General features: G+C 33.5%; 1 protein-coding gene across 2 annotated transcripts; it reads right to left on the bottom strand.

Moving 5' to 3' along the window:
- Positions 1-27,524: 27,524 nt before the first annotated feature.
- Positions 27,525-119,511, bottom strand: LOC134681168 (uncharacterized). 2 transcript variants are annotated; one of them, XM_063540648.1, is made up of 10 exons: positions 119,403-119,511; positions 112,417-112,533; positions 111,246-111,383; positions 110,370-110,554; positions 109,703-109,772; positions 106,099-106,431; positions 37,293-37,604; positions 34,593-34,628; positions 32,804-32,848; positions 27,525-29,933 (listed from the first exon to the last, which is right to left on the bottom strand). In XM_063540648.1, exons 2-10 carry the CDS (start codon positions 112,514-112,516, stop codon positions 27,892-27,894), a joined length of 3,261 nt encoding a protein of 1,086 aa, XP_063396718.1. In that variant the 5' UTR covers positions 112,517-112,533; positions 119,403-119,511; the 3' UTR covers positions 27,525-27,891. The 2 variants fall into 2 exon arrangements, with proteins under 2 accessions (XP_063396718.1, XP_063396717.1); XM_063540647.1 differs by lacking the exon at positions 119,403-119,511 and adding an exon at positions 115,039-115,222.
- Between the last annotated feature and the right edge of the window lie 24,668 nt (positions 119,512-144,179).

The raw sequence follows: 144,179 nt of genomic DNA, 5'->3' as shown, positions 1-144,179 counted from the left end.
CTTGTTTTAACTTTAATTACCGTTCCCTCTTGTTTTAATTGTAATTGTCGTTCCCTCTTGTTTTAATTGTAATTGCCGTTCCCTCTTGTTTTAATTGTAATTGCCGTTCCCTCTTGTTTTAACTTTAATTGCCGTTCCCTCTTGTTTTAATTGCAATGGCCGTTTCCCTCTGGTTTCAACTGTGATTGTCGTTTCCTCTTGCTTAACTGTAATTACCGTTTCCTTTTGATTTATAAGGTAGCACTCTACAGTTAGAAAATAAAATTAAAAATGAGCCTCAAAATGTTTTATCATCTTGTTTTCCTGGATTTCGAATACATTAACCTGACTGTTTGTGTTGTACATGTGCATATGTATGTAATCAGTATCTTCCATAGATTCGATTTGCAAAAGTTAAAAGGGTGAAAATTAATTCATTTTATGTGTATCCATGGCAACATTCTGCATTTATTTCCCGTAAAATATTGCAAAAAGGGGGGTGAACATGTCACATTTCCCCAAAAAATTTGGATTAAACTAGAATTTCAATGCCTTTGAGTGATACCTTTTTAGAAACTGTTTTCCTAAATCTTCCTAATGATCAAAAAAAAAAATGGGTGTCTTTCGCCTCATTTTTTCGTAAAATCCAATCACAAAGTTCGTGCGATAAAAAGTTGGAAAAAAAACATTACCATAAATGCCGGACCAATGTATGTTAGGGACATGCAAATACGGACTGTCGTACAGAAAACAGCCTATATTACATACATTACATAACCTTGATGTTCATATAAACCCAATACAAAGGCTATCTTAATACTCAGCTATCCAAAAATGAATTATATTGCAAACTAGCTCTCATATTTGAAAAATCCACAGGGGCCAAAATGCAAAACTACACACCTAGCTATGGAGTGCTACCTTAACTGTAATTTCTGTTTCCTCATGTTTTAACTGTAATTGCCGTTCCCACTTGGTTTAACTGTAATTGCCGTTCCCTCTGGTTTTAATTGTAATTGCCATTGATTGTTTTAATTGTAATTGCCGTTTCCTTTTGGTTTAACTGTTATTGTCGTTCCCTCCTGTTTTAACTGTTCTTGCTGTTCCCTCTTGTTTTTATTGTAAATGCCATTTCCTCTTGGTTTAACTGAAATTGACGTTCCCTCTTGTTTTAACTGTAACTGCCGTTCCCTCTTGTTTTTATTGTAAATGCCGTTCCCTCTTGTTTTAACTTTAATTGACGTCCCCTATTGTTTTAATTTTAATTGCTGTTCCCTCTTGTTTTTATTGTAATTGCCGTTCCGTCTTGTTATAATTGTAATTGCCGTTCCCTCTTGTTTTAATTGTTATTACCGTTCCTTCTTGTTTTAATTGTAATTGACATTTCCTCTTGTTTTAATTGTAATTACCATTGATTGTTTTAATTGCAATTTCCGTTTCCTTTTGGTTTAACTGTTAATGCCGTTCCCTTCTGGTTTAACTGTAATTGATGTGCCCTCTTGTTTTAATTGTTATTGCCATTCCCTCTTGTTTTAATTGTAATTGACATTTCTTCTTGTTTTAATTGTAATTGCCATTGATTGTTTTAATTGCAATTTCCGTTTCCTTTTGGTTTAACTGTTAATGCCGTACCCTTCTGGTTTAACTGTAATTGCCGTGCCCTCTTGTTTTAATTGTTATTGCCATTCCCTCTTGTTTTAATTGTAATTATCGTTTCCTCTTGTTTCAACTGTAATTGCCGTTTCCTCTTGGTTTAACTTTAATTGTCGTTCCCTCTTGTTTTTACTTTAATTGCCGTTCCCCCTTTTTTTAATTGTAATTGGCGTTCCCTCTTGCTTTAATTGTAATTGCCGTTTCCTCTTGGTTTAACTTTAATTGGCGTCCCCTATTGTTTTAATTGTAATTGCTGTTCCCCCTGTTTTAATTGTAATTGCCGTTCCCTCTTGTTTTAATTGTAATTGCCGTGTCCTCTTCTTTTAATTGTAATTGGCCTTCCCTCTTGTTTTAATTGTAATTGCCGTTTCCTCTTGGTTTAACTTTAATTGGCGTCCCCTATTGTTTTAATTGTAATTGCTGTTCCCTCTTGTTTTAATTGTTATAGCCATTCCCTCTTGTTTTAATTGAAATTGCCGTTCCCGCTTGTTTTAACAGTAATTCCCATTCCCTCTTGTTTTTATTGTAATTGCCGTTCCCTCTTGTTTTAATTGTAACTGCCGTTCCCTCTTGCTTTAATTGTTATTGCTGTTCCCTCTTGTTTTAATTGTTATATCCATTCCCTCATGTTTTAATTGTAATTGCCGTGTCCTCTTCTTTTAATTGTTATTACCATTCCCTCTTGTTTTAACTGTTATTGCCGTTCCCTCTTGCTTTAATTGTTATTGCCGTTCCCTCTTGTTTTAACTTTAATTACCGTTCCCTCTTGTTTTAATTGTAATTGTCGTTCCCTCTTGTTTTAATTGTAATTGCCGTTCCCTCTTGTTTTAATTGTAATTGCCGTTCCCTCTTGTTTTAACTTTAATTGCCGTTCCCTCTTGTTTTAATTGCAATGGCCGTTTCCCTCTGGTTTCAACTGTGATTGTCGTTTCCTCTTGCTTAACTGTAATTACCGTTTCCTTTTGATTTATAAGGTAGCACTCTACAGTTAGAAAATAAAATTAAAAATGAGCCTCAAAATGTTTTATCATCTTGTTTTCCTGGATTTCGAATACATTAACCTGACTGTTTGTGTTGTACATGTGCATATGTATGTAATCAGTATCTTCCATAGATTCGATTTGCAAAAGTTAAAAGGGTGAAAATTAATTCATTTTATGTGTATCCATGGCAACATTCTGCATTTATTTCCCATAAAATATTGCAAAAAGGGGGGTGAACATGTCACATTTCCCCAAAAAATTTGGATTAAACTAGAATTTCAATGCCTTTGAGTGATACCTTTTTAGAAACTGTTTTCCTAAATCTTCCTAATGATCAAATAAAAAATGGGTGTCTTTCGCCTCATTTTTTCGTAAAATCCAATCACAAAGTTCGTGCGATAAAAAGTTGGAAAAAAAACATTACCATAAATGCCGGACCAATGTATGTTAGGGACATGCAAATACGGACTGTCGTACAGAAAACAGCCTATATTACATACATTACATAACCTTGATGTTCATATAAACCCAATACAAAGGCTATCTTAATACTCAGCTATCCAAAAATGAATTATATTGCAAACTAGCTCTCATATTTGAAAAATCCACAGGGGCCAAAATGCAAAACTACACACCTAGCTATGGAGTGCTACCTTAACTGTAATTTCTGTTTCCTCATGTTTTAACTGTAATTGCCGTTCCCACTTGGTTTAACTGTAATTGCCGTTCCCTCTGGTTTTAATTGTAATTGCCATTGATTGTTTTAATTGTAATTGCCGTTTCCTTTTGGTTTAACTGTTATTGTCGTTCCCTCCTGTTTTAACTGTTCTTGCTGTTCCCTCTTGTTTTTATTGTAAATGCCATTTCCTCTTGGTTTAACTGAAATTGACGTTCCCTCTTGTTTTAACTGTAACTGCCGTTCCCTCTTGTTTTTATTGTAAATGCCGTTCCCTCTTGTTTTAACTTTAATTGACGTCCCCTATTGTTTTAATTTTAATTGCTGTTCCCTCTTGTTTTTATTGTAATTGCCGTTCCGTCTTGTTATAATTGTAATTGCCGTTCCCTCTTGTTTTAATTGTTATTACCGTTCCTTCTTGTTTTAATTGTAATTGACATTTCCTCTTGTTTTAATTGTAATTACCATTGATTGTTTTAATTGCAATTTCCGTTTCCTTTTGGTTTAACTGTTAATGCCGTTCCCTTCTGGTTTAACTGTAATTGATGTGCCCTCTTGTTTTAATTGTTATTGCCATTCCCTCTTGTTTTAATTGTAATTGACATTTCTTCTTGTTTTAATTGTAATTGCCATTGATTGTTTTAATTGCAATTTCCGTTTCCTTTTGGTTTAACTGTTAATGCCGTACCCTTCTGGTTTAACTGTAATTGCCGTGCCCTCTTGTTTTAATTGTTATTGCCATTCCCTCTTGTTTTAATTGTAATTATCGTTTCCTCTTGTTTCAACTGTAATTGCCGTTTCCTCTTGGTTTAACTTTAATTGTCGTTCCCTCTTGTTTTTACTTTAATTGCCGTTCCCCCTTTTTTTAATTGTAATTGGCGTTCCCTCTTGCTTTAATTGTAATTGCCGTTTCCTCTTGGTTTAACTTTAATTGGCGTCCCCTATTGTTTTAATTGTAATTGCTGTTCCCCCTGTTTTAATTGTAATTGCCGTTCCCTCTTGTTTTAATTGTAATTGCCGTGTCCTCTTCTTTTAATTGTAATTGGCCTTCCCTCTTGTTTTAATTGTAATTGCCGTTTCCTCTTGGTTTAACTTTAATTGGCGTCCCCTATTGTTTTAATTGTAATTGCTGTTCCCTCTTGTTTTAATTGTTATAGCCATTCCCTCTTGTTTTAATTGAAATTGCCGTTCCCGCTTGTTTTAACAGTAATTCCCATTCCCTCTTGTTTTTATTGTAATTGCCGTTCCCTCTTGTTTTAATTGTAACTGCCGTTCCCTCTTGCTTTAATTGTTATTGCTGTTCCCTCTTGTTTTAATTGTTATATCCATTCCCTCATGTTTTAATTGTAATTGCCGTGTCCTCTTCTTTTAATTGTTATTACCATTCCCTCTTGTTTTAACTGTTATTGCCGTTCCCTCTTGCTTTAATTGTTATTGCCGTTCCCTCTTGTTTTAACTTTAATTACCGTTCCCTCTTGTTTTAATTGTAATTGTCGTTCCCTCTTGTTTTAATTGTAATTGCCGTTCCCTCTTGTTTTAATTGTAATTGCCGTTCCCTCTTGTTTTAACTTTAATTGCCGTTCCCTCTTGTTTTAATTGCAATGGCCGTTTCCCTCTGGTTTCAACTGTGATTGTCGTTTCCTCTTGCTTAACTGTAATTACCGTTTCCTTTTGATTTATAAGGTAGCACTCTACAGTTAGAAAATAAAATTAAAAATGAGCCTCAAAATGTTTTATCATCTTGTTTTCCTGGATTTCGAATACATTAACCTGACTGTTTGTGTTGTACATGTGCATATGTATGTAATCAGTATCTTCCATAGATTCGATTTGCAAAAGTTAAAAGGGTGAAAATTAATTCATTTTATGTGTATCCATGGCAACATTCTGCATTTATTTCCCATAAAATATTGCAAAAAGGGGGGTGAACATGTCACATTTCCCCAAAAAATTTGGATTAAACTAGAATTTCAATGCCTTTGAGTGATACCTTTTTAGAAACTGTTTTCCTAAATCTTCCTAATGATCAAATAAAAAATGGGTGTCTTTCGCCTCATTTTTTCGTAAAATCCAATCACAAAGTTCGTGCGATAAAAAGTTGGAAAAAAAACATTACCATAAATGCCGGACCAATGTATGTTAGGGACATGCAAATACGGACTGTCGTACAGAAAACAGCCTATATTACATACATTACATAACCTTGATGTTCATATAAACCCAATACAAAGGCTATCTTAATACTCAGCTATCCAAAAATGAATTATATTGCAAACTAGCTCTCATATTTGAAAAATCCACAGGGGCAAAAATGCAAAACTACACACCTAGCTATGGAGTGCTACCTTAACTGTAATTTCTGTTTCCTCATGTTTTAACTGTAATTGCCGTTCCCACTTGGTTTAACTGTAATTGCCGTTCCCTCTGGTTTTAATTGTAACTGCCGTTCCCTCTTGTTTTTATTGTAAATGCCGTTCCCTCTTGTTTTAACTTTAATTGACGTCCCCTATTGTTTTAATTTTAATTGCTGTTCCCTCTTGTTTTTATTGTAATTGCCGTTCCGTCTTGTTATAATTGTAATTGCCGTTCCCTCTTGTTTTAATTGTTATTACCGTTCCTTCTTGTTTTAATTGTAATTGACATTTCCTCTTGTTTTAATTGTAATTACCATTGATTGTTTTAATTGCAATTTCCGTTTCCTTTTGGTTTAACTGTTAATGCCGTTCCCTTCTGGTTTAACTGTAATTGATGTGCCCTCTTGTTTTAATTGTTATTGCCATTCCCTCTTGTTTTAATTGTAATTGACATTTCTTCTTGTTTTAATTGTAATTGCCATTGATTGTTTTAATTGCAATTTCCGTTTCCTTTTGGTTTAACTGTTAATGCCGTACCCTTCTGGTTTAACTGTAATTGCCGTGCCCTCTTGTTTTAATTGTTATTGCCATTCCCTCTTGTTTTAATTGTAATTATCGTTTCCTCTTGTTTCAACTGTAATTGCCGTTTCCTCTTGGTTTAACTTTAATTGTCGTTCCCTCTTGTTTTTACTTTAATTGCCGTTCCCCCTTTTTTTAATTGTAATTGGCGTTCCCTCTTGCTTTAATTGTAATTGCCGTTTCCTCTTGGTTTAACTTTAATTGGCGTCCCCTATTGTTTTAATTGTAATTGCTGTTCCCCCTGTTTTAATTGTAATTGCCGTTCCCTCTTGTTTTAATTGTAATTGCCGTGTCCTCTTCTTTTAATTGTAATTGGCCTTCCCTCTTGTTTTAATTGTAATTGCCGTTTCCTCTTGGTTTAACTTTAATTGGCGTCCCCTATTGTTTTAATTGTAATTGCTGTTCCCTCTTGTTTTAATTGTTATAGCCATTCCCTCTTGTTTTAATTGAAATTGCCGTTCCCGCTTGTTTTAACAGTAATTCCCATTCCCTCTTGTTTTTATTGTAATTGCCGTTCCCTCTTGTTTTAATTGTAACTGCCGTTCCCTCTTGCTTTAATTGTTATTGCTGTTCCCTCTTGTTTTAATTGTTATATCCATTCCCTCATGTTTTAATTGTAATTGCCGTGTCCTCTTCTTTTAATTGTTATTACCATTCCCTCTTGTTTTAACTGTTATTGCCGTTCCCTCTTGCTTTAATTGTTATTGCCGTTCCCTCTTGTTTTAACTTTAATTACCGTTCCCTCTTGTTTTAATTGTAATTGTCGTTCCCTCTTGTTTTAATTGTAATTGCCGTTCCCTCTTGTTTTAATTGTAATTGCCGTTCCCTCTTGTTTTAACTTTAATTGCCGTTCCCTCTTGTTTTAATTGCAATGGCCGTTTCCCTCTGGTTTCAACTGTGATTGTCGTTTCCTCTTGCTTAACTGTAATTACCGTTTCCTTTTGATTTATAAGGTAGCACTCTACAGTTAGAAAATAAAATTAAAAATGAGCCTCAAAATGTTTTATCATCTTGTTTTCCTGGATTTCGAATACATTAACCTGACTGTTTGTGTTGTACATGTGCATATGTATGTAATCAGTATCTTCCATAGATTCGATTTGCAAAAGTTAAAAGGGTGAAAATTAATTCATTTTATGTGTATCCATGGCAACATTCTGCATTTATTTCCCATAAAATATTGCAAAAAGGGGGGTGAACATGTCACATTTCCCCAAAAAATTTGGATTAAACTAGAATTTCAATGCCTTTGAGTGATACCTTTTTAGAAACTGTTTTCCTAAATCTTCCTAATGATCAAATAAAAAATGGGTGTCTTTCGCCTCATTTTTTCGTAAAATCCAATCACAAAGTTCGTGCGATAAAAAGTTGGAAAAAAAACATTACCATAAATGCCGGACCAATGTATGTTAGGGACATGCAAATACGGACTGTCGTACAGAAAACAGCCTATATTACATACATTACATAACCTTGATGTTCATATAAACCCAATACAAAGGCTATCTTAATACTCAGCTATCCAAAAATGAATTATATTGCAAACTAGCTCTCATATTTGAAAAATCCACAGGGGCCAAAATGCGAAACTACACACCTAGCTATGGAGTGCTACCTTAACTGTAATTTCTGTTTCCTCATGTTTTAACTGTAATTGCCGTTCCCACTTGGTTTAACTGTAATTGCCGTTCCCTCTGGTTTTAATTGTAATTGCCATTGATTGTTTTAATTGTAATTGCCGTTTCCTTTTGGTTTAACTGTAATTGCCGTTCCCTCTGGTTTTAATTGTAATTGCCATTGATTGTTTTAATTGTAATTGCCGTTTCCTTTTGGTTTAACTGTTATTGTCGTTCCCTCCTGTTTTAACTGTTCTTGCTGTTCCCTCTTGTTTTTATTGTAAATGCCATTTCCTCTTGGTTTAACTGAAATTGACGTTCCCTCTTGTTTTAACTGTAACTGCCGTTCCCTCTTGTTTTTATTGTAAATGCCGTTCCCTCTTGTTTTAACTTTAATTGACGTCCCCTATTGTTTTAATTTTAATTGCTGTTCCCTCTTGTTTTTATTGTAATTGCCGTTCCGTCTTGTTATAATTGTAATTGCCGTTCCCTCTTGTTTTAATTGTTATTACCGTTCCTTCTTGTTTTAATTGTAATTGACATTTCCTCTTGTTTTAATTGTAATTACCATTGATTGTTTTAATTGCAATTTCCGTTTCCTTTTGGTTTAACTGTTAATGCCGTTCCCTTCTGGTTTAACTGTAATTGATGTGCCCTCTTGTTTTAATTGTTATTGCCATTCCCTCTTGTTTTAATTGTAATTGACATTTCTTCTTGTTTTAATTGTAATTGCCATTGATTGTTTTAATTGCAATTTCCGTTTCCTTTTGGTTTAACTGTTAATGCCGTTCCCTTCTGGTTTAACTGTAATTGCCGTGCCCTCTTGTTTTAATTGTTATTGCCATTCCCTCTTGTTTTAATTGTAATTATCGTTTCCTCTTGTTTCAACTGTAATTGCCGTTTCCTCTTGGTTTAACTTTAATTGTCGTTCCCTCTTGTTTTTACTTTAATTGCCGTTCCCCCTTTTTTTAATTGTAATTGGCGTTCCCTCTTGCTTTAATTGTAATTGCCGTTTCCTCTTGGTTTAACTTTAATTGGCGTCCCCTATTGTTTTAATTGTAATTGCTGTTCCCCCTGTTTTAATTGTAATTGCCGTTCCCTCTTGTTTTAATTGTAATTGCCGTGTCCTCTTCTTTTAATTGTAATTGGCCTTCCCTCTTGTTTTAATTGTAATTGCCGTTTCCTCTTGGTTTAACTTTAATTGGCGTCCCCTATTGTTTTAATTGTAATTGCTGTTCCCTCTTGTTTTAATTGTTATAGCCATTCCCTCTTGTTTTAATTGAAATTGCCGTTCCCGCTTGTTTTAACAGTAATTCCCATTCCCTCTTGTTTTTATTGTAATTGCCGTTCCCTCTTGTTTTAATTGTAACTGCCGTTCCCTCTTGCTTTAATTGTTATTGCTGTTCCCTCTTGTTTTAATTGTTATATCCATTCCCTCATGTTTTAATTGTAATTGCCGTGTCCTCTTCTTTTAATTGTTATTACCATTCCCTCTTGTTTTAACTGTTATTGCCGTTCCCTCTTGCTTTAATTGTTATTGCCGTTCCCTCTTGTTTTAACTTTAATTACCGTTCCCTCTTGTTTTAATTGTAATTGTCGTTCCCTCTTGTTTTAATTGTAATTGCCGTTCCCTCTTGTTTTAATTGTAATTGCCGTTCCCTCTTGTTTTAACTTTAATTGCCGTTCCCTCTTGTTTTAATTGCAATGGCCGTTTCCCTCTGGTTTCAACTGTGATTGTCGTTTCCTCTTGCTTAACTGTAATTACCGTTTCCTTTTGATTTATAAGGTAGCACTCTACAGTTAGAAAATAAAATTAAAAATGAGCCTCAAAATGTTTTATCATCTTGTTTTCCTGGATTTCGAATACATTAACCTGACTGTTTGTGTTGTACATGTGCATATGTATGTAATCAGTATCTTCCATAGATTCGATTTGCAAAAGTTAAAAGGGTGAAAATTAATTCATTTTATGTGTATCCATGGCAACATTCTGCATTTATTTCCCATAAAATATTGCAAAAAGGGGGGTGAACATGTCACATTTCCCCAAAAAATTTGGATTAAACTAGAATTTCAATGCCTTTGAGTGATACCTTTTTAGAAACTGTTTTCCTAAATCTTCCTAATGATCAAATAAAAAATGGGTGTCTTTCGCCTCATTTTTTCGTAAAATCCAATCACAAAGTTCGTGCGATAAAAAGTTGGAAAAAAAACATTACCATAAATGCCGGACCAATGTATGTTAGGGACATGCAAATACGGACTGTCGTACAGAAAACAGCCTATATTACATACATTACATAACCTTGATGTTCATATAAACCCAATACAAAGGCTATCTTAATACTCAGCTATCCAAAAATGAATTATATTGCAAACTAGCTCTCATATTTGAAAAATCCACAGGGGCAAAAATGCAAAACTACACACCTAGCTATGGAGTGCTACCTTAACTGTAATTTCTGTTTCCTCATGTTTTAACTGTAATTGCCGTTCCCACTTGGTTTAACTGTAATTGCCGTTCCCTCTGGTTTTAATTGTAACTGCCGTTCCCTCTTGTTTTTATTGTAAATGCCGTTCCCTCTTGTTTTAACTTTAATTGACGTCCCCTATTGTTTTAATTTTAATTGCTGTTCCCTCTTGTTTTTATTGTAATTGCCGTTCCGTCTTGTTATAATTGTAATTGCCGTTCCCTCTTGTTTTAATTGTTATTACCGTTCCTTCTTGTTTTAATTGTAATTGACATTTCCTCTTGTTTTAATTGTAATTACCATTGATTGTTTTAATTGCAATTTCCGTTTCCTTTTGGTTTAACTGTTAATGCCGTTCCCTTCTGGTTTAACTGTAATTGATGTGCCCTCTTGTTTTAATTGTTATTGCCATTCCCTCTTGTTTTAATTGTAATTGACATTTCTTCTTGTTTTAATTGTAATTGCCATTGATTGTTTTAATTGCAATTTCCGTTTCCTTTTGGTTTAACTGTTAATGCCGTACCCTTCTGGTTTAACTGTAATTGCCGTGCCCTCTTGTTTTAATTGTTATTGCCATTCCCTCTTGTTTTAATTGTAATTATCGTTTCCTCTTGTTTCAACTGTAATTGCCGTTTCCTCTTGGTTTAACTTTAATTGTCGTTCCCTCTTGTTTTTACTTTAATTGCCGTTCCCCCTTTTTTTAATTGTAATTGGCGTTCCCTCTTGCTTTAATTGTAATTGCCGTTTCCTCTTGGTTTAACTTTAATTGGCGTCCCCTATTGTTTTAATTGTAATTGCTGTTCCCCCTGTTTTAATTGTAATTGCCGTTCCCTCTTGTTTTAATTGTAATTGCCGTGTCCTCTTCTTTTAATTGTAATTGGCCTTCCCTCTTGTTTTAATTGTAATTGCCGTTTCCTCTTGGTTTAACTTTAATTGGCGTCCCCTATTGTTTTAATTGTAATTGCTGTTCCCTCTTGTTTTAATTGTTATAGCCATTCCCTCTTGTTTTAATTGAAATTGCCGTTCCCGCTTGTTTTAACAGTAATTCCCATTCCCTCTTGTTTTTATTGTAATTGCCTTCCCTCTTGTTTTAATTGTAACTGCCGTTCCCTCTTGCTTTAATTGTTATTGCTGTTCCCTCTTGTTTTAATTGTTATATCCATTCCCTCATGTTTTAATTGTAATTGCCGTGTCCTCTTCTTTTAATTGTTATTACCATTCCCTCTTGTTTTAACTGTTATTGCCGTTCCCTCTTGCTTTAATTGTTATTGCCGTTCCCTCTTGTTTTAACTTTAATTACCGTTCCCTCTTGTTTTAATTGTAATTGTCGTTCCCTCTTGTTTTAATTGTAATTGCCGTTCCCTCTTGTTTTAATTGTAATTGCCGTTCCCTCTTGTTTTAACTTTAATTGCCGTTCCCTCTTGTTTTAATTGCAATGGCCGTTTCCCTCTGGTTTCAACTGTGATTGTCGTTTCCTCTTGCTTAACTGTAATTACCGTTTCCTTTTGATTTATAAGGTAGCACTCTACAGTTAGAAAATAAAATTAAAAATGAGCCTCAAAATGTTTTATCATCTTGTTTTCCTGGATTTCGAATACATTAACCTGACTGTTTGTGTTGTACATGTGCATATGTATGTAATCAGTATCTTCCATAGATTCGATTTGCAAAAGTTAAAAGGGTGAAAATTAATTCATTTTATGTGTATCCATGGCAACATTCTGCATTTATTTCCCATAAAATATTGCAAAAAGGGGGGTGAACATGTCACATTTCCCCAAAAAATTTGGATTAAACTAGAATTTCAATGCCTTTGAGTGATACCTTTTTAGAAACTGTTTTCCTAAATCTTCCTAATGATCAAATAAAAAATGGGTGTCTTTCGCCTCATTTTTTCGTAAAATCCAATCACAAAGTTCGTGCGATAAAAAGTTGGAAAAAAAACATTACCATAAATGCCGGACCAATGTATGTTAGGGACATGCAAATACGGACTGTCGTACAGAAAACAGCCTATATTACATACATTACATAACCTTGATGTTCATATAAACCCAATACAAAGGCTATCTTAATACTCAGCTATCCAAAAATGAATTATATTGCAAACTAGCTCTCATATTTGAAAAATCCACAGGGGCCAAAATGCGAAACTACACACCTAGCTATGGAGTGCTACCTTAACTGTAATTTCTGTTTCCTCATGTTTTAACTGTAATTGCCGTTCCCACTTGGTTTAACTGTAATTGCCGTTCCCTCTGGTTTTAATTGTAATTGCCATTGATTGTTTTAATTGTAATTGCCGTTTCCTTTTGGTTTAACTGTAATTGCCGTTCCCTCTGGTTTTAATTGTAATTGCCATTGATTGTTTTAATTGTAATTGCCGTTTCCTTTTGGTTTAACTGTTATTGTCGTTCCCTCCTGTTTTAACTGTTCTTGCTGTTCCCTCTTGTTTTTATTGTAAATGCCATTTCCTCTTGGTTTAACTGAAATTGACGTTCCCTCTTGTTTTAACTGTAACTGCCGTTCCCTCTTGTTTTTATTGTAAATGCCGTTCCCTCTTGTTTTAACTTTAATTGACGTCCCCTATTGTTTTAATTTTAATTGCTGTTCCCTCTTGTTTTTATTGTAATTGCCGTTCCGTCTTGTTATAATTGTAATTGCCGTTCCCTCTTGTTTTAATTGTTATTACCGTTCCTTCTTGTTTTAATTGTAATTGACATTTCCTCTTGTTTTAATTGTAATTACCATTGATTGTTTTAATTGCAATTTCCGTTTCCTTTTGGTTTAACTGTTAATGCCGTTCCCTTCTGGTTTAACTGTAATTGATGTGCCCTCTTGTTTTAATTGTTATTGCCATTCCCTCTTGTTTTAATTGTAATTGACATTTCTTCTTGTTTTAATTGTAATTGCCATTGATTGTTTTAATTGCAATTTCCGTTTCCTTTTGGTTTAACTGTTAATGCCGTTCCCTTCTGGTTTAACTGTAATTGCCGTGCCCTCTTGTTTTAATTGTTATTGCCATTCCCTCTTGTTTTAATTGTAATTATCGTTTCCTCTTGTTTCAACTGTAATTGCCGTTTCCTCTTGGTTTAACTTTAATTGTCGTTCCCTCTTGTTTTTACTTTAATTGCCGTTCCCCCTTTTTTTAATTGTAATTGGCGTTCCCTCTTGCTTTAATTGTAATTGCCGTTTCCTCTTGGTTTAACTTTAATTGGCGTCCCCTATTGTTTTAATTGTAATTGCTGTTCCCCCTGTTTTAATTGTAATTGCCGTTCCCTCTTGTTTTAATTGTAATTGCCGTGTCCTCTTCTTTTAATTGTAATTGGCCTTCCCTCTTGTTTTAATTGTAATTGCCGTTTCCTCTTGGTTTAACTTTAATTGGCGTCCCCTATTGTTTTAATTGTAATTGCTGTTCCCTCTTGTTTTAATTGTTATAGCCATTCCCTCTTGTTTTAATTGAAATTGCCGTTCCCGCTTGTTTTAACAGTAATTCCCATTCCCTCTTGTTTTTATTGTAATTGCCGTTCCCTCTTGTTTTAATTGTAACTGCCGTTCCCTCTTGCTTTAATTGTTATTGCTGTTCCCTCTTGTTTTAATTGTTATATCCATTCCCTCATGTTTTAATTGTAATTGCCGTGTCCTCTTCTTTTAATTGTTATTACCATTCCCTCTTGTTTTAACTGTTATTGCCGTTCCCTCTTGCTTTAATTGTTATTGCCGTTCCCTCTTGTTTTAACTTTAATTACCGTTCCCTCTTGTTTTAATTGTAATTGTCGTTCCCTCTTGTTTTAATTGTAATTGCCGTTCCCTCTTGTTTTAATTGTAATTGCCGTTCCCTCTTGTTTTAACTTTAATTGCCGTTCCCTCTTGTTTTAATTGCAATGGCCGTTTCCCTCTGGTTTCAACTGTGATTGTCGTTTCCTCTTGCTTAACTGTAATTACCGTTTCCTTTTGATTTATAAGGTAGCACTCTACAGTTAGAAAATAAAATTAAAAATGAGCCTCAAAATGTTTTATCATCTTGTTTTCCTGGATTTCGAATACATTAACCTGACTGTTTGTGTTGTACATGTGCATATGTATGTAATCAGTATCTTCCATAGATTCGATTTGCAAAAGTTAAAAGGGTGAAAATTAATTCATTTTATGTGTATCCATGGCAACATTCTGCATTTATTTCCCATAAAATATTGCAAAAAGGGGGGTGAACATGTCACATTTCCCCAAAAAATTTGGATTAAACTAGAATTTCAATGCCTTTGAGTGATACCTTTTTAGAAACTGTTTTCCTAAATCTTCCTAATGATCAAATAAAAAATGGGTGTCTTTCGCCTCATTTTTTCGTAAAATCCAATCACAAAGTTCGTGCGATAAAAAGTTGGAAAAAAAACATTACCATAAATGCCGGACCAATGTATGTTAGGGACATGCAAATACGGACTGTCGTACAGAAAACAGCCTATATTACATACATTACATAACCTTGATGTTCATATAAACCCAATACAAAGGCTATCTTAATACTCAGCTATCCAAAAATGAATTATATTGCAAACTAGCTCTCATATTTGAAAAATCCACAGGGGCCAAAATGCAAAACTACACACCTAGCTATGGAGTGCTACCTTAACTGTAATTTCTGTTTCCTCATGTTTTAACTGTAATTGCCGTTCCCACTTGGTTTAACTGTAATTGCCGTTCCCTCTGGTTTTAATTGTAATTGCCATTGATTGTTTTAATTGTAATTGCCGTTTCCTTTTGGTTTAACTGTTATTGTCGTTCCCTCCTGTTTTAACTGTTCTTGCTGTTCCCTCTTGTTTTTATTGTAAATGCCATTTCCTCTTGGTTTAACTGAAATTGACGTTCCCTCTTGTTTTAACTGTAACTGCCGTTCCCTCTTGTTTTTATTGTAAATGCCGTTCCCTCTTGTTTTAACTTTAATTGACGTCCCCTATTGTTTTAATTTTAATTGCTGTTCCCTCTTGTTTTTATTGTAATTGCCGTTCCGTCTTGTTATAATTGTAATTGCCGTTCCCTCTTGTTTTAATTGTTATTACCGTTCCTTCTTGTTTTAATTGTAATTGACATTTCCTCTTGTTTTAATTGTAATTACCATTGATTGTTTTAATTGCAATTTCCGTTTCCTTTTGGTTTAACTGTTAATGCCGTTCCCTTCTGGTTTAACTGTAATTGATGTGCCCTCTTGTTTTAATTGTTATTGCCATTCCCTCTTGTTTTAATTGTAATTGACATTTCTTCTTGTTTTAATTGTAATTGCCATTGATTGTTTTAATTGCAATTTCCGTTTCCTTTTGGTTTAACTGTTAATGCCGTACCCTTCTGGTTTAACTGTAATTGCCGTGCCCTCTTGTTTTAATTGTTATTGCCATTCCCTCTTGTTTTAATTGTAATTATCGTTTCCTCTTGTTTCAACTGTAATTGCCGTTTCCTCTTGGTTTAACTTTAATTGTCGTTCCCTCTTGTTTTTACTTTAATTGCCGTTCCCCCTTTTTTTAATTGTAATTGGCGTTCCCTCTTGCTTTAATTGTAATTGCCGTTTCCTCTTGGTTTAACTTTAATTGGCGTCCCCTATTGTTTTAATTGTAATTGCTGTTCCCCCTGTTTTAATTGTAATTGCCGTTCCCTCTTGTTTTAATTGTAATTGCCGTGTCCTCTTCTTTTAATTGTAATTGGCCTTCCCTCTTGTTTTAATTGTAATTGCCGTTTCCTCTTGGTTTAACTTTAATTGGCGTCCCCTATTGTTTTAATTGTAATTGCTGTTCCCTCTTGTTTTAATTGTTATAGCCATTCCCTCTTGTTTTAATTGAAATTGCCGTTCCCGCTTGTTTTAACAGTAATTCCCATTCCCTCTTGTTTTTATTGTAATTGCCGTTCCCTCTTGTTTTAATTGTAACTGCCGTTCCCTCTTGCTTTAATTGTTATTGCTGTTCCCTCTTGTTTTAATTGTTATATCCATTCCCTCATGTTTTAATTGTAATTGCCGTGTCCTCTTCTTTTAATTGTTATTACCATTCCCTCTTGTTTTAACTGTTATTGCCGTTCCCTCTTGCTTTAATTGTTATTGCCGTTCCCTCTTGTTTTAACTTTAATTACCGTTCCCTCTTGTTTTAATTGTAATTGTCGTTCCCTCTTGTTTTAATTGTAATTGCCGTTCCCTCTTGTTTTAATTGTAATTGCCGTTCCCTCTTGTTTTAACTTTAATTGCCGTTCCCTCTTGTTTTAATTGCAATGGCCGTTTCCCTCTGGTTTCAACTGTGATTGTCGTTTCCTCTTGCTTAACTGTAATTACCGTTTCCTTTTGATTTATAAGGTAGCACTCTACAGTTAGAAAATAAAATTAAAAATGAGCCTCAAAATGTTTTATCATCTTGTTTTCCTGGATTTCGAATACATTAACCTGACTGTTTGTGTTGTACATGTGCATATGTATGTAATCAGTATCTTCCATAGATTCGATTTGCAAAAGTTAAAAGGGTGAAAATTAATTCATTTTATGTGTATCCATGGCAACATTCTGCATTTATTTCCCATAAAATATTGCAAAAAGGGGGGTGAACATGTCACATTTCCCCAAAAAATTTGGATTAAACTAGAATTTCAATGCCTTTGAGTGATACCTTTTTAGAAACTGTTTTCCTAAATCTTCCTAATGATCAAATAAAAAATGGGTGTCTTTCGCCTCATTTTTTCGTAAAATCCAATCACAAAGTTCGTGCGATAAAAAGTTGGAAAAAAAACATTACCATAAATGCCGGACCAATGTATGTTAGGGACATGCAAATACGGACTGTCGTACAGAAAACAGCCTATATTACATACATTACATAACCTTGATGTTCATATAAACCCAATACAAAGGCTATCTTAATACTCAGCTATCCAAAAATGAATTATATTGCAAACTAGCTCTCATATTTGAAAAATCCACAGGGGCCAAAATGCAAAACTACACACCTAGCTATGGAGTGCTACCTTAACTGTAATTTCTGTTTCCTCATGTTTTAACTGTAATTGCCGTTCCCACTTGGTTTAACTGTAATTGCCGTTCCCTCTGGTTTTAATTGTAATTGCCATTGATTGTTTTAATTGTAATTGCCGTTTCCTTTTGGTTTAACTGTTATTGTCGTTCCCTCCTGTTTTAACTGTTCTTGCTGTTCCCTCTTGTTTTTATTGTAAATGCCATTTCCTCTTGGTTTAACTGAAATTGACGTTCCCTCTTGTTTTAACTGTAACTGCCGTTCCCTCTTGTTTTTATTGTAAATGCCGTTCCCTCTTGTTTTAACTTTAATTGACGTCCCCTATTGTTTTAATTTTAATTGCTGTTCCCTCTTGTTTTTATTGTAATTGCCGTTCCGTCTTGTTATAATTGTAATTGCCGTTCCCTCTTGTTTTAATTGTTATTACCGTTCCTTCTTGTTTTAATTGTAATTGACATTTCCTCTTGTTTTAATTGTAATTACCATTGATTGTTTTAATTGCAATTTCCGTTTCCTTTTGGTTTAACTGTTAATGCCGTTCCCTTCTGGTTTAACTGTAATTGATGTGCCCTCTTGTTTTAATTGTTATTGCCATTCCCTCTTGTTTTAATTGTAATTGACATTTCTTCTTGTTTTAATTGTAATTGCCATTGATTGTTTTAATTGCAATTTCCGTTTCCTTTTGGTTTAACTGTTAATGCCGTACCCTTCTGGTTTAACTGTAATTGCCGTGCCCTCTTGTTTTAATTGTTATTGCCATTCCCTCTTGTTTTAATTGTAATTATCGTTTCCTCTTGTTTCAACTGTAATTGCCGTTTCCTCTTGGTTTAACTTTAATTGTCGTTCCCTCTTGTTTTTACTTTAATTGCCGTTCCCCCTTTTTTTAATTGTAATTGGCGTTCCCTCTTGCTTTAATTGTAATTGCCGTTTCCTCTTGGTTTAACTTTAATTGGCGTCCCCTATTGTTTTAATTGTAATTGCTGTTCCCCCTGTTTTAATTGTAATTGCCGTTCCCTCTTGTTTTAATTGTAATTGCCGTGTCCTCTTCTTTTAATTGTAATTGGCCTTCCCTCTTGTTTTAATTGTAATTGCCGTTTCCTCTTGGTTTAACTTTAATTGGCGTCCCCTATTGTTTTAATTGTAATTGCTGTTCCCTCTTGTTTTAATTGTTATAGCCATTCCCTCTTGTTTTAATTGAAATTGCCGTTCCCGCTTGTTTTAACAGTAATTCCCATTCCCTCTTGTTTTTATTGTAATTGCCGTTCCCTCTTGTTTTAATTGTAACTGCCGTTCCCTCTTGCTTTAATTGTTATTGCTGTTCCCTCTTGTTTTAAGTGTTATATCCATTCCCTCTTGTTTTAATTGAAATTGCCGTTCCCGCTTGTTTTAACAGTAATTCCCATTCCCTCTTGTTTTTATTGTAATTGCCGTTCCCTCTTGTTTTAATTGTAACTGCCGTTCCCTCTTGCTTTAATTGTTATTGCTGTTCCCTCTTGTTTTAATTGTTATATCCATTCCCTCATGTTTTAATTGTAATTGCTGTTCCCTCTTGTTTTAATTGTTATTACCATTCCCTCTTGTTTTAACTGTTATTGCCGTTCCCTCTTGCTTTAATTGTTATTGCCGTTCCCTCTTGTTTTAACTTTAATTACCGTTCCCTCTTGTTTTAATTGTAATTGTCGTTCCCTCTTGTTTTAATTGTAATTGCCGTTCCCTCTTGTTTTAATTGTAATTGCCGTTCCCTCTTGTTTTAACTTTAATTGCCGTTCCCTCTTGTTTTAATTGCAATGGCCGTTTCCCTCTGGTTTCAACTGTGATTGTCGTTTCCTCTTGCTTAACTGTAATTACCGTTTCCTTTTGATTTATAAGGTAGCACTCTACAGTTAGAAAATAAAATTAAAAATGAGCCTCAAAATGTTTTATCATCTTGTTTTCCTGGATTTCGAATACATTAACCTGACTGTTTGTGTTGTACATGTGCATATGTATGTAATCAGTATCTTCCATAGATTCGATTTGCAAAAGTTAAAAGGGTGAAAATTAATTCATTTTATGTGTATCCATGGCAACATTCTGCATTTATTTCCCATAAAATATTGCAAAAAGGGGGGTGAACATGTCACATTTCCCCAAAAAATTTGGATTAAACTAGAATTTCAATGCCTTTGAGTGATACCTTTTTAGAAACTGTTTTCCTAAATCTTCCTAATGATCAAATAAAAAATGGGTGTCTTTCGCCTCATTTTTTCGTAAAATCCAATCACAAAGTTCGTGCGATAAAAAGTTGGAAAAAAAACATTACCATAAATGCCGGACCAATGTATGTTAGGGACATGCAAATACGGACTGTCGTACAGAAAACAGCCTATATTGCATACATTACATAACCTTGATGTTCATATAAACCCAATACAAAGGCTATCTTAATACTCAGCTATCCAAAAATGAATTATATTGCAAACTAGCTCTCATATTTGAAAAATCCACAGGGGCCAAAATGCGAAACTACACACCTAGCTATGGAGTGCTACCTTAACTGTAATTTCTGTTTCCTCATGTTTTAACTGTAATTGCCGTTCCCACTTGGTTTAACTGTAATTGCCGTTCCCTCTGGTTTTAATTGTAATTGCCATTGATTGTTTTAATTGTAATTGCCGTTTCCTTTTGGTTTAACTGTTATTGTCGTTCCCTCCTGTTTTAACTGTTCTTGCTGTTTCCTCTTGTTTTTATTGTAAATGCCATTTCCTCTTGGTTTAACTGAAATTGACGTTCCCTCTTGTTTTAACTGTAACTGACGTTCCCTCCTGTTTTTATTGTAAATGCCGTTCCCTCTTGTTTTAACTTTAATTGACGTCCCCTATTGTTTTAATTTTAATTGCTGTTCCCTCTTGTTTTAATTGTAATTGCCGTTCCCTCTTGTTTTTATTGTAATTGCCGTTCCGTCTTGTTTTAATTGTAATTGCCGTTCCCTCTTGTTTTAATTGTTATTACCGTTCCCTCTTGTTTTAATTGTAATTGACATTTCCTCTTGTTTTAATTGTAATTACCATTGATTGTTTTAATTGCAATTTCCGTTTCCTTTTGGTTTAACTGTTAATGCCGTTCCCTTCTGGTTTAACTGTAATTGATGTGCCCTCTTGTTTTAATTGTTATTGCCATTCCCTCTTGTTTTAATTGTAATTGACATTTCTTCTTGTTTTAATTGTAATTGCCATTGATTGTTTTAAATGCAATTTCCGTTTCCTTTTGGTTTAACTGTTAATGCCGTTCCCTTCTTGTTTAACTGTAATTGCCGTGCCCTTTTGTTTTAATTGTTATTGCCATTCCCTCTTGTTTTAATTGTAATTATCGTTTCCTCTTGTTTCAACTGTAATTGCCGTTTCCTCTTGGTTTAACTTTAATTGTCGTTCCCTCTTGTTTTTACTTTAATTGCCGTTCCCTCTTTTTTTAATTGTAATTGGCGTTCCCTCTTGCTTTAATTGTAATTGCCGTTTCCTCTTGGTTTAACTTTAATTGGCGTCCCCTATTGTTTTAATTGTAATTGCTGTTCCCTCTTGTTTTAATTGTAATTGCCGTGTCCTCTTCTTTTAATTGTAATTGGCCTTCCCTCTTGTTTTAATTGTAATTGCCGTTTCCTCTTGGTTTAACTTTAATTGGCGTCCCCTATTGTTTTAATTGTAATTGCTGTTCCCTCTTGTTTTAATTGTTATAGCCATTCCCTCTTGTTTTAATTGAAATTGCCGTTCCCGCTTGTTTTAACAGTAATTCCCATTCCCTCTTGTTTTTATTGTAATTGCCGTTCCCTCTTGTTTTTATTGTAATTGCCGTTCCCTCTTGTTTTAATTGTAACTGCTGTTCCCTCTTGTTTTAATTGTAATTGTCGTTTCCTCTTGTTTAACTGTTATTGCTGTTCCCTCTTGTTTTAATTGTTATATCCATTCCCTCATGTTTTAATTGTAATTGCCGTGTCCTCTTCTTTTAATTGTTATTACCATTCCCTCTTGTTTTAATTGTAATTGACGTTCCGTCTTGTTTTAATTGTAATTATCGCTTTCTCTGTTTCAACTGTGATTGTCGTTTCCTCCTGTTTAACTGTCATTGCCGTTTCCTCTTGGTTTAACTGTAATTGTCGTTCCCTCTTGTTTTTCCTTTAATTGGCGTTCCCTCTTGTTTTAATTGTAATTGGCGTTCCCTCTTGTTTTAATTGAAATTGCCGTTTCCTCTTGTTTTAATTGTAATTGCCATTTCCTCTTGTTTTAACTTTAATTGGCGTTCCCTCTTGTTTTAAATGTAATTGGCGTTCCCTCTTGTTTTAACTGAAATTGCCGTTCCCTCTTGTTTTAACTTTAATTGGCGTCCCCTATTGTTTTTATTGTAATTGCTGTTCCCTCTTCTTTTAATTGTAATTGCTGTCCCCTGTTGTTTTTATTGTAATTGCCGTTCTGTCTTGTTTTAATTGTAATTGTTGTTCCCTCTTGTTTTATTTGTTATTACCGTTCCCTCTTGTTTTAATTGTAATTGCCATTTCCTCTTGTTTTTCTTGTAATGGCCATTGCTTTTTTTAATTGTAATTGCCGTTTCCTATTGGTTTAACTGTTATTGCTGTTCCCTCTTGTTTTAATTGTTATATCCATTCCCGCTTGTTTTAACAGTAATTGCCATTCCCTCTTGTTTTTATTGTAATTGCCGTTCCCTCTTGCTTTTATTATAATTGCCGTTCCCTCTTGTTTTAATTGTAACTGCCGTTCCCTCTTGCTTTAATTGTTATTGCCGTTCTCTCTTGTTTTAATTGTAATTGCCATTTCCTCTTGTTTTTATTGTAATTGCCGTTTCCTCTTGTTTTAATTGTAACTGCCGTTCCCTCTTGCTTTAATTGTTATTGCCGTTCTCTCTTGTTTTTATTGTTATTACCGTTCCCTCTTGTTTTAATTGTAATTGTCATTTCCTCTTGTTTTTCTTGTAATGGCCATTGATTTTTTTAATTGTAATTGCCGTTTCCTATTGGTTTAACTGTTATTGCTGTTCCCTCTTGTTTTAATTGTTATATCCATTCCCGCTTGTTTTAACAGTAATTGCCATTCCCTCTTGTTTTTATTGTAATTGCCGTTCCTTCTTGTTTTTATTGTAATTGCCGTTCCCTCTTGTTTTAATTGTAAATGCCGTTCCCTCTTGCTTTAATTGTTATTGCCGTTCTCTCTTGTTTTAATTGTAATTGCCATTTTCTCTTGTTTTAATTGTGATTGTCGTTTCCTCTTGTTTAACTGTTATTGCTGTTCCCTCTTGTTTTAATTGTTATATCCATTCCCTCATGTTTTAATTGTAATTGCCGTGTCCTCTTCTTTTAATTGTTATTACCATTCCCTCTTGTGTTTATTGTAATTGCCGTTCCCTCTTGTTTTTATTGTAATTGCCGTTCCCTCTTGTTTTAATTGTAACTGCCGTTCCCTCTTGCTTTAATTGTTATTGCCGTTCTTTCTTGTTTTGATTGTAATTGCCATTTCCTCTTGTTTTAATTACAATTGCCGTTTCCTCTTGATTTAACTGTTATTGTCGTTCCCTCTTGTTTTAACTTTAAATGGCGTTCCCTCTTGTTTTAATTGTAATTGCTGTTCCCTTTTGTTTTAATTGTAATTTCCGTTTCATCTTGGTTTAACTGTAATTGCCGTTCCCTCTTGTTTTAACTGTAATTGCCGTTCCCTCTTGTTTTTATTGTAATTGCCGTTCCCTCTTGTTTTAATTGTAATTGCTGTTCCCTCTTGTTTTAATTATAATTGCCGTTTCCTCTTTTTTTCCATTGATAAAGGATCTTAACTCGATAATGATTGACGTGACGTCACAAACATGCACCTTGATAGTTGTTTTGTTGTATAACGCATTGTGTATAAGTTTCTTAACATTTAGTTGAGGCAACTAAGGTTAGAGAAGGGAATGATTTTTTATAGCATTTTTTTCCATTTATAAAGGTGCATACCTCGAGAATGATTAAAGTGACGACATCAAAATTCAAACTTGATCTGTATTTTGTGGTAATAAGCATTTTGTGTAAATTTCATACATCATTTGAGGCAAACTAACATTTTTTAAGTAAGAGACCGGAGTCTAACTATGTTTTTTTCATTTATCATTGTTTATTAAAGGGCAGCACTCTAGAACATTTATAATAAGAATTGCATACAAGTTTCATAAAATTAAGAAGAGGCAAACTCAAGTTATAGAACGGAAACCAATTTTGGACGTATGGATGGACGGAAGGACGGACAAGGATAACACTCCAAAAAATAAAATTTAGTCATACGTTTATAAGTTTATTAGAAAGTATAAGTTAGTATGATAAACTATAATAGTATATAATATCTATATAGTACGTGTTCCACTTCAAAAAGTAAGAAATCATTTGGTTTATTAAGGCTGTAGTTCATTTACAGTGTATGAAAGATCCATCTTCTATTGAGAATATAATCACATAATCATGCTCCACTGTTCTTTAAAGACTCCAAATACAGTAATACAATAATACAATACTTTATAGATGATCACACTTCAAAGACAATATACTACATGTATAAATGTCTATTTATTTTTGTTTTGCTTGATAATTTCTTAGAATGTGTCAAAATAAATAAACATTTCAGTTATTTCAGTTACTTGTCTACTAGTATTGAATTCTCATTCAAATCATTTTGTAAATCATTATTCCAAAATATGACCAAATGGAATAAATCATTTTGGTAAATATATAGATTTAAAAAAACATGTACTATACATAAAAAAAGAAGATGTGGTATGTTTGCCAATGAGACAACTCTCCACAAGAGACCAAAATGACACAGACATTTACAACTATAGACTACCGTACGGCCTTCAACAATTAGCAAAGCCGATACACATATACTATATTTATGAGACTTATGTGTCTTTTGTTTCTTTAGAAGTAAAAATATACAAAACTTCAAAGTCTTTACTTTTTCACCTTTAGATACAGTAAGTCATTAAAACGCTCATAAAAATATTCTAAAGAAGAAAAAAAATAAACACTATGCAATAAATATATACATGTTTATACATCTATTGGTCTAAAATACATTAAAATTGTCAAAGCCTGTCATCTACATGTATATTTAATACAGATAACATTTAGCATAAAATATATAACTAGCTAATATAATACATAAACATAATTTATTAGTCTAAATTTACTGATTAAATTCAAGGATTCTGATTAATTCATTTGGAATTTTTAAATTTATGAAAAAAATTTAAAGTAGATTAACAAAATTATACGAACTTCAGTGAAAACTCAAAACCAAAAATTGTAAAACAAAATTTATCAGAATATTATCTTTATTTCCTTTTTCCCTTCTTTTTGTTGTTTATTTATATAAATTTCTACAAAATTTTCATTCTCAAACAATAAAATTTAGAATATCTGTCATGTCTGTATGCATGTTAAAATATTTTTTTCTATATTTGCATCATACATATTTTTTTGGTCCTTCTTTTAAACATTCTACTTTAATATATTTCTTATATAAATGTATAGTATATACCTACAGAAATGTGTAAGTATATTAAGTAACTACAACTGATATAATATTGCTTTTAAATTAACTTACTGAAACTATCCTAACAGATATAAATATACATGTTCTATTACTAACAATAACAAGATATACCTCTACTAGAAATCATTATGAAAATTCAAATTCAGTGATACATGTATCTTAGACTTAGGCCATGTTCACATTGACCTAAACTCGGTGTTGTGTTAGTGTAACTCACACATAAACTAAACATAATTACGTTCCCATTGATAACACTCAATGATTACATGTAGTTTAAATCATGTTTTGTCTACATGCAGTCGATAGTCGACAGAGGCCTTGTGTAGAATCAGTGTACACAAAACTAGACATTCCGAACTGTAATTTTTAGTTATATGTAAAAAAGAAACAATGTATAATAAAATTGATACTTGTAACACTTATTAATTAAGTTCTTTACAGAAATATTTGTCTAAACTTGATATATTTATTTGTTATAAAATCACTTTACGAAGCCTTATTAACCCCTAATCAAAACTCATTCATCTTCATTGCCGAACACATAATTCCCTAGAAAAGATCTTCCGGATTCGACTAGACGTACACACTGACATAAATATCTGCCACTGGTCTTTACTCAAACAACGATTCACTCATAAATGCATTACTGAAAAAGGGTGAGGTTAATTGTTTGTATGTGTAGAATCTCAGATCCGTTAAAATACAATTAGAAATAAAAAAAGGATCACCCTCTCCTTTTGCCAAAAAAAAAAAACCAACTTGTAGAAACAATACCATTTGAAACAAACAGGAAAGATAGAAATGTAGTGATCCTTAACATCACAATTCTTTTTCTTTGTCTATAAGCACGCTGATGCAGCCAACATTTTTAATGCGTAGTCGAGACATCTTTAAACTACTGCAAATCATCCAAAATGACTTTCTTAAATGAGCAACCAATTTACTTTAAAAAAAAAAGGGGGGGAGTCTGAGTCGGAATTTTTTCTCGCGCGAAAGTTAATATTCAATTTTTTCGATGGTACCAATTAAATATTTCACACTATACTGTATGGGGAAACTTTGGAATCATACTATTTTTTCATTCTAATCATCTGTATGACCCGATTTGTTTTCAATCAAATTGTGGAAAAATCCATCCCCCTTTTTTTTTAAAGTCAAATGGTCGTTCCCTTACTGTTAGAAAAGTTGTTCAAAAATTTGAGTTCGGTTCTACGTAATAAACATTTCAATGACATATAGATTACAAGTGTGAACACATCTTGTGTACCGGTAACTAAACAAGGTGTATATATGTGGACAAATCTAATGTGAAACTAGTGTAGATTACATTAAACCAAATGTAAACATGTTTACTGTACACGGCGTTTGGTGTGAACACGGCCTTATATGGGTAGTTTAACATGAAACATTTAAATACTTGACCATTGATATAACATGAATAAAAAAAAAATCAATTTACCAGTATAACATAACAAAGGACTACATAATGACAGTTGGATCTGAGCTCTAAAATTAAAGTACATTAATTAATTGTACATTGATAATAAAATATATGTCAGATAGAACTACTTTTTCTCTAATTTTGACCTTTACAGTTATAGTAACCTACTTCTCATTATGTATCATCTTCAGGTAAAAATGATATCAGTACTTATAGTCATGGAGGTATGATTTGGTAGATTGGTGTTTAACACCACTGTCCGCACCATTGATCACATTACTTATAGTCATGGAGTAATGAATTGATGTGATTGGTTGGTTTTTAACGCCACTTTCAGTAATATTGATACTAGTACCTATAGTCATTGAGATATGCTCTGATTTGATTGGTTAGTGTATGAAGCCACTTTGAGCGCTTTTGGTAATAATACTTATAGTCATGGAGGTATGATATGATTTGATTGATTGGTGTTTAACGCCACTTTCAGCACTATTGATACTGGTACTTATAATCATGGAGATATAATCTGATTTGATTGGTTTGTGTATGAAGCCACTTTCAGCGCTTTTGGTACTAATACTAATAGTCATGGAGATATGATTTGATTGATTGATGTTTAACACCACTGTCAGCACTTTTGATACTACTAATTATAATAATGGAGATAAGTCATATGATTTGATTTATTCGAGTTCAACGCCACTTTCAGCACTATTGATACTAGTACCTACATTCATTGGAACATGATTTGATTGATTGGAGTTTAACGCCACTTTCAGCACTATTGATACTAGTGTTTAAAGTCATGGAGATATGAACTCAGATGCTAAACTTAAAAAAAGGCAGTGTGAACCTTCTACTTTTTATGTTCAAGATATTTTAAAAGTATTTATATATATTTGTGTGTATTTAAAAAAAAAATCAATAATTTTAAATACCACTAGGTTTTATTGAATAACAAGTCCATTTGAAATTTGCATTTGTTTTTTTTTACAATTTTACAATATTAAAGAACTATTTTTTCCAAGAGATTATAATGAGGACATTCACGAATACATTGTTTTTTTCATTTTCAAATTTATCTAAAATAACCTTTGTTATTATCTATATAATTGTTTTTCTTTTTCATATCCATCCATATCTGTATTTAGAGGGTGTGTACCTACTTTGCATACTGCTGGTCAATCTTTAAATGCATTCAATTCCAAATAATTTGCTTATTTTGTTTTATTGAGAAAAAAAAAGTGATGAGCTAGTTACCTTATCTTATGTAACAGTATTTTCACAAAAATCATTCCAATTATTCGGAAAGACACGATTTGTATATATGCATAAAAAGAAATGTATTGATATAGACACGAACCTAACAATACTATTAAGAAAAAAAAAACAAAAAAAAACCAGCTACTGGTTAATAGAAGTACAATGTATTGACTAGTGCCAATACTTCAAACTATAAAGTATTTTCAGCTTAACATGCTATATGAGGGATTTGAGTAAATGAAATCTTATGTATGAACATGTCCAAATTCTAACAATAAAAAAAAACTTCCTTTGCCACTCTCACTTGGATTGCTCATTTTGACATGTATACAAGTTGATTTAATCCTTTTCCCTTTAACAATGATTCTATTTCTATATGTCCTTTCTCCTGTGCTACATTGAGAGAATTTTTACCTTTAAAGTTACACTTATTGACATCAGCTGAATGTTTTAACAGTTCTTTAACAACATTAACATGTCCTTTCTGACTTGCCCAATAAAGTGAGGAACATCCACCATCATCACAGAGATCAACATCAACATTATGACACTGAAGAAGTACACGTACAACCTCTATCATGTTGTTATAACAAGCAATCTGTAATGGTGGGGTGCCATCATTTCTACACTTATTGACATCAGCTGAATGTTGTAACAGTTCTTTAACAACATCAACATGTCCTTTCTCACTTGCTACATACAGAGGTGATGTATCATCATTGGCACACTTATTGACATCAGCTGAATGCTGTAACAGTTCTTTAACAACATCAACATGTCCATTTTGACTTGCTATACACAGAGGTGATGCATCATTCTTGTTACACTTATTGACATCAGCTGAATGTTGTAACAGTTCTTTAACAACATTAACATGTCCTACCTGACTTGCTATATACAGAGGTGATACACCATTATTCTCACACTTATTGACATCAGCTGTATGTTGTAACAGTTCTTTAACAACATCAACATGTCCTTCATGACTTGCCCATAATAAAGGAAACCAACCATCCTCTCTACAATAATTAATGTCACTGTTCCTACTTATCAACCATTTGACAAGGTCAATAGTACCCATATAACAACTTCCTCCTAGTGCTATATCTTTATTGTGAATATCTTTAGTACAAACAAGTTGTTCCTGTTTTGATAGATCAAGTTGGTTTAAATGAGTTACCAAGTTTTCAGTAAATGTTGTAGACTTCATGTTTCTGTTGAGACATACACTGATTACATAACCGTTCTCCCAGTCTGTCAGTAACCTTTCTATATATCTATCTATATATTTATCAGGTATTCCTATTACAAACTCTATTTCTGGGCCCATGTTATTTGTTATCTTCCAAAGAAATCGCTCTCTAATTAAACCAGTATTAGCATGATCAATAAAAATCTCGAACATCTTCTCCCCAAAGTATTTGGCAAGGAAATCAAACAACTTATCATGGATTATTTTGTAATTATTATCCTCCTTGACCACATAGGTACCTTCAAGAGTTTCAAGAGATGTCTTTAAGCGTTTGATGGATGTTCCTTTATTCAGTTCACATTCTTCTAGTAAATCTTCTATAATTGCTCCCATCTTCTTATTTTTTTGTGACAAGTTTTCTTCTGTTAATGTGTTATTGAACATCACACAAAGGACTAAGCTACAATACTGCATCTTTCCAGCATCACTTTCTCCATACATTTGTACAAGTTGATCTTTGAAAATTTCAAAAGGATTGCTAAAAAAAGAGGTAACGCTAACATTCTTCTGGAGGTTCTGTTTATGATATAAGCTACATAACAGTGGGAAAAAGTCATATTTTTCTGACAATTCATTTACTTCATCAGTATTTTCTTTAAAGTACACTTCAGCTAAAGCAACTTTTTCAGCAGCACTAAGTTTGAATTCGTCTGAACTTAAATCGATGTTACACATTTTGAAAATAGAGAGATTACTAAATAGTTCATCTTTGTAAACCTCCAATCTACATGTAGAGATGATTTTACAACATTTGTCTACAAGAAGAGATTTTATGTGATCAAGACTTTGTTTCCAGTCAGTGTAAATTTGTTGATTAAGAGTATATCTGCCACAGACATCATCAAAGACAAACAATGTTTTCCGCCCATGTTTAAACCATTTTCCAATATCTTCTGGTTTACTGCATGGAATAACAGTATAGCCATGTATCGTCATCATGAGGGCAATGTGTTTAGAAAGAAAACTTTTTCCAGTGCCAGAATTTCCAACCAGTGTTACTGAACTTTGTGCCAAAACTTTTTGCATTACATGTTTCTCTGCTTCAGTGCTAACAAACTGTTGATCATCCTTTTTCCACTGTTCCAAGCGTTTTTCAAACTGCTCTGTAAAATATGAAATTCAATAAATTAACTATATACATGATATATATTAAGTTCAAATTTTAAGGAGTAATAACACAAATATAAAGTATGTGACATCCAGTTTCATCATGTTCATGTTTATTTTTTGTTTTAAGGCACCATATTTCATGTATTTTGTTTAATTCAGTGTTCCAATAAAATATTTTTAAAACTTAAGATAATGTTTTTTTCGTCTATGCAAGGAAATGTGGTTTGAAATTAATTTCAAGTAAAATGTTACAATTTCTTTACTTAAAGTCACAAAAAAACTCAAATCAAAAAAAATAATGCATATGTTTTTTTTATAACTCAATGGATAGTTTTCATTATGAAACTGATGTATATATACTTTTTTCTGAAGAAAATTCGTTAGTTTATTCATATTTAGAAGAAGTTAATTTTATTTTTATTGCTTCCTTCCAGGAAGCAATTCCCCTGACATATTTTCCGTATGCAAAGTGACCTCAGTGTGATCGTTTTCAGTTTTCGTCATAAAATTAATAAGAGCCTAGTTTATTATCCCAAAGCACTTATTTTCTGTGCGTTTTCAATTAAGTCAGTGCCCCAGATCCCCTAAAACGAAGTTGATAAATACAAACTAGAAAACTTACACTGCATGCACATTTTTTTGTGTCATAGATATAAATGATAAATACTGATGCCAAAAAGCGAATCATTTTCCTTTTGTTTAATTTCATGTTACATGCAAAGCTTATGTTGTACTATTATACCACTGTCCCAGCTAGGTTGGGGGAGGGTTGGGATCCCGCTAACATGTTTAACCCCGCCACATTATTTATGTATGAGCCTGTGTCAAGTCAGGAGCCTGTAATTCAGTGATTGTCATTTGTTTATGTGTTACATATGTGTTTTTCGTTCATTTCTTATATAAATAAGGCCGTTAGTTTTCTCGTTTAAATTGTTTTACATTGTCATATCGGGGCCTTTTATAACTGACTATGGGGCATGGACTTTGGTCATTGTTGAAGGCCGTACCGTAACCTTTAGTTGTTAATGTCTGTGTCATTTTGGTCTCTTGTGGACAGTTGTCTTATTGGCAATCATACAACATCTTCTTTTCGTATTCTTAAAATAATATTGAGTGACTAACGACATTTTTGTTGTATCAGTCTAAAAATTATTCCATTGTGAAATGGCAGACAACAGATAGTGCGAAAATGGAAGGAAAACAAAACATTTTTTGACACCAAATATGAATTCATGACATCATATTCTACCTTTATCATGTTTATATATTACAATTGTCTGTTTTTATAAGTTGTTACTGGCTTTGAACTAGCTGTCAGTAACTGTGAGTACTCTCAGATCTGTACTTAGTATCTTTTTGTTGGTTGGATGTATAAGTACCCAGCCAAGTCCACTTGTATTTGAAGTATTTGTATTTTTATCCATCTAATCAGTTAAGTGCGCATCTGGTGCAAGAAAATTGGTACCGTTAATTTTATTACTACCACTGGGTCGATGCCTCTGCTGGTGGACTATTAGTCCCCGAGGGTATCACCAGCCCAGTAGCCAGTACTTTGGTACTGGCATGAAAATACGGATTTTTTTGTGTTAAAATTTGCTGTTACAAAATATTAGAAATTATTTTAAATTAAGGAATGTATCTCCCTCATGCAAAGCTCTGGTTCCTTTCACTGATTTGGCTATACTTTTTGGACCTTTTGGATTATAGCTCTTCATTTTTTATATAAGCTTTGGATTTCAAATATTTTGGCCACAAGCATCACTGAAGAGACATGTATTGTCGAAATGCGCATCTGGTGCAAGAAAATTGGTACCGTTAATTGTATTAAGTCTCTCAGGAGCATGTAATACAGTGGTTGTCGTTTGTTTATGTGTAACATGTTTGTTTTTTTCGTTCATTTTTTTGTAAAAAATTAAGACAATTAGTTTTCTCGTTTAAATTGTTTTACATTGTCATTTCAGGTCCTTGTTTACAGCTGACTGTGTGGTATGGGCTTTGCATTTGTGTGTCATTTGGTCTCTAATGCAGAGTTGTCTCATTGGCAATCATACCACATCTTCTTTTTTATATTTTTTAAAATAATTTGATAATTGATCAGTAGTTTAACTCCTCTATCAGCACTTTTGGATATTTTGTGGTGGTCAGGTTTTATTATTGGAGGAAACTGGAGTGCTAAAAAAATTTGACCTTCAACAGGAAAACTGACAATCCAAGTCAATTTAGACATGTTACATTATAGTGCAGCACATCTGCATGGTTTAAGGTTCAAACTTACAACCTGAGTGATGACAGGTTAATAAAACAATACTTGAACTATTTAGACCACTTATCCACCGAGGCCCTTTTTTTATTTCTAAGAAATTTGAATGTTTACATATTTTGGTATAATTCTTTAAAATTGAGGCCAACAAATGAATTGTTACACCAGAAAATAAGGCAGAATTTCAAGTCATACTTAAGAAGCAAATTTGAAAACTCAAAATGGCAGCCAACAGATAATTTTGACACTCAGAACCAATTGAGAATAGCACAATATACTTGTTTATCAATTGAATAGTAGCTTGAAAGATGTTTCTCAAAATTTTGCATTTAATATATCAACTGTCTGCATATAACAATCATGACAATGTATAATGTACAACAATTGATCAATTTGTTTGTATCTATCTTTGAGCAATACTTAAGGAATAATTGCATTTAAAAAAGTTAATAGTCAGACAGACAAAGTGAAAAGTATAAAGTGCATGTATCCTCGATACCAGCCCTTATCGGTCCAAAGGTATGTATTTTCTAGTTATATTTACTGAAGATGCCTTGCTAAAGGATTAAGTAAAGTTCCAATGTTCTACATCAATAAACTTACCAAGTATATGTTTAGGTATAACTTCATCGTGACTCATTAGAATATCTAAAAAAAAATCATGAACATGTCAGATTTGAACTTATTGTCTTTTGCGCTTTGTATCGATCTGGTGAGCTAATAGAAATAAGATGACAAGCCCTTTAAACTGATGTTTATAGTTTGTTCTTTTGTTGTACTGTTACATCACTGTCTAAGTAAGGGGAGGGTTTAAACACCGGTACACATTTTTTACCTCGCCACATTATGTATGTTCATCCCCCAAGTCAGGAGCCTTTATTTCACTGATTGTAATTATTTACAATGTATCATATGTCATTCATTAATCAGACTGGTAGCTGTCTTGTTAGAATTGTTTCACATTTGTCATTTCAGTGCCTTAAATAGCTAACTTTGAGGTATGGATTTTGCTCATTGTTAAAGGCTGTATGTTGATCTAAATTCGCTAAAGTTTACGTCAATTTGGTCTCTGGTTGATAGTTTTCTCATTGGTAATCTTACCAGATATTGAATAAGTTTTTTCTTACACCAAAAATACATGGCTTAATATTAAAAGAGCATACTGAAATGTCTAACCTGCTAAATCAATCATTACTATATAATACTGACAGTCCAAAGATATCGGTTATTAATTCATTGCACTGGAACAAAATGATAACTTTATCTGTTAGTTGTCATGGTGTAAACTATAGAACAATATCTTCAGGCATGACCAAGAAGAACATAAACTGTTAACACAGAGCTCCGTTACGTCTTATACAATTTGTAATTTTGATAATGAAATGTTGAAATAAACATGGTAAGCATAGCAATACTTTAACATTTAAGTTATGCAAACATTCAAAGTCAATGAACCATGACTGAAGGTACATGGCTGAACAATCTCAATGGAAATGAGATGTGCCAATACTAATACAACTGCATACCAAATACCACCGACTTACCATAAGTCCTTCCCTTTAAACAAACCTAAACACAAACATTAACTTGTAAACTATGTAAAAGTGTCCAAATCCAGGAATCACAATGAGATGGTGGGGCTTTTTAATCTCCATGGCAATAAGACTTGCAAGTGCCAATAAATTTGCAAATCAAATATCATTGACTTAACAGTAGTGGTTCATCTTAAACTGATCTAATCACAAACTAATACATGTAAACCAAGCAAAAGTTTCAAAGTTAATAGACTATGACTGAGGGGGTGGGGCAAATAATCTCCATTGCAATGAGAGAAATATATATATATGCCAATGATTAATGGCTTATACAACTGCATACCAAATAGCATTGACCTTCAACTAGTGGTTCCCCATACACAGTGACCTAATCACAAACTAAAACATTGTTGAAGCCGCTGTCGCCGTCTGCGAAAATGTATACCTATGTCTCTCTTTTTGACTCTGTCATGGCGAGACAAATACTGATTATTTAAGTGATTTTTTTCCAAGGACCATAATTACTCTACATAAAATCATCAGACCTGAATAAAATTCGAACTTGGATCTGTAACTAGTCGTGATAAAACTATATACCAATTATCAAATCAATATCTTGGAAAACTGATTTGACGGACAGACAGACAGACCAGACAGACAGAGAATACAGACAGACAGACGGATGGAGTGCAAACCTTTTTGCCCTTAGACTTCGTCCGTCCGTAGGGGACTAAAAATAGCTGTAGATTATCACACTAAGGGTAAAACTGCTATAAGACAATTAACATCAATGTCAGATTATATATATACATCTTTCAGTTTTGCCTGAAGTTCAGTGAACTATATTATATGGTTACCTTTTTTCTCATGTCTGTCTTTGAGTTTCTTCATTCCTAAAACAAGAAAAACTGCCCAGATGTTTCATAGTCTAAATATTTCTATAACTGAAACCCAACATTGTACAACATAATTTTATCATAAAGGTAAAGAAAAACAATATCTATATCTTAAGTCTTTTTTTATCCATAATTTTATCAAATTGAAGATTTAAAAAAGAATTTAACTAATTACTATTAGCAGTTAATGTGTCTAAATATTGGCCAGCAGATTTTTCTTAATCTTCTGTAAGACTTCTTAGTCAATGAACTTTCAAAGTTTAGTATGAAAACTGGAAGTTAGAGACCATACATTTACAAAATCACAGTTATTTTATAAGTGTAATATTGGGGCAACTTAATTTTTTTTTATTGAGGAAACATCAAATAATACATTTTTTTTAATTCAATGAGGTGATTGCTTTTCAAATTAGCTTCGAAATATCAAATAAAATAAGGGGGTTCCTGGCTTTTTTTTATTGAAAAAAAACGGATTTTTCAGAACAATTTAATTAAAAACCAGCTGTTTAATAGTTCCTCTCTCTTTTCTGAATTAGCAATCTGTTTGTTTTCAATATTAGATCATTCCCTTTACAATTGGAGGGAGGGTTTATTCTACATTCTACTCCAAAACAGAATTCCAGGCAAGCTTTTTAACGTCATCCAATCAATGTATAATGACAACAAATGTAGAATTAAATTTCAAAATGGTATGAGCCATGAATTTATATCAAATTGTGGAGTAAAACAAGGGGATGTACTTAGCCCCACTTTGTTTAATATTTATATAAATGGCCTTGTAAATGACCTTGATCATGCAAACACTCAACCAATTATTATAGGAGATGTTAAATTAACATCATTATTATATGCAGATGACATTATTTTATTATCTGAAACCCAAGAAGGGCTACAAAATGCACTAAATGAGTTAACTAAATTTTGTTCCCTATGGAAACTTGATGTTAACAAACAAAAATCAAAAATTATAATATTCAATTCTAATGGAAAATCTCACTGTAATTATTTTGAGGTAGAAAAAGAACATCTTGAGACTGTTAAATCTATTTGTTACCTTGGAATAACTATAAATTGTTCAGGAAGTTTAAGTCATTCAAAAAAAAATCTTATGGAAAAAGGAAGAAAGGCTTGGTTTAAAATTAAAAAAACAGTCTCTTTAGATAATTCCTGCAGTATGCTTGAAACATTATTTGATACTTTAGTTGTTCCAATAACTCTTTATGGAAGTGAAGTTTGGGGTGTAAGCCAAGTGTTCAAAGATTCAGATCCATTTGAACATTTACATATTAAATTTATTAAAGAAATTTTAGGTGTACAGTGCAAAACAACAAATGTAGCCTGTTTAACTGAGACAAACAGAATCCCTTTGTACTTTAAAATTCAGCTTTCAGCTATAAAATTTCTAAACCATATTGTAAACTCGCCTAACACTTTAGTCCATAAAATATATAATAATGTAGAGAAAACAAGTAAATGGGTTAACATTGTAAAAGACTGGTTAAATAAATTAGGTTATGGTCATCTCACTTTTGATACTTTTAATTTAAAATATCACATAAATAGTATCCAACACAGAATCTATGACCAGGCTTATCAAATTATAAATTGTTCTATCAATAAATGTGAAAAATTAAATTTCTTTTGTCATACTAAAAGAATTAGAAAAAGGCCCCCATATATTGATATATGTAAATTCAAAACTGACCGATCAGTTTTCAGTAAATTTAAACTAAGTGCACATTCCTTAGCAATTGAAAGAGGGCGTTATACCAACATTGAAAGAAGTAAACGCATTTGCTTATCCTGTAACAGACAAGAAATTGAGGATGAATACCATTTCTTCTCAATCTGTCCATGCTATACATCATTAAGGGATACCTATATACAAAATATTAATAAAAATCTTAATTTCAATTTTATTAAATTGCAGTCCACTATAACACTTAAGCATTTGACTGTACTTTTAAATAGCAGTTTACCAGTCATTATAAAAATCACCATAAAGTATATTAATGATTGTCTTTTATTAAGAACATCTGTATAACTTGTATTTCTTTTAATATGCATTGCCAACCTAATTTTTGTTTGTGTTCTTTTTTCAATTGTTCATGAACATTAATAATGTGTTAACTGTTGAAATTTATAGCCTTTTTTCTTCTTTGCTGTGAATACCACTGTCACTCTAATATAATTGTAATCAATTTAACTATTGTAAGTTTATTGTCTTAATTTTGTATGCCATAACCATTAAATGTAAATGTGTTTGTGCGAATAAAATATTGTCTATTGTCTATTGTCTATTGTCTATTAAACATATATTGATGACATGTGTCTTTTTGTCCTTGAATTGTGTACTTGTTTTGGCATATTATGTGATGACTATAATGAGAGGGGCACTGACTGCCTAAGAGGGAGGCCCACTACAGTCATGCTTCAGTGATTTCCGAAATAATCAACCAAATTTTTCCCACAAAAGAGGGGGCAGCTAGTCCCGTGCCCCTACATCTGCCTCTAAATATATACATGATATACACACAATATGCTCTGATGTATAAGAAAATGTCAGATTTTTATAATTATAATGTAAAAATCAGGATATATACATTGGAATCATCTAAGTAAATCAGGTACAATATTAATTTCAGAATCTGCTATAATTACCTATTTGACACAATTGTATATCTTGATCTGACAATTCTGTGTTCTCCATTTCTGAAGCAACATCCTCATATTCTCCGTGTCTTACAGCTTCAAGAAGGTGTGTGTATGCATCTCCACCTTTGCGAATCAATTTGTTGTATAAAAGTCTATTACTTTCCTGTTGAGTGAGTGAAGAATTACAAATTTCCTCTTTTTCTTCAGTATTCAAAACATCAGACTGATACAGGTGGTCAGCTATGTCTGTTTTGGAGTCAACACCATGGACAAACATCTTGTAATTCTTTTGTAGTTTAACTTTGTGTTTATTTAAAACTGAAATATAAGAAAGGTATGAATGAAATATTCTCTTCCTCTTTCACACACATAATTTTTTTTCCCACTGTGATTGGCTGTTTTGTTAGAGTTACTACATTAAATATCAATCATTTTTCAATTGAAGGAGTAATTTTTTGTGTTTGAAATATTGGTTTTATTCTAATTACACAGAACAAAAAAACTGTACCAAGAGTGCATTCTGTAATAAATAGAATTACATTATGTATATATACATGATATATCAAATTAGACATGTCATGCATGTTAGACAATGAATGAACAAAACAGTATTTTAAGATTAAAAGGTGGAAGATAGCAAGGGGATATTGATCAATACTCATAAGGCTGAGAGTCTGACAATGCCATGGCGAACTGGAGGCTCTTAAGAGTGTGTCACTCAACTGGAGCTATGCGAAACATGAACAAGAGGCTGTCACAACGACAGCAAACCGGATTTATTAACATTTATTTGTGTCCTGCCAATATCACAAGAACCATAACTGATGAACGGTGAAAGCGAAAATCGTCAATATCAAATTTGACCTCCATTTTGTCATCAGTATCAACATATTAAAATTTGAAAAGCTTAGGTTGAATGGTAAAATCATGAGTAAATGCAACAATATGAATGGAAAAGCCATTTTTTCGATCTTTCAAGAATCATAACTCCTGAACAGTCAAATTCAAAATCGACATTATTGAACTTGACCTCCATTTTGTCATCAGTAACAACATATTAAAATTTGAAAAGCTTTGGTTGAACAGTTCATGCGTAAATGCAGGAACACGACTGGAAAACCCATTTTTCAATCTTTCAAGAATCATAACTCCTGAACAGTAAAAGTCAAAATCGTCAATATTGAACTTGACCTCCATTTTGTCATCAGTATAACAACACAATAAAATTTGGGAAGCTTTGGTTGAACGGTTCATGTGTAAATGCACGGACATGACAGGAAATGCCATTTTTCAATCTTTCAAGAACCATAACTCCTGAACGGTAAAAGTCAAAATTGTCATTATTGAACTTGACCTTCATTTTGTTGTTAGTAACAGCCCGTCGTACATCCCCAAATCAATAACCGACATTTTTGTCACTCTTTTTGGCATTCTTATATTATCTACCAATCATTTTTGAGGATAACTGTGAGTTTCTATATATCTCTTATAGTTTTCAAGATAAGAGGCAAATACTCTGAAATTCTAAATAAAGGAGTAGGTCCAGTAGGGATCCATTTTGGCCTCAAATTTCAGGTTGATCTGAAAAAGATTTTGACCACTTTTTAAACACTTACTGTAAGTCAAAATTTAAGTGTCTATTTTATTTGAATCAATTAGTTTATATGAAAGATTTTAACTGATGTAGTCATTAAAAACGATCCGATTCAAGCTCAAATATGAAAAAATCTACTAAATATGCCAAAACATGTCACTTTTCAGATGGTTTTAGTCACAAATGAAGGTGGCCGCATCCGTGTTCATCCTCAACCTTTATATGTTATGTATTATCATAAAATAAACCAGATGCTCAGCAGGGCGTAGCTTTATACGACCGCAGAGGTTGAACCCTTAACGGTTGGGGCAAGTATGGACACAACATTCAAGCTGGATACAGCTCTAAATTTGGATTGTGATTAAATAGTTGACACAGCATAGGTTTCTGACACAGAATGAATGTGTTCTAATGAACTTAAAATTTTTGTTTTCTCTTAGAGCAATTCACTATGCTGTTGAATATTAATCCTCTAAAAAAAATGTTTGAAGAAATTTTCTTTTTATTTGATTCTGGACAAAGAAAGATATAACTCCAAATAAAAAAAATTCTTACAATTAGATATTTCTTGCTTACTATTCTGGACAAAGAAAGATAACTCTAATTAAAAACAAAATTGCTATTTCACAATATTTTGCAATAAGATATTTCTTGCCATTGCGCAATACTGTGCAATTGAAAAGACTTGCTATTGCACAAATCTTAATATAATAATTTTAGATCCTGATTTGGACCAACTTGAAAACTGGGCCCATAATCAAAAATCTAAGTACATGTTTGGATTCAGCATATCAAAAAACCCCAAGATTTCAATTTTTGTTAAAATCAAACTAAGTTGAATTTTGGACCCTTTGGACTTTAATGTAGACCAATTTGAAAACCAGACCAAAAATGAGGAATCTACATACACAGTTAGATTTGGCATATCAAAGAACCCCATTTATTCAATTTTTGATGAAATCAAACAAAGTTTAATTTTGGACCCCGATTTGGACCAACTTGAAAACTGGGCCGATAATCAAGAATCTAAGTACATTTTTAGATTCAGCATATCAAGGCACCCAACCGATTAATTTTTTGTCAAAATCAAATGAAGTTTAATTTTGGACCCTTTGGACCTTAATGTAGACCAATTTGAAAACTGGACCAAAAGTTAAAAATCTACATACACAGTTAGATTCGGCATATCAAAGAACCCCAATTATTCAATTTTGATGAAATCAAACAAAGTTTAATTTTGGACCTTTTGGGCCCCTTATTCCTAAACTGTTGGGACCAAAACTCCCAAAATCATTACCAACCTTCCTTTTATGGTCATAAACCTTGTGTTTAAATTTCATAGATTTCTATTTACTTATACTAAAGTTATGGTGCGAAAACCAAGAAAATGTTTATTTGGGTCCCTTTTTGGCCCCTAATTCCTAAACTGTTGGGACCTAAACTCCCAAAATCAATACCAACCTTCCTTTTGTGGTCATAAACATTGTGTTTAAATTTCATTTTTTTCTATTTACTTAAACTAAAGTTATTGTGCGAAAACCAAGAATAATGCTTATTTGGGCCCTTTTTTGGCCCCTAATTCCTACACTGTTGAAACCCAAACTCCCAAAATCAATCCCAACCTTTCTTTTGAGGTCATAAACCTTGTGTCAAAATTTCATAGATTTCTATCAACTTAAACTAAAGTTATAGTGCGAAAACCAAGAAAATGCTTATTTGGGTCCTTTTTGGCCCCTAATTCCTAAAATGTTGGGACCAAAACTCCCAAAATCAATACCAACCTTCCTTTTGTGGTCATAAACCTTGTGATAAAATTTTATAGATTTATATTCACTTTTACTAAAGTTAGAGTGCGAAAACTAAAAGTATTCGGACGACGACGACGCCAACGTGATAGCAATATACGACGAAAATTTTTTCAAAATTTGCGGTCGTATAAAAATAATAACTCCTTCTTTTGGCGGTACTACTTATTTAAGTAATTTTTATTTACTTGAAGAAGTAAAAAAAATATACACATATAAGTAAATTTGTAGGATACTTATACAAGTGAATTTTATTAACTTATATAGGTAAACAAAAAATGGCTGAGTTATGTCCCTTAGACATTCAGATTTTTTTACTTGCATAAGTAAAAAAGTCATCTTTTCTTCTTTTCTTGAATTCTAAGATTTCTTTGCTCTATTAGCATTTTAAATTGTGTATCCTTTGCAGATGTCTTAACTAATCATTTAAGTTTAATTTCATGGACAATGAAAATCCCACTTGTCTGTTATCTTCATAACACTGCTCATTTACAAGCCACAAAGGAGCAATTTTTGAAGGCCTTGCACAAATATACAAGATCTTTGCTCAATCAGTTTCTTTGTTGAAAAAATGAGATGAAACATTGAACTTTAATCAAAAAAATTTATCAAACCTGGGAAAAATCATTAAAGGCATGATTTTACATCTCAGAACTTGAGGATTTTTGTGGGATTGTAAGAAAAATTTACTTACAATTAATGTATACAAGTAAATTTTTGAGAAAATTAAGGGGAGATTATTCAAACATTATTCATTTACTTATATGTGTATATTGTTTTTACTTCAAGTAAATAAAATTAACTTGTACAAGTAGTACCCCTGACTGTCCTTAGGGGGTTAATTGACCATTTTGGTCATGTTGACTTATTTTTAGGTCTTACTTTGCTGTACATTATTGCTGTTTACAGTTTATCTCTATCTATAATAATATTCAAGAGAATAACAAAAAACGGAAAAATTTTCTTAAAATTACCAATTCAGGGGCAGCAACCTATCAACAGGCTGATTGATCAATCTGAAAATTTCAGGGCAAATAGATCTTGACCTGATAAACAATTTAACTCCAGTCAGATTTGCTCTAAATACTTTGGTTTTAGAGTTATAAGCCAAAACTGCATTTTACCCCATATGTTTCTATTTTTAGCTGTGGCGGCCATCTTGGTTGGATGGCGGGGTCATCGGACACATTTAATGAACTAGATACCTCAAAGATGATTGTGTCCAAGTTTGGATTAATTTGGCCAGCATACATGTACCTGTCAACTGACCCGTATTTTGCGGGTGTGACCCGAGATTTTCACAATTCTGAGGGATCACCCGGGACACCCGCCGGGTCACTGAATAACCGGGGAATTCAGAAAATGACCAGTTTTCACCTGGATTTCTAAGCCTAGAGAATGATTTCATAAGTGATTTTTCTTTGAAATACCAGCAAATTCGTAATTCTTCCAACAACAGAAGTTCAGCTACCTGTGTAAACTGTCAAATTAAGTGACCCATCAAGTGCATGGCTTTACTTGACAGCTTTGGTGTCAAACACACTGTTAATAAACACCAATTACCTTAACTTTAGGTCGAAAATAAATTTCACTGTTGTCACGTTTTACAAATATTTTTCAACTGAGTTACTTCCCCTTTTGTGTCACCATTCAAAATTGTTCCTTATATTTACGTTTTTTGGGGTAAAAAAGATCAAATTTACTGCAAATAGAATTTAAATACATATTGAAATATAACTTTTCATTTAATTCATAGCTTAATACAATTATAAAAATAAAGTTGAAAATTATTTTTTTCATCTATACTTCCTTTAACTGGTTAACTTTATTTTACTATACTCTAATTACGAAAGTGAATTGGATCAGCTGATGAGCAAAGACTGATTATCCAGTCACAACTTTCTAAAAATAATTAAAAAAAAGCCAGTCACAACTTGATGAGTGAAATACTTTACATATAGAACAATGTTAGAAATCTCAAAAATAACATTAACCAAAGAAGAGGAGAAAGTGTCACAAAGTTATCAAAAGCTTTTCAAAGTGTAATTAGATAATGATTAATAAAGTGAACATGTTTTGGAAACTTTTATTTAAATTATGAAAAAAAAAATGTCCCCTAATTACTGAAATTCTGCTCGAAAAAGTTTGTATGCGTTATGACCTAAGATTTCATTCTTCAATGCAGGTCATGACCTGCGATTTCATCGTCACAGGTTGACGGGTATGGCCCAGTAGTTTCAGAGGAGAAGATTTTTGTAAAAGAGTACTAAGATTTACGAAAAATGGTTAAAAATTGACTATAAAGGGCAATAACTCCTAAAGGGGTCAACCGACCATTTCGATCATGTTGACTTATTTGTAATTTTACTTTGCTGAACATTATTGCTGTTTACAGTTTATTTCTATCTATAATAATATTCAATATAATAACTAAAAACAGCAAAATTTCCTTAAAATTACCAATTCAGGGGCAGCAACCTATCAACAGGTTGTCCGATTCATCTGAAAATTTCAGGGCAGATAGATCTTGACCTGATAAACAATTAAACCATGTCAGATTTGCCCTAAATGCTTTGTTTATCAAGTTATAACCAAAAACTGCATTTTACCCCTATGTTCTATTTTTAGCCATGGTGGCCATTTTGGTTGGTTGGCTGGGTCATCGGACACATTTAATTAACTAGATACCTCAAAGATGATGATTGCCAAGTTTGGATTAATTTGGCCCAGTAGTTTCAGAGAAGATTTTTGTAAAAGAGTACTAAGATTTACGAAAAATGGTTAAAAATTGACTATAAAGGGCAATAACTCCTAAAGGGGTCAACTGACCATTTCGATCATGTTGACTTCTTTGTAAATCTTACTTTGTTGAACATTATTGCAGTTTACAGTTTATCTCTATCTATAATAATATTCAAGATAATAACCAAAAACAGCAAAATTTCCTTAAAATTACAAAAAAAATTCAGGGGCAGCAACCCAACAACTGGTTGTCCGATTCATCTAAAAATTTCAGGGTAGATAGATCTTGACCTGATTAACAATTTAACCCTGTCAGATTTGCTCTAGAGATTTTGAGTTATAACCAAAAATTGCATTTTACCCCTATGTTCTATTTTTAGCCATGGCGGCCATTTCGGTTGGTTGGCCGGGTCACCGGCCACATTTTTTAAACTAGATACCCCGATGATGAGTGTGTTTATTTTAATTTGGCCCAGTAGTTTCAGAGGAGAAGATTTTTGTAAAAGTTAATGACGACGGACGAGGACGCAAAGTGATGAGAAAAGCTCACTTGGCCCTTTGGGCCAGGTGAGCTAAAAAAGTAGATCAGCCACCATTATAGAACTTGTCCAAGATATTGCTGATTTTTACCTGTAGTATAAATTTTAAAACTAGAGGCTCTAAAGAGCCTGTGTTGCTCACCTTGGTCTATGTGCATATTCAACTAACAGTCTCTCCAACATTGTAGACAAGAATAGAATTTATGACAAAAATCTGTTTTGTTGATCTTGTAACAAGACAAATTTATCAGTTACTTAAAAAAACTAAACAAAACCGACCAGAGTTTAATCCATTTCAAGAAAAAATTCTCAAAAATTTTGAAACATTATTTGATGATTTTCAAAAAACAACAGGCATGACAGGACAAATGACTTCAGGATTTTTTGAGATTGTAAAGGCAATTAAGTCCCTTAAAAATGGGAAAAGCACAGCTACTGATCTTATTTCAAATGAAATGTTTAATAAAGGGCTGCGCTTTAGCGCATGATACACCCGTTGCTCTTTTAACTTGTCTTTTAATGAATTAATATGATCAACTAGAAATAGTGTGAGCCCTGTCAAATAATAAATAAAAATGCACAAAAAAATTGGCACTATTAAGGCTACCTCAAATTTAACTATTTACTAAGTTTGTTGTCTTAATTTTTCATCCATACATTCTATCTTGTTCACAACACACTTTCTGAGTACCAAGTACCTTTTATATTTGTAAAATGAAAAGGGAGCTTATGTGAGTTATTGTCTGAAGTGTGGACGACGAATGAACAGACGGACGGACAACGGTATACCATAATACGTCCCGTCTGAAAGACGACGGGCGTATAAAAATGACAAAAAAGACTACAATGACAATGAGGATCAGCAGCAAGAAGATAATAGGGAAAGTGAAGATGGTGAAAGTGACTCTACTGAAAGTTATGATCTAAATGAGGAAGTAGGTGATGAAAGTATGTTAGCATAAAATGATATATGCCTCAGGGAACAGTTAGTATCTCAGGGACTGCTAATGTGCTTTCATCCTTGCAACCATTCAATAATAGTACAAACGTATTCATGGAACCTATTTTTTACAAGAAATTTAATGTTTTAAATTGAACTAAAGATTTTACAAATTTTATGTTTTCATCAGATTTTATTAAGTATTATGAGTTACATCAATAGATATAAACAATTCACCAAAGTTTCATGGACATTCGTGAAAGCCTTTTTGAGTTATTGTCCGAAGTGTTAAAAATCCCCCTTTTTTTATGAATAAAGCCCCATAAATCCAAAACTTAAAATCTGAAATTTATAAAAATTGAAAGGGAGCTTACATCAATAGATATAAACAATTCACCAAAGTTTCATGGACATTCGTGAAAGCCTTTTTGAGTTATTGTCTGAAGTGTTAAAAATCCCCCTTTTTTATGAATAAAGCCCAATAAATCCAAAACTAAAAATCCGAAATTAAAAAACTAGAGGCTCTAAAGAGCCTGTGTCGCTCACCTTGGTCTATGTGAATATTAAACAAAGGAAGCAGCAAGAAGATAATAGGGAAAGTGAAGATGGTGAAAGTGACTCTACTGAAAGTTATGATCTAAATGAGGAAGTAGGTGATGAAAGTATGTTAGCATAAAATGATATATGCCTCAGGGAACAGTTAGTATCTCAGGGACTGCTAATGTGCTTTCATCCTTGCAACCATTCAATAATAGTACAAACGTATTCATGGAACCTATTTTTTACAAGAAATTTAATGTTTTAAATTGAACTAAAGATTTTACAAATTTTATGTTTTCATCAGATTTTATTAAGTATTATGAGTTACATCAATAGATATAAACAATTCACCAAAGTTTCATGGACATTCGTGAAAGCCTTTTTGAGTTATTGTCCGAAGTGTTAAAAATCCCCCTTTTTTTATGAATAAAGCCCCATAAATCCAAAACTTAAAATCTGAAATTTATAAAAATTGAAAGGGAGCTTACATCAATAGATATAAACAATTCACCAAAGTTTCATGGACATTCGTGAAAGCCTTTTTGAGTTATTGTCTGAAGTGTTAAAAATCCCCCTTTTTTATGAATAAAGCCCAATAAATCCAAAACTAAAAATCCGAAATTAAAAAACTAGAGGCTCTAAAGAGCCTGTGTCGCTCACCTTGGTCTATGTGAATATTAAACAAAGGAAGCAGATTGAAAATTGACTACAAAGGTCAATAACTCCTACAGGGGTCAATTGACCATTTCGTTCATGTTGACTTATTTGTAGATCTTACTTTGCTGAACACTATTGCTGTTTACAGTTTACCTATATCTATAATAATATTCAAGATAATAACCAAAAACTGCAAAATTTCCTTAAAATTACCAATTCAGGGGCCGCAACCAGGGCTTCCAAAATTTTTCTGAGCCAGCCGGACATTTTATATCTGATCCGAATTTTAATCCCCAAGACTAAGTCACAAAAGGCAATTATGGTAATCAGATGGCCATCCCAATGATTGACATTATATTAAAAACGATATTAAACTTTACTTTGATATGAATTTGATGTTCTGACATAAACTGTTAAAATTGGCATTGCATCATTCAAAGTGTGCACATCAGCGTGCTCATATCTGCATTAGACTCTTTAATTGTGCATAATGACGTTGTCAAGAACTTTATTTTCGTTTTTAAAGTCACATTTTTCAAAACCGGATGTTGACTTGACAATGGTAAAACATGGACCATAAACGGATACGTGTACGTTTACATAGCACGACTGAGCAAAGAAGCTCTTTCCACGTTATTTCTTCAACAAAATACTTGAAATGAACATTAGGTACAGGTATCAATGATAGTTTTAGAATTTTGAAGAAATGTAGGATGCATAATTGAATTTCCCACCTCTGCACATGCGCACACGTGTTCTTGTGCATACAACGTAGTTCTGACAATTTTTTCATGTAAAACCTTTTTAAATGTTTCAAGAAATCAAGTTTATAAATGAATTTATTATAAAGGAGTAGGTCCGGTAAGGACTCATTTTGGCCTCAAATTTCAGTTTCATCTGACGAAAGATTTTGACCACTTTTTAAACACTTAAGTGTCTATTTCACTTGAGTCAATTAATTTATTTAAAAGATTTTAACTAATTAAGTCATTAAAAACGATCCGATTCAAGCTCAAATATGAAAAATCTCTCAATTATGCCAAAAAACGACACTTTTCAGATGGTTTTTGTCAAAAACGAAAGTGGCCGCATCCGTGTTCATCCTCAACCTTTATATATGTTATGTATTATCATGAAATACAACTTACATTTCAATATTAAGGATGAACACGAATGCGGCCACTTACGTTTTACACGGAAACCATCTAAAATTTAACTAAAATGATAGAATTTTGAAGATTTTCGTAATTTAGCATGACTTAATTGTGCTACAACCCAATATATGTGCATTGTATTGTCAAAAACTGCCCATATTTATGTAGCAGAACCATTTGACTGTCCAATACAGAACTAAAAGTTTACATTTTACCAATTTTGTAAAACTGTTATTTTTTGGGGCCAAAAAGGGGTCTTACCGGACCTACTCCTTTGATCTTTTGGACTAAATCAATTAGATACAAACCGCTGAAATGTACGAAAGTAATTGTGAATGGACAGATTAATTTATACGATGTCCGGTACTAAAATTAGTTTACCTGTCACCTGAACAGGTAGTTTTCAGCTGTCCAACAAATAATTAGCCGTGATTAAAATTAGAAAGTATTGAAGTTAGGGTTGTTTTGATAGTAATTAATCAACATGTCACTTTTATGACCGGAAATGTATGGCTGTTAAAGGCAAAATGTTGGGTCAAAAAGATCGTGAATTATATTAAAATGACCGAAAAAGCCTTGAAAACTAAAAAGTATATGACTGTTTCATGCTTTTCCCAGCCGGTCTTTTACCGGACATTATACAAATGACCGGAATATATGACCGTTTTGGAAGCCCTGGTCGCAACCCAAAAACAGGTTGTCCAATTCATCTGAAAATTTCAGGGCAGATAGATCTTGACCTGATTAACAATTTTACTTCATGTCAGATTTTCTCTAAATTATTTGGTTTTTGAGTTATAAGCCAAAAACTGCATTTTACCCCTATGTTCTATTTTTAGACATGGCGACCATCTTGGTTTGATGGCCAGGTCACCGGACACATTTTTTAAACAAAAAACCCCAAAGATGATTGTGGCCAAGTTTGGATCAATTTGGCACAGCAGTTTCAGAGAAGATTTTAGTAAAAGATATATAAAATTTACGAAAAATGGTTAAAAATTGACTTTAAAGGGCAATAACTCCTAAAGAGGTCAACTGACCATTTTGGTCATGTTGACTTATTTGTAAATCGGACCTTGCTGAACATTATTGCTGTTTACAGTTTACCTATATCTATAATAATATTCAATATAATAACCAAAAACAGCAAAATTTCCTTAAAATTTCCAGTTCAGGGGCTGCAACCCAAAAACAGGTTGTCCAATTCATCTGAAAATTTCAGGGCAGATAGATCTTCACCTGATTAACAATTTTACCCATGTCAGATTTGCTCTAAATGCTTTGGTTTTTGAGTTATAAGCCAAAAACTGCATTTTACCCCTATGTTCTATTTTTAGCCATGGCGGTCATTTTGGTTAGTTGGCGGGGTCACCGGACACAATTTTTAAACTAGATACCCCAATGATGATTGTGGCCAAGTTTCAAATAATTTGGCCCAGCAGTTTCAGAGGAGAAGATTTTTCTAAAAGATTACTAAGATTTACGAAAAATGGTTAAAAATTGACTATAAAGGGCAATAACTCCTAAAGTGGTCAACTGATCAGTTTGGTCATGTTGACTTATTTGTAGATCTTACTTTGCTGAACATTATTGCTTTTTACAGTTTATCTCTATCTGAAATAATATTCAAGATAATAACCAAAAACAACAAAATTTCCTTAAAATTACCAATTCAGGGGCAGCAACCTAACAACGGAATGTCAGATTCATCTGAAAATTTCAGGGCAGATAGATCTTAACTTGATTAACAATAATACCCCATGTCAGATTTGCCCTAAATGCTTTGGTTTTTGAGTTATAAGCCAAAAACTGCATTTTACCCCTATGTTCTATTTATAGCCATGGCGGCCATCTTGGTTAGTTGGCGGGGTCACCGGACACAATTTTCAAACTAGATACCCCAATGATGATTGTGGCCACGTTTGGTTAAATTTGGCCAAGTAGTTTTAGAGGAGAAGATTTTTGTAAAAGTTAACGCAGGACAACGACGACGGACGACGACGACAGACGCCGGACGCCAAGTGATGAGAAAAGCTCACTTGGCCCTTTGGGCCAGGTGAGCTAAAAATGAAAGGGAGCTTACATCAATAGATATAAACAATTCACCAAAGTTTCATGGACATTGGTGAAAGCCTTTTTGAGTTATTGTCCGAAGTGTTAAAAATCCCCCTTTTTTTATGAATAAAGCCCAATAAATCCAAAACTTAAAATGCAAAATTAAAAAAAATTGAAAGGGAGCTTACATCAATAGATATAAACAATTCACCAAAGTTTCATGGACATTGGTGAAAGCCTTTTTGAGTTATTGTCCGAAGTGTTAAAAATCCCCCTTTTTTTATGAATAAAGCCCCATAAATCCAAAACTTAAAATCTGAAATTAAAAAAAAATGAAAGGGAGCTTACATCAATAGATATAAACAATTCACTCAAGTTTCAGGGAAATTGGTGAAAGTGTTTTTGAGTTATTGTCCAAAGTGTGGACGACGGACGGACGGATGGACAGACAGACGGACGGACAACGGTATACCATAATACGTCCCGTCCCGGGCCTATAAAAATGGAATATCAGTCTTAACAAAACCATTACAAAAGCTATTTAACTTTATTTTAAATAACGGAACTTTTCCAAAGCTTGGAATGAATCATTTTTAGTACTTCTATATAAAAAGGGGAAGTAAAAGTGACCCTGGTAATTACAGGTATATCCATTACTTTGAACCTGGGAAAATTGTTTAATAAAATAATCCTTTCTCGATTACTCGCTCATATAAATGTTAACAAATTAATAAATAAAAACCAGATTGACTAATTGATCAGGGTATTCAGGAACAACATGCAAATATTTCAGCATCCTTAAAATTAACATTTTTCCAGAGGGTTTACAAAATGAGTGAACCGGCAGGTTATGTCACGTTTGATGCTTTAAGACATAGATAAGAGTAAGTGCTCATTTAAACCTTGCCATTGAAAGAGGAAGATAATGAAACGTGCCCAGAGATCAAAGAATTTGTGAAATCTGTAAAAGTGGCGAAATTGAAAATGAACAGCACATGCTGCTACAATGCAGAGGTTACTCCAGTATTAGAGAGACTTTTGTATTCAAAATTTTCAAAATTACAGGAAAAAAATATAACCACATTGTGCGATAAAAATAAAATAAATCTATTTCAATAGATTTTCATTATACCTTTAATTTTTTATTCACAAATATACAATTAAAATCATTTGAAAATTGAGAATTGAAATGGGGGGATGTGTCAAAGAGACAACAACCCGACCATAGAACAGTTTAAGAACAAACAACAGCAGAAGGTCAACAATAGGTCGTCACTGCAGCGAGAAATTCCCGCATCCGGAGGCTTCCTTCAGCTGGCCTCTAAACAAATATATATACTAGTTCAGTGATAATGAACACCATACTAAACCCCAAATGACATGTATACAGGAGAAGCTAAAATTAAAAATAATACAAGACTAACAAAAAATTGAAAGGCCAGAGGCTCCTGACTTGGGACAGGCGCAAAAAAATTTTGTATTTTACTAACATGTAGTTGCTTATTCATTCAATCATTACCATTTATTGTAAATGTGTTTGTGCCAATAAAATGTTGTATTGTATTGTAAATGTATTGTATTGGATTGCTGATAATTTAGCCTATTTAGTTTCTCTCTATCTTCTTTAGTTTTTGCTCAAAAGACAAAAGAGGATAAAAAAAATCCTCATTTAAGGGCAATCACTCCTATAGATAAAGCAGGGGCGGATCCAACCGTTTTTAAAAGGGGGGTTCATAACCCAGGATAAAGGGGGGGGGGGGGGGGGGGGGGGGGTTTCAACTATATTTCCCCATTCAAATGCATTGATTGTCAAAATAAAAGGGGGGGTTCCAACCCCTGGAACCCCCCCCCCCCCTTCTCTGGATCTGCCACTGTAAAGAGTGACAGTCTACTAAACTATATCAGCAACATTTGACTTGTTAGTAGATCTTGACTTGCTGATCATTTTTGTGATTTAAGGAGGCTCGCGGGTATAAGATTTTCCAAAAAAAATGAAACATTTATTTTTCATTACAATTTTTTCTAACTGCCTTTAGTAGTTGTTACTTTATCATATGGTACAAAAATCATTCCAAAAAATCAATTGGTGATGGCCCCAGGTGACTTTTAAAATGTAGATATCATTGAAAAAGCTCCAAATTATCTCCCTTTGGTAAAAATCCCATTTTTTGGCATTAAAATTGAAATATCATTTTAAACTCATCGGTGACCTATATTTTTTATTGCTGTTTTCGAATAAGCTGTACATAAACTAAATAATTGTAAAATTTAAGCGATTTCTGTAATTTAGTTCATTTTTTATTTCGATATTACCGCTATTTCTCCTATTAGTTCAACAGAAAAAAAGGACATTAACAAAAATGTATGCGTCTTTCGAAGGCAGATTGTGAGCGTAAATGAACAGTGACCCCATTGTTTTATTTCATTTTTCTATTAAGTATAAGATAAAATATATTTATAGAAAAATATAGCGAATTCTTATATTAAATAAAAAAAATGATTTAGATCCGCGAGCCCCCTTAAAGTGTATCTTTATCTATTATAATTTTCCATCATATTGCAAAAGCAACCAAAAAAACGAGTGTGGATAGTAAACCCCCCATTGACAGAAACAAGTGCCTGTGTGTGATTTACTTGGTAACAGAGACATATAATACAATATGTCTCTGTTGGTAATCAAATAATCCATACCTAATATATATGCCATAATGCCCATACTGTGAAATTAAAATTTCTCACATGACACCCTTTCTTTGGGATTGTGCAACTGACGCATTACCATTTAAGCATTATGTTTTATATGTATAAACCCAGTACAAAGAACTTTCCACTCCATTATTGCTGTTTACAGTTTATCTCTATCTATAATAATATTCAAGGTAATAACCAAAAACGGCAAAATTTCCTTAAAATTACCAATTTAGGGGCAGCAACCCAACAACAGGTTCTCAGATTCATCTGAAAATTGCAGAGCAGATAGATCTTGACCTGATAAACAGTTTTATCCCATTTTAGATTTGCTCTATACAAATATGCTTTGGTTTCAGAGATATCAGCCAAAATCTACATTTTACCCCTATGTTCTATTTTTAACCATGTCGGCCATCTTGGTTGGTTGGCCGGGTCACTGGACACATTTTTGAAACTAGATCATGTAGATACCCAAATGATGATTGTAGCCAAGCTTGGTCATGTTGGTTTAATTTGGCCCAGTAGTTTCAGAGGAGAAGATTTTTGTAAAAGTTAACGACGACGGACAACGACGACGACAGACAACGGACGTAAAGTGATGAGAAAAGCTCAATTTGCTCTTCGGGCCAGGTGAGCTAAAAATGAATAACTTCATCAAATAGATTTCAAAACAAATTGTTTCCTTAGTAGAAAATTAGTATTATAAATAGTTTTGATCACAAATTATTTTCTTAGTAGAAATTTATTATTATATGCTTATGATTACCAATCAAAGTATTTTAATAAACGTAATCAAAGAAATAATTATCCAATTTTCAATTCTGCATACCAACTTGAAGCAGTATTCCAAACCAACTATAAACATGATAAAAAAAAGGCTTTGTTCATGTTTTGTTAAGTTTCTCAACTAAAAATACATAAGCCCATAACTGTTAAAATGAAATTTGTAAAAAATATCTAATTGATTCCAAAATAAGACAGACGCTTAACTTTTTTTTATTAGAGAAAACGACAAGTATGATTATAATTTTTTCCTTTTTTGTTTGTTTCTATTTTCATATGTATGATATTATCAAGTTATCAACTGAGACATACCCCATGCCTTATTTTTGTATAAAAAAAATCAAATTAAAAAATATAAAATAACACGTATTTACATGATTTATGTCCTGCGACTTTCTGTCCTACAATTTGCATACCTGCTTACTGTCATTATATGCGGGGGATTTTCCCAAATGAAAGTTCCTAAACGGAAATTTTGAAATTTTGAAAGAGCAACTTTTAAAATTATTTTGTTCACAACCATTGAACCAAAATGTACTAATAAATAGATTGCTGACATAGCATGGGCATTCTCTTGTTACATGTATGATGTGGCCAATTAAATATAGAATGGAACTGCTTTGTGTGCATCACCTCAAACCATTCTGAAACACTTTTAACAGCACCCCCCACCCCCCACCCCCGACCCCTTTTTAATAAACCCTTATCATTTATACGATACAAATTTAAAGTTATTTATATTTTATTTCACTTTGGGAATTCAATCATTTTCAAAAAATTTAAACTCCTGTGGTGTTAAGTAACCATTCAACCTCCTGTGTACTGGTGTACATGGTGTACAAGGTTCCAATATAAACTCATCAGAGCATGTTGTGATTTACTTGGTAATCAAATAATTCATACCTAATATACATCCCATACTATGAAATTAAAATTTTACCATTTTAGCAATATGTTTTATATGTATAAACCCAGTACAAAGGAAGTTCCACTCCATGTGTGATGTATCCCGCCTTTTCTACCAAGGGATCAATAGACGCAGGGGAGTGAAACGTAGCCTATGCTTAACAAATGTTTCTCCAGGTAAAAACCGTAATAAATGTTTTGCAGAAAAGCATTGTTAAGGATGTTCGCTACACTGTTTCAAAATAACAAACTTTTTTAAAGACTGTTATAAATTGATAATATGTAAATAAAATAGGCACTGGCTACGATTACATGGAAATGTAACAATAATAAAAATATTATTGTTACATAAGAGACTAATTGCCGGAATGCAAAGTTGGGTAAGGAACCGATTAATTACGAATGTAACAATAATTATTGAGGCTACGGTTACATTGCGTTATTGTTACATGAAAAACAGCAATATACGCTGGATTTCTTAAATTCAAATCTTCTATAGTTTTGTTGCTTAATTCTTTCATATGTACCAAATAATACTTGTAATAATGACAAATAATAAATATTATTATTCAACAAATTTTGTTTGAATAGTTTTACGTACTAATGGTTTTGATGTTCTAAATATACTGTTCAAAGTCAGGAGCCTCTGGCTTTTGTTAGTCTTGTACGATTTTTAATTTTAGTTTCTTGTGTATAATTCGGAGTTTGCCGTAGCGTCCATTATCACTATAACTAGTATACATATTTGTTAAGGGGAGACATCTCGCTACATTGAAGACCCATTGTGGCCTTCGGCTGTTGTCTGCTCTATAGTCGGGTTGTTGTCGCTTTTAAGATGACACATTCCCCATTTCCATTCTTAATTTTACTTCAGATAAGTAGTATCAAAGGCGAAAATTATAGTTCAATGGTTTGTTGTTGGGAACCGAGTCGGGCTGAGAAAAGTGTCCTTTTCTCAGTATTTAACTGGACACCTACTCCCATAACTGTCATTATACTTTGAACAAAGGATGAAGATATTCCTATTACTAATTTAGTTTTGGGTGAAAAATTTAAAACTTTGAATTTGTTTGAATTGAAACTGATTTAATAACAAGACACAAATTTCATACAACTATACAAACGCAGTTCTGAAAAAATGATATATCAAAAGCAAAGTTTGCTAACTGTGAAGGCCACTGTGAACTTCTGTATACATGTATCCATGGAGGACGCAATTTCGTTTCAAAATCAGATGGAGCATAAATCAAAGGTAACTTTTTTCCTTTTTTTAAATTTATATACCTAACATACAAATATTGTTTGGAGAGGTTTTATAAAAAAATGTGTCGGACTTTAAAATGCTCCAAAAAACACTTACTGGATATGTAGAAACTGTCATTGTAAATAAAAATAAATGGAGAAATAGTATGTTATAATTGTATGTACTGTAAATATAAAATAAATGTTTTCAACTTTTATTATTTAGTACATATCACTTGTCCCATCGTACATTGTCGGTTTTTTTTCCATGTAACAATAACGCAATGTTACCGTAGCCTCAATAATTATTGTTACATTCGTAATTAATCAGTTCCTCACCCAACTTTGCATTCCGGCAATTAGTCTCCAATGTAACAATAGTATTTTTATTATTGTTACATTTCCATGTAACCGTAGCCAGTGCCAATAAAATAACTAAACAAGCAGAAAAAAATGAAATGTCCGTTTGCTTGTTTTCGAGATAATAAGCCATTGAAAATTTGGCGGGAAATAATTCTCTTTAGATTTGCATATATTTTACATGAGCACCCTTTTTCTTTCAAAAACGATGAAAAAAATAACAAGGATTTTACAAGATTTTCAAAGATAACATTTAAAACTATATGTTATCAAATTCTGGAAAGAAAAGTAGGGGTTAAGGATGCTCGCGCCTTTTGTTTTAGAATTTTTGCCAGATATTCGTTAAGTAAACGATGCTCGCATCTCTTGTTTTAGAATTTTTGCCAGATATTTGTTAAGTTAAGGATGCTCGCTCCCCTTGTTTTAGAATTTTTGCCAGATATTAGTTAAGTTAATTAAGGATGCTCGCACCTCTTGTTTTAGAATATTTGCCAGATATTTGTTAAGTTAAGGATGCTCGCTCCCCTTGTTTTAGAATTTTTGCCAGACATTAGTTAAGTTAATTAAGGATGCTCGCACCTCTTGTTTTAGAATTTTTACCAGATATTCGTTAAGTTAAGGATGCTCGCACCTCTTGTTTTAGAATTTTTGCCAGATATTCGTCAAGTTAAGGATGCTTGCTCCTCTTGTTTTAGATTTTTTGTCAGATATTTGTTAAGTAAAGGGTGCTCGCACCTCTTGTTTTAGATTTTTTGTCAGATATTCGTTAAGTTAAGGATGCTCGCTCCTCTTGTTTTAGAATTTTTGCCAGATATTCGTAAAGATAAGAATGCTCGCTCCCCTTGTTTTAGAATTTTTGTCAGATATTCGTTAAGTTAAGGATGCTCGCTCTTCTTGTTTTAGATTTTTTTGTCAGATATTCGTTAAGTTAAGGATGCTCAAACCTCTTGTTTTAGAATTTTTGCCAGATATTCGTTAAGTTAAGGATGCTCGCACCTCTTGTTTTAGAATTTTTGCCAGATATTCGTTAAGTTAATGATGCTCGCTCCTCTTGTTTTAGAAGGTTTGCCAGATATTCGTTAAGTTAAGGATGCTCGCTCCCCTTGTTTTAGAATTTTTGTCAGATATTTGTTAAGTAAAGGGTGCTCGCACCTCTTGTTTTAGAATTTTTGTCCGGTATTCGTTAAGTTAAGGATGCTCGCTCTTCTTGTTTTTGAATTTTTTTCAGATATTTGTTAAGTAAAGGGTGCTCGCTCCTCTTGTTTTAGAATTTTTGTCCGGTATTCGTTAAGTAAAGGGTGCTCGCTCCTCTTGTTTAAGAATTTTTGCCAGATATCCGTTAAGTTAAGGATGCCCGCACCACTTGTTTGAGAATTTTTGTCAGATATTCGTTAAGTTAAGGATGCTCGCATCTCTTGTTTAAGAATTTTTGTCAGATATTCGATAAGTTAAGGATGCTCGCACCTCTTGTTTTAGAATTTTTGCCAGATATTCGTTAAGTTAAGGATGCTCGCACCTCTTGTTTTAGAATTTTTGTCAGATATTCGTTAAGTTAAGGATGCTCGCACCTCTTGTTTTAGAATTTTAGCCAGATATTCGTTAAGTTAAGGATGCTCGTACTCTTGTTTGAGAATTTTTGTCAGATATTCGTTAAGTTAAGGATGCTCGCATCTCTTGTTTGAGAATTTTTGCTAGATATTCCTTAAGTTAAGGATGCCTACACCTCTTGTTTAAGAATTCTTGTCAGATATTCGTTAAGTTAAGGATGCTTGCTCTTCTTGTTTTATAATTTTTGTCAGATATTCGTTAAGTTAAGGATGCTTGCTCTTCTTGTTTTAAAATTTTTGTCAGATATTCGTAAAGTAAAGGATGCTCGCTCCCCTTGTTTTAGATTTTTTGTCAGATATTCGTTAAGTTAAGGATGCCCACACCTCTTGTTTTAGAGTTTTTGTCAGATATTCGATAAGTAATGGATGCTCGCTCCCCTTGTTTTAGATTTTTTGTCAGATATTCGTTAAGTTAAGGATGCTCGCTCCTCTTGTTTTAGAATTTTTGCCAATTATTCGTTAAATTGAGGATGCTCGCATCTCTTGTTTTAGAATTTTTGCCAATTATTCGTTAAGTTAATGAAGCCCACATCGCTTGTTTAAGAATGTTTGCCAGATAATCGATAAGTAAAGGATGCTCGCATCTCTTGTTTTAGAATTTTTGCAAATTATTCGTTAAGTTAAGGATGCCCACACCTCTTGTTTAAGAATTTTGGCCCGATGTTCGTTAAGTTAAGGATGCTCGCTCTTCTTGTTTTAGAATTTTTGTCAGATATTCGTTAAGTAAAGGATGCTCGCTCCCCTTGTTTTAGATTTTTTGTCAGATATTCGTTAAGTTAAGGATGCCCGCACCACTTGTTTTAGAATTTTTGTCAGATAATCGTTAAGTTCAGGATGCCCACATCTCTTGTTTTAGATTTTTTGTCAGATATTCGTTAAGTTAAGGATGCTCGCTCCTCTTGTTTTAGAATTTTTGCCAATTATTCGTTAAGTTAAGGATGCCCACACCTCTTGTTTAAGAATTTTGCCAGATATTCGTTAAGTTAAGGATGCTTGCATCTCTTGTTTGAAAATTTTTGTCAGATATTCGTTAAGTTAAGGATGCTTGCATCTCTTGTTTAAGAATTTTTGTCAGATATTCGTTAAGTTAATTAAGGATGCCCACACCTTTTGTTTAAGAATTTTTGCCAGATATTCGTTAAGTTAAGGATGCCTACACCGCTTGTTTAAGAATTTTTGCCAGATATTCGATAAGTAAAGGATGCTCGCATCTCTTGTTTTAGAATTTTTGCAAATTATTCGTTAAGTTAAGGATGCCCACACCTCTTGTTTAAGAATTTTTGCCCGATGTTCGTTAAGTTAAGGATGCTCGCTCTTCTTGTTTTAGAATTTTTGTCAGATATTCGTTAAGTAAAGGATGCTCGCTCCCCTTGTTTTATATTTTTTGTCAGATATTCGTTAAGTTAAGGATGCCCGCACCACTTGTTTTAGAATTTTTGTCAGATAATCGTTAAGTTCAGGATGCCCACATCTCTTGTTTTAGAATTTTTGCCCGATGTTCGTTAAGTTAAGGATGCTCGCTCTCCTTGTTTTAGAATTTTTGCCCGATGTTCGTTAAGTTAAGGATGCTCGCACCTCTTGTTTTAGAATTTTTGTCAGATATTTGATAAGTAAAGGATACTCGCACCTCTTGTTTTAGAATTTTTGTCAGATATTCGTTAAGTTTAGGATGCTCGCTCCTCTTGTTTTAGAATTTTTTCAAGATATTCGTTAAGTTAAGGATGCTCGCTCCTCTTGTTTTAGAATTTTTGTCAGATATTCGTTAAGTTTAGGATGCTCGCTCCTCTTGTTTTAGAATTTTTGTCAGATATTCGTTAAGTTTAGGATGCTCGCTCCTCTTGTTTTAGAATTTTTGTCAGATATTCGTTAAGTTTAGGATGCTCGCTCCTCTTGTTTTAGAATTTTTGTCAGATATTCGTTAAGTTTAGGATGCTCGCTCCTCTTGTTTTAGAATTTTTGTCAGATATTCGTTAAGTTAAGGATGCTCGCACCTCTTGTTTTAGAATTTTTGTCAGATATTCGTTAAGTTTAGGATGCTCGCTCCTCTTGTTTTAGAATTTTTTTCAGATATTCGTTAAGTTAAGGATGCTCGCATCTCTTGTTTTAGAATTTTTGTCAGATATTCGTTAAGTTAAACTATTTTAAAGACTGTTATAAATTGATAATATGTAAATAAAAAAACTAAACAAGCAGAAAAAAAATGAAATGTCCGTGTGCTTGTTTTCGAGATAATAAGCCATTGAAAATTTGGCGGGAAATAATTCTCTTTAGATTTGCAAATATTTTACATTAGCACCTTGTTTCTTTCAAAAACAATGAAAAAAATAACAAGGATTTTACAAGATTTTCAAAGATAACATTTAAAACAATATGTAATCAAATTCTGGAAAGAAAAGTAGGGGTTAAGGATGCTCGCGCCTTTTGTTTTAGAATTTTTGCCAGATATTCGTTAAGTAAAGGATGCTTGCATCTCTTGTTTTAGAATTTTTGCCAGATATTTGTTAAGTTAAGGATGCTCGCTCCCCTTGTTTTAGAATTTTTGCCAGATATTAGTTAAGTTAATTAAGGATGCTCGCACCTCTTGTTTTAGAATTTTTGCCAGATATTTGTTAAGTTAAGGATGCTCGCACCCCTTGTTTTAGAATTTTTGCCAGATATTAGTTAAGTTAATTAAGGATGCTCGCACCTCTTGTTTTAGAATTTTTACCAGATATTCGTTAAGTTAAGGATGCTCGCACCTCTTGTTTTAGAATTTTTGCCAGATATTCGTCAAGTTAAGGATGCTTGCTCCTCTTGTTTTAGATTTTTTGTCAGTTATTTGTTAAGTAAAGGGTGCTTGCACCTCTTGTTTTAGATTTTTTGTCAGATATTCGTTAAGTTGAGGATGCTCGCTCCTCTTGTTTTAGAATTTTTGCCAGATATTCGTTAAGTAAAGGATGCTCGCTCCCCTTGTTTTAGAATTTATGTCAGATATTTGTTAAGTAAAGGGTGCTAGCTCCTCTTGTTTTAGAAATTTTGCCAGATATTCGTTAAGTTAAGAATGCTCGCTCCCCTTGTTTTAGAATTTATGTCAGATATTTGTTAAGTTAAGGGTGCTCGCACCTCTTGTTTTAGAATTTTTGTCAGATATTCGTTAGGTTAAGGATGCTCGCTCTTCTTGTTTTAGAATTTTTGTCAGATATTCGTTAAGTTAAGGAAGCTCAAACCTCTTGTTTTAGAATTTTTGCCAGATATTCGTTAAGATAAGGATGCTCGCACCTCTTGTTTTAGAATTTTTGCCAGATATTCGTTAAGTTAAGGATGCTCGCTCTTCTTGTTTTTGAATTTTTGCCAGATATTCGTTAAGTAAAGGATGCTCGCTCCCCTTGTTTTAGAATTTTTGTCAGATATTTGTTAAGTAAAGGGTGCTCGGGTTTCTTGTTCTAGAATTTTTGTACGGTATTCGTTAAGTTAAGGATGCTCGCACCTCTTGTTTTAGAATTTTTGCCAGATATTCGTTAAATAAGGATGCTCGCTCCTCTTGTTTAAGAATTTTTGCCAGATATCCGTTAAGTTAAGGATGCTCGCATCTCTTGTTTGAGAATTTTTGTCAGATATTCGTTAAGTTAAGGATGCTCGCATCTCTTGTTTAAAATTTTTTGTCAGATATTCGTTAAGTTGAGGATGCTCGCACCTCTTGTTTTAGAATTTTAGCCAGATATTCGTTAAGTTAAGGATGCTCGCACCTCTTGTTTTAGAATTTTAGCCAGATATTCGTTAAGTTAAAGATGCTGGCACCTCTTGTTTTAGAATTTTTGCCAGATATTCGTTAAGTTAAGGATGCTTGCACCTCTTGTTTTAGAATTTTTGTCAGATATTCGTTAAGTTAAAGATGCTCGCACCTCTTGTTTTAGAATTTTAGCCAGATATTCGTTAAGTTAAGTATGCTCGCATCTCTTGTTTGAGAATTTTTGTCAGATATTCGTTAATTTAAGGATGCTCGCATCTCTTGTTTGAGAATTTTTGCCAGATATTTGTTAAGTTAAGGATGCTCGCATCTCTTGTTTGAGAATTTTTGTCAGATATTCGTTAAGTTAAGGATGCTCGCATCTCTTGTTTAAGAATTTTAGCCAGATATTCGTTAAGTTAAGGATGCTCAAACCTCTTGTTTTAGAATTTTTGCCAGATATTCGTTAAGTTAAGGATGCTCGCACCTCTTGTTTTAGAATTTTTGCCAGATATTTGTTAAGTTAAGGATGCTTGCTCCTCTTGTTTTAGATTTTTTGCCAGATATTCGTTAAGTTAAGGATGCTCGCATCTCTTGTTTGAGAATTTTTGTCAGATATTCGTTAAGTAAAGGATGCTCGCACCTCTTGTTTTAGAATTTTTGTCAGATATTCGTTAAGTTAAGGATGCTCGCTCCTCTTGTTTTAGAATTTTTACCAATTATTCGTTAAGTTAAGGATGCTTGCATCTCTTCTTTTAAAATTTTTGCCAATTTTTCGTTAAGTTAATGAAGCTCGCATCTCTTGTTTAAGAATTTTTGCCAGATATCCGTTAAGTTAAGGATGCTCGCATCTCTTGTTTGAGAATTTTTGTCAGATATTCGTTAAGTTAAGGATGCTCGCTCCCCTTGTTTTAGAATTTTTGTCAGATATTTGTTAAGTAAAGGGTGCTCGCACCTCTTGTTCTAGAATTTTTGCCAATTATTCGTTAAGTTAAGGATGCTCGCATCTCTTGTTTTCGAATTTTTGCCAATTATTCGTTAAGTTAAGGATGCTCGCACCTCTTGTTTTAGAATTTTTGTCAGATATTCGTTAAGTTAAAGATGCTCGCTCCTCTTGATTTAGAATTTTTGCCAATTATTCGTTAAGTTAAGGATGCTCGCATCTCTTCTTTTAGAATTTTTGCCAATTTTTCGTTAAGTTAATGAAGCTCGCATCTCTTGTTTAAGAATTTTTGCCAGATATCCGTTAAGTTAAGGATGCTCGCATCTCTTGTTTGAGAATTTTTGTAAGATATTCGTTAAGTTAAGGATGCTCGCATCTCTTGTTTCATATTTTTTGTCAGATATTTGTTAAGTTAAGGATGCTCGCATCTCTTGTTTGAGAATTTTTGTCAGATATTCGTTAAGTTAAGGATGCTCGCATCTCTTGTTTAAGAATTTTAGCCAGATATTCGTTAAGTTAAGGATGCTCAGACTTCTTGTTTTAGAATTTTTGCCAGATATTCGTTAAGTTAAGGATGCTCGCACCTCTTGTTTTAGAATTTTTGCCAGATATTTGTTAAGTTAAGGATGCTCGCTCCTCTTGTTTTAGATTTTTTGCCAGATATTCGTTAAGTTAAGGATGCTCGCTCCCCTTGTTTTAGAATTTTTGTCAGATATTTGTTAAGTAAAGGGTGCTCGCACCTCTTGTTCTAGAATTTTTGTCCGGTATTCGTTAAGTAAAGGATGCTCGCTCTTCTTGTTTTTGAATTTTTGCCAGATATTCGTTAAATAAAGGATGCTCGCACCTCTTGTTTTAGAATTTTTGCCAGATATTCGTTAAATAAGGATGCTCGCTCCTCTTGTTTGAGAATTTTTGCCAGATATCCGTTAAGTTAAGGATGCTCGCATCTCTTGTTTGATAATTTTTGTCAGATATTAGTTAAGTTAAGGATGCTCGCATCTCTTGTTTAAAAAATTTGTCAGATATTCGTTAAGTTGAGGATGCTCGCTCCCCTTGTTTTAGAATTTTAGCCAGATATTCGTTAAGTTAAGGATGCTCGCACCTCTTGTTTTTGAATTTTTGCCAGATATTCGTTAAGTTAAGGATGCTTGCACCTCTTGTTGTAGAATTTTTGTCAGATATTCGTTAAGTTAAGGATGCTCGCATCTCTTGTTTAAGAATTTTAGCCAGATATTCGTTAAGTTAAGGATGCTCGCTCCTCTTGTTTTAGAATTTTTGCCAGATATTCGTTAAGTAAAGGATGCTCGCTCCCCTTGTTTTAGAATTTATGTCAGATATTTTTTAAGTAAAGGGTGCTCGCACCTCTTGTTTTAGATTTTTTGTCAGATATTCGTTAAGTTAAGGATGCTCGCATCTCTTGTTTTAGAATTTTTGTCAGATATTCGTTAAGTTAATTAAGGATGCCCACACCTCTTGTTTCTGAATTTTTGCCAGATATTCGTTAAGTGAAGGATGCCCACATCTCTTGTTTAAGAATTTTTGCCAGATATTCGATAAGTAAAGGATGCTTGCATCTCTTGTTTTAGAATTTTTGCCAATTATTCGTTAAGTTAAGGATGCCCACACCTCTTGTTTAAGAATTTTTGCTCGATGTTCGTTAAGTTTAGGATGCTCGCTCTTCTTGTTTTAGAATTTTTGTCAGATATTCGTTAAGTAAAGGATGCTCGCTCCCTTTGTTTTAGAATTTTTGTCAGATATTCGTTAAGTTAAGGATGCCCGCACCACTTGTTTTTAGAATTTTTGTCAGATATTCGTTAAGTTAAGGATGCCCACACCTCTTGTTTTAGAATTTTTGTCAGATATTCGATAAGTAAAGGATGCTTGCTCCCCTTGTTTTAGATTTTTTGTCAGATATTCGTTAAGTTAAGGATGCTCGCTCCTCTTGTTTTAGAATTTTTGCCAATTATTCGTTAAGTTAAGGATGCTTGCTCCTCTTGTTTTAGATTTTTTGTCAGTTATTTGTTAAGTTAAGGATGCTCGCACCCCTTGTTTTAGAATTTTTGCCAGATATTAGTTAAGTTAATTAAGGATGCTCGCACCTCTTGTTTTAGAATTTTTACCAGATATTCGTTAAGTTAAGGATGCTCGCACCTCTTGTTTTAGAATTTTTGCCAGATATTCGTCAAGTTAAGGATGCTTGCTCCTCTTGTTTTAGATTTTTTGTCAGTTATTTGTTAAGTAAAGGGTGTTCTCACCTCTTGTTTTAGATTTTTTGTCAGATATTCGTTAAGTTGAGGATGCTCGCTCCTCTTGTTTTAGAATTTTTGCCAGATATTCGTTAAGTAAAGGATGCTCGCTCCCCTTGTTTTAGAATTTATGTCAGATATTTGTTAAGTAAAGGGTGCTAGCACCTCTTGTTTTAGAATTTTTGTCAGATATTCGTTAAGTTAAGGATGCTCGCTCCTCTTGTTTTAGAATTTTTGCCAGATATTCGTTAAGTTAAGATTGCTCGCTCCCCTTGTTTTAGAATTTATGTCAGATATTCGTTAAGTTAAGGATGCTCGCTCTTCTTGTTTTAGAATTTTTGTCAGATATTCGTTAAGTTAAGGAAGCTCAAACCTCTTGTTTTATAATTTTTGCCAGATATTCGTTAAGATAAGGATGCTCGCACCTCTTGTTTTAGAATTTTTTCAAGATATTCGTTAAGTTAAGGATGCTCGCTCTTCTTGTTTTTGAATTTTTGCCAGATATTCGTTAAGTAAAGGATGCTCGCTCCCCTTGTTTTAGAATTTTTGTCAGATATTTGTTAAGTAAAGGGTGCTCGCACCTCTTGTTCTAGAATTTTTGTCCGGTATTCGTTAAGTTAAGGATGCTCGCACCTCTTGTTTTAGAATTTTTGCCAGATATTCGTTAAATAAGGATGCTCGCTCCTCTTGTTTAAGAATTTTTGCCAGATTTCCGTTAAGTTAAGGATGCTCGCATCTCTTGTTTAAGAATTTTAGCCTGATATTCGTTAAGTTAAAGATGCTCGCACCTCTTGTTTTAGAATTTTTGCCAGATATTCGTTAAGTTAAGGATGCTTGCACCTCTTGTTTTAGAATTTTTGTCAGATATTCGTTAAGTTAAAGATGCTCGCACCTCTTGTTTTAGAATTTTAGCCAGATATTCGTTAAGTTAAGAATGCTGGCATCACTTGTTTGAGAATTTTTGTCAGATATTCGTTAATTTAAGGATGCTCGCATCTCTTGTTTGAGAATTTTTGCCAGATATTTGTTAAGTTAAGGATGCTCGCATCTCTTGTTTGAGAATTTTTGTCAGATATTCGTTAAGTTAAGGATGCTCGCATCTCTTGTTTAAGAATTTTAACCTGATATTTGTTAAGTTAAGGATGCTCAAACCTCTGGTTTTAGAATTTTTGCCAGATATTCGTTAAGTTAAGGATGCTCGCACCTCTTGTTTTAGAATTTTTGCCAGATATTTGTTAAGTTAAGGATGCTCGCTCCTCTTGTTTTAGATTTTTTGCCTGATATTCGTTAAGTTAAGGATGCTCGCTCCCCTTGTTTTAGAATTTTTGTCAGATATTTGTTAAGTAAAGGGTGCTCGCACCACTTGTTTTTAGAATTTTTGTCAGATATTCGTTAAGTTAAGGATGCCCACACCTCTTGTTTTAGAATTTTTGTCAGATATTCGATAAGTAAAGGATGCTCGCTCCCCTTGTTTTAGATTTTTTAGCAGATATTCGTTAAGTTAAGGATGCTCGCTCCTCTTGTTTTAGAATTTTTGCCAATTATTCGTTAAGTTAAGGATGCTTGCTCCTCTTGTTTTAGATTTTTTGTCAGTTATTTGTTAAGTTAAGGATGCTCGCACCCCTGGTTTTAGAATTTTTGCCAGATATTAGTTAAGTTTATTAAGGATGTTCGCACCTCTTGTTTTAGAATTTTTACCAGATATTCGTTAAGTTAAGGATGCTCGCACCTCTTGTTTTAGAATTTTTGCCAGATATTCATCAAGTTAAGGATGCTTGCTCCTCTTGTTTTAGATTTTTTGTCAGTTATTTGTTAAGTAAAGGGTGCTCGCACCTCTTGTTTTAGATTTTTTGTCAGATATTCGTTAAGTTGAGGATGCTCGCTCCTGTTGTTTTAGAATTTTTGCCAGATATTCGTTAAGTAAAGGATACTCGCTCCCCTTGTTTTAGAATTTATGTCAGATATTTGTTAAGTAAAGGGTGCTAGCACCTCTTGTTTTAGAATTTTTGTCAGATATTCGTTAAGTTAAGGATGCTCGCTCCTCTTGTTTTAGAATTTTTGCCAGATATTCGTTAAGTTAAGAATGCTCGCTCCCCTTGTTTTAGAATTTATGTCAGATATTTTTTAAGTAAAGGGTGCTCGCACCTCTTGTTTTAGATTTTTTGTCAGATATTCGTTAAGTTAAGGATGCTCGCATCTCTTGTTTTAGAATTTTTGTCAGATATTCGTTAAGTTAATTAAGGATGCCCACACCTCTTGTTTCTGAATTTTTGCCAGATATTCGTTAAGTGAAGGATGCCCACATCTCTTGTTTAAGAATTTTTGCCAGATATTCGATAAGTAAAGGATGCTTGCATCTCTTGTTTTAGAATTTTTGCCAATTATTCGTTAAGTTAAGGATGCCCACACCTCTTGTTTAAGAAATTTTGCTCGATGTTCGTTAAGTTTAGGATGCTCGCTCTTCTTGTTTTAGAATTTTTGTCAGATATTCGTTAAGTAAAGGATGCTCGCTCCCTTTGTTTTAGAATTTTTGTCAGATATTCGTTAAGTTAAGGATGCCCGCACCACTTGTTTTTAGAATTTTTGTCAGATATTCGTTAAGTTAAGGATGCCCACACCTCTTGTTTTAGAATTTTTGTCAGATATTCGATAAGTAAAGGATGCTTGCTCCCCTTGTTTTAGATTTTTTGTCAGATATTCGTTAAGTTAAGGATGCTCGCTCCTCTTGTTTTAGAATTTTTGCCAATTATTCGTTAAGTTAAGGATGCTTGCTCCTCTTGTTTTAGATTTTTTGTCAGTTATTTGTTAAGTTAAGGATGCTCGCACCCCTTGTTTTAGAATTTTTGCCAGATATTAGTTAAGTTAATTAAGGATGCTCGCACCTCTTGTTTTAGATTTTTTACCAAATATTCGTTAAGTTAAGGATGCTCGCACCTCTTGTTTTAGAATTTTTGCCAGATATTCGTCAAGTTAAGGATGCTTGCTCCTCTTGTTTTAGATTTTTTGTCAGTTATTTGTTAAGTAAAGGGTGTTCTCACCTCTTGTTTTAGATTTTTTGTCAGATATTCGTTAAGTTGAGGATGCTCGCTCCTCTTGTTTTAGAATTTTTGCCAGATATTCGTTAAGTAAAGGATGCTCGCTCCCCTTGTTTTAGAATTTATGTCAGATATTTGTTAAGTAAAGGGTGCTAGCACCTCTTGTTTTAGAATTTTTGTCAGATATTCGTTAAGTTAAGGATGCTCGCTCCTCTTGTTTTAGAATTTTTGCCAGATATTCGTTAAGTTAAGATTGCTCGCTCCCCTTGTTTTAGAATTTATGTCAGATATTCGTTAAGTTAAGGATGCTCGCTCTTCTTGTTTTAGAATTTTTGTCAGATATTCGTTAAGTTAAGGAAGCTCAAACCTCTTGTTTTATAATTTTTGCCAGATATTCGTTAAGATAAGGATGCTCGCACCTCTTGTTTTAGAATTTTTTCAAGATATTCGTTAAGTTAAGGATGCTCGCTCTTCTTGTTTTTGAATTTTTGCCAGATATTCGTTAAGTAAAGGATGCTCGCTCCCCTTGTTTTAGAATTTTTGTCAGATATTTGTTAAGTAAAGGGTGCTCGCACCTCTTGTTCTAGAATTTTTGTCCGGTATTCGTTAAGTTAAGGATGCTCGCACCTCTTGTTTTAGAATTTTTGCCAGATATTCGTTAAATAAGGATGCTCGCTCCTCTTGTTTAAGAATTTTTGCCAGATATCCGTTAAGTTAAGGATGCTCGCATCTCTTGTTTAAGAATTTTAGCCAGATATTCGTTAAGTTAAAGATGCTCGCACCTCTTGTTTTAGAATTTTTACCAGATATTCGTTAAGTTAAGGATGCTTGCACCTCTTGTTTTAGAATTTTTGTCAGATATTCGTTAAGTTAAAGATGCTCGCACCTCTTGTTTTAGAATTTTAGCCAGATATTCGTTAAGTTAAGAATGCTGGCATCACTTGTTTGAGAATTTTTGTCAGATATTCGTTAATTTAAGGATGCTCGCATCTCTTGTTTGAGAATTTTTGCCAGATATTTGTTAAGTTAAGGATGCTCGCATCTCTTGTTTGAGAATTTTTGTCAGATATTCGTTAAGTTAAGGATGCTCGCATCTCTTGTTTAAGAATTTTAACCTGATATTTGTTAAGTTAAGGATGCTCAAACCTCTGGTTTTAGAATTTTTGCCAGATATTCGTTAAGTTAAGGATGCTCGCACCTCTTGTTTTAGAATTTTTGCCAGATATTTGTTAAGTTAAGGATGCTCGCTCCTCTTGTTTTAGATTTTTTGCCTGATATTCGTTAAGTTAAGGATGCTCGCTCCCCTTGTTTTAGAATTTTTGTCAGATATTTGTTAAGTAAAGGGTGCTCGCACCACTTGTTTTTAGAATTTTTGTCAGATATTCGTTAAGTTAAGGATGCCCACACCTCTTGTTTTAGAATTTTTGTCAGATATTCGATAAGTAAAGGATGCTCGCTCCCCTTGTTTTAGATTTTTTAGCAGATATTCGTTAAGTTAAGGATGCTCGCTCCTCTTGTTTTAGAATTTTTGCCAATTATTCGTTAAGTTAAGGATGCTTGCTCCTCTTGTTTTAGATTTTTTGTCAGTTATTTGTTAAGTTAAGGATGCTCGCACCCCTGGTTTTAGAATTTTTGCCAGATATTAGTTAAGTTTATTAAGGATGCTCGCACCTCTTGTTTTAGAATTTTTACCAGATATTCGTTAAGTTAAGGATGCTCGCACCTCTTGTTTTAGAATTTTTGCCAGATATTCATCAAGTTAAGGATGCTTGCTCCTCTTGTTTTAGATTTTTTGTCAGTTATTTGTTAAGTAAAGGGTGCTCGCACCTCTTGTTTTAGATTTTTTGTCAGATATTCGTTAAGTTGAGGATGCTCGCTCCTGTTGTTTTAGAATTTTTGCCAGATATTCGTTAAGTAAAGGATACTCGCTCCCCTTGTTTTAGAATTTATGTCAGATATTTGTTAAGTAAAGGGTGCTAGCACCTCTTGTTTTAGAATTTTTGTCAGATATTCGTTAAGTTAAGGATGCTCGCTCCTCTTGTTTTAGAATTTTTGCCAGATATTCGTTAAGTTAAGAATGCTCGCTCCCCTTGTTTTAGAATTTATGTCAGATATTTGTTAAGATAAGGATGCTCGCACCTCTTGTTTTAGAATTTTTGCCAGATATTCGTTAAGTTAAGGATGCTCGCTCTTCTTGTTTTTGAATTTTTGCCAGATATTCGTTAAGTAAAGGATGCTCGCTCCCCTTGTTTTAGAATTTTTGTCAGATATTTGTTAAGTAAAGGGTGCTCGGGTTTCTTGTTCTAGAATTTTTGTACGGTATTCGTTAAGTTAAGGATGCTCGCACCTCTTGTTTTAGAATTTTTGCCAGATATCCGTTAAGTTAAGGATGCTCGCATCTCTTGTTTGAGAATTTTTGTCAGATATTCGTTAAGTTAAGGATGCTCGCATCTCTTGTTTAAAATTTTTTGTCAGATATTCGTTAAGTTGAGGATGCTCGCACCTCTTGTTTTAGAATTTTAGCCAGATATTCGTTAAGTTAAGGATGCTCGCACCTCTTGTTTTAGAATTTTAGCCAGATATTCGTTAAGTTAAAGATGCTGGCACCTCTTGTTTTAGAATTTTTGCCAGATATTCGTTAAGTTAAGGATGCTTGCACCTCTTGTTTTAGAATTTTTGTCAGATATTCGTTAAGTTAAAGATGCTCGCACCTCTTGTTTTAGAATTTTAGCCAGATATTCGTTAAGTTAAGTATGCTCGCATCTCTTGTTTGAGAATTTTTGTCAGATATTCGTTAATTTAAGGATGCTCGCATCTCTTGTTTGAGAATTTTTGCCAGATATTTGTTAAGTTAAGGATGCTTGCATCTCTTGTTTGAGAATTTTTGTCAGATATTCGTTAAGTTAAGGATGCTCGCATCTCTTGTTTAAGAATTTTAGCCAGATATTCGTTAAGTTAAGGATGCTCAAACCTCTTGTTTTAGAATTTTTGCCAGATATTCGTTAAGTTAAGGATGCTCGCACCTCTTGTTTTAGAATTTTTGCCAGATATTTGTTAAGTTAAGGATGCTTGCTCCTCTTGTTTTAGATTTTTTGCCAGATATTCGTTAAGTTAAGGATGCTCGCATCTCTTGTTTGAGAATTTTTGTCAGATATTCGTTAAGTAAAGGATGCTCGCACCTCTTGTTTTAGAATTTTTGTCAGATATTCGTTAAGTTAAGGATGCTCGCTCCTCTTGTTTTAGAATTTTTACCAATTATTCGTTAAGTTAAGGATGCTTGCATCTCTTCTTTTAAAATTTTTGCCAATTTTTCGTTAAGTTAATGAAGCTCGCATCTCTTGTTTAAGAATTTTTGCCAGATATCCGTTAAGTTAAGGATGCTCGCATCTCTTGTTTGAGAATTTTTGTCAGATATTCGTTAAGTTAAGGATGCTCGCTCCCCTTGTTTTAGAATTTTTGTCAGATATTTGTTAAGTAAAGGGTGCTCGCACCTCTTGTTCTAGAATTTTTGCCAATTATTCGTTAAGTTAAGGATGCTCGCATCTCTTGTTTTCGAATTTTTGCCAATTATTCGTTAAGTTAAGGATGCTCGCACCTCTTGTTTTAGAATTTTTGTCAGATATTCGTTAAGTTAAGGATGCTCGCTCCTCTTGATTTAGAATTTTTGCCAATTATTCGTTAAGTTAAGGATGCTCGCATCTCTTCTTTTAGAATTTTTGCCAATTTTTCGTTAAGTTAATGAAGCTCGCATCTCTTGTTTAAGAATTTTTGCCAGATATCCGTTAAGTTAAGGATGCTCGCATCTCTTGTTTGAGAATTTTTGTAAGATATTCGTTAAGTTAAGGATGCTCGCATCTCTTGTTTCATATTTTTTGTCAGATATTTGTTAAGTTAAGGATGCTCGCATCTCTTGTTTGAGAATTTTTGTCAGATATTCGTTAAGTTAAGGATGCTCGCATCTCTTGTTTAAGAATTTTAGCCAGATATTCGTTAAGTTAAGGATGCTCAGACTTCTTGTTTTAGAATTTTTGCCAGATATTCGTTAAGTTAAGGATGCTCGCACCTCTTGTTTTAGAATTTTTGCCAGATATTTGTTAAGTTAAGGATGCTCGCTCCTCTTGTTTTAGATTTTTTGCCAGATATTCGTTAAGTTAAGGATGCTCGCTCCCCTTGTTTTAGAATTTTTGTCAGATATTTGTTAAGTAAAGGGTGCTCGCACCTCTTGTTCTAGAATTTTTGTCCGGTATTCGTTAAGTAAAGGATGCTCGCTCTTCTTGTTTTTGAATTTTTGCCAGATATTCGTTAAATAAAGGATGCTCGCACCTCTTGTTTTAGAATTTTTGCCAGATATTCGTTAAATAAGGATGCTCGCTCCTCTTGTTTGAGAATTTTTGCCAGATATCCGTTAAGTTAAGGATGCTCGCATCTCTTGTTTGATAATTTTTGTCAGATATTAGTTAAGTTAAGGATGCTCGCATCTCTTGTTTAAAAAATTTGTCAGATATTCGTTAAGTTGAGGATGCTCGCTCCCCTTGTTTTAGAATTTTAGCCAGATATTCGTTAAGTTAAGGATGCTCGCACCTCTTGTTTTTGAATTTTTGCCAGATATTCGTTAAGTTAAGGATGCTTGCACCTCTTGTTGTAGAATTTTTGTCAGATATTCGTTAAGTTAAGGATGCTCGCATCTCTTGTTTAAGAATTTTAGCCAGATATTCGTTAAGTTAAGGATGCTCGCTCCTCTTGTTTTAGAATTTTTGCCAGATATTCGTTAAGTAAAGGATGCTCGCTCCCCTTGTTTTAGAATTTATGTCAGATATTTTTTAAGTAAAGGGTGCTCGCACCTCTTGTTTTAGATTTTTTGTCAGATATTCGTTAAGTTAAGGATGCTCGCATCTCTTGTTTTAGAATTTTTGTCAGATATTCGTTAAGTTAATTAAGGATGCCCACACCTCTTGTTTCTGAATTTTTGCCAGATATTCGTTAAGTGAAGGATGCCCACATCTCTTGTTTAAGAATTTTTGCCAGATATTCGATAAGTAAAGGATGCTTGCATCTCTTGTTTTAGAATTTTTGCCAATTATTCGTTAAGTTAAGGATGCCCACACCTCTTGTTTAAGAATTTTTGCTCGATGTTCGTTAAGTTTAGGATGCTCGCTCTTCTTGTTTTAGAATTTTTGTCAGATATTCGTTAAGTAAAGGATGCTCGCTCCCTTTGTTTTAGAATTTTTGTCAGATATTCGTTAAGTTAAGGATGCCCGCACCACTTGTTTTTAGAATTTTTGTCAGATATTCGTTAAGTTAAGGATGCCCACACCTCTTGTTTTAGAATTTTTGTCAGATATTCGATAAGTAAAGGATGCTTGCTCCCCTTGTTTTAGATTTTTTGTCAGATATTCGTTAAGTTAAGGATGCTCGCTCCTCTTGTTTTAGAATTTTTGCCAATTATTCGTTAAGTTAAGGATGCTTGCTCCTCTTGTTTTAGATTTTTTGTCAGTTATTTGTTAAGTTAAGGATGCTCGCACCCCTTGTTTTAGAATTTTTGCCAGATATTAGTTAAGTTAATTAAGGATGCTCGCACCTCTTGTTTTAGAATTTTTACCAGATATTCGTTAAGTTAAGGATGCTCGCACCTCTTGTTTTAGAATTTTTGCCAGATATTCGTCAAGTTAAGGATGCTTGCTCCTCTTGTTTTAGATTTTTTGTCAGTTATTTGTTAAGTAAAGGGTGTTCTCACCTCTTGTTTTAGATTTTTTGTCAGATATTCGTTAAGTTGAGGATGCTCGCTCCTCTTGTTTTAGAATTTTTGCCAGATATTCGTTAAGTAAAGGATGCTCGCTCCCCTTGTTTTAGAATTTATGTCAGATATTTGTTAAGTAAAGGGTGCTAGCACCTCTTGTTTTAGAATTTTTGTCAGATATTCGTTAAGTTAAGGATGCTCGCTCCTCTTGTTTTAGAATTTTTGCCAGATATTCGTTAAGTTAAGATTGCTCGCTCCCCTTGTTTTAGAATTTATGTCAGATATTCGTTAAGTTAAGGATGCTCGCTCTTCTTGTTTTAGAATTTTTGTCAGATATTCGTTAAGTTAAGGAAGCTCAAACCTCTTGTTTTATAATTTTTGCCAGATATTCGTTAAGATAAGGATGCTCGCACCTCTTGTTTTAGAATTTTTTCAAGATATTCGTTAAGTTAAGGATGCTCGCTCTTCTTGTTTTTGAATTTTTGCCAGATATTCGTTAAGTAAAGGATGCTCGCTCCCCTTGTTTTAGAATTTTTGTCAGATATTTGTTAAGTAAAGGGTGCTCGCACCTCTTGTTCTAGAATTTTTGTCCGGTATTCGTTAAGTTAAGGATGCTCGCACCTCTTGTTTTAGAATTTTTGCCAGATATTCGTTAAATAAGGATGCTCGCTCCTCTTGTTTAAGAATTTTTGCCAGATTTCCGTTAAGTTAAGGATGCTCGCATCTCTTGTTTAAGAATTTTAGCCTGATATTCGTTAAGTTAAAGATGCTCGCACCTCTTGTTTTAGAATTTTTGCCAGATATTCGTTAAGTTAAGGATGCTTGCACCTCTTGTTTTAGAATTTTTGTCAGATATTCGTTAAGTTAAAGATGCTCGCACCTCTTGTTTTAGAATTTTAGCCAGATATTCGTTAAGTTAAGAATGCTGGCATCACTTGTTTGAGAATTTTTGTCAGATATTCGTTAATTTAAGGATGCTCGCATCTCTTGTTTGAGAATTTTTGCCAGATATTTGTTAAGTTAAGGATGCTCGCATCTCTTGTTTGAGAATTTTTGTCAGATATTCGTTAAGTTAAGGATGCTCGCATCTCTTGTTTAAGAATTTTAACCTGATATTTGTTAAGTTAAGGATGCTCAAACCTCTGGTTTTAGAATTTTTGCCAGATATTCGTTAAGTTAAGGATGCTCGCACCTCTTGTTTTAGAATTTTTGCCAGATATTTGTTAAGTTAAGGATGCTCGCTCCTCTTGTTTTAGATTTTTTGCCTGATATTCGTTAAGTTAAGGATGCTCGCTCCCCTTGTTTTAGAATTTTTGTCAGATATTTGTTAAGTAAAGGGTGCTCGCACCACTTGTTTTTAGAATTTTTGTCAGATATTCGTTAAGTTAAGGATGCCCACACCTCTTGTTTTAGAATTTTTGTCAGATATTCGATAAGTAAAGGATGCTCGCTCCCCTTGTTTTAGATTTTTTAGCAGATATTCGTTAAGTTAAGGATGCTCGCTCCTCTTGTTTTAGAATTTTTGCCAATTATTCGTTAAGTTAAGGATGCTTGCTCCTCTTGTTTTAGATTTTTTGTCAGTTATTTGTTAAGTTAAGGATGCTCGCACCCCTGGTTTTAGAATTTTTGCCAGATATTAGTTAAGTTTATTAAGGATGTTCGCACCTCTTGTTTTAGAATTTTTACCAGATATTCGTTAAGTTAAGGATGCTCGCACCTCTTGTTTTAGAATTTTTGCCAGATATTCATCAAGTTAAGGATGCTTGCTCCTCTTGTTTTAGATTTTTTGTCAGTTATTTGTTAAGTAAAGGGTGCTCGCACCTCTTGTTTTAGATTTTTTGTCAGATATTCGTTAAGTTGAGGATGCTCGCTCCTGTTGTTTTAGAATTTTTGCCAGATATTCGTTAAGTAAAGGATACTCGCTCCCCTTGTTTTAGAATTTATGTCAGATATTTGTTAAGTAAAGGGTGCTAGCACCTCTTGTTTTAGAATTTTTGTCAGATATTCGTTAAGTTAAGGATGCTCGCTCCTCTTGTTTTAGAATTTTTGCCAGATATTCGTTAAGTTAAGAATGCTCGCTCCCCTTGTTTTAGAATTTATGTCAGATATTTTTTAAGTAAAGGGTGCTCGCACCTCTTGTTTTAGATTTTTTGTCAGATATTCGTTAAGTTAAGGATGCTCGCATCTCTTGTTTTAGAATTTTTGTCAGATATTCGTTAAGTTAATTAAGGATGCCCACACCTCTTGTTTCTGAATTTTTGCCAGATATTCGTTAAGTGAAGGATGCCCACATCTCTTGTTTAAGAATGTTTGCCAGATATTCGATAAGTAAAGGATGCTTGCATCTCTTGTTTTAGAATTTTTGCCAATTATTCGTTAAGTTAAGGATGCCCACACCTCTTGTTTAAGAATTTTTGCTCGATGTTCGTTAAGTTTAGGATGCTCGCTCTTCTTGTTTTAGAATTTTTGTCAGATATTCGTTAAGTAAAGGATGCTCGCTCCCTTTGTTTTAGAATTTTTGTCAGATATTCGTTAAGTTAAGGATGCCCGCACCACTTGTTTTTAGAATTTTTGTCAGATATTCGTTAAGTTAAGGATGCCCACACCTCTTGTTTTAGAATTTTTGTCAGATATTCGATAAGTAAAGGATGCTTGCTCCCCTTGTTTTAGATTTTTTGTCAGATATTCGTTAAGTTAAGGATGCTCGCTCCTCTTGTTTTAGAATTTTTGCCAATTATTCGTTAAGTTAAGGATGCTTGCTCCTCTTGTTTTAGATTTTTTGTCAGTTATTTGTTAAGTTAAGGATGCTCGCACCCCTTGTTTTAGAATTTTTGCCAGATATTAGTTAAGTTAATTAAGGATGCTCGCACCTCTTGTTTTAGATTTTTTACCAGATATTCGTTAAGTTAAGGATGCTCGCACCTCTTGTTTTAGAATTTTTGCCAGATATTCGTCAAGTTAAGGATGCTTGCTCCTCTTGTTTTAGATTTTTTGTCAGTTATTTGTTAAGTAAAGGGTGTTCTCACCTCTTGTTTTAGATTTTTTGTCAGATATTCGTTAAGTTGAGGATGCTCGCTCCTCTTGTTTTAGAATTTTTGCCAGATATTCGTTAAGTAAAGGATGCTCGCTCCCCTTGTTTTAGAATTTATGTCAGATATTTGTTAAGTAAAGGGTGCTAGCACCTCTTGTTTTAGAATTTTTGTCAGATATTCGTTAAGTTAAGGATGCTCGCTCCTCTTGTTTTAGAATTTTTGCCAGATATTCGTTAAGTTAAGATTGCTCGCTCCCCTTGTTTTAGAATTTATGTCAGATATTCGTTAAGTTAAGGATGCTCGCTCTTCTTGTTTTAGAATTTTTGTCAGATATTCGTTAAGTTAAGGAAGCTCAAACCTCTTGTTTTATAATTTTTGCCAGATATTCGTTAAGATAAGGATGCTCGCACCTCTTGTTTTAGAATTTTTTCAAGATATTCGTTAAGTTAAGGATGCTCGCTCTTCTTGTTTTTGAATTTTTGCCAGATATTCGTTAAGTAAAGGATGCTCGCTCCCCTTGTTTTAGAATTTTTGTCAGATATTTGTTAAGTAAAGGGTGCTCGCACCTCTTGTTCTAGAATTTTTGTCCGGTATTCGTTAAGTTAAGGATGCTCGCACCTCTTGTTTTAGAATTTTTGCCAGATATTCGTTAAATAAGGATGCTCGCTCCTCTTGTTTAAGAATTTTTGCCAGATATCCGTTAAGTTAAGGATGCTCGCATCTCTTGTTTAAGAATTTTAGCCAGATATTCGTTAAGTTAAAGATGCTCGCACCTCTTGTTTTAGAATTTTTACCAGATATTCGTTAAGTTAAGGATGCTTGCACCTCTTGTTTTAGAATTTTTGTCAGATATTCGTTAAGTTAAAGATGCTCGCACCTCTTGTTTTAGAATTTTAGCCAGATATTCGTTAAGTTAAGAATGCTGGCATCACTTGTTTGAGAATTTTTGTCAGATATTCGTTAATTTAAGGATGCTCGCATCTCTTGTTTGAGAATTTTTGCCAGATATTTGTTAAGTTAAGGATGCTCGCATCTCTTGTTTGAGAATTTTTGTCAGATATTCGTTAAGTTAAGGATGCTCGCATCTCTTGTTTAAGAATTTTAACCTGATATTTGTTAAGTTAAGGATGCTCAAACCTCTGGTTTTAGAATTTTTGCCAGATATTCGTTAAGTTAAGGATGCTCGCACCTCTTGTTTTAGAATTTTTGCCAGATATTTGTTAAGTTAAGGATGCTCGCTCCTCTTGTTTTAGATTTTTTGCCTGATATTCGTTAAGTTAAGGATGCTCGCTCCCCTTGTTTTAGAATTTTTGTCAGATATTTGTTAAGTAAAGGGTGCTCGCACCACTTGTTTTTAGAATTTTTGTCAGATATTCGTTAAGTTAAGGATGCCCACACCTCTTGTTTTAGAATTTTTGTCAGATATTCGATAAGTAAAGGATGCTCGCTCCCCTTGTTTTAGATTTTTTAGCAGATATTCGTTAAGTTAAGGATGCTCGCTCCTCTTGTTTTAGAATTTTTGCCAATTATTCGTTAAGTTAAGGATGCTTGCTCCTCTTGTTTTAGATTTTTTGTCAGTTATTTGTTAAGTTAAGGATGCTCGCACCCCTGGTTTTAGAATTTTTGCCAGATATTAGTTAAGTTTATTAAGGATGCTCGCACCTCTTGTTTTAGAATTTTTACCAGATATTCGTTAAGTTAAGGATGCTCGCACCTCTTGTTTTAGAATTTTTGCCAGATATTCATCAAGTTAAGGATGCTTGCTCCTCTTGTTTTAGATTTTTTGTCAGTTATTTGTTAAGTAAAGGGTGCTCGCACCTCTTGTTTTAGATTTTTTGTCAGATATTCGTTAAGTTGAGGATGCTCGCTCCTGTTGTTTTAGAATTTTTGCCAGATATTCGTTAAGTAAAGGATACTCGCTCCCCTTGTTTTAGAATTTATGTCAGATATTTGTTAAGTAAAGGGTGCTAGCACCTCTTGTTTTAGAATTTTTGTCAGATATTCGTTAAGTTAAGGATGCTCGCTCCTCTTGTTTTAGAATTTTTGCCAGATATTCGTTAAGTTAAGAATGCTCGCTCCCCTTGTTTTAGAATTTATGTCAGATATTTGTTAAGTAAAGGGTGCTCGCACCTCTTGTTTTAGAATTTTTGTCAGATATTCGTTAAGTTAAGGATGCTCGCTGTTCTTGTTTTAGAATTTTTGTCAGATATTCGTTAAGTTAAGGAAGCTCAAACCTCTTGTTTTATAATTTTTGCCAGATATTCGTTAAGATAAGGATGCTCGCACCTCTTGTTTTAGAATTTTTGCCAGATATTCGTTAAGTTAAGGATGCTCGCTCTTCTTGTTTTTGAATTTTTGCCAGATATTCGTTAAGTAAAGGATGCTCGCTCCCCTTGTTTTAGAATTTTTGTCAGATATTTGTTAAGTAAAGGGTGCTCGCACCTCTTGTTCTAGAATTTTTGTCCGGTATTCGTTAAGTTACGGATGCTCGCACCTCTTGTTTTAGAATTTTTGCCAGATATTCGTTAAATAAGGATGCTCGCTCCTCTTGTTTAAGAATTTTTGCCAATTATTTGTTAAGTTAAGGATGCTCGCATCTCTTCTTTTAGAATTTTTGCCAATTTTTCGTTAAGTTAATGAAGCTCGCATCTCTTGTTTAAGAATTTTTGCCAGATATCCGTTAAGTTAAGGATGCTCGCATCTTTTGTTTGAGAATTTTTGTCAGATATTCGTTAAGTTAAGGATGCTCGCTCCTCTTGTTTTAGAATTTTTGCCAATTATTTGTTAAGTTAAGGATGCTCGCATCTCTTCTTTTAGAATTTTTGCCAATTTTTCGTTAAGTTAATGAAGCTCGCATCTCTTGTTTAAGAATTTTTGCCAGATATCCGTTAAGTTAAGGATGCTCGCATCTTTTGTTTGAGAATTTTTGTCAGATATTCGTTAAGTTAAGGATGCTCGCTCCCCTTGTTTTAGAATTTTTGTCAGATATTTGTTAAGTAAAGGGTGCTCGCACCTCTTGTTCTAGAATTTTTGCCAATTATTCGTTAAGTTAAGGATGCTCGCATCTCTTGTTTTAGAATTTTTGCCAATTATTCGTTAAGTTAAGGATGCTCGCACCTCTTGTTTTAGAATTTTTGTCAGATATTCGTTAAGTTAAGGATGCTCGCTCCTCTTGTTTTAAAATTTTTGCCAATTATTCGTTAAGTTAAGGATGCTCGCATCTCTTCTTTTAGAATTTTTGCCAATTTTTCGTTAAGTTAATGAAGCTCGCATCTCTTGTTTAAGAATTTTTGCCAGATATCCGTTAAGTTAAGGATGCTCGCATCTCTTGTTGAGAATTTTTGTCAGTTATTCGTTAAGTTAAGGATGCTTGCATCTCTTGTTTAAAATTTTTTGTCAGATATTCGTTAAGTTGAGGATGCTCGCACCTCTTGTTTCAGAATTTTAGCCAGATATTCGTTAAGTTAAGGATGCTCGCACCTCTTGTTTTAGAATTTTAGCCAGATATTCGTTAAGTTAAAGATGCTCGCACCTCTTGTTTTAGAATTTTTGCCAGATATTCGTTAAGTTGAGGATGCTCGCATCTCTTGTTTTAGAATTTTTGTCAGATATTCGTTAAGTTAAAGATGCTTGCACCTCTTGTTTTAGAATTTTAGCCAGATATTCGTTAAGTTAAGAATGCTCGCATCTCTTGTTTGAGAATTTTTGTCAGATATTTGTTAATTTAAGGATGCTTGCATCTCTTGTTTGAGAATTTTTGCCAGATATTTGTTAAGTTAAGGATGCTTGCATCTCTTGTTTGAGAATTTTTGTCAGATATTCGTTAAGTTAAGGATGCTTGCATCTCTTGTTTAAGAATTTTAGCCAGATATTCGTTAAGTTAAGGATGCTCAAACCTCTTGTTTTAGAATTTTTGCCAGATATTCGTTAAGTTAAAGATGCTCGCACCTCTTGTTTTAGAATTTTTGCCAGATATTTGTTATGTTAAGGATGCTCGCTCCTCTTGTTTGAGATTTTTTGCCAGATATTCGTTAAGTTAAGGATGCTCGCTCCCCTTTTTTTAGAATTTTTGTCAGATATTTGTTAAGTAAAGGGTGCTCGCACCTCTTGTTCTAGAATTTTTGTCCGGTATTCGTTAAGTAAAGGATGCTCGCTCTTCTTGTTTTTGAATTTTTGCCAGATATTCGTTAAATAAAGGATGCTCGCACCTCTTGTTTTAGAATTTTTGCCATATATTCGTTAAATAAGGATGCTCGCTCCTCTTGTTTAAGAATTTTTGCCAGATATCCGTTAAGTTAAGGATGCTCGCATCTCTTGTTTGAAGATTTTTGTCAGCTATTCGTTAAGTTAAGGATGCTTGCATCTCTTGTTTAAAAATTTTGTCAGATATTCGTTAAGTTGAGGATGCTCGCTCCCCTTGTTTTAGAATTTTAGCCAGATATTCGTTAAGTTAAGGATGCTCGCACCTCTTGTTTTAGAATTTTTGCCAGATATTCGTTAAGTTAAGGATGCTCGCACCTCTTGTTTTAGAATTTTTATCAGATATTCGTTAAGTTAAGGATGCTTGCATCTCTTGTTTAAGAATTTTAGCCAGATATTCGTTAAGTTAAGGATGCTCGCTCCTCTTGTTTTAGAATTTTTGCCAGATATTCGTTAAGTAAAGGATGCTCGCTCCCCTTGTTTTAGAATTTATGTCAGATATTTGTTAAGTAAGGGGTGCTCGCACCTCTTGTTTTAGATTTTTTGTCAGATATTCGTTAAGTTAAGGATGCTCGCATCTCTTGTTTAAGAATTTTTGTCAGATATTCGTTAAGTTAAGTAAGGATTCCCACACCTCTTGTTTCTGAATTTTTGCCAGATATTCGTTAAGTTAAGGATGCCCACATCTCTTGTTTAAGAATTTTTGCCAGATATTCGATAAGTAAAGGATGCTTGCATCTCTTGTTTGAGAATTTTTGCCAATTATTCGTTAAGTTAAGGATGCCCACACCTCTTGTTAAAGAATTTTTGCCCGATGTTCGTTAAGTTTAGGATGCTCGCTCTTCTTGTTTTAGAATTTTTGTCAGATATTCGTTAAGTAAAGGATGCTCGCTCCCCTTGTTTTAGAATTTTTGTCAGATATTCGTTAAGTTAAGGATGCCCGCACCACTTGTTTTTAGAATTTTTGTCAGATATTCGTTAAATTAAGGATGCCCACACCTCTTGTTTTAGAATTTTTGTCAGATATTCGATAAGTAAAGGATGCTCGCTCCCCTTGTTTTAGATTTTTTGTCAGATATTCGTTAAGTTAAGGATGCTCGCTCCTCTTGTTTTAGAATTTTTGCCAATTATTCGTTAAGTTAAGGATGCTTGCATCTCTTGTTTTAGAATTTTTGCCAATTATTCGTTAAGTTAAGGATGCTCGCACCTCTTGTTTTTTAATTTTTGTCAGATATTCGTTAAGTTAAGGATGCTCGCTCCTCTTGTTTTAGAATTTTTGCCAATTATTCGTTAAGTTAAGGATGCTCGCATCTCTTCTTTTAGAATTTTTGCCAATTTTTCGTTAAGTTAATGAAGCTCGCATCTCTTTTTTTAGAATTTTTGCCAATTATTCGTTAAGTTAAGGATGCTCGCTCCTCTTGCTTTAGAATTTTTGCCAATTATTCGTTAAGTTAAGGATGCTTGCATCTCTTGTTTTAGAATTTTTGTCAGATATTCGTTAAGTTAAGGATGCTCGCACCTCTTGTTTTAGAATTTTTGTCCGGTATTCGTTAAGTTAAGGATGCTCGCTCTTCTTGTTTTTTAATTTTTGCCAGATATTTGTTAAGTAAAGGATGCTCGCACCTCTTGTTTTAGAATTTTTGCCAGATATTCGTTAAATAAGGATGCTCGCTCCTCTTGTTTAAGAATTTTTGCCAGATATCCGTTAAGTTAAGGATGCTCGCACCTCTTGTTTTAGAATTTTAGCCAGATATTCGTTAAGTTAAGGATGCTCGCACCTCTTGTTTTAGAATTTTTGCTAGATATTCGATAAGTTAAGGATGCTTGCACCTCTTGTTTTAGAATTTTTGTCAGATATTCGTTAAGTTAAGGATGCTCGCACCTCTTGTTTTGGAATTTTAGAAAGATATTCGTTAAGTTAAGGATGCTCGCATCTCTTGTTTGAGAATTTTTGTCAGATATTCGTTAAGTTAAGGATGCTCGCACCTCTTGTTTTAGAATTTTTGTCCGGTATTCGTTAAGTTAAGGATGCTCGCTCTTCTTGTTTTTTAATTTTTGCCAGATATTTGTTAAGTAAAGGATGCTTGCACCTCTTGTTTTAGAATTTTTGCCAGATATTCGTTAAATAAGGATGTTCGCTCCTCTTGTTTAAGAATTTTTGCCAGATATCCGTTAAGTTAAGGATGCTCGCACCTCTTGTTTTAGAATTTTAGCCAGATATTCGTTAAGTTAAGGATGCTCGCACCTCTTGTTTTAGAATTTTTGCTAGATATTCGTAAAGTTGACGATGCTTGCACCTCTTGTTTTAGAATTTTTGTCAGATATTCGTTAAGTTAAGGATGCTCGCACCTCTTGTTTTAGAATTTTAGAAAGATATTTGTTAAGTTAAGGATGCTCGCATCTCTTGTTTGAGATTTTTTGTCAGATATTCGTTAAGTTAAGGATGCTCGCATCTCTTGTTTGAGAATTTTTGCCAGGTATTCGTTAAGTTAAGGATGCTCGCATCTCTTGTTGGAGAATTTTTGTCAGATATTCGTTAAGTTAAGGATGCTCGCACCTCTTGTTTCAGAATTTTAGCCAGATATTCGTTAAGTTAAGGATGCTCGCACCTCTTGTTTTAGAATTTTTGCCAGATATTCGTTAAGTTAAGGATGCTTGCACTCTTGTTTTAGAATTTTTGTCAGATATTCGTTAAGTTAAGGATGCTCGCACCTCTTGTTTTAGAATTTCAGCCAGATATTCGTTAAGTTAAGGATGCTCGCTCCTCTTGTTCTAGAATTTTTGCTAGATATTCCTTAAGTTAAGGATGCTCGCACCTCTTGTTTAAGAATTCTTGTCAGATATTCGTTAAGTTAAGGATGCTTGCTCTTCTTGATTTATAATTTTTGTCAGATATTTGTTAAGTTAAGGATGCCCACACCTCTTGTTTTAGAATTTTTGTCAGATATTCGATAAGTAAAGGATGCTCGCTCCCCTTGTTTTAGATTTTTTGTCAGATATTCGTTAAGTTAAGGATGCTCGCTCCCCTTGTTTTATAATTTTTGCCAATTATTCGTTAAGTTAAGTATTCCCGCACCACTTGTTTTAGAATTTTTGTCAGATATTCGTTAAGTTAAGGATGCCCACACCTCTTGTTTTAGAATTTTTGTCAGATATTCGATAAGTAAAGGATGCTCGCTCCCCTCGTTTTATATTTTTTGCCAGATACTGTGGATTCATTAATTTTCGTTGGATACCATTTTTCGTGGATTTCGTGGTTACAGGTGAACCACGAAATTAAATGTTCCACGAATAACAAATTTACTATAGGCTTGTATGTAGACTGCATCAAAACCACGAAATTAAATAACCACGAACATGCAAGTTTTCCCTTATCCACGAAAATTGGTACCCACGAAAATAAATGAATCCACAGTATTCGTTAAGTTATGGATGCTCGCTCCTCTTGTTTTAGAATTTTTGCCAATTATTCGTTAAGCTGAGGATGCTCGCATCTCTTGTTTTAGATTTTTTGCCAATTATTCGGTAAGTTAAGGATGCCCACACCTCTCGTTTAAGAATTTTTGCCAGATATTCATTAAGTTAAGGATGCTCGCATCTCTTGTTTGAGAATTTTTGTCAGATATTCGTTAAGTTAAGTAAGGATGCCCACACCTCTTGTTTCTGAATTTTTGCCAGATATTCGTTAAGTTAAGGATGCCCACATCTCTTGTTTAAGAATTTTTGCCAGATATTCGATAAGTAAAGGATGCTTGCATCTCTTGTTTGAGAATTTTTGCCAATTATTCGTTAAGTTAAGGATGCCCACACCTCTTGTTTAAGAATTTTTGCCCGATGTTCGTTAAGTTTAGGATGCTCACTCTTCTTGTTTTAGAATTTTTGTCAGATATTCGTTAAGTAAAGGATGCTCGCTCCCCTTGTTTTAGAATTTTTGTCAGATATTCGTTAAGTTAAGGATGCCCGCACCACTTGTTTTTAGAATTTTTGTCAGATATTCGTTAAGTTAAGGATGCCCACACCTCTTGTTTTAGAATTTTTGTCAGATATTCGATAAGTAAAGGATGCTCGCTCCCCTTGTTTTAGATTTTTTGTCAGATATTCGTTAAGTTAAGGATGCTCGCTCCTCTTGTTTTAGAATTTTTGCCAATTATTCGTTAAGTTAAGGATGCTTGCATCTCTTGTTTTAGAATTTTTGCCAATTATTCGTTAAGTTAAGGATGCTCGCACCTCTTGTTTTAGAATTTTTGTCAGATATTCGTTAAGTTAAGGATGCTCGCTCCTCTTGTTTTAGAATTTTTGCCAATTATTCGTTAAGTTAAGGATGCTCGCATCTCTTCTTTTAGAATTTTTGCCAATTTTTCGTTAAGTTAATGAAGCTCGCATCTCTTTTTTTAGAATTTTTGCCAATTATTCGTTAAGTTAAGGATGCTCGCTCCTCTTGCTTTAGAATTTTTGCCAATTATTCGTTAAGTTAAGGATGCTTGCATCTCTTGTTTTAGAATTTTTGTCAGATATTCGTTAAGTTAAGGATGCTCGCACCTCTTGTTTTAGAATTTTTGTCCGGTATTCGTTAAGTTAAGGATGCTCGCTCTTCTTGTTTTTTAATTTTTGCCAGATATTTGTTAAGTAAAGGATGCTCGCACCTCTTGTTTTAGAATTTTTGCCAGATATTCGTTAAATAAGGATGCTCGCTCCTCTTGTTTAAGAATTTTTGCCAGATATCCGTTAAGTTAAGGATGCTCGCACCTCTTGTTTTAGAATTTTAGCCAGATATTCGTTAAATTAAGGATGCTCGCACCTCTTGTTTTAGAATTTTTGCTAGATATTCGATAAGTTAAGGATGCTTGCACCTCTTGTTTTAGAATTTTTGTCAGATATTCGTTAAGTTAAGGATGCTCGCACCTCTTGTTTTGGAATTTTAGAAAGATATTCGTTAAGTTAAGGATGCTTGCATCTCTTGTTTGAGAATTTTTGTCAGATATTCGTTAAGTTAAGGATGCTCGCACCTCTTGTTTTAGAATTTTTGTCCGGTATTCGTTAAGTTAAGGATGCTCGCTCTTCTTGTTTTTTAATTTTTGCCAGATATTTGTTAAGTAAAGGATGCTTGCACCTCTTGTTTTAGAATTTTTGCCAGATATTCTTTAAATAAGGATGTTCGCTCCTCTTGTTTAAGAATTTTTGCCAGATATCCGTTAAGTTAAGGATGCTCGCACCTCTTGTTTTAGAATTTTAGCCAGATATTCGTTAAGTTAAGGATGCTCGCACCTCTTGTTTTAAAATTTTTGCTAGATATTCGTAAAGTTGAGGATGCTTGCACCTCTTGTTTTAGAATTTTTGTCAGATATTCGTTAAGTTAAGGATGCTCGCACCTCTTGTTTTAGAATTTTAGAAAGATATTTGTTAAGTTAAGGATGCTCGCATCTCTTGTTTGAGATTTTTTGTCAGATATTCGTTAAGTTAAGGATGCTCGCATCTCTTGTTTGAGAATTTTTGCCAGATATTCGTTAAGTTAAGGATGCTCGCATCTCTTGTTGGAGAATTTTTGTCAGATATTCGTTAAGTTAAGGATGCTCGCACCTCTTGTTTCAGAATTTTAGCCAGATATTCGTTAAGTTAAGGATGCTCGCACCTCTTGTTTTAGAATTTTTGCCAGATATTCGTTAAGTTAAGGATGCTTGCACCTCTTGTTTTAGAATTTTTGTCAGATATTCGTTAAGTTAAGGATGCTCGCACCTCTTGTTTTAGAATTTCAGCCAGATATTCGTTAAGTTAAGGATGCTCGCTCCTCTTGTTCTAGAATTTTTGCTAGATATTCCTTAAGTTAAGGATGCTCGCACCTCTTGTTTAAGAATTCTTGTCAGATATTCGTTAAGTTAAGGATGCTTGCTCTTCTTGATTTATAATTTTTGTCAGATATTTGATAAGTTAAGGATGCTCGCTCCCCTTGTTTTATAATTTTTGCCAATTATTCGTTAAGTTAAGTATTCCCGCACCACTTGTTTTAGAATTTTTGTCAGATATTCGTTAAGTTAAGGATGCCCACACCTCTTGTTTTAGAATTTTTGTCAGATATTCGATAAGTAAAGGATGCTCGCTCCCCTCGTTTTATATTTTTTGCCAGATATTCGTTAAGTTATGGATGCTCGCTCCTCTTGTTTTAGAATTTTTGCCAATTATTCGTTAAGCTGAGGATGCTCGCATCTCTTGTTTCAGATTTTTTGCCAATTATTCGGTAAGTTAAGGATGCCCACACCTCTCGTTTAAGAATTTTTGCCAGATATTCATTAAGTTAAGGATGCTCGCATCTCTTGTTTGAGAATTTTTGTCAGATATTCGTTAAGTTAAGGATGCCCGCACCACTTGTTTTTAGAATTTTTGTCAGATATTCGTTAAGTTAAGGATGCCCACACCTCTTGTTTTAGAATTTTTGTCAGATATTCGATAAGTAAAGGATGCTCGCTCCCCTTGTTTTAGATTTTTTGTCAGATATTCGTTAAGTTAAGGATGCTCGCTCCTCTTGTTTTAGAATTTTTGCCAATTATTCGTTAAGTTAAGGATGCTTGCATCTCTTGTTTTAGAATTTTTGCCAATTATTCGTTAAGTTAAGGATGCTCGCACCTCTTGTTTTAGAATTTTTGTCAGATATTCGTTAAGTTAAGGATGCTCGCTCCTCTTGTTTTAGAATTTTTGCCAATTATTCGTTAAGTTAAGGATGCTCGCATCTCTTCTTTTAGAATTTTTGCCAATTTTTCGTTAAGTTAATGAAGCTCGCATCTCTTTTTTTAGAATTTTTGCCAATTATTCGTTAAGTTAAGGATGCTCGCTCCTCTTGCTTTAGAATTTTTGCCAATTATTCGTTAAGTTAAGGATGCTTGCATCTCTTGTTTTAGAATTTTTGTCAGATATTCGTTAAGTTAAGGATGCTCGCACCTCTTGTTTAAGAATTTTTGTCCGGTATTCGTTAAGTTAAGGATGCTCGCTCCTCTTGTTTTAGAATTTTTGCCAATTATTCGTTAAGTTAAGGATGCTTGCATCTCTTGTTTTAGAATTTTTGCCAATTATTCGTTAAGTTAAGGATGCTCGCACCTCTTGTTTTAGAATTTTTGTCAGATATTCGTTAAGTTAAGGATGCTCGCACCTCTTGTTTTAGAATTTTTGCCAGATATTCGTTAAATAAGGATGCTCGCTCCTCTTGTTTAAGAATTTTTGCCAGATATCCGTTAAGTTAAGGATGCTCGCACCTCTTGTTTTAGAATTTTAGCCAGATATTCGTTAAGTTAAGGATGCTCGCACCTCTTGTTTTAGAATTTTTGCTAGATATTCGTAAAGTTGAGGATGCTTGCACCTCTTGTTTTAGAATTTTTGTCAGATATTCGTTAAGTTAAGGATGCTCGCACCTCTTGTTTTAGAATTTTAGAAAGATATTTGTTAAGTTAAGGATGCTCGCATCTCTTGTTTGAGATTTTTTGTCAGATATTCGTTAAGTTAAGGATGCTCGCATCTCTTGTTTGAGAATTTTTGCCAGATATTCGTTAAGTTAAGGATGCTCGCATCTCTTGTTGGAGAATTTTTGTCAGATATTCGTTAAGTTAAGGATGCTCGCACCTCTTGTTTCAGAATTTTAGCCAGATATTCGTTAAGTTAAGGATGCTCGCACCTCTTGTTTTAGAATTTTTGCCAGATATTCGTTAAGTTAAGGATGCTTGCACCTCTTGTTTTAGAATTTTTGTCAGATATTCGTTAAGTTAAGGATGCTCGCACCTCTTGTTTTAGAATTTCAGCCAGATATTCGTTAAGTTAAGGATGCTCGCTCCTCTTGTTCTAGAATTTTTGCTAGATATTCCTTAAGTTAAGGATGCTCGCACCTCTTGTTTAAGAATTCTTGTCAGATATTCGTTAAGTTAAGGATGCTTGCTCTTCTTGATTTATAATTTTTGTCAGATATTTGTTAAGTTAAGGATGCCCACACCTCTTGTTTTAGATTTTTTGTCAGATATTCGTTAAGTTAAGGATGCTCGCTCCCCTTGTTTTATAATTTTTGCCAATTATTCGTTAAGTTAAGTATTCCCGCACCACTTGTTTTAGAATTTTTGTCAGATATTCGTTAAGTTAAGGATGCCCACACCTCTTGTTTTAGAATTTTTGTCAGATATTCGATAAGTAAAGGATGCTGGCTCCCCTTGTTTTAGATTTTTTGTTAGATATTCGTTAAGTTAATGATGCTCGCTCCTCTTGTTTTCGAATTTTTGCCAATTATTCGTTAAGTTAAGGATGCTCGCATCTCTTGTTTTAGAATTTTTGCCAATTATTCGTTAAGTTAAGGATGCTTGCACCTCTTGTTTTAGAATTTTTGTCAGATATTCGTTAAGTTAAGGATGCTCGCTCCTTTTGTTTTAGAATTTTTGCCAATTATTCGTTAAGTTAAGGATGCTCGCATCTCTTGTTTTAGAATTTTTACCAATTTTTCGTTAAGTTAATGATGCTCGCATCTCTTTTTTTAGAATTTTTGCCAATTATTCGTTAAGTTAAAAAAAGGATGCTCGCTCCTCTGGTTTTAGAATTTTTGCCAATTATTCGTTAAGTTAGGGATGCTCGCATCTCTTGTTTTAGAATTTTTGTCAGATATTCGTTAAGTTAAGGATGCTCGCGACTCTTGTTTTAGAATTTTTGTCAGATATTTGTTAAGTTAAGAATTCTCGCTCCTCTTGTTTTAGAATTTTTGCCCGATGTTTGTTAAGTTAAGGATGCTCGCTCTTCTTGTTTTCGAATTTTTGTCAGATATTTGTTAAGTAAAGGGTGCTCGCTCTTCTTGTTTTAGATTTTTTGTCAGATATTTGTTAAGTAAAGGGTGCTCGCACCTCTTGTTTTAGATTTTTTGTCAGATATTCGTTAAGTTAAGGATGCTCGCTCTTCTTGTTTTAAAATTTTTGCCAGATATTCGTTAAGTTAAGGATGCTCGCTCCTCTTGTTTTAGAAGTTTTGCCAGATATTCGTTATCCATGTAGTGCCATTAAACATTTTTGCCCATTTTAAAACCCCTACATTGATTGCTTCGTCGTCTTCCTCGCATTCTTCATAACAGACTGAGCTTTTTATTCTTGGTTGCTTTTTTTTTTTTTTTTTTTTTTTTTTTGCAATACATTCTTATATATGATGCACGCCGTTCTCCGGTGAAGTTTTGGTTTGAAAGTAGAAATCGAAATTATAGAAACGCAATGTGTGAAAATACGGAAAATTGTACCACAATTATTACAATTCCGCTAAGAAGCTCATTCGTTTTTAAATGGTCACCGAAAAACGTCGCTAGCAAAATAGAAAAAAGGAAATTTATTTGGAAAAGAATACCGATATAATTTGCGGGGGTGGGAGGGAGGGGAACCACTGTACAGGCAGACGTATAAACTCAGACAGAAAATGGTTTGTTTGCATGGAATGAAAAAAAGAAGGGTAGTTGAACTGGGCTATTTGGCCGAACAACTTTCCCTATGTTTAAAGTGTAAACTGTATTTAAAATAATTGGACTGTACAGAAGAAGTCCGATATGGTTTCGGAAGCTTGTTTCAAATAAACTACTAGCGTTGTAATCGTATTAGCACAGTCTATACAGGACAGCAACATCGGAATAAGGAGAAAATTAACAAAGGCTTAAAACTACGGGATGTCAACACTAAATGTGTACTCGGTTGGGACTAAATAAAATTAAATCATTCAGATCTCGTTACATATTTTTCTTTCAATTCCATTCTGAAATAAATTATTTTCTCGAAATTTACAGTCAAACAATTCATTAAAAACCTGTGGCCCCACAATAAACGAATGATCGGTGCTTCGATGGAGGTAAATCCAAAAAAGTGCTTGGAAAGCAAACATGTTACAAATCAAAGTACTGAACATCGGATGACCGCAAGTTCGTGTGGATGGTCAAAAGCACATGTCACAGAAAAAGATCACATCTCTATACCTGAAACTGAGGTTAATGTACAGAGATATATTTTTTTCAGAGACAAGTTCGTGCGTAGATGATGAATAAATGACAGGAAATTCGACCGCACCGTAATAACTATTATATTGTAGTGATACAAATCAGTATAACTTGGATTATTATACTAATATAATAGTCCCAGAGTATACACTGGTTTGTAGTTATATATTATATTAATATAACAGTTGCATGTATATATAATTTTCATCTATTTGTATATCATTCTATTCTACTATTCTAATAATAGTGCAGTGCAAGTGCATGGTGGACACTCTTCTGTAAAAGAAATCGATGTTTTCTAAAAGATTGGATATGAGAAGCCATTCATATTTTCCCGCAATAAACAATTACAGAGTAACCGTTCCTTCCCGGGAGTGTCGCAAAACGTTATCGTAAACGGCTTGAGATATTCTTCCGCAAGCTTCCACACAATTGTTCGCTGCGTGTGCATAGATATTATTAATGATTTCGTACTTTTCTACATGTATATATATCTAACAACAAAACATTTTCATATTATTAATTTGTGTTTTAAGATTTTTTTTTTATGAGTATCCATTGAAAAAATGAATTTTAAAACAGGCGATAAGTAATGTTATTTTGCACTCGATAATGTACGCGGATCTATAGTTTCTATTGATCGGTTGAAAACCCACAACTAATTTACCACATAGAAATTTAGGCGATAGCAATACATCTCAATGACCTCACGGTCATCTCGATGTAAAAAGATATTTTCATTAACATATTTATTCAAACGGCAAAAAGAATAAAAGAATAGAGTACCAATCGCCCCCTTTTTCGCTGCGTTATACATATTGTATATATCAATGGCCATTATAACTTAAACAAATTTGCTTGTTCTTTGATTTATTTTTATAAACATCGTCAATAGAAAAATGTAGACTTGAGAGCAAAATGCAATGCAATTTCCGATATAATTGATATTTCACAGGGGCATAAATCTTTTAAAACATTTGATCGGCGCACTGACTATCGAAATTATCCAGGACAATGCTGATTTTACCTTTAATATAAATGATATAAATTATTTAAAGATCTGGCAAAAATTGGACACGCGAGAGCATAACAAATGCAATTTTAGAGAGGTGGATAGGGGATATCCTTCTCCAACCTCTCGCCCCTATCTCCCACCTCCCACCTCCCACTTTTAGAATCTTTTTCTCTCCCACCTATTTTTTGTCTCCCGCCTCCCGCCCCGCCCTCTCCAATTTCTTCAACCCCTCCTCCCCTCGCCCACCTCTCACCTGCCTCAAAAGCTGTTCACCCCCTCATTTTAGATTCATATTAATTTGCACTTTGGTCTTCTGGGATGTGTGTTTTTGGTGTTTTGAGTTCGACGTGATGTAAAGGTACAGCTGATCAAAAACGCACCTTTGCACAAAGTGGGGAGACAAAACGACTCACAGACGATTAGCAAAAGTGCCTTTAGGGGGAATGACATGTTGCTTACAAAGGCTTCGGGAATAGCCAGTGAGTATTCGTAGTGTTATAAGTACAAGTATGCAAGTGTTTGTGTAAATTTAAAGGGTTGTTATTTCTGTGTGTGCATACATTGAAATGTGGGATATACAATAAAGCAGCAACTGGCGAATTGACGACACACAAAACCAAAAACATATAGATAACACGTGACTAATGTAGGATAGACGAGTATTGTTTTACTGCTAATTTGTAGTTGAAGTCAAGATTCATTGGTCCTTTCACAATTGGAAATTTAATAAGAATATTTAGTATGGCAAGTATTAAATCAATCAAATTATAACATCACAAGTCATGTTCACAACAAATGTCAGATTATAAAAAAAAATCAGCAACATATTTTAGTATCCCAGCACGTTAGTCTCTTAACTTCTTGTATTTCAGAAGAAAACGAAATCCATTATGAAATAAGGAGATGTGATATGATTGCCAATGAGACAACTTTCCATCCTAGTTTCCATCAAAGACCACATGACGTAGACGTTAGCTTGATTACGCTGCTACATTTGAGATCTCCCAATAACCATTCCACTTTGAACTACTTATTCAAAAAGATATTTTGTCATCAAATAATTTATGAAATAGAAAACCATCATACATGCTAATATATATTTTGCTCCCTTGACAAAATGCTGGGAGCATATTGTTTTAACCGTGTCCGTTCGACAGTCTGTTCCGCACTTTGTTTATATAGGGTTTATATGGCAGATTCTTATGACTACAGTTTTTAAATTTAAACTTTTAAATTATGTACCTGGTGTTAGTATATACATATATTAAAGATGAGCATCTTTTCAGATTTTTTTATGACAGGTTGCTGAATTTGGCATTTTGATAATATGTTGCGCCAAATTTTTGTTTACCTATATTGAGGGTGCATTTTTTCAATAATTTTCCACGAATTATAGTGGGAGATATTATGGACATAATTGTGCAAATCGTGATACAAGCATGAAATTTGGTATAAAGGTTGACTTAATGATACTTAAAAAAAATCCGCTGCTGGCCAGAAAAAAAATTTATTTTTTCGAGATGGCCACCACACATTTCGGAAATGGCGTCATTACAAATTGACAATAATTCGTGAATCCTTTTAAAAGGTGGGTTATATGTAAAGAACAATGTTTGATTTGATAAAAAGTAAATTACAGTTCCTAAATTACGTCTAGAAAATACATTAATGAAACTAAAGGTGACTTCCGGTTTCAAAATGCTGGCGAAAAAGACAAAAATTTCAATGTTTATACTTTCATGCAACTTCACAAGGGATGTAAATCCTTGAAAGATGTGTTATATGTATAATCCGATGTAAGTTATGATAAAACGTTAAAAAAAGTTCCTAAGTACAACAAAACAACACATAATGAAGAAAAATAGTGACTTCCGGTTCCAAAATGACGTAAAAACCAAAAAAAAAGACGTTAACACTCCTTGTTAAGTTTAAATGCGTTTATTATAAAAAAGATGTGGTATGATTGCCAATGAGACAGCTATCCACAAAAGACCAAAATGACACAAACATTAACAACTATAGGTCATCGTACGGTCTTCAACAATGAGCAAAGCCCATACCGCATAGTCAGCTATAAAAGGCCCCGCTAAGACAATGTAAAACAATTCAAACGAAAAAACTAACGGCCTTATTTATGTAAAGAAATGAACGAAAAACAAATATGTAACACATAAACGACAACCACTGAATTACAGGCTCCTGACTTGGGACAGGCACATACATAAATAATGTGGCGGGGTTAAACATGTAAGCGGGATCCCAACCCTCCCCCTAACCTGGGACAGTGGTATAACAGTACAACATAAGAACGAACTATAAAAATCAGTTGAAAAAGGCTTAACTCATCAGATAGACAAAAAATACAAGTGGACGTGACCGGGTACTTATACATCCCTACACAAAAAGACACAATGAACACATCTGAGAGTACTCGCAGTTATATGACAGCTAGTTCAAAGCCACTAACAACAAAAAAAAAATCATGCCTCTAAGACTAAACTAGTTTGGTTAGAAAGACAGGTTGCTTATTTTATAATTATCTGATAGTTGCCTATACAACAACTCGTACAAGGAAGGCCAGAACGGTAGCGTTTACAGTTACCAACACAGCTGGATTTTCGTTTCCGCAATTCAGAATTTTCTGACACGAGGATGCAACGACAGTCAAAGCAGTCCATTTTGTTTTCCAACTGTCATTGATTCTTTCTTTCATCCAACCCCAGTGTTCATGACTTGGAACACATACCTGTCGAATACATGAATCAGGCTGAGCCCAAACAACTCCTCTTTGATATACTTCTCTTTTGATGTGCTCTGGAAAAGAACCTCTTGTAGGCGGAATTGCATCACATTGCCGCTGCCTCCTGGCAAACAATTCACATCGTGCCTCGCTTCATACTTAAGCCTTTACATATGGAAAACCTTCCATTATTAGCCAAGCTGACCTTTTGCCTTTCTCATGACAATTCGACAAAGTGCCACATCCACTAAATGCATGGACGAAAGAAGGAGCAGCTACACAAGGACCAAATGCATTTGATATGTCACGTGCAGGAAGCCATCAAAAGTCGTTATTCCTTCCATAACCTATCCACAATTTGTTCTACCTAATTTTGTGATTGCTGCAATTCTTGATACTATTACATCTGTGTCAGTACCACCTAAAATTACATTTTACAACACTTTTCATAATCATGCCGAACATGGACAATCATTCGTGTATTTGCTTCTTCATGATTACAAGGGGATAGCTAGGAAGTATCTTTATTGCAATTGCAAAGACTATTTTCACCATGAGTAACATACACATTTTTATTAGTCTCTGAAGAAGCAATTTTGTCAGCAAGAAACTTGAACAATTTCGTTTTGTTGTCATTTTCACAGAGAAAACTACTCCATACCCTTGGTGTTCTACCAGAACCAACACCTTTCCATCTGGCACAAGAATCTTGCCTTGGTCTTGTCACGGCCTTTAATTTATTCATTTAGTAAACATCAAATACAATGTTTACTTTTGAATAATTATCGATGCAAGATTTTATAAGACAGTATGACATCATTAGCATAATCATCAAACATTTTTGCCAAACTTTGTGACCTGGAATTAACCATTACTGCCCTTACCAACGAGACATCCGTCCGAATTTGGATCAGCAAATCGCAGAATGTTTCAAGTAAACCCATTTGCAGCGATTTAATACCACTCTTTAAAGTGACATCCTGAGATAAAGACGGAGGAGCAGTTTGGTTTCTATGGATACAGACATATTCCAAGTACAACTGTCTACCGTGACAAGAAATGAAAAGTCTAAAAAAGACATCGCAATCACTTTTAAGGTTCTCTAGCTTTGTTTTTGACAAAGACGTTTCCAGTTTCATTTTGCGGCAAAAATAGGAAGTTGTTCTTTTTTATTTGGTTATAAAAAGCAGGTTCTCCTTCGTTTTGCCTTTGCTTCAAAATATCTTCGTATTGTTTGGACCAATATCTATCTGACGACTCTTCTAGAAATGAATTCCGTACTCATCACTTTCCAAAGCCTTCAGATCTGTTTAAAGAAATCATTTTGTGTTTTCGTAGAGTCTTCATTATGACGTGCGTCTGTTTTAAAATGACCCAAACCACTAGATCTTTCAAATTAATCTTCTAGTATACTGACTCCTGGTCCAGCTACCATCCATTTGTCTAAAAGGGATCTTTGGTTTATCCTATGGCACCAACATCGCCCTTCATAATTGCAATTACACGATCAAGACATAAAACAATACGCTATCATGCTTTATATGGAGTGTTTGAAAAGTACGAAATCTCACTCATGAAATGAGCATAATACCAAAATCAGAAGAAGTTCTTAATTTATAATTGAACGCCAGGAATTAAACCGTGGTCGAGATGACTCTATTTCCTTACACCAGCCTTTTAAATCATAGAACGTCATGACATAATTATATATTCTGAGTTTAGTCCTAGGTACATATGAACATACATAAAAATAATCTGCCGTTTTTTGTGTTGCAATATTGGCTTCAGTAAGACAACATGTCTATCCACTATCACGAAATATATCACCCAGAGTTTTATAACAAGTCATTTCAATGTGCAATCCACCAAACATGACGATACACTTATATTTTCTATACAAATCAGGTCATTCCCACTGAATTTGCTTAGGCATTTCTAAAAGAGGCTGATCTTCAGTAACTGTTACAATTGGTGTTTCTCCGGGATAAACCACATGTTCGCCTCAACCATCGAATACCTGAGAATTGCCTGGTAGTGCATACAAATCGTCCTTCATGTCTATAAATAGTTTGCACATGCGCAAAAGTGTGAAACACATGTGTATCATAACCTTGAAAAACATTAATAAACCAATTCATAGTATCATTAGAAATGCAAAAACACTAAATATATAGTAAATAGTTCAAATGTTTTTGAAAGAATTTTGTTACATTTTCGCGCATGCGCAAAAACTGGATATGTCAATTTTCATTTTTAATAAATATGTGATGGAAGGAAGGTAGCCACCAAACCTTGTAATTGATTTTTACTAAAAGAAGTTATAAGAAAAGTTTTACAGAAAAATCAGTATTTTCAAACTAAAGAAATCAGCCATTTTAGAAAATGGCCGTGGCCATCTTGAAAAAAATATTTTTTTTAATGGCCAGTAGTTATTTCTTACAAAGTATTTCATAATGATGCTTTATGGTAATTTTCATGCTTGTATCATCATTTGCACAATTCCCTCGATTTTGCTTGCTAATATCTTCCACTATTACAGAATGTTGAACTTTGTCTGTTTCAGTGAAATTTGGCATACAGTTTGTAAGGTTTATCAAACTAACTACGCACACAACCTACGCGTTTACATCATACAGAGTATATTTTATTTAGAATGTGTATTTTATCAGGATGTTGATTTTCTTTATAATTTTAACAACTAACAGAATGTTTAACCTTTTTTGATAGCTGCATCAAATGCTTCGTTTAGCCACAACTATTTCAAATTGTATTGCATCGTCCTGTAAATGCATGAAATATTTGCCCATGGACGTTAAGCAACCGCCAATCAATCAATTCAAATTTTACTTCATTATCACTGTTTTCGAAATTTTTGAATCACTTTTTTTATTCATGCATGGATACATCGGTGACATCGCCATTATGTAGTTTGGTAGGGAAATGTTGAAGATTCAGTTTTGAAAAGCTAAAAGTGCACCCAGATAGGACGAAATAAAATTAACGACGGGGAATAAAAATAAAATAGCAAACACCGTTCAGATCCCGTTACATATTTTTTTTTCAATACCTCTGAAGAAAAAAAACGTTAATCTGTATTCTGTAACGTCACACGTTTTTTTGTCAAATTCTAAGCGTATCGGTCAACTTTGAAGCAATGTATCTAAAAAACAAGGATGGTGACATATGTGTTTCTATACATGCATGGATTCAGTATACAATCCTGGATATTTATGTTAGTTTTTAGTCTTTCTACGTATATAAGAACACTGCCATCCATTGAAAACTCTAAAAATCGAGGTTAACACAAATGCATTTTCCCTATATATCTATGTAAATTTATCGCTAAAATTGACGTTTTCTTATAAAAATTACTTACAAAAACCAAAATGGTGACCCCCATTTTTGATTTCATATTCCGATGCAACTCGATTCAAAGTACCAGTGTGCCAAAATTGTTCAGTTGAATTATATTCAAATTATCAAAACAAATAACAGTTAATACATTTTAATATAAGAATATCAGTATATAAGCGTGAAAATAACATGGATGGATGTATAACTGTTTTATGTCTAGTGGCAAATATTTCATGTAAATCAGGAAGAGAACGTGAGTTAATTTGATATCAATATGAATATTGATATTGCATGATCGACACGCTGGGCAGGATTTGAAACGTGAAAATTCATAAGGCAATCGTGGTCAAGTATGGTAAGCATGGTAAGAGCCTTCAGAAAGACGAGCCTCTTCGTGGGGTTTTTGATTATGTGATTACTTGACCGTTTTAATAATGATTATTTGATTACCAGACCAAATATGTCATATTAAAAAGTAGATGTGTATGATTGCCAATGAGACAACTGTCCACAAGAGACCAAAATGACACAGACATTAACAACTATAGGTCATCGTACGGCCTTCAAAAAGACCCCGATAAGACAATGTAAAACAATTCAAACGAGAAAACTAACGGCCTTATTTATATAAAAAAATGAACGAAAAACAAATATGTAACACATAATCAAACGACAACCACTGAATTACAGGTTCCTGACTACGGACAGGCACATACATAAATAATGTGGCGGGGTTAAACATGTTAGCGGGATCCCAACCCTCCCCCTAACCTGGGACTATGGTATAACAATACAACATAATAACTAACTATAGAATCAGTTGAAAAGGCTTAACTCATCAGATGGACAAAAATACAAGTTGACGTGGCCGGGTACTTATACATCCCGACACAAAAAGACACAATTAACAGATCTGAGAGTACTCGCATTTATCTGACAGCTGATTAAAAGCCACTAACAACTAATAAAAAAAATCATGTATCTAAGACTAAACTATCAATCCGTACACATCCAACATCCAATGGATTTAGTGTAAAGACGTCATAAACAGCCAGAGAAAAACATGACCTTGTGCAATCCCAAGTTACAGGTATCGACAGATTGTAGATCCATGATTATTTGATAATCTAGGACTGCATTTTTGATTATTTGATTATCTTGTTTAAAACAAATGAATACTGATTATGTGATTATATTGGCAAATAATTTGTTATTTTTGATTACTTGAACACCCCCATGGGGGGGGGGGCATCAAAGACATGTCACCCAATGCGTGCACAATATTCAGCCATTGCCTAGTAAATTCGTACAACGTGCGTTGCTAATAAGCAGCAAATGTTTTGTGATGACCAAGTATGGTTTGCTCCTGTCAGGGATCGAACCCACTACCTCCCTTACTTAACGCGAGCACATATTCTCCAAGGCGATTACCAAGCCTGGTTTGCTCCTGTCAGGGATCGAACCCACCACCTCCCTCACTTCACGCGAGCACATATCCTCCAAGGCGATTACCAAGTCTGGTTTGCTTCTGTCAGGGATCGAACCCACGTACTACCTCCCTCACTTAACGCGAGCACATATCCTCCAAGGCGATTACCGAGTCTGTTTTGCTCCTGTCAGGGATCGAACCCACTACCTCCCTCACTTAACGCTAGCACATATCCTCCAAGGCGATTACCAAGTCTGGTTTGCTTCTGTCAGGGATCGAACCCACGTACTACCTCCCTCACTTAACGCGAGCACATATCCTCCAAGGCGATTACCGAGTCTGTTTTGCTCCTGTCAGGGATCGAAACCACTACCTCCCACACTTAACGTAAGGACATATCCTCCATGACATCGGGGTAGTTTCAAAAATTTACAACATACACCTCTTAATCTATATGAATATGTTTAAAGAAAAAAACACTGTTCCCCTCTCACAGATTGATCGACATTTAATCTCGTTTTTCAATTATTGTTTAGTCTTGTATATAAAAAAAAGATGAGGTATGATTGCCAATGAGACCAACTATCCACCAAAGTTCACATTAAATGGATGTAACCAATTATGTGCAACCGTGTGGCCTTCAACAGTGATAAATTCCATATCGTATAATCGGCTATAAATGTCCCCGACATGAAAATATGAAACAATTCAATTTGAAGAAACTAACGGCCTAATTTATGACAAAACAATCTACGAAAAAACAAATATGACATACATGACCCAACGATAATTACTGAATAATAGGCTCCTGATTTTGCATGTTGGCGGGGTTTTGCATGTTTGTGAGTACTTAACCCTTCCCTAACACGGGACAGTGGTGTAACAGCACAACATAAGAACAAACTATAAAAATCAGTTGAAAAAGGCTCAACCCATCAGATCAATACAAAGAAGAAAACCCTCAGACATAAACACAGACCGGACGTGGTAGGATATTTAGGCATCCCTCATTCGTGAGAACAAGTAGCACAATAAGTATAGATCTGAAAGTACTCACGGTAACTGACAGCTATATGTAGTTCAATGCTATATAACAACTATCAAACAAATTATGTTTCTGAGATTAAAATATCAATCAGTTCACATCCAACATCTAATGGATTTAGAATAAAAGACGTCATTAACAGTCAGAGAAAAAAACAAGACCTTGTGCAATGACAGAGGACCATCACCGTCCAAAAAAGAAAAAAAAAACAATAAGGAAAGAAAAATCATCCCTTTAGTTGGAAATTTTTGTGTAAATTTTCTTGTGTAAAATAGAAATATCTGAATCTAGGAAAGGACACTTATTGCTGTTAAAATTTGATTTATTTAAAGTAAATTGCTGTGGGTAAATTTCGGCAGTATACTTAGAGAATTCTTGATTATATAACGAAAAGTATCAATTAAGATAACAGTAAGTGTTGTTGGATTTATCAATTAAATGGAATTTAGATGGATCTTTACTGAGTTTGGCCATAAACTGTTATCTATAAAAGTACAAGAACAAGTCAAAGTGGCAAATTTGGTGCCAATAGGAATACCTACATTCTGTCGATGAACCTTACTATCGAAACGTACATAAATGTTTTCCCGGAGAAAATTCGTGTCTGAATCATCTTATACCACCTCCAGTAAGTATAGCTAGGACATTTACATTTTTCAAAAAGTACATAGTTTATCTAAACCATCCAAATACTTTTTTACACTCCAAAATGGTTAATTCCCCGTTTTTCATATGTTTTATTACACAAATAATTATCAGTTCTTTGATAGTAGTTTATAGGGAATTCGTTAAAGGCACTGAAATTCTAGTAGTAGAACACTTACTGGAGGCCGAGATAAAACGATATTATACGTTTTTTTTTGGTGTAGTTTAGGTAGCCAATATATAGTGGGGACCTTCAAATGTTCAAGAGAGGCCTTAAGCTGAGCTATGGTTGTGACTAGATTATTAACTATATGACTCACTGTGGAGCGTACGACCTTGAATGTCGTTGAATGTATAATTTAATTCTTAATTTCCGTGGGGGATTTACGTCATGCATTGTATCGCCACAATGTTGGCTGCTTTGTCGGCCGGTACGAACACAAAACCCTCCTGATTACTTGTTTTCAATCCTAGAGATGGACGTATTACTTATTCTTTTATGTATTTAAGACCATATGATATACTTTGTTTAAGTCTATGGTATTCTCATGATAATATAGAAAATCTTGACATGTTTTAAACTTGCATATTTAGAAAAGAAAAGATATAATAGAAAGTAGAATAACAAAATATCGAACTCCAAGAAAACTCAATACAGAAAGTCCCTTAACAAATGGCAAAATTAAAAATCAAACGAATGGAAAACAACTGTTGTATTCCTGACTTGATACAGACATTTTCTTAGGTAGAAACTGGTGGATTGAACATCGTATTACAGCTGAATAGACCTCTCACTTGTATGACAGTTCCGTAAAATTCCTTGTATTGACAATAATGTGTTACCAAGACAAACAGACAATAATAGGTAAAAATGTCCAAAATTCGGTATAGCAGTAAATATTGTGTTATTATCTTAATCACTATAAAAACAAACAACTATGTCAACTAAAAAAAACAACCAAAATGGCATGTCAACACACTATAGACAAAGCACATGGCTAACCGTTATAGACAAATCACATGGCTAACCGTTATAGACAAAGCACATGGCTAACCGTTATAGACAAAGCACATGGCTAACCGTTATAGACAAAGCACATGGCTAACCGTTTTAGACAAAGCACAAGGCTCACCGTTATAGACAAAGCACATGGCTAACCGTTATAGACAAAGCACATGGATAACCGTTATATACAAAGCACATGGCTAGCCGTTATAGACAAAGCACATGGCTTACCGTTATAGACAAAGCACACAGCAAAGCACTACATGGATAAAACCAGAGGACTCCGAGTATCTGACACTATATCAAAAACAGGAGTATCGAACTTCCTTAATATCAAACTGAATAAAACTGTACATGTATGAATCTTTTTAATCTAAAATGATTTTCAAAAAGAACTGATATAATTAAACAAAGAGATGTTCAAACTGAACTGGACTGAATTATACATATAGCGACTTTTAAGAGGATACAAAATGTATAGTCAAAGTCATTGCAAAAAAAACTTGATAAAACAAAATCATCAGTCTACAAAACACAAAACAAAAAGTATAGACTGAGCAACACACAACCCCGCTACAAAGTGAGGGCGATCTCAGGTGCTCCAGAAAGGCAAGCAGATCCTGCTCCACATTTGAAAACAGGTAACGTCTGTCATTCCTATTCATTTATATACCGTTTTCTATGGCTTTTTGCCCCTGATAAACAAACCCGGGTCCCATGTATCCCTATGAAAATCATAGAAGATACAGAAAATCTGACAGGACACACAATTTGAAATTTGTTAAATTAATCCTTATAGTGTTTGAACCTATTGACGATTTTTTACACCAAAGTATATTGCTTTCTTTGTAACGTGTGTTAGGTGTGGGTCATGAATACCTACACATACTCCTTAGATTCTTTATGAAACTATTGCAACAGGGTTGCTTTTGGTTTCCAGAGAACAAAACCAGTAAGTAATTTAGATGTGTTGATGCCACTTGTCTAAAAGCATCTCAAATAAGTGGTAAAATCGTTAAAAAAAATCCAGATTGAATGACGCATTCCATGCGTTCAAAGGTTTTAAATGGTAAAGAAGAATTACAGTTATGTCACATCATCGATCGATCAGGTATCACTCATTGCCAGGGGTTGTAGTAATCACATAACTGGAAACGTTTAACTGATACGTTTAACAGATTATAACAATGTCCTTTTCCATACCGACCCGGGTATAATTCCGAGAATCCCATATCAGCCCTGGTCGCTAACCGATGGCTCACATGGGTCAAGGGATGACGTTATGGGCCATACGGAAAAGGGAATGGTCTAATCTATTGATCACCTACTATACAAATGCTTAAAAAAGTGAAGAAAAAACATACTATTTGGTCAGGGACAGACATTTTTTCCTCCGCAGACATTTTAATCGACGTTTACAAAATCAGCAGGAGTCGGTCTCAAAAAAAAAATTACGACTAAGATCAGTAGTCGGTTTCACAAAAGAACTCTCGACTAAGATTTATCGTAAGTATACTGAATTTTGCATGACTTACGATCAATCTTAACCGTATGTTTTTTTTTGTGAAACTGACTCCAGCTCCCTCGTCCGTCATTGATAGAAACGCCACTGACGTCATTCATAACAGAGCACACTTATCGGTTGTTTGCCTGGGCAGAACAAATCGGTGATTTTCTCCGGACAAAATTATGACTAGAACAAATCTAAGTGTATTCCATATGCAAAACATAATGTTTGCGTTACAAATATGTGATAGTACATAAAATTGAATGCACTTGTTTTGTGAAAACTATAAACGATAGTTGTTTCTACAATATTTCATGACACGATCGTTCATGTTTTTTTGTTATTATCATTAGCCTATATGTTTTTAATATCTAATCTACTTTTCAAGAGTGATATTTTATCACGACAGATATTGTCATGGTTACCACTTATAATGTGGACCATGGAGACAATTTCCTATCTTGTCATAATTGCACTCTCTTGAAACTATAAGCGTATGATATATGCAATACATGGAGTTCAATACACAACTTGCATATTATGTAATGTCAGAAGGAAAATGTTATCTATGAATAAAATAATTAATTTCAAGTAAACGCTGTGAACAAAAATGAAGTAGTGTCCCTTTCCTTAATCATTATTTTGTCAAATGAATGCTTGAAATGGTTTGTTTCACGAAATAATACATATTTATTGGTGCATGTCTTCAACGATGGTTTCAAGATACCGTTTCGTTTTACCACTGAGGTGCAATTTTAGATATTGAAGAGCCTTTTTGGTTATCGTTTTCTTTGGCCAAAAAAATCAACATGTTTTAATACAATTAAAATATAATTCGGCGCTAAATGTTGATGCCATTTTGATACAACACTAGCAATTGAACATGTGTTTAAAAAATCATCGAACGACATCACAAATCAAAATAAACTATTATGTACAAGATAGATAACATATACAAATTTAGCTCAAACACAATTTTGGTCTTTCTTATTAATATTTTCCCTATATATCTTTAGATACTCATAAGTTGCCAAATTCTGTTAAGCTTTCGGTTTTTGGTTATCGTCAGGCTTTTATAACGTGGACAACTGTTACAAATTACGTAAAGATTGACATACTTGTGAAATGGTCCTTATCAATTCAGGTGATATTGGCACTACCTCTGTGATCCTAAAGTCAAATGTATCTTTAATATAAATTCGCATGTACAAATGCATGAGTCACGCAATAGACACACGGTCTTCAAAAATAGAGAGGTGTCTATGCTATATACGTCAAGATCAAGAATGTCTTTAGCATTAACATGTTATATAAGTTTTGGCTCCTTCCTCCTCTCCTTATTCATATTTTACCACTCATCCTTTGTAAAACATGGTGCAATAAAATTTGTATCGTTTATGTTGTTAATTTTAAAGTTCGCAGATCCATTACTGATTAAGCTTATCGAACCAAAGTAGGCTTCTACGAGTTATATTTTCCGTTAGAACAATTTATCTATTTAACTTGAACTATTGCTGTCTTAAACGTTGCATAACATACGTGAGGATTATAATGTATGCATTAGTTAGATCATGGCATGATTAGGAATATGAAAACAGATGAGGTTTTGCTTTTTAAATTTGAACTATTAATTAAAGAACAAAGACAACAATAATTGCTCACATCCACTTAAATTTGAACTTTAGTGGATAGTTGTCTCAATTGCAATCATATCACATCTCCTATATTTTTATATATATATTTAGAATGTTAAAAATAAGAAGAGTGTACGATGTGAATTGTAAGGCAAAGGGACAACCAACGCACACGCGTACAGAATCATAGTCTCCTAACTTTTCTAACAGTCTGATATTGGGGATGGCATCTGTTTGACTGCTTTGTACACAATCACATCTGATCTGAATGAGAACATTTATTGAATGCAGTGTCCAGCCTTCAGACCGTGTAAAACACACTTATAGCTAGCTACAAAACCAGGTTTAATGGACCATTTTCTAAATTAGAAAATGCCTGTACCAAGTCAGGAATATAACAGTTGTTATCCAATCGTTTGATGTGTTTGAGATTTGATTTTGTCATTTGATTAGGGACTTTTCGTTTTAAACTTTCCTCGGAGTTCGGTATTTTTGTGATTTTACTTTTTTCTGCTATCCAGTTGTCCTTTTCGATCCTCTGTGCCAAAATAACCTACTCAATGAGTATTTGCTAAATATGGTATCCTCTTTTATTTGCCAGAAATCAGATCTATGAACGATGTGTCATTGGGAAGTATGGAATTGTGGAATTTAGTGTAAACAGTTCCCAATCGCTACACTTTGAACCAACACAAATACAATATGAACGTTACTAGAGCTTTCATATTCTATTTCTTAAAACTTAATTGATATTTAAACTGTTTTTCTCGTCAAATCTTATACAACTACCATGTTTTGCATTTAAATAAAGACAAAGACAAACTTAACTTATTCGCTGTGATAAAACGTTAAAGGGTTATCACTCGCCTGAAATAATAATATCATAATACACCTCACAGATTATTTTACACCACAAATCAGGGTCGTATATTTAAAATAGCATCGTTTTTAAATGTTTTTGTCGATACACGCTATTTCATTAGTCCTATCTTGTAACTCTTTGATTGGCAGAGTGATTGTATTAATCATATATAACATATGGGGTATTTAACATAGCAGCAGTATAATATACAAGTAGTTAGATTAGATTAGATTGAAAGAATGACATTTTAAGCCTGGTTAATTACAAATATGGCATCTACACTACATCAATAAAGGCCTTTAGAAAAATCAAACAATCAAAAAGCAGGTTGTGATTCCCCCATATTTGAAAATAGTTTACTTGGTACAACTACACATATAAATCGACCAGAGAAGTATCAAGTCAATCTTAAAATAAAATACGCTGGAAACCATATGACGAAAAGTTCATATAGTAGATTATAGATAAAGGCTTCTGGGAGTCAGAATCACTAGAAGGATGTGTTTTGCCAAGATATCAAATGAAAGCTTCTTTATTCAATTCAAAGTAATAAACAAAACGGTAATTTCCTTCTAAGGAACATTTCTATATAATTTAATTTTGGATGTAACACGTCTTCTGATTGGCTGAAAGTGTTTTGTCTATCAGCTCATAGACATAATTTTTTCACCAACGTTTTTTTCAAAATTTATTCCTTAAAAAAGGAACGTAGCGCTACGCTGATTATTCAGTGTGCACCACATTTTATTTGTTATTTCGTCATAGACAGAAAAAATCTAAAAGTAATTCCTAAATAACTTGGGTTAATTTCCTTTTATATATTCTTTAACAGAAAAAATAACAGTATTTTCCATAACAATTCGATGTAAACTTTGATCTCTCAAATGAAATGTGTAACACTTTACTGTCCATCACATGATCTGTTTAGGTTGTGTCTTTGAAATCCAGTCAAAAATACGGAAAAGTTTACATTGAAGATACTGCTACGTTGTGTGTGCCCAAATATAAGAATATTACAAGTTAGTGTTGATGGCACACTCTAAATATTTTTCAACAAATGTTTAGCTGAAACTACTTACGAATCTCCTGTCCTTGGTAACTAATGTGTTCGTCCCTACTTTCAGTACTCATCATTTTCCTGACAATCTCTTGAACACAACTATTGGATGGTTCAGATTCATGTAAGACATCCTTGAACAAATGGAAGGTAGAATATGGTCGTTCAGTCAAGATATCTAGTAGAACCTTGTTACGTTCACGTTGTGTTGTTGGTTTGATAATTTCTTCTCTGTCCTCTATCATTAAAATACATCTGGAAATGAGGTTATCCAGAACCATCTTGTCAAGAACTGTGTTATCTAATAACTCATCATAGTAACGCGTAAGGTCGGGATGTTCATAATGTTTCTGATCTGAAATTATAACATCAATTCTGTGTAACAATAGACCAAATATGAAAAATTTTGGCCAGATTATTTTTTTTCGATTACTTTTTTGTTTAAGTTGAAATGGTCCAAACAAACAGTCAAATGAAAAAAAAATTAATAAAAAAAATCTGAATAGTCTGGTTGCCATGGAAACCACGTGACATCATATGTATATATATTAGTATAGCAAGGAGAAATGGCTAACATTGTATTTTATGGTGAAAATGGATACAGCTTATCATTTTTTGTTATTTTCATGGGTATAAGAGAAGATTTTAATCATCTTAACTGCTAACTGACATTTTTTTTCGAATAAAAACAGTTATTTGGTATATAAGCTGGTCCACTTAACACAAAAATTGGCCTGAATTTTGCCGTTTTTTGTTATTTTTTTAATCTGATTTTACTGAAAACGCAGAAATCCTCACATAAAAGACTATAACATATAAAATTATGGATGTTTTATCAACCAAATGGTGCAAACAAAATCTTAGGTAAATGTTGCAGAAAGTTACCAATAGAGGAATATTAGTCATTGTAATTTACCCTGAAACTCCCACTTTTTTAGGTCCTATTTGTAAATAAATATTTCATATGAATATTTTACTGATAAAATAGTCCTTTCTTATGAAAACAACTATTTTTAGATGTATTGAGAGTAATTATAGCATATTACATACGCCAGCAATTAAAAATTTCATACTCAAACTAATCTGGATGTAATTTTGCAAAATGAGTTATTCCCCCTTTTTGATAATCTTTGTTCAAGAGAAAGAGAAAACAAACTGTATTCCACAGATAGTGACATACTAATAATATATATGTTGTCTGTCCATTTTTAAAACAATCGCCGGACATAATTTGTGACATTTATTACACTAAAATATCAAGAGCTATTTGACCTGAAATTTTTAGATGAATTGGACAACCGGTTGTTGGGTTGCTGCCTCTGAATTGGTAATTTTTAGAATTTTTTTCGTTTTTGGTTATTATCTTGAATATTATTATAGATAGAGATAAACTGTAAACAGCAATAAAATTCAGCAAAGTAAGATCTACAAAAAGTCAGGATGACTGAATCGTCATTTGACTCCTAAAGGAGTTATATCCCTTTATAGTCATTTTTTAATTTTTTTGTAAATTTTTGTAATCTTCTACAAAAATCTTCTCTGAAACTACTGGGCTAAATTAAATCAATCTTAGCCACAATCAGTATTAGGGTATCTAGTTTAAACATGTCTATAGTGATCCATAAATGTGATGAACCTAGTAATGCACCCATTTTGTTTATCTCCGTATATAAAGAAAATCATTTGAAGTACCAATACCAAAATTCTTTGATTTTAGTGCCTCTCTATTTCAAAATTTTTTGTGTAAACAAAAATTAAAAAAAAATATGTCACTATGCCATCCCCCCCCCCCTCTTTTTTAAGGTTTGCATTCAGGTTTTATATTGTCAACCATACGTTAGTCATTTGAACAAACATATTCAACAAACACCAACCTCAATATAACATGTTAGTTGGTTTCTATAGTTGAAATGTCTGGTATGATTGCAAACATATGAAAAATTGGCCTTCATGAACAGTTTATACCCCAAATATGACCCAATTTGAATAATCATTTATTTATTTTAAATAAGTTTGCCCAGAGATATTTTTCATTAATGATTAGATAAATACCTCATCTTTAAGTGTAGTGAGTCATGTTTTGGCTATATTTCTGCCAAAAATATGTTTTAGGGACCAAATTTGGTCGAGTTTTACACTTTTTGCTTCAGATCCACAGTACCTAAAATAGCTATTAGCTCTGATATTCTATACTGTGTTTCACCGTATATGATTTACTTTGATAAATATATTTTTATAAAGTATAATCAATTGTCCATTTAATGATAAACTATGTAAAGCTATCTGCCATAATAAATGAGCTGTTCATAATTGAAATTTGATCATTTTGAGGTAATTTTTTCCCTGGTTGATAAGGAAATTTGTGTTCCTCATCAGCAACCGACAAGAAGGACTGGGATGATAAAGATTAAAAACTTATTTTTATGAATAATGCAATTAACTTTGATGTTAGAGGTAGTTTTTATATAACATTTTTTTTTTATGTGGCCAGCTGTTGGTTGATGCATACAGAGAATTGATGATAAAATCTGATGTAAGACAACGAAGGAATAACTAGCATGCTGATTGGTTTATATGTATTTTTTCCGGTGTGCCTGAAATATTTTCCTCAAACTATTGTTTGAATAGGTAATTGAAAGTTCATTTCGACTTTTTTTATTGTTTCCCCTTGTCGTAAAGGAAACGGGTTCTGTTATTGTCATATTAAACATAATAAGAAGATGTGGTATGCATGAGACAACTCTCAATTCACGTCAAAATGTGTAAAAATTATACAACTATAGTTCAAGGTACGGTCTTCAACACATAGACTTGACTTACACCGAACAACAAGTTGTGAAGGGCCCCATAACCACAAGTACTAAACCATTGAAACGGAAAACCCTACGGTTTTATATATATAAATAACGAAAAGCTAGAAACACCTAAGACCTCTTTACAAACACCAACTACTGACAACGGTTCCTAATTTAGAATAGGGGCGAACAAATGCAGCGGATTTAATGAAAAAAATAGTGTACCATTATAACATAGAAATACATACGATAAAATATCAGTTGAAATGGCGTTCAAAGCAAAAACGTAAACATACGAATTATATTTAAATAAAGTAATGTTGATGTTAGAGATTTTTATTTTACAAAATACATACCTTTGATGTTAATAGTAAAGAAGCAAAAATGTATCGGCATACTACGTAAAGCCTCACACGATACTTATTGTCAACGATATAGTTTATTTAAATGTCTTAGTCAACTTACAATAACTCTCCATACCGGGAGGGACAAATAGAGAATATATATATATATGTATATCTCACAGTTCACAAAGACAGTTTCCACAAATAAACACCCTGAAGATCACAACCGTGATGTATCCAATTTGTATTCTTCATTTTTTGTAAGAAAAAGAACAACATACGACTGACTCCTCACTCTGCTTTGATAAACTACCAAGAAAATTGACTGCTGACCTTATGATATACTGACAGAACAACAAAGCAGATATATGTTTGTTTACAATAGAAGAAAACAGTTTTCGTTGAATTCCTACGTAAATTCAAATGAGTTGTATCGGATCGTTTAAGATTCAAACATGTAACACAAATACAGAATTGTATAAAATACCTTTGACTTCACTGTGTGTTTTATATTGCGTTGTGTAAGGTTGCTGAAGCAACTCCTTCTTTTCTGATTTCTAAAAGAAAAATGTTTGTTTTAATTACTTTCAATTATAACACTGTATGAAACTTCTTCATCACCCTAAAATGAACAGGAGTACAACATGTCAAGATAATATCCTTGCAAAGCAAGATGCTACGTATTCATATAGGTTGAATAAATATACAAAGACCAAACTTAAAATAGTAAATGTTGGTAATCCTGCTTGATAAGTCCCTGTCTTTTTGTCCAAAATAAACAAATAGCCAAACAAAAGTCATATATTCGTAAGTTGAATGCATTTATACCGATCACGTCAAAAGTCATACGACCAAAACAAAGGCAATACTAAGGATTTAAATAAAGGTAAATTGTAAAGAAAATGAAGAGGTACACGACTTAAGATTACCTTAGCTGTATTTGGCCAAACCTTTAGGAATTTGTGGACCTCATTACCTTTAAACCTCGTAATTTATTTGGCCTTTTATTCATGTTTTGATTCGAGCATCACTGATTAGTCTTTTATAGACGAAACGCAACTTTTCGTTTTGCTTACTACATGAATGACACTTTTTTAATTAGATATATTTTAAACACATATTCTATCATTTTCTCAATTATCTAATAGTCTTACATCGCTTGTAAGCTGATCTTTGTCTTTTGTAGGGTTCCCTTGTGTAGATTTTTGTAACTTTTGTACCATAGGAGTCTTATCAGGCCGTGACCATCTTGCAGCTTGAAGATTCAAGCTTTTTGGAGCTGGAGGCATTCTAGAGTCTCGGTCTGTCGTTATGTAGCTAGGTACACTCGAATCCTTTCCTGAAATTGTTAAAAACATATCAAATTAAAACTAAAGCATTGATCAGTTAAAAGTTATAAATGTTTTGACTTTTTTTCAGAAATCAAAAGTTCTAACATATCAAAGGAAAGGAAAACAAATATCATATTTCTGTTTTGGTAGATGCATTCCCTTATGTACAAAATTGTTGATAAAACCTGATGTATATCTTCAAAAACAAATAAATAAGTCAACACGAAAAACATAAAAAAGGCATAAAGACAAGCACATTAGCAAAAATACAAACCCGCTTAAACACATATACAAGTAAACATGAACGGATGCATAAGTTATGTACCACGCCAACAGGACCAACAATTGACTAAACAGTAACGGTTACTTATTGTCTAAAACAAATAAACGAACACTATAACACATACTTACGATTATTTAACCAAGTCAGTACCAAGATTCAATACGTCAAGATCTATATGTGTTATGTTTGTAGTTGATACTGAATATGAAAATGGTCAAGAAGTTCTTTCTATCTTGCGATGAAGTTGTTTTTAAATTCTATCGAAACGTTCTTACACACAACCCAGTTTTATTAACATACTTGTAACGCGTTTTAAATATTTCAAAAGAAGGATTTTTTTATCCTAATTGCAATAAAATCAACGATTCATATATCATTATGTTCATGGTATTAAAAATGATGAGTTAAGTATTTACCTGGATCTTTCATCCATTCAAGTAACGTGTTTTTGAACTGACGAACATGTATCGATTTCTTTGCCATTCCAACCTTCTCCATGACGTCTTTAAATTTATTATCGTCTGCTTCAGATAACTGCAGAACATCGGATTCACCTGAAACAATATTTAAGATATGAAAATCGATAAACCTTGTTCCAGATCTTCAGGATTATTAAAATGTAGAGTTAGTGTTACATTTTTTAGCAGTAACAAAACAAATTCTTAATATGTATATATGTTACTGACAATAACGGTTTTCGCAATTCATCGTACAATATCGTCCCTTGTGTTGCTTGATACTCAAATTCAAAAGTAAGTACAAACAAGTGAGGAACCCAATCAATATAAAACATTAAATATTTGTACTTTTATAAATTAAAATGCTATTCCTAGTTTTATCGAATACAGATTAAACAGCAGTTCCCTGTTTGTAAGATAAGTTATTGTATCACCACTGTTATCACAATTGGATACAATACATTAAAAAAACATTGAAAACAATGAGTGAGTACAACAGACATGATACTTATTAATGACAAACATTGAAATACGTCAGTCAGCATTGTTATATACTCTTAATCAATCATTTAAATGTTGTACATTGATATTAATCAAATATCAGAATTTTAGTCAAATCGTTGACCATGAATTTGACAGCTAATGCCCCTTTAAATAAAGTCAACAGTAATATACCGCTGTTCGAATGTCATAAAGCGATTGAGAAAAAACAAATCTGGGTTACAAACTAAAACTGAGATTAACACATCAACTATAAGAGGAAAACAACGAAACAATAGAAACACCGAAGTGCAACCACAAAAAAACTGAAAATTAAACAAACACAGATAAGCTAACAACTGCATTTTCCCTGACTTGTTAGGGGGGGAATGGTGGGTTGACCCTAGTTTTGTGTCTAGTCGGATCCCACGCTTTTATTGCAATGATAAAACTACCAACTGAAAAATATGATAAATACAAATTGGCACGTTTTAAGACACAGACAATAATTCAATATTCTTGATAGATCTGTTTTGTTAACAATCTAATCTAAAACCAGTTCAGTTAACATACTACTGTCTTGCATTTGACTTTGTCGCGTAAAAATGTAAAATACATAAAGTATTTTTTGGTAATCAAAATACTTTACCTTGTCTGATAAAACTGTCATAATATTGAAGAAGGCTTGCTCTTTTTAGAACACAATGCAGCTGCCATTCTATGAAGTTCTGTGGTTGAATACCTGCCATTCTGATCAACAAATAACCTGACAAAATAAATCACATGTCAATATCGGATTATAAAAGCATATAACATATAAAATATGATTTTTTGTAGCTTTTATGAAAATGAGTTGTGTTATTTGAAATTACATCCTTCTCATATTTGTACTGAATAAATTGGACAAACATGTATAGGAGTTCACCGTAAACAACGAGGAATAAGTGCTAATGAATTTGCCTCAGTGTGATACTCAATTTAATAATTACTCGTGTAATTACCTATGTTTAAATAGGTATTCACCTCAATTAATTAACTTTTCGCCGTTCCAATCACCATCTGACTTTTAAAATTCAATTAGATATCACTACACTGAGGCCACAAAGGGAAAACATATTACATACAAAACGTAAATAACTGTTATTAGTCTAAGTTTTTATATATCGGGTCATATTATAAAAGTGCACACCATCAGGATGCAGGATACATACATAACGTGTTAAAGGCATACAATACAGTATCAAGTGAGGCAAGGACGCTGCTAACGTTAATTGTTATTTTCGCGACATCAAACTATGACTGATCGGGAAAAGATTCAGTTTTCGACTGATTGTATCACTTAAACTTATTTAACTTGAAAACGAGTTCATGGACCCGTCTTTTTTAAAATGACATTTGGTTTGATTACGCGAGAAAATTAGGTATGCCAATTTTCGTAAAAACGTAAAAAGGTGCATTGTTTTTTAATTTGATAAATATACAGCAAAAAATTATGTTTGTTTTCCTACATTCATGAACATTTAATAAAGATGAGTTATTTCTGAATACAAAATGTATAAATGTTTAAGATACTTATGAAATACAGAAATTACAAATTCTTTAACAACAAAAAAAAATTGTGTTTATCTTTTAAAACGAAAAAGTTATGTCTTTCTTTCGAATGGGAAAATACGGCAACATATCCAAATTTTGAGCAAATATACAAACTTTCGAGCACATGAATGTATATTTTTTATAATACATTTGATTTAATCAGATAAAAAATAGACTTTATGGAAATTTCTATTAAATTGTAAATACGGGATCTAAACTGTATCGTATGCCCTTAAGCTTGAGCTTACATTTCTCCTTATGTTAGGCCCCGTCCAACTGTCAATTGAATACCCTTAACGCTCATTGTTTCTATTACAATAAAAGACCGCTAATCTCTCAACATTCAAGAAATATCCGTTTTAAATGTATTACTCACAAGAAGTATTGTTTCTCTGTAAATTGATGTATGATTCACAAATCACTAACATTTTGAACAGGAATTTTCTCCCTTCATCCAAATTTTGAATTACATTTCATTTAAAAATGAATAATAATATACAACTCAACCATCTTTTACGTGGACATATATACTTTGAAGCTGGTAGAGCATCAATTAAGGATAAAGATAAGCTAAAAATCATGGACCTCCTTTTCGAGATATTTGAGATCTAAAATATGGCGGGAAAAGGCTGACTCGGACTCTTACCTTATATTTGCATTGATATTTTTTGGGTCTCATAGCAAAAGAAAGAACATTAAGAATCATTTTAAATTTGGATAAATGACATTTCATAAGCTATTAAGTCTTACATGAAAAAATTAATGGGTGTTATGGAGCTAAATATTTTACATTGTATTGTATGGAAAATCACCAAGGAATCCGAACATTTGACACAAATTCCAAAACCTCACCTAAGTACATCCTTAAATTACAAAATTGCATAAAAACAATTGCTGGATACAGACAGTTAAGTTTGGTCACGCACTTCTTTTTATACACCTTATCGCTATTTCTCCGCCATTACTGGATATCACACAGGTTCCCGTAAAATTTTGACGTCATAAAATAAAATATCTGACGCCACAATAGAAAAGTGATTGTTATTGACGCCAAAAGTTCAAGCGGCAGAGGTCAGCCGGGATTAGCGGTAAGGTGTATTCTAAGCCGTAGCCTCAAACAACTAAAACACTTTCTGTCTGTATAACTATCAACTTCTTCTAACCTGTTCATTTTTAGGAAATACATTTTTCCGTTTTAAATATATATATCTATATATATATACAGGAAATATGTTATTCTTAAATGTATGATTCACAAATTACTAAAAATTTGAACAGGAAGTTTTTTTCTTTTGATCTCAATAATTCGTTACCTAATTTAGAATTATATTTCATTTCAAAAAGAAAAACATATATACAACTACAGCCCTATTTTACGTGATCATGTATACTTTTCATCTTATCAGTCATTAGCTGATTGTTTCATTTCCGATAAATATTACCACACAGAGGCTACATGAGGGGAAACATATGCATTATCTAAAGGAACACGACAAACATATGAGTTTTTTTTCTGTTATTGTTATAAAATCACACAAAATTAATAACGATTAATTATAATTACAGTAAGTGATAGCATGAGCTCTCATTTCTTATATGTCTTAGTCTCATACAAAAATCGCAGATTTTTAAATACAATCTTCATTTATTGTCTCTGTAACTATCAAATACTGCTTACCTGTTTCCTCTATTTTATCAGAATGTGTATGCTGGCTACAATATCGTTGTCAATTATTCATTGTCTGTGTACATGGTGTACAGTTTTCGAATGATGCCGAATACAATTAAACTGTATATTACAACTTATTCAAATGAAGAGAGAAAACTTCCTCCTCAAAATATTAGCGATTTGTGAAAATTCATATGTGGTTTAACAAAGACAAACAGTTCCTGCTATCCGATAAATGTATTTCCTTCCTTAACTTTGCTCATACTTACACAATTAGATACAAACTAGTTATTCATAATGTATACAAGACAAAACCCTTAACTGAAACAAGCCACAACCTCCCTAGTTCTGCTACATAAACTGGAATAGTGAACTAGGCAGATATAAAAGTCGTAAAAGGCTAACAGAACATTGACATGCAAAACAGGTATTTTACAAGAGGGAATTTTAAGTTTTTAACCCCTTTTGAAGCATTTTGCAGTGCAAAAAATTCAGTAGCCAAAAGATACACACGGGACAGTAATTGCAATTATAATTTTTAAAACCACGTTTCAATGTTTAAATGTCCATGATGTCCGCTGAATGATTTCAAAATTTGTGATGATTTCAAAACAAAATCTAGCAGTGGTTACCGTGCATGTTAATAAAACGCATCGATAAGTTTGAATTTAAATGAATCTTTAAAAAATGTTGTCATAAACTAATACCGGACACATTTTGAAATTAAAATCATGGCAGAATTCATCATTTGCTGACTGTAATTTTCTTGTATATTATTACATGAAGGCCACATAGGTTAACAAAAAAGATTTTATAGAAGAATCAACTGTTATGAATATAAGTTTTTCTATATCTTCAAGTTGCAACGTTGCACAACATAAATTGCAGCATTCAGACTATGCAAGATAAGTTTGGTCACGTATCGTTGCTACATCTTAGCCTTTGTCTCGTACAGCTGCCACACATTTCCAACTATATTAACTACTTTTAACCTGTTCATTTTTAGGATATACGTTTTTCCGTTTTGAATATATATAAATATATCTACAGGAAGTATGTTATTCTCTGTAATAAAACAATGTATGATTCCCAAGCCACTAAAATTATTCGTTACCTAATTCAAAACTATATTTCATGTTAAAATGAAAAACGTATATACTCCTAAAGCCCATATTTACGTGAATATTTATACTTTTCAGCTTAGCAGTCATCAACTGATTATTTTAATTCCGATAAATATCACTACACAGAGGCCAAATGAGGGGAAACTCATTATCTAACGGGGCATGACCAAAAACTGTAATCGATATGAGTTTTTTCTTCTGTTAAAGTTATGAAATTTCACCAAATTAATAACGGGATATATACAACAAATGGGAGGTGGAGCTGGCATTTCTACTGTGTCTCTAGTTTCATACAAAAACAGCAGGCGTTTAAATACAATCAACATTTATTGTATATATAACTATAAAATACTACTAACCTGTTTTCCTCTATTTTATCAGGGTTGGTATGATGACTACAATATCGTTGTCAACTATTAATTGTCTATGTATAGTTTTCGAATGATGCCGAATATAACAACTAATTCAAATGAAGAGAGAGAAAACTTCCGCCTCAAAATAATATCGATTTGTTAAAATTCATACGTGGTTTTACAGGGACAAATGTTTCCCGTTAAATTAAAAACAGATACATGTATTTCCTTTCTCTTACTTACTCAACGAGATACAACCTAGTTTTTACGTATGTGTACGGGGAAATAAACGTTTATTGAAACCATCCATGAATTCTCTAATTCTGCTAAAAGCACTGGATTGGTGAACTAGTTAGAGATAAAAGTTTTAAATTGCGAAAAGAATATTGACAAACAAAACATATATTTAAGAAGAGGAAATTAAAAGTTATCTCTTTTAAAGTACTTTTCCTTGCAAATGATTAACTAACCAAATGATTCACACGTGACAATAATTGCTATGTACATGTATACTACATTCATTAGAACCTTGTAAATGTCCGCTGTATGATTTCAAAATCGTGATAATTTAAAAACAAAATATAGCCGGTTACCGTTAATGTTAACTGAATGCATCTACAAGTTTGAATAATAATAAATCTTTAACAATGTGGTTCTGAACTAAGATTGACAGCACTACAGAATCAATTCTAATATTGAAATGGCACAGTTCATTATCAGCTGGCTGTTTTTATTCCATTAAATGTGACTAAAACGAGGGAACATAAGGGAAAACAAACAAAGTATTCAAAAGAAATAACTTTAACTAATATAAGTTTTCCTTTACTTAAATTACAACATCGGATAGATTGAGCATCACTGAAGAGACATATATTGTCGAAATGCGCATCTGGTGCTTGAAAATTGGTACCGTTAATTTTATTACTACCACTGGGTCGATGCCTCTGCTGGTGGACTATTAGTCCCCGAGGGTATCACCATCCCAGTAGCCAGTACTTCGGTACTGGCATGAAATACGGATTTTTTGTTATTCAAAATTTGCTGTTACAAAGTATTAGAAATTATTATAAATTAAGGAATGTATCTCCCTCGTGCAAAGGTCTTATTCCTTTCAAGGATTTGGCTATATTTTTTGGACCTTTTGGATTATAGCTCTTCATCTTTTATATAAGCTTTGGATTTCAAATATTTTGGCCACGAGCATCACTGAAGAGACATATATTGTCGAAATGCGCATCTGGTGCAAGAAAATTGGTACCGTTAATTTTATTACTACCACTGGGTCGATGCCTCTGCTGGTGGACTATTAGTCCCCGAGGGTATCACCAGCCCAGTAGCCAGTACTTCGGTACTGGCATGAAATACGGATTTTTTGTTATTCAAAATTTGCTGTTACAAAGTATTAGAAATTATTATAAATTAAGGAAAGTATCTCCCTCGTGCAAAGCTCTCATTCCTTTCAAGGATTTGGCTATATTTTTTGGACCTTTTGGATTATAGCTCTTCATCTTTTATATAAGCTTTGGATTTCAAATATTTTGGCCACGAGCATCACTGAAGAGACATATATTGTCGAAATGCGCATCTGGTGCAAGAAAATTGGTACCATTAATTTTATTACTACCACTGGGTCGATGCCTCTGCTGGTGGACTATTAGTCCCCGAGGGTATCACCAGCCCAGTAGCCAGTACTTCGGTACTGGCATGAAATACGGATTTTTTGTTATTCAAAATTTTCTGTTACAAAGTATTAGAAATTATTATAAATTAAGGAATGTATCTCCCTCGTGCAAAGCTCTCATTCCTTTCAAGGATTTGGCTATTTTTTTTGGACCTTTTGGATTATAGCTCTTCATCTTTTATATAAGCTTTGTATTTCAAATATTTTGGCCACGAGCATCACTGAAGAGACATATATTGTCGAAATGCGCATCTGGTGCAAGAAAATTGGTACCGTTAATTGTATTACTACCACTGGGTCGATGCCTCTGCTGGTGGACTATTAGTCCCCGAGGGTATCACCAGCCCAGTAGCCAGTACTTCGGTACTGGCATGAAATACGGATTTTTTGTTATTCAAAATTTGCTGTTACAAAGTATTAAAAATTATTATAAATTAAGGAATGTATCTCCCTCGTGCAAAGCTCTCATTCCTTTCAAGGATTTGGCTATATTTTTTGGACCTTTTGGATTCTAGCTCTTCATCTTTTATATAAGCTTTGGATTTCAAATATTTTGGCCACGAGCATCACTGAAAAGACATATATTGTCGAAATGCGCATCTGGTGGAAGAAAATTGGTACCGTTAATTTTATTAATTGCGGGATAAAGACAACTCATGTTAAGTTTTGAGCAAGTATTTTTTCCTAATTCTTAGCCTCATACAACTCATACATGTATCTGTAATACACTTTACATTTTCCGTCTATATAAGTATAAGTTATTTTTAGCCGGTTTATTTTAAAGAAAATACTTGTTTTCGTTTTAAATGTATTTCTGACAAGAAATATGTTCTCTTATAAATGATTCATAAATCAAACAAATAATGAATAACATTATACACCCATTTCACCTGAACATTGCTATTTGTTGGCTTAGCAGTCATCAACTGATTGTTTGTATTCCGATACATATTACTACTCAGAGACCAAATAAGGAGAAACACATTATTAAAAGGAACACGACAATAAAGGAAACAGTAGTATACAACCTTTGATAGCTTCTTTCGATATGAGTTATATCAAAGATACAACATTTCACAAAATAAATTGCAGGATAAAGAGAATAAGCGTTAAACATGTCACCGCATTTTCTCCTGTGTAATGGTATAATACAAAACAGCAGACATTTAAATACATCAGCACTTAATGTTAAAGTAAGTATTTAATACTGCCTACCTTGTCTCGCTCTTTTATCAGAGTTGGTATAATGGCTAAAGTATATTTGTCAACTAGTACTTATCTGTGTACGGTTTTCGACAAATGCCGAATATAATGTTAATGTAGATAACACATACTTTAACTGAAGAGAGAACAACTTCCTGTTCAAAATATAAATGATTTGTTACAATTGACACGTGGTTGTACAGATAAAAACATTGTCTCTGTGTATTGAATTTCAAACGGAGAAATATATTTGATTCCTCCCCATTGCTCATACTTACTCAAGGAAACACAAACTATTTATTGCGAATGTGTACAATTGTTTAATTGTCCATTGATTTCCTGGCAGCATTGGACAAACCTGTAAATAAAAGTCATGTTTCAATTCTTAAAAAAAGAAAATGAATATCAGAATGGTTTTTAAAAAAAGTTAAATTTTTTAAATGTATTTGCTTTTTTAACAACCACAACCCACAATAATTATGATGACATATCACATTTGTAATTAGGACTTTACAATTACAGCAAAACTTCCAAACCAAATGTTTGTATCTATATCTTTAGAAGCAGTAGGCACATATTTGAAGTCATTTGTTGGAAATACAACGCCTGCATTAATAACGTATCGTTTATTCTTAGAAGACGGACTCATAACTCAATACATTTGAATAGTTTGCTGGGCAGATATACGATCTGCAATAAATGACAAAAGGAACAATGACGAAATAAATAGCCGGAATTCAATTTTTTTCAATTAAAAAAGAGTTAAATATACTTTTTTACTTTCTATCATTTTGTTTTATTCAATTATAACATGCATAAGTCTTTAATCAATTTGTTTTTAATCAATGAAAATAGTAAAAACAAATGTTACAATAGATTAAATTTCTTTTGAACAATCTTGTTTCATGTGTCTGGTTTTTTTTTTATTATTATTCAAATTGTTTTACATTTGTCATCAAGGGGCCTTTAACAGCTTGCTATTTAGTATGGATTTTGTACACTATTTAAGTTCATCTGGTGATCTTTAGTTGTATACTTTCTACCTCATATATGTATGGTCGCTTGTTGGGTCTTGTTTTCTTATTTTTATGTATTGGATTAGACAGAAAACTTTTGACCATATCGAAATGATCGAGAAAAAACAAAAACAATTTTAAGATTGCCGTAAAATTTTCAAACTGTCCTGGATTTAATACCTGAAGACGGCATATGCATCAGGTCTAAAGGACACGATAATGGACAAGGGAAACTATCTGAAACCACCTCTATTGGTATCATGAATATTGATGATACAAGACAACGTTATAATAGGTGTAATGGCAAACGCATCAATCGAGATCGATGAAAACATCGAACAAATAATATTTGGCACAACTGTTTGGAATTTTGGGTCCTCAATACTTTTCAAATTTGTACTTTGGCTTTATAACTATTTTGATCTGAGCGTCACTGATGACTCTTATGTAGACGAAACGCGCGTCTGGCGTATTAAATTATAATCCTGGTACCTTTGACAACTAATTAGATTCAGAGGTTCTAATGTTTTGTACGGTATCTTCATGGTTTTTTTTTACATTTGTTATGAATACGTTTGAATAATACCGTTAAGCCAATCAATCCTAGCGAATTAATGACCGCTTTTGAACTTAACGGAATGCAAGCAATGGCTTCGACTCCTGTTACAGCAGTGTTGAGTGCACTAGTAGTACAAATTACGTTTAGAACAGAACAGGTCCCTCATGCGATGGAAAGCGCCTTGTTTGGTGTATTGTGTGTTTTTAAAATGTTGGTGTATTTAAGCATTTCTACCTCTTACGTTTGTTCAACGCATCGAATTTTGTCTTCTCTATACGTTTGTTTGTTGGAGTCTACGTCATCCATTTATCTATAACAACTTGACTTAAAGGACTATTGGGACCTAAAAGCAAACCACTACCCTGTTTATCATTTGCATTGTAAAATTTACCCCCATGTTTAAATACAACCAATCTCCATAGGTGTTAGGGAGTTGACCTGGGGTAAGGTATAAACCATTACCGTGTTTTTTATAAATGCAAATATTACATCCATGTTTAAGGTAAAGACCAGACCAAACGGCTTTACTCATGGCAGCACTACCTAAACCACTCAAGGCACCTACACCTAAAGTCGGGAGTACTGTTTAAGCTAAAATTGGAAGAGCTCGCATGGCTAATCAAGCTAACATTTCCCAAAAATCACCTTCCTTTTGCATGTTTTGTTTGAGTTGTTTTATACTCAATTCCAAGACCTTTACCACGTTAACAGCTTTTGTCGCTGAGTCAGCAACATATCATCGTTCCCCTTTAGATTAGCATACAATAAACGAATACTAACATGACAACCATTCTGAACTGCTTTTTGTAACTTATGGGCTTGACCTTGTGTTAAATTTAAACCATGTGTTTGATCGTTCATTTATTCATATCTAACGAAAATTTCTTTTTGAGGGAACTAGTTTAGTTCCCTAAAAACAAACCCTTTTTTACAAAGAATTTCCCTACAGCATACTCGTGTTGAACGCGTTGTAACAGTAAAGCACGTTGCGTGTAATACATGTACGTTTTAGTTACAAACATGTTTTTTTTTAAATTCATCATACCCTCTTGGTCCACCAAACACACTTAACACCGACCCCTGACTAGCACGACAAGGTAGGGGTTCATTATTTACTTGTTATAACATGTCTCACACTAACGTTTTACTCCTAACAAACGTGGAATCATGCATATTGTCTCAAATGTAGGCTAAACAACATTCAAGCGAACTAAAAGGTTGAGGAAGTACCACATACTTTTGATTTTGTAAAGTATAATTCAGTACTGCAATGTTACTCCAATACTTATAAAACGTGGATTGGTAATGTTTGTCTACGAAAAAAACACCGAGTCAACATCAGAGTTAAATTTACACACACCAATAACATCTCCTGTTGTATTCCATATTAAATTATTAGCTTTTTTGGCTTAAATGTTATATTTCACGAAGATGAATACGAATGCTTAATAAGATTAACGGTCCCAATTTTCTTGCACCAGATGCGCATTTCGACAATACATGTCTCTTCATTGATGCTCGTTGCCAAAATATTTGAAATCCAAAGCTTATATAAAAGATGAAGAGCTATAATCCAAAAGTTCCTTAAATGTTCACCTCTCAGATCGATGGGATTTCCATCTTGATCTGTCGAAGTAGTACTCATGTGATTGACGGTTTTCAGTGTAACTGGTAAATAGACCAAGTTTGTAGGAGTTTGAATGATGTTCATACCAGGGGATACATTTGGGAAGAAACTGGGGAGATGTTGCGATCCATTGACATAGCTACCACTGATGAGATCACTATTCACGAAAATGCTATTGATGTTAACAATGCTCTCACCTTCTTTGTAACCGTTTGTAGCTCGATCGTGTGTGTAAATTTTTCAGTCGAAACCTAGCACTGTATTGATGCTATTGTCAACATTAAAATCGACTTGATAGATTTCAGATATAGAAAGTGTTGCCCTTAGTGTACTTTTATTAGCGCCAAAGTGGATTTTGGAAAGGTGTTTTGTTGAGTTGTAGGTTACTTTATAACTAATCATTGATGTTTTCAATAGAGTAAGAGCCAGTGTTTAATACAATGGTAAACAAGGTGGCACCATTATCATTAGAATAACGAACAGTATTGTTCCCTGCATGAATATTTGGGAAAGAGTAGTAAGTCTCTAGATTGACCAGAGCCATGTCATAACTCTTTCCATTTTTTAAGTGAATGGGTGGATTGAATCGGGTATCGATTTTGTTGTAATTAGCAGAAACAATAAAAGTGAACCCAAGCTTAGGTGATGTATTGTCAACAATGTGTTGTAACAAGTGATTGTCCATTTATTTATTCTTTTTAGAAACACAACGTTCATCTTTTGTCCATCAGATTCAAACTGTAGAATTCAATCAGAGAGTACCAATGCAAAAGCATCCGTGTTTGCTTGAACAGGAATTCTGCGTGGATTTGAATATCAACCACAGACTATTTTAGTTTTTCAGATTGATGACTTACATCAATGACGAATAATGGGTAAAGGTCTGTAAAGTCGGAAGGGTTAATGTTACTATTGCTAATGAGATGATCCATACTTAAAACTTTGTACGAAAGTCAGCAGCTTCTTTGTATACTCTTGCATTGATTAAAATAGGCGTTGAAGTCTACTGCAGGATAACGTTGCGCATTTAAGGTGACATAGATGTTTCTTAAAAATCAGTATTCAAATAATCAAATATGGATGGGTTATGTTCTTGAGCGGTTTTTTTCTCGGTTTAAAAGGCTACGATGATGAATCTTGGTTTTCCATGACCGGTTTTGGCACAAGTCGCCAAGTGAATTCTCTACGTTGGGGAACGGATATGGAATCACATTGTTTTATACGGAAACTAAAGTTGAGTTTGCTTTTACTTTGAATTGTTTTTTACAGTACCATTTTGTTTTCATCGGAAGCGGAATGACATGAGGAACGGACAAAGATAATTTACTTACCTCAGTTATGCTAGATCTGTTCCTCCTGCTCTAAACAATGCATTTGCGTCAGAATCTCGTACCAGTGTGAGTTTATGTTTAAACCCATATATGATTTTGGTATAGTCTAATGCAAAACAAAAGATATGTTTTAAAGGTAAAGTATATGAGAATGTTCCTTTGATGTCAGGTTTAGTAATAATTAGGGATGGCAACGAGTACTCGAGTACTCGGGTACTCGCTCGGAAGGCCGAGTACTCGAGTACAGTTTTAGTACTCGAATACTCGTTAGCCTGTATACATCATGAGATATTTCTCCTCACATTTCCGCTCACTTTAGTTCCGTCGAAATATCTTTGTTATACTAAATAAAATCAATTAAACACATAAATATGTTTATCCTGATGATACAATTTGTCATAGAAGTACCAGCAACATCCTTTCCTTCCTAGGGATTTTTTTCATTTGCACAACAAAAAATAAAAAGTCAAACAGTCTTTCGTCTAAAATTGTAGACCAGATCATAATTATATTTCTTAACAAGTACATAATCCGAGTGATCTGTGGTGAACTCTGCGAAGCTGATTAAAGACATTTTTAACAGTGTTTGTACACGAATCAACACTTTCATGGATTAATAAGTAACTCATCACAAGCTGTAAAAACTTGCCTTTGTAATGCAAATATTTTTGATTTTAATGGAATTTTGTTCATGAAGACGTACACAAACAATAATTGCTAGTATAATAGATTATATGTAGAAACGGCAGTCGGTAATTCATTGTTCAATTGACACACACCAAACAGAGGATCAAGCTATGTTTGTACTAAGTTTGTCTTTCGTTAATATGTTTATGAAAGGTAATACCAAAAACACTGCATTCCACCTAAATTCAAACTTTTCAATAGACGTTTAAGATTCATCCAAGTACTCGCGAGTACTCGAGTATCATGACCGAGTATCCGAGTATTGAATTTCCGATCTTTTGACATCCCGAGTAATAATCTAATCACGTCTAGCTATGAAACCAGTATTATCAGCTTCGGCATTCGTGGGTGAATCTTTAAACCACAATTGTTTTATACCTTGAGATTTACTAAAATCATCGAGATACTTCAACAACCCTAACATGGTAGTCGCTATACCTGGATCTTTAAGGTATTCAATCTGTTGACCGGACAGTTTATATCCAATGGTTTTTTTAAAACAGATGCATGATACCATTTTAAACAAAGGACACTAAACCTGCATCAGCATATGTTGGGTCACAAATCCGTAAGGCCTTTCCCAACAGTGATTGCACAATGTCTTAAAATCCTCAAATGTAATATCTAAGAAATGATCGTGATGAATGTGTTCAAGATTTTAAGCGTCTTGTGAAAATAAGCAGATGAAGTTACTATTCTCACGAATCGTTTGACGTGGAAGTTTAAAGTGTACTTAACATTAAATCATCAAAAATGTGGTAGGCATTGTTACTTCTTCTTCCACATGTCATTAATGTATTTTTCAATTTTTTAATGTCCATGTACCAGGGTACTGATGCCATCAGGTAAGATGTACCGTTTGTCATCATTTGTTGAGAGAGCTATACCTTGTATCCTTACCATCTTCCATATGATAAGAGTACAGTTCTATGTGTAATTACCGTTATCGCCTGTTTTATGTCTAATGGCTGATTCTCTTGTTTGATGTGTAATTGCCATTTTTTCATGTTGCATGTGTAATGGCCGTGTTCACTTGTTTTATGTGTAATGACCGTTTTCTCCTGTTGGATGTGTAATTGCCGTTTTCTGTTTTTTCTATAAACTGGCCGATTTCTCCTGTTGTATGTATAATGGCCGTTCTCTCCTATCGCATGTGTAATGACCGTTTCCCCCTGTTTTATGTGTAATGGCCGTATTCTCTTTTTTACGGTTGATGGCGGTTTCTTTTGTTTATGTGTAATGGCCGTTTTCATCTGTTGCATGTGCAATGTTATAATTCTCTTGTTTTATTTGTAATGGTTGTATTCTTTTTTTTTGTGTGTTATGGCCGTTTTCTCTTGTTTTATGAGTAGTGATCGTTTTCTCCTCTTGCAAGTGTAATGGTCATATTCTCTTTTGTATGTGTAATGGCCATTTTTTCTTTTTTATTTGTAATGGCTGTTTTCTCCTGTTGCATGTGTAATGATCGCTTCCTCCAGTTATATGTAAAATGGCCATATTTGTTTTGGTGTAATGGCTGTTTTTTTGTTTTACGAGTACATACATAATTTTCTCCTGTTATATGTATAATGTCCATATTCTCTTTTTCATATGTAATGGCCGTTTCCTCCTGTTTTATGAGTAGTGACCGTTTTCGCCTGTTGCATGTGTTATGGCCGTTTTTCTTTTTTATATATAATGGCCGTTTTCTCCTTTTGTATGTCTAATTGCCGTTTTCTCCTATTGCATGTGTAATGACCGTTTCCTCCTGTTTTACGTGTAATGGCCGTTTTCTCTTATTTACGTGTAATAGTCGTTTTCTCTTGTTGATGTGTAATGGCCATGTTCACCTGTTGCCTGTGTAATGGCCGTGTTCTCTTGTGCTATATGTAATGGCAGTTGCCTCGTGTTTTATGTGTAATGGCTGTTTTTCCTGTTATACATGTAATGGCCGTTTCGTTTTGTTTTATGTATAATTGCCGTTTCCTCTTGTTTTATGTGTAATGGTAGTTTCTTCTTGTGTTATGTGTAATACCAATTTTCACCTGTTGAATGTGTTATGGCCGTATTCTCTTGTTTTATGTGTAATGGTTGTTTCTTCTTGTGTTATGTGTAATTGCCGTGTCTTCTTGTTTTTATGCGTACTGGCCGTTTTCTCCTCATATATGTGTAATGTCCGTATTTTCTTGTTTTATGTGTAATGGCCGTTGTCACTTGTTTTAAGTCTAATGGCCGTTTTCATCTGTTGCATTGTAAGGGCCGTATTCTGTTTTTTTAATGTGTAATGGCTGTATTCTCTTGTTCTATGTGTAAAAGACATCCAACTTCTCCCCATCAAACTACGACTCCTTACTGGTACATATATTCTCCAATGTAAAAGGGCAGCTTTTAACCAGATTGACATCAACCCAACATGTCTTTTGTGTGAGGAGGACTATGAAACATTATATCATTTCATTCATTCATGTCCTGCTTTAGCTTCTGCTAGAATTCATCACATGCTTGAACTTTCACAAATTCTCAATAATAGCGAGCTCTGCGTCAAGTGTAGATCATTAGAAAAGCTAGAGAATAGTACACAACTAATATTGGATGCTAGTGCCTTGCTCTGTTATTGTCAATGTAAATGTGGATGTATTGACTTTCTTCATTTTGTACAGTACATTAGTAGAAAACTTTGCTTTGCGTTGTATATGAGACGTAATATACTATTTTTAAAATAACCGACGAATAAAAAGAAAGGGTTACTTGCAACCACTCAGTCAAAGGCGTGAATATTTAAAATCTAAATTGTTCTGTTTTAGATTTTTTAAAAGTGTGAGAAACATTTGTGGGTGTTATATACACCATCATCATTCTACTCTGAAATCAGAGGTGTGCCTTTCAAAGGCAGGATATTCGTACAAGAGAACAAGACAATGGCCGTTGTCACCTGTTTTAAGTCCAATGGCCGTTTTCCCTTGTTTTATGTGTAATGGCCATTTTCTCCTGATGCATGTGTAATGGCCGTGTTCACATGTTTTATAAGTAATGGCCTTTTTCTCTTGTTGCATGTGTAATGACCGTTTTCTTTTTTTATGTCTAATGGTCGTTCTCTCCTATTGCATGTGTACTGACCATTTCACCTTGTTTTGTGTGTAATGACCGTATTCTCTTTTAAACGTGTAATAGTCGTTTCCTCTTGTTTATGTGTAATGGCCATGTTCACCTGTTACCTGTGTAATGGCCATGTTCACCTGTTACATGTTGCCTGTGTAATTGCCATGTTCTCGTGTGTTATATATAATGACTGTTTCCTTTTGTTTTGCGTGTTAATGCCGTTTTCTCTTGTTTTATGAGTAGTGACCGTTTTCTCCTCTTGCAAGTGTAATGGCCATATTCTCTTTTTCATTAGTAATGGCCATTTACTCTGTTTTATGTGTAATGGCTGTTTTTCCTGTTGCATATATAATGATCATTTTCTCCTGTTATATGTATAATGGCCATATTTGTTTTGGTGTATTGGCTGTTTTCTCTTGTTTTATGAGTACATACACCATTTTCTCCTGTTATATGTATAATGACAATATTCTCTTTTTCATATGTAAAGGTCTTTTCCTCCTGTTTTATGAGTAGTGACCGTTTTCTCCTGTTGCATGTGTTATTGCCGTTTTCTCTTGATTTATATGTAATGGTTGTTTCTTCTTGTGTTATGTGCAATTGCCGTTACTTCTTGTTTTCATGTGTACTGGCCGTTTTCTCCTGTTATATGTGTATTGGTCGTATTCTCTTTTTGATGTGAAAGGCCGTATTTTCATGGTTGATGTCAAATGGCCGTTTTCATCCGTTGCATGTGTGAAGGCTGTATTTTGTTGTTTTATGTGATATGACCGTATTTTTTGTTCTATATGTAATGACCGTTATCACCTGTTTTATGTCTAATGGCTGATTCTCTTGTTTGATGTGTAATTGCCATTTTCTCTTGTTGCATGTGTAATTGCCGTGTGCACTTACGAATACTAACAGGACAACCATTCTTAACTGCTTTTTGTAATTTATGGGCTTGACCTTGTGTCAAATTTAAACCATGTGTATGATAGTTCATTTATTTATATCTAACGAAAATTTCTTTTTGAGGGAACTAGTTTAACTCCCTAAAAAACAAAACCGTTTTTTACTTAGGTTTTCACTACAGCATACTGGTGTTGAACGCGTTTTAACAGTAAAGCACGTTGCATGTAATACGTTTTAGTTACAAACAGTTTTTTTTTTTAAATTCATCATACCCCATGGGTCCACTAAACACACTTAACACCGACCGGTGACTAGCACGACAAGGTAGGGGTTCATTATTGACTTGTTTCAATATGTCTCACACTAACGTTTTACTCCTAACAAACGTGTAATCATGCGTATTGTCTTAAATGTAGGCTAAACAACATGCAAACGAACTAAAAGGTTGAGGAAGTACCACATACTTTTGATTTTGTAAAGTATAATTCATTACTGCAATTTTACTCCAATACTTAGAAAACGTGGATTGGTATTGTTTGTCTACGAATTGAAAACACTGAGTCAACATCAGAGTTAAATTGACACACACCAAAACATCTCTTGTTGTATTCCATATTAAATTATTAGCTTTTTTGGCTTTAATGTTATATATCATGAAGATGAATACGTATGCTGAAATGTTCACCTCTCAGATCGATGGGATTTCCATCTTGATCTGTCAAAGTAGTACGCATGTCATTGACGGTTTTCAGTGTAACTAATAAATAGACCAAGTTTTTAGGAGTTTGAATGATTTTCATACCAGGGGATACATTTGGAAAGAAACTGTAAATGGTTAGTTGTTGCGATCCATTGACATAGCTACCACTGATGATATCACTATTCACGAGAATGCTGTTGATGTCGACAATGTTGCCACCCTCTGTGTAACCGTTTGTTGCTCGATCGTGTGTGTATTTTTTTCGTTCGAAGCCTAGCACTGTATTGATGCTATTGTCAACATTAAAATCGACTTGATAGTTTTTAGCTATAGGAAGTGTTGCCCTTAGTGTACTTTTATATTAGCGCCGAAGTGGATTTTGGAAAGGTGTTTGTTGAGTTGTAGGTTTCTTTGTAACTAATCGATGATGTTTTCAATAGAGTAAGAGCCAGTGTTTAACACAATGGTAAACCAGGTGGCACCATTATCGTTAGAATAACGAAAAGTATTGTGCATGAATATTTGGGAAAGAGTAGTAAGTCTCTAGGTTGACCAGAGCTATTTCATAACTCTTTCCATTTTTTAAGTGAATGGGTGGATTAAATCGAGTATCGATCTTGGTGTTATTAGCAGACACAATAAAAGAGAACCTATGCTTAGGTGCTGTATTGTCAACAATGTTTTGTAACAAGTGCGACATTTGCTACTATTAGGATTACGATTACACTTACAGGTAACATTTAAACTTTGGTCGTCTCAAAGTGTAAATACAAACTATCGTTCAAAACAAATGCTATCTCTTTTATGATGATTTTAAAAAGTTGAACAATTGAGTTTTCAAGCAAAACATGTATCCATAATTAACATATTTAATACAGGCGCCGATCCGGAGAAAGGGGGGGGGTGGGGGTTCCGGGGGTTGGAACATCTCCTTTTTTTCGGACGATCAATGTATTTGAATCGAGACATGTAGTTGGACCCCCCTAAATAATGTTTTTTTAAATAATGGTTGGATCCGCCCCTGTAATATTGGTCGTTGTGTTAAACTATAGTTTAAGTGTGCCACTCTTAAGCATGCATATGTTGAAGGCCGAACATTACTTTTATAAATTGCTATTATAATAGGGAGTTGACTCATTGGCGCTGATACTACATCTTCATATATCTTTATATGAAAAAATTAACAAACATCATTTCATAAAATGATCTGACAACTTAGATTTTTATTTGAGGAGAATGAGAATCAACAAGTTGTTGTTTAAGAACTACATGTACATGTATATATAATATTTTGTGCGTGGTTTTTCATTTCCCTTTCGGTAATTTTTTATAATCTAACTTTATCTCAATCGAGAAAACAGTTTGTTTAGTAGTCTTAATTTACGTTTTCTCTTTTAATAAATATTCAGAAGTATACGAAAAAAAAAACCACAACCAATTTTAGCCTTCTTTGGATGAATGGCAGGACTTACAAGGTGGATGGGGAAAACTTCCGTTTGCAGTAGGGGCTATTGACGGAACTTCAACTGAAATGTATAGGCCGATAACAGAACCACAGGAACAATGTTATTCGGGACACAAACAATATCACTGCATTCATACACAAGTTGTTATATCGAACGAAGGCAGTATATGTTATGGAATGTGTATTTCTTGGACATCAAAACGATGCTCAGCAATATATGTTGATGCGAAATATTGGACAACAATTACCTTTCCCGGATGAGCTATTTCTGCTGAGCGACAAAATTTATCCTAACAGACATCCAGTACTGACAGCTTATACTAGACAGCAAATTGTTAGAAAACCCAGGAATATGCAGAGAAAATGTAGAAAATTAAATAGACTGATAACCCACTATAGAGGTAAGGTTGAACACGCAATCGGAGAATTAAAAAAATATAAAGTTATTGGGACTTTGTGGAGACTTCCAAGACAGCGATTAACATCTGTTGTGACCATATGCGCTGCCTTCGTTTGCCGCCGTAAAGATTTATTTACATAATAAAAAAAATCATTTTACTATGTATCTTTATTTGTTGTTTTTTTCATTTTGAGATGACCCTTTGTTTTTTTTAAGTGTAATCGTAAGTCTAAGGTGTAATCCTAGGTGTAGACCTAGTTTCCGCAAATGTCTAATAGCAGACACAATAAAAGAGAACCTATGCTTAGGTGCTGTATTGTCAACAATGTGTTGTAACAAGTGATTATCCATTTATTTATTCTTTTTAGAACACAACGTTTATCTTTTTTCCATCAGATTCAAGCTGTAGAATTCGATCAGAGAGTACCAATGCAAAAGCATCCGTGTTTGCTTGAACAGGAATTCTGCTTGGATTTGAATATCAACCACAGACTATTTTAGTTTTTAGCTCACCTGGCCCAAAGGGCCAAGTGAGCTTTTCTCATTACTTGGCGTCCGGCGTCCGGCGTCCGGCGTCCGGCGTCGTCCGTCGTCGTCGTCGTTAACTTTTACAAAAATCTTCTTCTCTGAAACTGCTGGGCCAAATTAAACCAAACTTGGCCACAATCATCATTGGGGTATCTTGTTTAAAAAATGTGTGGCGTGACCCGCTAAACCAACCAAGATGGCCGCAATGGCTAAAAATAGAACATAGGGGTAAAATGCAGTTTTTGGCTTATAACTCTGAAACCAAAGCATTAAGAGCAAATCTGACAAGTGGTAAAATTGTTAACCAGGTCAAGATCTATCTGCCCTGAAATTTTCAGATGAATCAGACAACCCGTTGTTGGGTTGCTGCCCCTGAATTAGTAATTTTAGGGAAATTTTGCTGTTTTTGATTATGATCTTGAATATTATTATAGATAGAGATAAACTGTAAACAGCAATAATGTTCAGCAAAGTAAGATTTACAAATAAGTCACATGACCAAAATGGTCAGATGACCCCTTAAGGAGTTATTGCCCTTTAAGATCAATTTTTAACCATTTTTCGTAAATCAAATATATCTTTTACAAAAATCTTCTGCTCTGAAACTGCCGGACCAAGTTAAACCAAACTTGGCCACAATCATCTTTTGGGTTTCTGGTTTGAACATTGTGTGGTGTGACCCGGCCAACCAACCAAGATGGCCGCCATGGCTAAAAATAGAAAATAGGGGAAAAATACAGTTTTTGGCTTATAACTCAAAATCCAAAGCATTAATAGCAATCTGACATGGGGTAAAATTGTTCATCAGGTTAAGATCTATCAGCCCTTATATTTTCAGATGAATAGGACATCCCGTTGTTGGGTTGCTGCCTCTGAATTGATAATTTTAGGGAAATTTTGCTGTTTTTGTTTATTATTTTGAATATTATTATAGATAGAGATAAACTGTAACAGCAATACTGTACAGCAAAGTAAGACCTAAAAATAAGTCAACATGATCAAAATGGTCAATTGACCCCCTAAGGAGTTATTGTCCTTTATCATGTTTATAGTCAATTTTTTAACAATTTTCATAAAATTTGTAAATTTTTACTAAATTTTCCACTGAAATTACTGAGCTAAGTTTATTATCTATAGAAATAATTGTAAGCAGCAAGAATGTTCAGTAAGTAAGATGTACAAACACATCACCATCACCAAAACAATATTGTGTCATGCGTCCTTTGTTTAATATTCACATTCACCAAGATGAGCGACACAGGCTCTTTAGAGCCTCTAGTTCAGATTGATGACTTACATCAATGACGAATAATGGGTAAAGGTCTGTAAAGTCGGAAGGGTTAATGTTACTATTGCTAATGAGATGATCCATACTAAAAACTTTGTACGAAAGTCAGCAGCTTCTTTGTAAACTCTAGATACTTTGCATTGATTAAAATAGGCGTTGAAGTCTACGGCAGGATAACGTTGCGCATTTAAGGTGACATAGATGTTTCTTAAAAATCAGTAATCAAATATGGATGCGTTATGTTCTTGGTCGTTATTTTTATCGGTTTAAAAGGTTACGATGATGTATCTTGGTATTCCATGACCGGTTTTGGCACAAAGTCGCCAAGTGAATTGTCTACTTTGGGGAACGGATATGGAATCACATTGTCTCATACGGAAACCAAAGTTGAGTTTTTACTTTGAATTGTTTCGTACAATACCATTTTGTTTTTGTCGGAAGGATTACATGAGGAACGAACCAGGATAATTTAGTTACCTCATTTTTTGCTAGATCTGTTCCTCCTGCGCTAAACACTGCATTTCAACCAAAATATCGTACCAGTGTGAGTTTAAACCCATAGATGATTTGGTATTGTCTAATGCAAAACCAAAGATATATTTCAAAGGTATAGTAAATGAGAATGTTCCTTTGATGTCAGGTTTAGTAATAATATTATCACGTCTAGCTATGAAACCAGTATTATGAGCTTCGGCATCCGTGGTTGAATCTTTAAACCATAATTAGCTTATACCTTGAGATTTACTAAAATCATCGAGAAACGTCAACAACCCTAACATGGTAGTCGCTATACATTTGTACCTGGATCATTTAGGTATTCAATCGGTTAACCGGATAGTTAATATCCGATGCTTTTTTAAAACAGATACATGATACCATTGTTAACAAGGGACACTAAATCTGCATCAGCATATGCCGGGTTGACTTTCTTTAAAAGTCGTCCTTCCACTAAAAGTCGTGAATGGTTGCAATGCCACTGTCTGAGATGATATTGTTTAACTTTTTGCTTTTAGAGGATGAACTGATGTTGTTGAAATGAGCTTGCTGATGGGGAGTCTTTGTTTTGGGGTTTTTACCTACTTTATGAATAACATGATCCACAGCTTTGATAGCTCCTTTTACAACACATTTAAGAGCTGCATTGGTGGCAGCAGTCATGGCATTACTCCCCAATGTCTTTGCGGTAGAAAAGATTAACATGCGTCCAGCTTAATTGTCGATTGTGTCAAACAGACCTTGACCACCAACACATATTAACGTGTGTATCAGTTGTTAAAATTTGATGTATGACTTGTTGTGCTTCTTTGTTACATTTGTTTGTTTGTATAGTGATTAAGATGATAAGACAATATTGACTGCTCTACCCCTATTTTTGACATTTTTACTTATTGTGTCTGGGGTTTTTTTTTGTTCACTTATCGTTGTCAATTTAATGTAATTTGATACGACTATCATACATGTGAGAGGTTTAGCTAGCTATAAAAACAGGTTCAATCTACCATGTTCTCATACGAAAATGCCTGTACCAAGTCAGGAATATGACAGTTGTTATCCATTCGTTGGATGTATTTGAGCTTTTGATTTTGCCATTTGATTAAGGACTTTCCTTTTTGAATTTTCCTCAGAGTTCATTAATATTTTGATTTTACTTTTGTCTTAATGGTTAACATTTATTTTATAGAAGGTTACGATGAGCTTGATTGTAATTTTTGCTGTTGATGAAGCCACCCTTTTTCATGGCATCGAGGATGGCTACAATTTCGTTACGTAAACCACTGTTCCCAGCTTGATAGGAATCAGCACACAACTCTAATCGATCGAGGAGTTGATTAAAGTTTGAGGGTAGAAATACGGTTTTCAATCCATTACCATACTTATCTAGCTTTTAAATGCGTGAGACAATATTTTTTCCATTTATACCCTTTCTTCAATTTAGGAGTTTTTGAAAGGGTTGAGTTATCTCTATACATGGCAAGAGTACTTTTTTTTAAATTTCAGCTTAGTCATTCAAATCATCAGGCTCATAATTAACTGGTTCTTTCATGACCATAAGTTCCCATAAACCAGGAGTTCCTTTATACCTTACTCCATCAACAAAGAAATCATCTTCATTGAGTGGATTTACAACTTCAGAAGGTGGTAATGGGTTTATAACCTGAGGAGGCAATGCAGGTAGGATCGCTGGGAGATTTTCAATCATTTTGGTGATTTTAGAAGCCGTTTTCTCGTGTGCTTCTACGACTGGTTTAAAAAAACATGTTACGGTCACAACTCAATCCTTGTTTATCCAATCGTTGTTGTTAGTTGTTAGCTTGAATGCTACGTTTAACATCTAGCAACTCCTTAGCATGAACTTCACGTTGTTTAGGATCGGTAATGCTAATAAACGTCATTTATTTAGAGCGTCGAACGTTGTTCAGCGTTGAACGTTGTTTAGCGTTAAACGTTGTTCAGCGTTGAGCGTTAAATGTTGAACGTTGTTTAGCGTTGAGCATTGCACGTTGTTTAGCGTTAAACATTGTTTAGCGTTGAGCGTTGAGTTGATGGAAATAACAAGGTGTCATTTACCAGATCCAATTCCTAGGTTTAGGATCTATGTAATCAAAGCAAACTTTTTGGTTAGGATGACATTCATTTTTACACTGCTTAAATCCTGCATTTGGGTTGCTGAGGCTTTGTGGATCCACCTTTAAGTTTTATATGTCTGAGGCATAGGACTTGGTTTGACACGGATGAGTGATAGATGTTCTCTGTTCGTCATTGAAGTGCATTGTGGTTGTTGAGGTGGGTGTTTTGACCTGTGTAAGGTTTTACCTAAATTCCAACACTTATAGTCATCACTATAACTAAGTCGATTGTAGATTTGTTCAACACTACATATTACACATTTTTTTACCCTGTCGTCAAACGGTACAAAGGTATGATCGAACACATTATCATTGTTACTACTACTACTACTAAACAGTTCAACGTAAGGTTTAAAATTTGTAGGTATATTATCCATTCTTTATTATTAAGTGACATAGAAGTCTTTTAATTTTAATCTTCTTTATTATTAAGTGACATAGAAGTCTTTTAATTTAAATCTGTATTTCCCATTTTTCTTAGGTCTAGTCAGATAGATGGTAACAAATCCGTAAGGCTTTCCCAACAGTGATTGCACAATGTCTTAAACTCCTCAAATGTGATATCTAAGCAATGATCGTGATGAAAGTGTTCAAGATTTTTAGCGTCTTGTGAAAACAAGCAGATGAAGTAACTATTCTCACGATAGTTTGACGTGGAAGTTTAAAACTTACTAAACATTAAATCATCAAACACCATTAAGTTTTTACGATGGGAGTCCAGTTGTCGAGGGTGTGGTTCCTCGTCTCCTTGTTCATAAAAGAAGCCACGAAACCACTAGGATGTTGTGATGAGGGTAAGTCTTTTACAACCTCGATTAAAGAGTTAGGGCATTTTCCTTTTACGGATAACAAATCGCACTTGATGGTGTATCCCTTTTCCAATGCGTGTTGCAACAGTTGATAGATGGGTTGATAAAGTAATTTTCCAAACACATGCTAGCAATCGTAATCTAACCAGTCTTTAATGAGAAAGTTGTTGAGTATTGTCGTTTTACCACAGTCTGACTTACCAATAATCAGTCCTTGAATCGAACGCTGTGGAAGAAGGAAGTGATTCTTTCTGTTCACAATCGTTTCATTGTATGAGATATCTTCAACATCCACTTATTTAAAATGACACTCCATTAACACTGGACACTTTTAATTTGCAAAACACTCATTTGCAAATCCGCCGCCGCCTCAAACAAGAGCTACAATGTCATGAATATAACCAAAATGTGCGCAATTACATGGGATTCAATAATTTCATTGGTTGTCTACTGTTACTAGCATATTTATTTTGCTATTTGATATATAAAAACATGGGATTTTCAATATCCCATGGAAAAGGGCAAAATCCCATGGGATTAACCATTATCCCATGGGATTTTGGTTAAATCCCATGGGATTTTTTTTGGTCCCATGGGATATTTGTAGTCCCATGGGATATTTGTTGTCCCATGGGACAAAAAAATCCCATGGGATTTTTATTATCCCATGGGATTTTCAATATCCCATGGGACAAAATAAAATCCTATGGGATTAAAATTATAAATATATATATATAAATATAAAGTTAATATGTGTATGTTACAGTGAATGCTGTTTGGTAGTAAAATGTTTTAAATGTATACAAGTTTTTTTATATTTTTTATATATACATATATATATATATATCAATGTAAATATTTTTTTTAATTTTGTCACTAACATGTTTTTTATTTGTTTATATGACAATAAAGATTATTCTTATTTTGGAATGTATAATAATATTTACAGTCAAAGAATAAAGTCTGTTCACTGAAACAAAATGATGAAATGTCTAAATAAATGAAAAAATATTGTTTCGAAACCTTTGTCTTGTTTATTCTATTATGAAAAATAGAACTGAAAAATATTTTATATTCTGACTGAATAGTTTACTCTTTTCATGAGCTAAGATTTTCTTTGTTATAGTTTCATTGCAATACTTGCATATGCAAACAATTTGAATTATATATACCTTTGTAGTGTACATAATAGTATGCTTATATTTGCAAATTTATAATATAAACACTTTTTGTTAAAGTTTTTGTTTTCTTTATTCACAACTTGCTATGTACAATTATTCAGTCCACTATATAAGAGTGAAGTCAATAAATAATTTCATTCACTAGAATATTCCTGCAATTCTTAGACAAAACATTTTTTCAATCTGTTCTTCAAAGATCTTCCTCCGTACATCTTTATTGAATGGAGAGATTCAAATGAGAAGACAAAGCAAGTTTATTTGGACAACAACATTCTAATATTTTGTTCATTCGTTCCATCTTTCAATTGATAATTACATTGTTGTATTTATATGATCAAGTTCTTGTGCATCAATGATCGTGATGATATGACTCCTTTTTGTTTATAGTCATCATGTTGAAATTTCCTCTTTCAAATAAATGTAGGAAAAAACACGTTCCATTTCAAATTAATAAAAAAGTCGCACTATGGAGGATAATATCAGCTTTAAGTTTTCCATTCAGTATTGATCTGTGAATGATGACCATGAAAATCGAGATGTCTGACCTACAAATACACAAATTCAAAAATTATCAGTGAAGAGATAAATAAAATGGCTATTTTATCATGTTTATGATTATTATGATAACTTTTCATTTGAATATTCAAGTACTAAATTACAGAAATCGCTTAACTTTTATAATAGTTTATTTAAAGTACAGCTTATTTAAAAATTATAATAAACAAGAATTCGTCCAAAGTACACGAATGCCCTACTCGCACTATCATTTTCCATGTTCAATGGACCATGAAATTGGATAAAAAATATTATAAGGCATTAAAATTAGAAAGATAATATCATAAGGAACATGTGTACTAAGTTTCAAGTTGATTGGACTTCAACTTCATCAAAAACTACCTTGACCAAAAACTTTAATCTGAAACATGCACTTTCATTTTCTATGTTCATTGGACCATGAAATTGGGGTCAAAAGTTTAATTTGGTTTAAAAATTAGAAAGATCATATCATAAGGAACATGTGTACTAAGTTTCAAGTTGATTGGACTTCAACTTCATCAAAAACTACCTTGACCAAAAACTTTAACCTGAAGCGGGACAGACGGACGAACGGACGAACACACTGACAGACAGACGGACGAATGGACGCACAGACCAGAAAACATAATGCCGCTCTACTATCGTAGGTGGGGCATAAAAATAAAGGCCACTGATGAGTTAAAAAAGATATTACATTTCTAATGCCAAAAAATGGCATTTTTGCACCAAAGGGAGATAATTTGGAGCTTTTTCAATGATATTTACATTTTAAAAGTCATCTGGGGCCAAACTGAATTGATTGTTTTGAATGATATGGTGTACCATATGATAAAGTTATAAATAAAATTAGTTATGAAAAAAAAATATAAAACATTTTTCTGAAATTGTTATACCCAAGAGCCTCCTTAAATGTCATTTGATCTCTATTGGAGAAATGTCTCATTGGAAATCAGACTGCTAAGTGTTTCTTTTTTTTTTTATATCAACCCAGCCATATTATACCTGTCCAATATCAGGAGCCTGTACATAGTTCAGTGGTTGATGTTGGTTCATATCCGTCATTTTTATTTTTCCTAATTTTTTGTTTTTATAAATTAGTCTGGTATATTTGACGTTTGAATTGATGCTCTGTTTCAAATTTGGTTAGTGTTGTCTTTTATAGATTACTGCAACATGTATAGAGTATGGGTTTCTTATTACTTACACATGTTACAGGTCATCAATGGCCTCTTATAAGTAATTACAATGCTTACATCCACCAAATTGAACTCTGATGGATAGTTTTCTCATTCATCATACCACATCTTATTTTAATAAATATTTAATCATTATTCAAAGAAAAAAACTTTTAAAACAGTGGACTTACCATTTAGGCTTTGTTGACCTCTGTAAATCTTATTTTGTTGATAATTTCTTCTGTTTATAGGTTCCCCTTAATCTTTAATGTTCTTGCCCTACACATAAAAGAGTAAACATCATTTAATGACAAAAATAACTACTATTACATAATTAGTAGGCAACTGAAAATTTTGCCTTATTTGTATATAACATCAACTTACTCATCATTCTTGCTGTTCAATATCATGAATATTATCATTATTCTATTAATCAGAGGTCACAGTAAAATTAACCTTGGTAGGCAGACATTTTTTTTATATGATACCTTGTAGTCATTCCATACAACAACAAGTAGACCTATGCTTAGAAAACTGATAAAATGACAAAACCAAGAAAACTTATCATTGACCAAAGAACAATAAAATGCGGTCATGGTTTATATATGAATCTGCCATTCAGACATGCACACCTTACAATTGTTTCATATCTACCAATTAATCTTATAGTTCATATAAAATATGGCAGACAGATATGTGCATCTTACAATTATTTCATTCACTAAATAAAGGGGCTTATTGCTTACAGTATCCTGAAAAAAGACCAAACCACAAAAACTAAACATTTTCAAAGTTCCTTATACCCTGCCAATTTGTTATGGATGAGCCTGTTCCAAGTCAGGATCCTATAATTCAGTGATTGTCGTTTGTTTATGTGAAACATATCTGTTTTTCATTTTTTTTTGTACATAAATTAGGTTGTTAGTTTTCAACTTTCAACTTGGCTATCATGTGTAAAATCATACAAGTGTTCTGAAAACAGGAAGTTGTGGAGTGATGAATCTGAAAATGCATCACACGGTATAGCTGACTTATTGAACCCTGAAACCAAATTTCAGAAATTCTTCTATTGTAGTTCCTGAGGAAAATGGGACAAAAAATATTCATTGGATGGACTGACTGACGAAAGGATGGATGGACAGACAGGGGTAAAACAGTATACCCCCCTTTTTTAAAGTGGGGGTATAATTTTAATACGGGGGTATAAAAACCCTTGCAAGATGTCAAAACAAAAAGAAGTAACCTAATTCTTACTTGTTAGGGGCTATTTATTTATTGTCAGTTATACATAAAAAACAATACAACATCCGACTTACATACATGACAAGCACAATACATTTGTACATGAAACATAAAGCTCATCACTGAGATAGTAGTCTCAGATACAGGGAGACAGGGTCAACCAAACTCCCCTATTCAATCTGAATGTAGGACAGAAAGTCACAGTCAAAAAGTCACACACTGTTACAGGACAAAAAGTCACAATTAAGTTATGAGATTATTTTTCTTTGAACAAGAAAACACTCTTTTTGTATTTTTCTTGAAGTTTTATACATGAACATGATGTAGCAACTTTGTAATTAAAATTTATTAAAAACAAATAAATCAGTGCATTAGGTTTGCGCACATTACCATTACATTTGCACACAAAAATCATTATGTACAATGTGTGCAGCTTTTGATTACATTTGCACACATTTTTTGACATGTAAATATAAAAAAAAAGATATGGTATGACTGCCTTTTACAGCTGACTATGTGGTATGGGCTTTACCTCGGCTTTGCTCATTGTTGAAGGCTGTATGGTGACCTATGGTTGTTAATGTCTGTGTCATTTTGGTCTCTTGTGGACAGTTGTCTCATTGGCAATCATACCACATCTTTTTTATATTGGTTCATTGTTGAAGGCCATAAAGGCCTATAGTTGTTAATGTCTGTGTCATTTTGGTCTCTTGTGGACAGTTGTCTCATTGGCAATCATACCACATCTTTTTTATATTGGCTCATTGTTGAAGGCCGTAAAGACCTATAGTTGTTAATGTCTGTGCAATTTGGTCTCTTGTGGATAGTTGTCTCATTGGCAATCATACCACATCTTCTTTTTTATATTATGAACAACAGGGGCGGATTTAGATACTAACTTTCACAATTTCATCATGACACGGTCAAGAAACAATCGGCAGGTGAGATTCTTTCATAATATCCGTTATGGAAGATAGAAATACTGTTTCAAATGAAAGGTTAGTTTATTAATTTGTATCTCTGTATCTATATTTTGTTTCTCACTTGCAAACCTAAATATTTAGCCGAATTCTGTACCGAACTACATGCTTGGAATCCAAAGAACATAAAGATAACTGCGTAAATGCAAGTCATTCTGATTTTAGTTGTATTGTTGTGAACACAGTAAAGTCTGCATGGCACAACCTCCGAAAATTAAAAAAGTAAAAAAAACCCAGATATTATGAACATGATGAAAGGACAATTAAAAATCGCTGGTCAAAGTAGAAATTTTCGTTTGCAAAAAATATTGGTCAGGTGAGCAATTGTGATCTGTCTCGTCTCACTTTGCGTCCGTCTATGTAGATTGTTGTCAGGTGTGGATAAAGGCAGTTTCAACTTGAAACTTTAATTTTTCGATCATTGTACCACACAATTATAGTGCGAAATATCTACAGTTCACCTCTTTGGAAGAATATTTCAATAATTTTACCTAAAAATAACTCCAAAAATATTTGCGCCCCCCAAGCCCCCCCCCTCCCCCACCCCCCTAACTGGAAATCCTGGATCCGCCCCTGAACAATTTCCTTAAATTAAAAATGAATATATGTAAATTAATAAAAGAAGATATTTCAAAATCTTTTTTCATTTACATTCAAACAATTGTCAACAAATTGTTTGTGACTTTTTGTCCTATCAACTTTGTAACTTAATGTCTGATTCTGACATGTGTCTGACTTTTTGTCATGTGACTTTTTGTCGGAATGTCCGGTGACTTTCTGTTCGTTTACCTTCTATCTTAATCAGTGAACTGAATAATTGTTTTTTTGCAGAAGTCCGGGGAATGTTACAAAATCGCATGTGCAAATTGAGAGTCAACACTTACACAGGGACTACACAATACTTTTTCAGAATGTCAGCAAAAAGGATCACTGGTGACAGGGGAGTGTAACCGATGAATTGATCCCGGTACGTCTAAACACCGCTCAGGATGACCTCCTGAGTGCACACATGCAGGGCATACAAAGTGCACTCATGACAGACTGAGACCCTATATAGTCGTCGTATCTGCACACATGATGAATGTATATATTCGTTATAGATCGTTATACAATTCCCATTTTAGAGTTAAATTTGCAAGTAACGGCCGGGGAACCTCTTACGATTTTAAAATAATAATGCTACTAAAAATATATTATTTCCCCCAGTTTTCGCAATTTTTTCGCTATAATTATTAAATCTTTAGGCGACTGTGCTTTTAGTGAATATAAATGATGACGAGGGCCTCACAAATAAATATAAATATGAAATATACTGGAACATCGATTAGCATAGATCGAGCAGCAGAGTAAACTTCCACATACATCTCGAATTTATTTATGCCGGATAATATAGAATGTGCTCCTGAATAAAGTTGTCAAACACATTAATTTGTGTTTTTTACTTCTACAAGAAATTTGATTCAAATGCTAATTACGCACCATTTGCTGAGCAGAGAATCATTCTAAGCCAGGAACCGTCTATACTAACTGATAACAGTAAGAATAGAAAGTCTCTGTAAAAAGGCAGTCAAATCCTAACAGAACTGTAACTTAATGATACATGTAAGATTTGAAATATTCAAATTTTAAATATAAGTTTATTATTTATTAAATGTTTAACTAACATATTCGTTTATTGTTATAAGAATAAGAAACACAGTTTTTACTATTTATTTATGAAAGCGCTAATGTAACGTTGCGCTCTTTTGAACAACACATTTTCCCGTTTCTGTTTTATGACGTTACGCCTTTGACGTGCGCTTCGTCGTCTAGACTTTATTTTGATAACATACGGATGCACATTGTTTTATTAGACAGATTAAAGTTGGTAAGAAACATTTTATGTATACTATCTTTTTATTATATCAAAACTTATTTAAAGAGAGAAAACATTGTGTACTATTTATTAGAAATATGCGTAACTTTTAATTATTATTTTAAACGTAATTTAACTTACGAGAGAAATTATGATACATGAATGAAATGGTTTTTTATTGTTTGTTTAGTGTAATGTGAATACTTAAACATGTACTTCTTATTATAATTTATGTATTTTTACTTATGTAAAATTATTCTTTATTTGTAGAGAATCGATTGTTAGCGACCAAATGATTTTTATAAAAGAATAAAAGATAGATACATGGTTAACTCGCATACTCATCTCTTCGCCCTAAGCTAAACTTTATGTGATTCGTACAATACATGTACATCAAGTTCCAGCACCTCACCAAGCACCCTTGCCTTGCATACTGAGATGGCAAACTGGTGTGTGTCAGTATTTTGATATAAAACTGCGTAGGTTCATATAGTTTGATTCAACGTTTGTTTGGTTATTTTTTAGGGATCGTTGTAAAATTATATCTAAATCTTTGTTAAATTACGATTTTAAATTGTTCAATTCTTTCTTTTTCATAATTTTGTCAAAGTCTACTTTTTAAAGTTTTAAATTTAACCATCTCTGTGCCATGGGCCACTTTTGGGCCATTTTTTTCGTACTACGTTCAGTGCCAAGGGGCCACTTTTGGGCCATTGTTTTTTTTACCCTGATGCTGTAAAATGTACTGTCATTGTTCTGGCTCCTTTTAAATACACAAAGCGCGCCAAATTCTTTAATTCTTTTAAAAGT

The sequence above is a fragment of the Mytilus trossulus genome, chromosome 8 (genome assembly GCF_036588685.1).
Source record: "Mytilus trossulus isolate FHL-02 chromosome 8, PNRI_Mtr1.1.1.hap1, whole genome shotgun sequence".
Classification (NCBI taxonomy): Eukaryota; Metazoa; Mollusca; class Bivalvia; order Mytilida; family Mytilidae; genus Mytilus; species Mytilus trossulus.
Note: the sequence above shows the minus strand (reverse complement) of the source record. Positions and strands in the feature narration are given on the sequence as shown.

Excerpts from the sequence above, each read along its gene's own strand:
- LOC134681168 (XM_063540648.1), bottom strand. The coding sequence starts at position 112,516 with ATGGCAGGTATTCAACCACAGAACTTCATAGAATGGCAGCTGCATTGT. Across the intron at positions 110,555-111,245 it reads TGAATGGATGAAAGATCCAG|GAAAGGATTCGAGTGTACCT; the intron begins GTAAATACTTAA and ends TAACAATTTCAG. Across the intron at positions 29,934-32,803 it reads TATACCTAAACATATACTTG|AGCAGTTTGAAAAACGCTTG; the intron begins GTAAGTTTATTG and ends CATATTTTACAG.